The sequence below is a fragment of the Capra hircus genome, chromosome 13 (assembly GCF_001704415.2).
Source record: "Capra hircus breed San Clemente chromosome 13, ASM170441v1, whole genome shotgun sequence".
NCBI classification, from domain to species: domain Eukaryota; kingdom Metazoa; phylum Chordata; class Mammalia; order Artiodactyla; family Bovidae; genus Capra; species Capra hircus.
In genome coordinates, this window is record NC_030820.1 from 42,408,431 (window position 1) to 42,551,091 (window position 142,661).

General features: G+C 48.4%; 3 protein-coding genes across 4 annotated transcripts; 1 reads left to right on the forward strand and 2 right to left on the reverse strand.

The window, feature by feature from the left end:
* Positions 16,314–69,338, reverse strand: LOC106502751 (calmodulin-like protein 3). The gene is made up of 3 exons (XM_013968575.1): positions 69,198–69,338; positions 68,982–69,135; positions 16,314–16,375 (listed from the first exon to the last, which is right to left on the reverse strand). The coding sequence occupies exons 1-3, from the start codon at positions 69,336–69,338 to the stop codon at positions 16,314–16,316; spliced, it is 357 nt and encodes a 118-aa protein (XP_013824029.1).
* LOC102175311 (calmodulin) lies at positions 82,471–83,328 on the forward strand. Its single transcript, XM_005688097.3, has one exon. The coding sequence runs from the start codon at positions 82,629–82,631 to the stop codon at positions 83,076–83,078; it is 450 nt and encodes a 149-aa protein (XP_005688154.1). The 5' UTR covers positions 82,471–82,628; the 3' UTR covers positions 83,079–83,328.
* NET1 (neuroepithelial cell transforming 1) lies at positions 99,666–135,403 on the reverse strand. Of its 2 annotated transcripts, XM_018057302.1 has the most exons (12): positions 135,134–135,403; positions 123,519–123,585; positions 120,657–120,716; positions 106,230–106,337; positions 105,658–105,825; positions 105,221–105,283; positions 104,805–104,901; positions 104,386–104,462; positions 103,634–103,891; positions 103,038–103,208; positions 101,849–102,035; positions 99,666–101,504 (listed from the first exon to the last, which is right to left on the reverse strand). In XM_018057302.1, the coding sequence occupies exons 1-12, from the start codon at positions 135,259–135,261 to the stop codon at positions 101,116–101,118; spliced, it is 1,773 nt and encodes a 590-aa protein (XP_017912791.1). In that variant the 5' UTR covers positions 135,262–135,403; the 3' UTR covers positions 99,666–101,115. The 2 variants fall into 2 exon arrangements, with proteins under 2 accessions (XP_017912791.1, XP_005688155.2); XM_005688098.3 differs by lacking the exons at positions 120,657–120,716; positions 123,519–123,585; positions 135,134–135,403 and adding an exon at positions 111,190–111,403.

Consider the following 142,661-nt stretch of genomic DNA (forward strand, 5'->3'; position numbering starts at 1 on the left):
ACGCCTCCAGACCTCCGCTTTTTTTCCCCTGCTTCTGCCCAGAGGCATTAGATCTTTCCAGGCCCATCCTGGCCTGGTTTCACCATCTTTACCCCGTCTGGTTGTGCATGACCAACCTCAGAGGCCATGTCTTTGATTCTACACTGAAGAGAGTATTTCCTGGGGACCAGGGGTGCGGGGTCAGGAGAAGGAGCCAGTACACACCATCCGCAGGGCAGAACTGTTTGGGAATGCAGATACCCACACCAGCCCCGCCTTCTGGCTTCTGAGGATGACCCAAAGTGGTGAAGACTTTCCTCTCTGAACTGCTCACCCAGAAGGAGAAGTGGTCCAGGACTCAGTTTCTCCTCTTCCTCCTCCCAACACTCACACACAACACATGGAGCAAGCTTTTTCTCCTGGCTGATTTCGGTTTTTACCTTTGGGGCAGGGGTGCTGCCTGATCCATCCTTGTATCCTCGGGGCCAGACATAAAATCTAGCATGGAGTGGGTTCCTGAAGTGTTGAGTGAATGATGAGTAAGAGGAAATGCCAGGAAGAGAGGAAGGAGGACAGGGAGGTTACCTGCAGAGCCAGAGGTGGGGGAACTGCGGAGGAGATGGGGGATTGGTGAGCTGGATGAGAAGGTTTATGGGACTGTTTTCTCTTTTTGTTGTTATCTGGAGACCTGACTGATTCCCTTTCTGGAATGTTTACTTGAGAAGCTGAAGAGCGAGGGAATTACCCAGAGAGATAGCAGGTTTCTCTTCTCAGTGGCCCAAAGCCAAACAGATGGTTGAGGGCAGGGGCCAGGGCATGGCCCTGCAGTGAGCCGAACATCCTTCACCATGAGAGCCTGGCTCTGGGCGGCTCTAGACAGGCCTGTGAACTGGTGAGGGCTGATGCGGGGCGATGAGTCACCCATTCCTCATGGCATAGCTGTGGCCTTCCAGGAAATGGTGTTAGACACGTATACGTAAGTACACACATGCAACTTGTACACTCGAGGGCATGGACCAGCCACACCAAGCTGATACCGCAAGGCTTTCCCCCTGATCCCATGGTTCCTCTAGCTTGCTGGTTTAGCAGAGTCTGGGGCATCCAGGATGGTGGGACCAGGTGGACAGGAGATTCACTGAGATGCTTCTTCTCTTTGGTGATGCTAAGGTGACTGGGATAAAGACCCTGGTCACCTGGGGCTCCTTCATGGTGAGCAGAACTGAAGAATGTGGAGGCCCACAAATGTATCAATTAATGGCAAGAGTGCAAACAAAACCGTGAGGACGTGAGACTCCAGTGGGTCTGCTTGGCAGTCACAGAAGTTATATGTGTTAAAAATCACCAGTCATTTACTGAGCAGTGATCAGTCTGGTACAGTGGACGTCAGCTTCCTTCTACACCCACATCAGTCCCCCAGCGTTTCCCCAAAGCTTGTCCATTTTGAGTTTTCCCACAAATAATGTTTTTATGTACCCAAATCAAAGGGATTCCTTGGTGGCTCAGCAGTAAAGATTCCACCTGCCAATGCAGGAGATGTGGGTTTGATCCCTGGGTTGGGAAGATCCCCTGGGGAAGGGAATGACAACCCTCTCCAGCACTCTTGCCTGGAGAATTCCATGGACAGAGAAGCCTGGCGGGGTCACAAAGAAAGGCCCCAGAAAGGAAAGGAAGGGTACTTCAGACTGAATGCTTGTCCCCCACCAAATTCATATACTGAAGCACTAACCTCCAAGATGATGGTGTCAGGAGGTGGGGCCTTTGGGTGGTGATGAGGTCATGAGTGTGGAGCCCTGAGGATGCGATTAGCGTCCTTATAAAGAGACCCTAGAGAGTGCCCTCCAGGTGTGAGGATGCACTGAGAAGACACTCTCTATGAACTAGGAGGCAGGTCCTCACTAGACGCAAATCCTGGCCACACCTTGATCTTGACCTTCAGCCCCCAGAACTGTAAGAAACAGACTCTGTTGTTTATCAGCCGCCGGGTCTGGTATGGTGTTATAGCAGCTGAGCTTACTAAGACAAAGCAGTGACAGTAAACTTCCCACCGTCCTGCTACCCACAGTGGGGCCACTGGACAGAGGTGGATGGGTTTGGGAGGTCACGTGGAGATGCCTCTTTGGGTCTAAGACAGTGTGATGACTGTGCTGTGAACAGTGGGGCATCACTGCCTTTCCAAGCATCTGGGGTCAAATCTCAGCTCTGCCTCTGCCTAACCCTGTGACCTGAGCCAGAATAGTTCACATCTCTGGGCCTCAATTTTTTCCACTGTTTACTGGGGATAATAATAGAACTGCCTGGTGGTGCCCAACACCCAGCTTTCATGGTGACTCTGACAATTCTCACGCATTTTAGTAGAGGGCTCATAAGACTGTTGAAGGTCCATTTGCTCTTAGACCCCTCCCTCTACATTGCTGGGGTTACAGCACAGGGGTGCACGTGGAGAACTCAGATCTGCCCCATCCTGCTGCTGGGAGGCTGCCCACAACGGTGCACTGCCTGGACGCCAAGATGAATGTCTTCAGACGTGAGAAGAGGGACCAAGTATGGCAAGCCTGGCGGCCTCAACAGGCAGTGAGAGAGGTCCCAACACAAGATATTGGGCCTGACCTTCAGCTCTGGGCCCGATGGACTGTTTGGGGAGGAATCACTGGCTTTCTCCTGTCTGGAAAGGACGCACCAGTCTTGCTACACCCTCTGCTCATCAGGGATGTGAGGACAAGGAGCTGACTGCCCAGCTGCCCGGAAGAAAAACGAGGCTGCGATGGGACCCCGTCCCTGGTCTGTGGCCACGTCCCTGTGACCGTGAACCACACCAGCCTCCTTACACCTTCTGCCTCCTCCTCAGCTGTGCATCCCGACCGGCAAACAGCACTGACCAGAGGCAGGCACCGCCGGCCCAGGCTGGCTCCCCAAAACTCCGAGGACTTGGGAGCCTGTGGACACTGAGCGTGTGCTGTGAGAGCTCAGTGTGTAAACAAGTGTGCATGGACGGTGGGGAGGGCGCAGATGCCCTCGGCTGCCCATGGTCCGTACATCGACGGTAGGGCCAGGTATTCAGAAGTGAACCAGGAGGTTGTTGGGAGGAGACTGGGGGGTGAGCCGGCATTCAGGTGACTCACCGGCCACAGACGCAAAGAGAGAAGTTCAAACTGCATCCCCGAAGAAGAGGGGGGACTCCCTTTCCAGCCCCAACACAGAGCCCCCTAGGCAACCAGCAGAAAATGCAGGTCCTCAAACCCAGAGATGCCTCCACTCAGTTCCAGTCTCCCTCTAGGCTCTCACGGTGACTAAGGACAGGACTCGCTGACTCTGCACCCAGGCTCTTCCATCCCGGAGGTAGTGGACCAAATAATCCATGGTCCACATCTGGCCCTTTTCAGAGTGGAAAGGTTAACACAGCACTGACGCAGAACACGAATGGACCCCAGACCCTAGTGCTGGGAGCAGGAGATCCGATTGCAGTCCAGCCCCTCCTTTCATCTGTCTGGGCTGTTTCCTCATGGTAAAACACTATTTTACTGGGATATTTTCTGTATCTAGTTACCCAACAAATGTCAGCCGCTTTATAAGAGTTCATCTCATTGTGTGTGTAGCGGGCAATCTACTCCACTTATTCTAAAAATCTCCCAGGAGGAAGGACCTTCTTAGCTGAACTTACCTTTTAAGGAACCAAGCAGGATGTCCAGCATGCCAGCCTCGGCGATGCTTGCCCCACAGCCAATGGGGTTTTAACAGTGAAATCCAAGCTTTGTTTCCTCTCATCCCCGTCTCTGCTTCTCTCTAGAAGGTATAGTGGTTTCTCATGCTCTCGTTCCCATAAATCTCCCACCCACCCTGCCAAGCCAAACAAAAACAAAACTGTAAATGATCTGAGACCAAAATAGGTGCTTCCTGATTCCACTCCTGCAGGCGTTGTGGTTCGTTTAACCAAATCGCTAAACACATCTTCCCAACAGCCCCCACCCCCACCATGTCCTGCTCTCTGTCAGACTCTCCGCACCTCGGGGCCCAGCTGGCGCCTGGCCCCTCTAACCCCATTGGCCCTTCCTCCTCAGTCATGTCTCTCACTCTCCTCCCTTCCAGGTCCCCATCACTGCTGCTGCCTTACAGCAGACTTTTCTGCTTCTCCGTGTCGCCAGACACTCCTGGAATCTCTTGGTTCATCATGTTGCTCATTCTGCTCGAGTATCTACAACTTCAGCATGTTGTGGGGACAAGTTGGGATGTCACAATGGGAGATTTGAGAGGTTCCTGCCCAGTGGCACCTGAATACCTGCACAGGGGGACTTGGTGGGGCAGTTGGCTAGAGGGGAGGGATTAGAACTTGCCTTGGAGAAGAGACAGGAAAGCCTTCTTCAGTGATCAATGCAAAGAAATAGAGGAAAACAACAGAATGGGAAAGACTAGAGATCTCTTCAAGAAAATTAGAGCTACCAAGGGAACATTTCATGCAAAGATGGGCTCGATAAAGGACAGAAATGGTATGGACCTAACAGAAGCATAAGATATTAAGAAGAGGTGGCAAGAATACACGGAGAACTGTACAAAAAAGAGCTTCACGACCCAGATAATCATGATGATGTGATCACTAATCTAGAGCCAGACATCTTGGGATGTGAAGTCAACGGGGCCTTAGAAAGCATCACTATGAACAAAGCTAGTGGAGGTGATGGAATTCCAGTTGAGCTCTTTCAAATCCTGAAAGATGATGCTGTGAAAGTGCTGCACTCAATATGCCAGCAAATTTGGAAAACTCAGCAGTGGCCACAGGACTGGAAAAGGTCAGTTTTCATTCCAATCCCAAAGAAAGGCAATGCCAAAGAATGCTCAAACTACCACACAATTGCACTCATCTCACATGCTAGTAAAGTAATGCTCAAAATTCTCCAAGCCAGGCTTCAGCAATACGTGAACCGTGAACTCCCTGATGTTCAAGCTGGTTTTAGAAAAGGCAGAGGAACCAAAGATCAAATTGCCAACATCCGCTGGATCATGGAAAAAGCAAGAGGATTCCAGAAAAACATCTAGTTCTGCTTTATTGACTATGCCAAAGCCTTTGATTGTGTGGATCACAATAAACTGTGGAAAATTCTGAAAGAAATGGGAATACCAGACCACCTAATCTGCCTCTTGAGAAATCTGTATGCAGGTCAGGAAGCAACAGTTAGAACTGGACATGGAACAACAGACTGGTTCCAAATGGGGAAAGGATCACGTCAAGGCTGTGTATTGTCACCCTGCTTATTTAACTTCTATGCAGAGTACATCATGAGAAACGCTGGACTGGAAGAAACACAAGCTGGAATCAAGATTGCCGGGAGAAATATCAATAACCTCAGATATGCAGATGACACCACCCTTATGGCAGAAAGGGAAGAAGAGCTAAAAAGCCTCTTGATGAAAGTAAAACAGGAGAGTGAAAAAGTTGGCTTAAAGCTCAACATTCAGAAAACGAAGATCATGGCATCCGGTCCCATCACTTCACGGGAAATAGATGGCAAAACAGTGGAAACAGTGTCAGATTTTATTTTGGGGGGTCCAAAATCACTGCAGATGGTGATTGCAGCCATGAAATTAAAAGACACTTACTCCTTGGAAGAAAAGTTATGACCAACCTAGATAGTATATTCAAAAGCAGAGACATTACTTTGCCGACTAAGGTCCGTCTAGTCAAGGCTATGGTTTTTCCAGTGCTCATGTATGGATGTGAGAGTTGAACTGTGAAGAAGGCTGACTGCTGAAGAATTGATGCTTTTGAACTGTGGTGTTGGAGAAGACTCTTGAGAGTCCCTTGGACTGCAAGGAGATCCAACCAGTCCATTCTGAAGGAGATCAACCCTGGGATTTCTTAGGAAGGAATGATGCTAAAGCTGAAACTCCAGTACTTTGGCCACCTCATGTGAAGAGTTGACTCATTGGAAAAGACTGTGATGCTGGGAGGGATTGGGGGCAAGAGGAGAAGGGGACGACAGAGGTTGATATGGGTGGATGGCATCATGGACTCGATGGACGTGAGTCTGAGTGAACTCCGGGAGATTGTGATGGGCAGGGAGGCCTGGCATGCTGCGATTCATGGGGTCACAAAGAGTTGGACACGAATGAGCGACTGAACTGAACTGAACTTGGAGTGACCTGGCGTAAGCATGATGCGTTTATAACTGATGTAATAATTGATGCAGGCAAATAGCAAAGATTTCTAAAGATGGTTTCACCAGAGTGCTTCATGGATCAAGAAATGCCACATCATGGGAAAAACAAAAGCTTCCCCAGGCGATCTTATCAATTCTGATTCCTGGCGGTCCAATCGCATTGCGATATACTCTCACCTGTCCATGTGGCCTGAAGTCAGAAGCTGGGGGGTGTGGGGTGTGTTCAGATTTCCGGATTCTGAGACCTGATTTCTCACACTCTCTGGTAAAGAGCTTGGAGCTCATGGGCTGCTGGACGGGAAGTAATTATCATGGGAGGGGACATTGTGGTCCCTTTAGACTGTGTCCCAGTGGTCTGGCTGGTGTTGGGATCCCTGGGCCTGAGCCCACAGCCTGTCCACTGTGGGAGAATCCACCTTAAGGTGCTTTAAGAAGGTGGGGACTTCCTTGGCCATCCAGTGGTTAAGACTTTACCTTCCAAAGCAGGAGTTGTGGATTTGATTCCACAAGCCTTGTGGCCAAAAAACTGACACATAAAAACAGGAATGAACGGGTAGCCAATTTAATAGTTCAGTCACTCAGTTGTGTCCGACACCTTGCAACCCCATGGATCGCAGCACGCCAGGCCTCCCTGTCCATCACCATCTCCCAGAGTTCACTCAGACTCACATCCATCGAGTCCATGATGCCATCCAGCCATCTCATCCTCTGTCGTCCCCTTCTCCTCCTGCCCCCAATCCCTCCCAGCATCACAGTCTTTTCCAATGAGTCAACTCTTCACATGAGGTGGCCAAAGTACTGGAGTTTCAGCTTTAGCATCATTCCTTCCAAAGAAATCCCAGGGCTGATCTCCTTCAGAATGGACTGGTTGGATCTCCTTGCAGTCCAAGGGACTCTCAAGAGTCTTCTCCAACACCACAGTTCAAAAGCATCAATTCTTCAGCAGTCAGCCTTCTTCACAGTTCAACTCTCACATCCATACATGAGCACTGGAAAAACCATAGCCTTGACTAGACGGACCTTAGTCGGCAAAGTAATGTCTCTGCTTTTGAATATACTATCTAGGTTGGTCATAACTTTTCTTCCAAGGAGTAAGCGTCTTTTAATTTCATGGCTGCAATCACCATCTGCAGTGATTTTGGACCCCCCAAAATAAAATCTGACACTGTTTCCACTGTTTTGCCATCTATTTCCCGTGAAGTGATGGGACCGGATGCCATGATCTTTGTTTTCTGAATGTTGAGCTTTAAGCCAACTTTTTCACTCTCCTGTTTTACTTTCATCAAGAGGCTTTTTAGCTCTTCTTCCCTTTCTGCCATAAGGGTGGTGTCATCTGCATATCTGAGGTTATTGATATTTCTCCCGGCAATCTTGATTCCAGCTTGTGTTTCTTCCAGTCCAGCGTTTCTCATGATGTACTCTGCATAGAAGTTAAATAAGCAGGGTGACAATACACAGCCTTGACGTGATCCTTTCCCCATTTGGAACCAGTCTGTTGTTCCATGTCCAGTTCTAACTGTTGCTTCCTGACCTGCATACAGATTTCTCAAGAGGCAGATTAGGTGGTCTGGTATTCCCATTTCTTTCAGAATTTTCCACAGTTTATTGTGATCCACACAATCAAAGGCTTTGGCATAGTCAATAAAGCAGAACTAGATGTTTTTCTGGAATTCTCTTGCTTTTTCCATGATCCAGCGGATGTTGGCAATTTGATCTTTGGTTCCTCTGCCTTTTCTAAAACCAGCTTGAACATCAGGGAGTTCACGGTTCACGTATTGCTGAAGCCTGGCTTGGAGAATTTTGAGCATTACTTTACTAGCATGTGAGATGAGTGCAATTGTGTGGTAGTTTGAGCATTCTTTGGCATTGCCTTTCTTTGGGATTGGAATGAAAACTGACCTTTTCCAGTCCTGTGGCCACTGCTGAGTTTTCCAAATTTGCTGGCATATTGAGTGCAGCACTTTCACAGCATCATCTTTCAGGATTTGAAAGAGCTCAACTGGAATTCCATCACCTCCACTAGCTTTGTTCATAGTGATGCTTTCTAAGGCCCCGTTGACTTCACATCCCAAGATGTCTGGCTCTAGATTAGTGATCACATCATCATGATTATCTGGGTCGTGAAGCTCTTTTTTGTACAGTTCTCCATGTATTCTTGCCACCTCTTCTTAATATCTTATGCTTCTGTTAGGTCCATACCATTTCTGTCCTTTATCGAGCCCATCTTTGCATGAAATGTTCCCTTGGTAGCTCTAATTTTCTTGAAGAGATCTCTAGTCTTTCCCATTCTGTTGTTTTCCTCTATTTCTTTGCATTGATCACTGAAGAAGGCTTTCTTATCTCTTCTTGCTATTCTTTGGAACTCTGCATTCAGATGCTTATATCTTTCCTTTTCTCCTTTGCTTTTCAACTCTCTTCTTTTCACAGCTATTTGTAAGCCCTCCCCAGACAGCCATTTTTCTTTTTTGCATTTCTTTTCCATGGTGATGGTCTTGATCCCTGTCTCCTGTACAATGTCACGAACCTCATTCCATAGTTCATCAGGCACTCTATCTATCAGATCTAGGCCCTTAAATCTATTTCTCACTTCCACTGTATAATCATAAGGGATTTGATTTAGGTCATACCTGAATGGTCTAGCGGTTTTCCCTATTTTCTTCAATTTGAGTCTGAATTTGGTAATAAGGAGTTTATGATCTGAGCCACAGTCAGCTCCTGGTCTTGTTTTTGTTGACTGTATAGAGCTTCTCCATCTTTGGCTGCAAAGAATATAATCAATCTGATTTCGGTGTTGACCATCTGGTGATGTCCATGTGTAGAGTCGTCTCTTGTGTTGTTGGAAGAGGGTGTTTGCTATGACCAGTGCGTTCTCTTGGCAAAACTCTATTAGTCTTTGCCCTGCTTCATTCCGTAATCCAAGGCCAAATTTGCCTGTTACTCCAGGTGTTTCTTGACTTCCTACTTTTGCATTCCAGTCCCCTATCATGAAAAGGACATCTTTTTTGGGTGTTAGTTCTAAAAGCTCTTGTAGGTCTTCATAAAACCGTTCAACTTCAGTTTCTTCAGCGTTACTGGTTGGGGCATAGACTTGGATAACTGTGATATTGAACGGTTTGCCTTGGAGACGAACAGAGATCATTCTGTCGTTTTTGAGATTGCATCCAAGTACTGCATTTCAGACTCTTTTGTTGACCATGATGGCTACTCCATTTCTTCTGAGGGATTCCTGCCCACAGTAGTAGATATAATGGTCATCTGAGTTAAATTCACCCATTCCAGTCCATTTTAGTTCACTGATTCCTAGAATGTTGACGTTCACCCTTGCCATCTCTTGTTTGACCACTTCCAATTTGCCTTGATTTATGGACCTGACATTCCAGGTTCCTATGCAATATTGTTCTTTACAGCATCGGATCTTGCTTCTATCACCAGTCACATCCACAACTGGGTATTGTTTTTGCTTTGGCTCCATCCCTTCATTCTTTCTGGAGTTATTTCTCCACTGATCTCCAGTAGCATATTGGGCACCTATGACCTGGGAAGTTCCTCTTTCAGTATCCTATCATTTTGCCTTTTCATACTGTTCATGGGGATCTCAAGGCAAGAATACTGAAGTGGCTTGCCATTCCCTTCTCCAGTGGACCACATTCTGTCAGACTTCTCCACCATGACCCTCCCGTCTCGGGTTGCCCCGCAGGCATGGCTTGGTTTCATTGAATTAGACAAGGCTGTGGTCCTAGTGTGATTAGATTGACTAGTTTTCTGTGAGTATGGTTTCAGTGTGTCTGCCCTCTGATGCCCTCTTGCAACACCTACCATCTTACTTGGGTTTCTGTTACCTTGGGCGTGGGGTATCTCTTCACGGCTGCTCCAGCAAAGCACAGCCGCTGCTCCTTACCTTGGACGAGGGGTATCTCCTTACTGCCAATTCAATAAAGATTATTTAAAAAGTGCCTTAAGAAGGTGAGAGAAGCAGAGGTGTGACAGTTTTAACTCGAGGCGGTGAAGCATGTTCTGATATAACCGTCAGGGCTCGTACTGGGGACATTGGGGTGCCTGACAGGACCTCTGCAGGGCCTGCCTGCAAGGGCCATGCCCACTCATCAGCATGATTTTGGTTTTGAGGGCAGAGTTGATTCCCTGCTTCTGCACCTTGTATAGGCCCGTGGGCTGGTTTTGAAGCCAGATTGTATTTTCAGGTGGAGACAGTTCAGTTCAGTCGCTCAGTCGTGTCCAACTCTTTGCGACCCCATGAATCACAGCACTCCAGGCCTCCCTGCCCATGACCATCTCCTGGAGTTCACTCAGACTCACGTCCATCGAGTCCGTGATGCCATCCAGCCATCTCATCCTCTGTCGTCCCCTTCTCCTCTTGCCCCCAATCCCTCCCAGCATCACAGTCTTTTCCAATGAGTCAACTCTGCATGAGGTGGCCAAAGTACTGGAGTTTCAGCTTTAGCATCAGTCCTTCCAAAGAAATTCCAGGATTGATCTCCTTCAGAATGGACTGGTTGGATCTCCTTGCAGTCCAAGGGACTCTCAAGAGTCTTCTCCAACACCACAGTTCAAAAGCATCAATTCTTCGGTGCTCAGCCTTCTTCACAGTCCAACTCTCACATCCATACATGACCACAGGAAAAACCGTAGCCTTGACTAGATGGACCTTAGTTGGCAAAGTAATGCCTCTGCTTTTGAATATACTATCTAGGTTGGTCATAACTTTTCTTCCAAGGAGTAAGTGTCTTTTAATTTCATGGCTGCAATCACCATCTGCAGTGATTTTGGACCCCCCAAAATAAAATCTGACACTGTTTCCACTGTTTTGCCATCTATTTCCCATGAAGTGATGGGACCGGATGCCATGATCTTCGTTTTCTGAATGTTGAGCTTTAAGCCAACTTTTTCACTCTCCTGTTTTACTTTCATCAAGAGGCTTTTTAGCTCTTCTTCCCTTTCTGCCATAAGGGTGGTGTTATCTGCATATCTGAGGTTATTGATATTTCTCCCGGCAATCTTGATTCCAGCTTGTGTTTCTTCCAGTCCAGCGTTTCTCATGATGTACTCTGCATAGAAGTTAAATAAGCAGGGTGACAATATACAGCCTTGACGTACTCCTTTTCCTATTTGGAACCAGTCTGTTGTTCCATGTCCAGTTCTAACTGTTGCTTCCTGACCTGCATATAAATTTTTCAAGAGGCAGGTCAGGTGGTCTGGTATTCCCATCTCTCTCAGAATTTTCCACAGTTTATTGTGATCCACACAATCAAAGGCTTTGGCATAGTCAATAAAGCAGAAATAGATGTTTTTCTGGAACTCTCTTGCTTTTTCCATGATCCAGCGGATGTTGGCAATTTAATCTCTGGTTCCTCTGCCTTTTCTAAAACCAGCTTGAACATCAGGGAGTTCACGGTTCACGTATTGCTGAAGCCTGGCTTGGAGAATTTTGAGCATTACTTTACTAGCATGTGAGATCAGTACAATTGTGCAGTAGTTTGAGCATTCTTTGGCATTGCCTTTCTTTGGGATTGGAATGAAAACTGACCTTTTCCAGTCCTGTGGCCACTGCTGAGTTTTCCAAATTTGCTGGCATATTGAGTGCAGCACTTTCACAAGACAGACATGACTTATTAGTTCTTAGAGGCAGTGGCACTCAGTTCGGCTGATGCCTCTCCTGGGACTTACTGGGCTGTTTTTGACTGGGTTCTGGGGGTGAGACCACCTCAGGAACAGCGTGTGGATCCCACACCCACTCCAGGCACCCTGCTCTCCAGGCCTTGGTGTTCCATTAACCTTCAGGTCTTCCCCAGAGGAGTCCTGAGAGAAGCGGGCCCTGAGGAAGGATCTGTCCATGCTCTCTCCCCTCTCTGGAGGCAGGGTGGTGCTTGGCTGGATTCTGCCCTCATGTCGGGTCTGTGATGTGGGCACTGGGCAGAGGGCTGGGGCAGCTTCAAGCCTGATGCCGGTGTCCCTCCTTGAGGGCTCCTCTGCCATCCAGAGGGGATGGATGAGAAAGGCAGATGGCTGCACTGTGGTGGACAGGCTGTGGCCTCAGGCCCAGGGATCCTAACATCCACCAGATCACCGAGAACTGAGAATTGAGGCCACTCGGTCTGTGCAGGGAGCAAAGGCTTACTGGTGATTAAACGAGATGACACATGGAGAAAATGCTAGGCAGATCACAGGTGCTTAATAAATCCTAGTTATTTTATGGGATTTTGTTGTTGTTCAGTTACTCAGTTGTGTCCAAGTCTTTGTGACTCCATGGAATGTAGCACGCCAGGCTTCCTTGTCCTTCACTATTTCCTGGAGCTTGCTCAAACTCATGTCCATTGAATTGCTGATGACATCCAACCATGTCATCTTCTGTCACCCCCTTCCTTTTTTGCCCTCAATCTTTCCCAGCACCAGGGTCTTTTCCAATGATTCGGCTCTTCAAATCAGGTGGCCAAAGTATTGGTGTTTCAGCTTCAGCATCAGTCCTTCCAGTGAATATTCAGGGTTGATATCTTTTGGGATTGACTGGTTTGATCTCCTTGCAGTCCAAAGGATTAAGAGTCTTCTCCAGCACCATAGTTTGAAAACATCGATTCTTTGGGGCTCAGCCTTCTTTATGGTCCAACTCTCACATCCATATATGACTACTGGTGACTTACATTTAAACTCCTTTTCTGGTGCCTCAAGTCATACCTGTTGTTATAGTGGCCTTTTTTCTACCAGATTTCTTTTTTCTGTTTCTTTTGGGATCTGGAAGTTGATACCTTCCTTCTATGACTCACTTGTCATCTTGTGTCTTTATCATTCATGTCTTCCGGGGTCAACGAAGCATGAAAGCCTAGACTATGCTTTTTCAAAAATTATTTTTGGCTACACTGGATCTTCACTGCTGTGAGGGCTTTCTCTAGTTGCGACGAGCAAGGGCTGCTCTTCATTGTGGTGTGTGGGCTTCTCACTGTGGTGGTTTCTGTTGAGGAGCACAGGCTCTAGAGTGTGGGCTCAGCTGTTGTGGCATGTGGGCGCAATAGCTGTAGCGCACAGGCTTAGTTGCCCTATGGCACGTGGGATCTTCCTAGACCAGGGATTGAACCCGGATCGCCTGCATTAGGAGGCAGATTCTTGTCCGCTGGATGGCCAGGGAAGTCCTAGACTATTGTGTTTTTCTGAATGTTTTGGAAAGAGCTGAAAAGAGATGAGTAGAATCTTCCTTGTCTATTTGGTTTTTTTCCTTCCTTGTTTTCCCTTCTCTTTCCCCTCCTCTCTCTTGCCCCAAGCTATAAGATGATAAGATAAAAAAGCAATGGAAACAGAAACCTAAAATTAGGCATGTATGCACTATGCTTCTGCTTTGGGCCATGGAAAAAGAAACCATGCCCATATTTCTATTTTTCCCAGGATCTGAAGAACAACCTTGGCTATTAGGGCAGTTGGCTATTCCTGGGCACACTTCAGAAATAACCCATGTTTATTTGTTAGTGGGTATTTATAACAGTGTTTTGGAGCATTTCTCCAATAACCCTGCAAAGGATCATGAGTTCCAGCTCTGGTGAGGGACGTGGCAGAAAGGAAGGGGTGGCATGGCTGCTGGGGTCACTCCCCACCGACCCTCAGTAATTCCTCTTGCTGGGGCCCCAACGCAGGGAGGGGCATGGGCGACTGAGGAACGAGGCTCTAAGCTTGTTCCTCCACAGAGGCTTCCCTGAAAGGATGTCAGAGCCGGGATTGGATTACTTCTAGCATTTGATGGTGTGCGTGGGCACACACACATGGCATGCTTGTGCACACACACACGGCATACATGTGCACACACACAGCATGGCATACAGGTGTATACACATGGCATACACCTGCACACACATGGTATACATGTGTACACACACGACACACATATACACACAGACAGACATAACATGGCATACATGTGTACACACACGGCATACATGTGCACACACACAGCATGGCATACAGGTGTATACACATGGCATACATGTGCACAGACATGGCATACATGTGTACAACACGGCATACACGTGCACACACACAACATGGCATACATGTGCACACACATGGCATACATGTGCACACACATGGTATACATGTGTACACACATGGCACACATGTGCACACATATACACACAGACACAGACATAATATGGCATATATGTGTACACACAGATACACACGCGGCATACATGTGCACACACACGTGCACACACACACACACACTCTGGGCTCAGAGATTCTGGAGCCACAGAAGGACGGCGGATTCCTGAGCCATCACCCACAGACCTGAGTGACCAGGAATGTTGCCGGCCCCTGGGCGCTGACATCATCCCCACTTCTGGCTCTGGGAGGAGCCCTTTGACCCCCAGGTCCTAGAGCAAGTATTTTTGGCCTCTAACCCGTCCCGTGGCATTCCCATGGCCCCTTGCAGGGAGTCAGAATTTCAGGGAGGGCCCCATTGACTTTTTCCAGTGTCCATCTCTGCCTCTGCCTGTAAAATTAGAGACTGTTAAGATGAAGCCCATTGGTCCAGCATCTTCGTTTTGTGGATAAGCTTGGAGAGGCTGACGGTCAGCTACAGATCCTCCCCTCCTGTTGGCCCCCCTCCCCTACCGACCTCATCCCTCCTGCTCTATTATAGCAGTTCCCAAAGACCCTGGTCTCGAGACCACTCTCACTCTCAAAAGTTACTGAGAATATCCAAGAGCTTTTGTTTATTTATGTCGTAAACAAATTCTCAGTGGGTGCCTATGTTAACAGTTAAAGCTGAGAAAGTTTAAAAGTGTATGATTCAACCTGAGTTTGGTGCTCTGTGATAACCTAGAGAGGTGGGATGGGGATGGGGTGGGAGGGCCTGTATGTATATGTGGAGCTGTTGTGCAGCAGAAACTAGCACAACATTATAAAGCGATTATCCTCCAATTGAAAAATAAAGAAGTATATGATTCATTAATTCATTAAAATGCATGAATAAACTCATTGCTTGTTAAGACAGCATATTTTATAACCAATAACTATGTTTTGCAAACAAAAAAATTAGTGAGGTACTTCCCTAGTGGTCCAGTGGTGTCCAGTGGTTAAGCCTCTGTGCCCCCAATGCAAGGGGCCCAGATTCAATCTCTAGTAGGGAACTAGGTCCCACATGCTACAACTAAGACCCAGCACAATAAAAAAAAAATAAATAAAATATTAAAAAAAATAAGTGAAGAGTGGTGTGATTCTACATTTTGCAAATGGTTTTCATGCCTGGCTTTGAAGACCATAGGACTGTTATATTTTGTGTATGCTTAGTTGTTCCGTCACGTCTGACTCTTTGTAACTCCATGGACTATAGCCTGCCAGGCTCCTCTGTCCATGGGGATTCTCCAGGACAGAATACTGGAAGTGGGATTTCATGCCCTTGTCCAGGGGATCATCCCAACCCAGGGATCGAACCTGGGTCTCCCACATTGCAGGCGGACTCTTTACATCTGAGCCACTGAGGAGGGAAGCCCTCCTCCATTCAAAGACTGGGGCATATTCCCAGGGTCTTGCCTAGTGCAAAAGCTGTAGGGGGCAGTCCTGTGGCCTGACACCCAGTCTACACCAGAGCCGTGGAGATGTTCACTGTCCAGTCCAATGACCCATTGGCCCTGGGCCTCCACTTCAGGCGTGAGACAGGAGGGGAGTCTGCCCCTATTCCCACTGCCCCCTCCCCTCCAGAGGAGCCAAGGCTGTGGGCTCAAGGCCACACTGGCTTCTGCCCAGGAACCATGATCCTCTCTCTCATTCCCTTTTTCTCTCCTTGGTTCCTTCCTTATAGGCCAGATCCTTCTCCCTATAAGTTTCTATAAGACTTTGTCTCCTTCCCATCCTTTGCTCAAAGCCAGAGAAATGTGGAGGCTATTTCTGCTTCCCACTGACCTTGTGCCTCCCTTGGGACTGTTGCTGCTGTTTAGTCGTTAAGTCATGATTGACTCTTTGTGACACCCCTGGACCCTAGCCCGCCAGGCTCCTCTGTCCTTGGGATTCTCCAGGTAAGAATACTGGAGTGGGTTGCCATTTCCTTCTCCAGGGGATCTTCCCAACCCAGGAATTGAACCCATGTCTCCTGCATTGGCAGGCAGATTCTATACCACTGAGCCACCAGGGAAGCCACCACCTTGGGATTAAGCGAGTTAATAAGTGTGCCCGACATTCACGGAGTACTCAGTGCATGTTGTTATTCCCGTTCTCGCTGCTTTTACTCCGGAGGTGTCGAGACACAGACGCTGAATTGGAGAGGGGAAAATTCAGGAAGAGAAACCCCCTAGGGTTCACATTTCCGTGTGTCCCATGAGGATGACACCATGCACCTCCCTGTCACCAGCTGCTTCTGTGACCCAAGTGCAGGGCTGAGGAGTGACCCCCTTAGCCCCCTTCTCCTCCGCTGCCGCTCCTCTCTCTCATATCACACCCGGTATTTTATCTATGGAGCAGCCTGCTCCTGGGTCATCCACAGATTGTGAGAATCAGTGAGGTCTCTGGAAGCTTCTGCACAGCCCCTAGGTCCCCCATCCTGCCTGTGCTCAGCCCCCCAGAGACAAACGTGCAGAGACACCTGCTCCTCCCCAGCCCCTGTCCTCCTTCAGGTGACCACCTGCCCCACCTGATTCCAGTGGCATCAGCTATGAGCTCAGTGCCTCTGGGAAGCACCCACTGCGGTCTGGTGGAGCTGACTGCCAGGCCCAAGCTGTTAGTCCATCTTGTAGAGTTGGTGATGATTCACGGAAGGATAGGTGTGAATGGGCAGAGGCTGCTCACCTCCGTGCAGGCTGAGAGCATCCTCTATGGGATACAGGTGGAATTGCCCCTTCCTCTCCCACCACGGGGCGGCTCTAAGACAAAGCCTGTCCCAACTTGCTGTACATGTATGAGTGTGCACATGCATATGTCCCTGGGCACACGACAGACAGAAGAGGGGAGCAGTATGAAGTCTCATTTTTTTCTTCTAGGCTGTCAGCTGAAGGTCCCTCCACCAGGCCTTGGGGGTAAGTCTGGAAGAAATGTGGCTGGTGGACAATTAGTCGAAGAATTGATGCTTTTGAACTGTGGTGTTGGAGAAGACTCTTGAGAGTCCCTTGAACTGCAAGGAGATCAAACCAGTCCATCCTAAAGGAAATACCCTGAATACTCGTTGCAAGGACTGATGCTGAAGCTGAACTTCTAATACTTTGGCCACCTGATGTGAAGAACTGACTCATTTGAAAAGACCCTGATGCCGGGAAAGATTGAAGGAGGGAGAAGGGGATGACAGAGGATGAGATGGTTGGATGGCATCACCGACTCAATGGACATGAGTTTGGGCAAGCTCCAGGAGATGGTGAAGGACAGGGAAGCCTGGTGTGCTGCAGTCCATGGGGTTGCAAAGAGTTGGACATGACTAAGCGACTGAACAGCAACAAAGTGGAAAATAGTCTCTGCATTTTTCTTAGAGCGTGACCTCCATGGATGTTAAGCCTGGCGAGAGCTGCTGCTGGACTCCTTTGTAAGGCCATGCTGGTGACTGCCAAGGGCCCCTGGTCTTCTGTGTTCTCAGGGCAAGGGGAGCCTGGTCCTGACTGTGGCTGGACCTAGATCCCCTGCATCTGACAGCCTCATCCTCCTGTTCCCCTGGCCCAGAAGCTGGAGATGGGACAGATGCCTTCCAAGCAGGTTCAGGGCAGAGAAGCAGGGTTAGCACTCAGTTCCACCAGCCACAGATCCTGGCTTCTTGAACAAGCTACATAGTGTGGAAGGACAGGGGCTCAAGTCAAGAACCACAACAGATCAGAGCTCAGGAAAAATCCATGGTGTGTTGTGTCTGGTTCTGAGCAGATTCACTCGAGTTGAATCAGAGGTGAGTGAAACACCTTTGAGAGGAAATGACTTCCCTTGTGGCCCCTCCTTGCCAGGGCACCATCAGTCACTCTCAGGAAACGGAAGAGAGCGAAAGAGGAGACAGTCTGCAAGTTCCTGGTTGCAAACGTCCCTTTTCTTCCAGGATTTAGTGGAACTGTTATGGCCATTGAGCCTTCTGGAGAGCTACGGTGTCTTTTGACCAAGTCAGGCCCATCCTGTGAGGGGTGGGAGTTCCCTGAAGACTAACCTCCCTACACTTTCCAGGGTCCCTTGTCCCTCAGCATAATTTTGCCTCTTCTGGGGGACAGGGTTTCCAGGAAGCTAGGACATGGTTGCCAAGAGGCTGGAGAGCCTGCCTTTAGTGGCCCCAGGACGCAGGGCTTTGTAGTGTAGACCCAGGTTCCTGTGGCTGCAATTTTGTCGTCTTGGACTGTGGAAGGTACCAGCCCTCCTCTCTAATATGCTTTGGGGCCCCCAGTTCAGCAGCCCTCATGGCTATTATATGATGACTTCTCTTATTGGGCGTGAATTTTTCTGCCAATGATTTATTTCCATACCTCCCAAAGGCACTGAGAATCCGAGTTCTAGTTAGAGACGGAGGGAAATTTGGATTATTCAAACCCTTCATCTGACAAGAGGAAACTGAGGCTTCATGCCTGTCATGTGCCCAAGGCCATGGAGAAGTTCATGGAGGAACCGGGACGAAGCCCAGGTGTCTTCTCTGGCTGGTCCACTGTGTGTTTTATAGTTTCCAAGAGGCTAGTTAATAGCAACTCTATTTTTCATATGCTTTAAATAATAATAATGGCATATTGTTTCCATAACTCTGGAAATTACTCCTTAAATTTGGGTCCTAGGTCTCTGTTGCCTGACCCTCGTAAAGTTAGGTTTGAATGCAGCCTAAATGCCCCGATGCAAAGCTTTGTGGATTAGGCATCATATTTAGGGGGTTGATTTGCCTAAAATCTAGATTTTTGTTTTCCCTCCTGTGTTCTGTGAACACAGGATTCCGACTCCACACATCTGTGAACTGTTCCCGGCAAGACTGTCCTCATTTCATCTCTCACCCCTCCCCCGTAACCCCGTTGGCAACACCAAGGTCTATAATTGATGTGGTTCGAAGACCCAAGTCCAAGTAATAAAGACGATTCCCTGGTGATGGTCTGGACGCCGCAAGCGGATCCAGCGTCTGGCTTTAATGGGAGCGGGAAATCGCTAACAGATGACGGTCGGGCTTGCAGGCTTGTCTCAGGCCTCCAGCGAGAGCCCTTCCTGACGGCAGGCTCGTCCCCCACATGTTCCCCAGACACAGGCTATTTACAGGATGCCCGGACTGCGATGCTAAATGCATAGCAGCAGGGGCTGCGTGTGTGATGGCTGAGGTCATGGTTATTCATTTCAGCTGTGAAGACACTTGGTTTATAAAACCCCAGCGACTCCACTGGGAGGGTCTTTTGGAGAAGAGAAACAGCCCCTGAGTTCTCTTCCTGTCTCAGCACTGGTGGGACCAGCACTTACATCACTGGCCCCTGTGCAGCGAGTGGTCTGGGGGCCAGGGAAGGCCACAGACTCCCTCTGGGCGAGTCTGTCTCTTTGGAGGAAGACGGCGAGTTACAGTGATTTACAGCAGACCCACCAAAACTGTGTCTGATGGGTATGTGCCCCAACCAGAAGCACAGAACTGCTAAGAAACTACATGACGGCTCAGAAACAGACATTCTGGGGGCTTTGCAAGAGGCTTTTGGGCAAGTCGGTTTCCAGTTTCCTCCTCTGTGGTGTCAAAGTGGGCGCGGGAGGACCAGGCTATTTCTCAGTCCCTCTCCAACCCTTACATTCGTTGTGCAAGCCTTTGGGTGTGTTCAGTCGTGTACCGCGTGGGTGTTTTAACTTGCTTATTTATTGGCACACTGTGAGGCATGTGGGGTCTAAGTTCTGTGCCTAGGGACTGAACCTGAACCCACTGTCGTGGAAGCACGAATTCTTAACCGTTGGACTGCCAGGGAAGTCCTCCTATGTGGGTGTCTTTTAGTCCACCTGCCGCCTCTCCCATGGTAGACCCTTCCTGGAGGTCAGGGGTGACATTTGGGGGTACACAACTATTTCCCTACATTTTCTTACCCCTGCGGGTTCAGTACTCTGGAACCAAAGAGGTTAAGTGAGAGGCAGGAACGTTATTTAGAAGAGTTTGAAATCAGCCTCGCTCCCCTCACCATGTCACAGACACCATGGAAAACCAAGCAGAAAAGGGTGGTAACAGGCTGTCCTACTTGGCAGGTAGAGGGCTTGCATTTCTTTATCCAAAGCTGTCCAGGTTGATGGGTAACAAATATTGGCCATCACTTCCAAAGAGGAGCTCTTTGTAGCCCTCTGCACACAAAAAGAGGAATCACCATCTGTGAGCCCCTTGTGAACACACCTAGTAACTCGCAGACTAGGACAGATGTGTCCTGAATCAGTGCTTTCTTTAGCAAAGTGCAATTTAGCAAACTTGTGTTTGTGCAGAGGAAAAAGACTCGTGGGATGAAGTGGTGAGAATACCCAGGACTTACCTTTCCTTCTGCTTGTTCATTTGTATTTTCTATATTTTAACCACAAACACAGGTGAATTATTTCAAGAAAAAATCTCAACTTATTTAATCAGTAATTTAGGAATGATGGAGTGGGCATCCTGCTCCCTTCCCCCCAGGAAACAATGGGTTTCCTGCCACCCCCAGGGACAGAAGTACCTCTCTCTCCCTCCCTCTTGGTTGGGGTTGGGCAATTCTACACACTCCTCTTAAATCAGCACTCACATAGGATCTTAATGACTCCATCCTTCGAAACAGTGGGTCTTATGGGATCTGCCTGGCCTGGGTGCATTCTCCCCCCTTCCACAGCAATTTCAGTTCAATTCTGCATCATGTCTGTGCACCCTGAACGCTATTCTTTCTTGTGTTATCCTTATAATATTTCAGGTCCATTTGTGAGCTCATCTCTCCATATCTTATTTTTTTTAAGATTTTATTTTTAACGCGGACCATTTTTAAAGTCTTTGTTGGATTTGTTACAGTACTACTTGTATTTTATATTTTTGGGTTTTTTTGGCATGTGGGATCTTAGCTCCTCCACCAGGGATTGAACCCACACCCCCTGCGTGGGAAGGCGAATTCTTAACCACTGGATCACCAGGGAAGTCCCTCAGCTCTCCAGATCTCTAACCAGGTCTCTTGAGAGTGGTACCTGTGTCATCTTCCTCCCTCCTGCATTCCCTCCCTTTCTCCTTTCCTCTCTTTCTTCCTCTCCTTCTCTCTCTCTTTTGTTTTCTGGCTTTATTGAGTTATAATTGACACACAACACTGGGTAAATTTAAGGTGTACCAAGTAGTGACTTTATGTATGTGTAGCAAAATCATGACGACAGTAAGTTCAGTTTCCACCAAGCATGGAATGCCTCGTGAATTTGTGTGTCTTCTTTGCTTGCTTAGGGGTCAGGCTAATTGTCTATGGTATGGCTCCAATTTTAGTACTCACGTTATTTCTAGTGATCTAGCTTGGGGCTTCCTTTCTATGAAGCCTTGAGAAATAAATGCAAAATGCAATTGTGTTTGAACTGCACTGCTAGTATCCTGTCTGAATTCTGAGAATCTGTCAGTTGAGGACTTTAAGGCATCCGGAAGAAGTTTGCTGAATATGCCAGAGAACGGGATGAGTTCCGAATGTCAGGCCCTGACACCATGAGCAGGCAAGGCGTGCAGAGAAAGGCTGTGAAGCCTCAGTGGTCACGGGTCACTGCGTTGGCTCTTGGGTGGTCGAGGGGCAGCTGTGGCAGGTATGGCCTGGAGGGGCTCCCAGAGCAGACACTGATGGAAGCACAGCCCTGGAACTGCTACCTTCTCACCCAGTGGGGACTTGGGCCACATCCTGCGACAAGCACAGCTGTGGGCCACGGAGGTGTTGGGCTCGGCAGCTGTGGGTCCTGCCCCGGCCGAGAGGCCACAGCCTGGGTCTCGGGCACATTCCAGGGGCCACACTGGCAGCGCTCTGTGTGGGTAGCTTTCTGTGAGAGCACTGGGCACACAGAGGCCGGGTCAGCCTCCCATTCGTCCTCCGCTGGCCCAGCCCTGGCTCATTCGTCTCCCACAGCTGTCGGCCGAGAACAACAGGTGAAAGCAGGCCGGCTCATTGTCCCAGGAAGCCTTTAGCTACGCCTGTCACCCGCTTGCCCTGTGCAGACCTCCAGCTTAGAGTGGCTCGCGTCGGGAGGCCAGCTCTCTGCATGACCGTGACCCGGAAAGACCTCCCTCCAGACCCAGCCTTGAAAGTTACTCACATCCGGGCCTGGGAAGCTGCCCTGGGGCCTCCTGAGGGGCGGGGTGAAAGGCAGGGACAGGTGCGGGCCCTGATGACCGCAGGTCAAGGGGTGCATTCTGCCTCCAGACCTGGGATCCTGTCACCAGCAGGGCACCTGGGGCTTCAGGTCCCTCTGTCTGTCCACCTCCCCGCCACCAAATCTTCAAGGGGGCCACTTGGGAGTGGTCGTTGTGTGTCTTCCTCTTCTTTCCAGCAGTTTGTCGGTACTTTATGTATATATGAAGCCTTGAGAAATAAAAGCAAAACGCGAGTGTGTTTGGACCGCACTGCTCACATCCTGTCTGAATTCTAAGAAACTGTGAGATAAAGACTTCAGGGCATCAGGATAAATTTGCTGAACGTGACTGAAAGCCAATGAGGGAGACTGAAGGTCAGGACCCTAATGAGGGAAGCTGTGTGGGGGAGGTGCAGGGGTGTGATGGATTGGAGGGACCCTTAAGCCTGGGGTGGGGTGGGGAGAGTGGGGTTTAACCTTGACCTCAGTCACTGCTCAGTCCTCTTACACCCCCAGCTTCCCCCTTCCCCCTTGAGAAGGATGGCCAGCCATGCCACCCGCCTTCTCGGCCTGCTTTGATGGCTCAGACACACGTCACCTCTTTTTCACCTTATTACTTTTTTTCCTTCATCTTTTGGGAAGGGGGCGGGGAGCAGTGAGTATGAGGAGAAACAGAGTCACAATGAGCAGGAGACTGGGAACCAGTTTTGGAGATAGGGAGCCCTGCCCCTCAGATCATGAACAGAAGTACGGAAAGAAAGCACAGACGGTTGGTGGGGTTACGCACGGCACCAGGTCAAACTTTAAGTGAAAGTTGTGCTTGTGAGCAGCCTGGGGTCGGCTCTGCAGAGGGTCTGCGGGCCCGTCCTGGATGCACACAGGGTGGGCGAAGGGAAACTGGGCACTGGAGGGTGAGTGCAGGGCTGGGGTCTGCCTGCTGGGTGGGGGGCCTTCTTCTTCCACCCCTCGGGCTCCTTCTGCCATCATCCTTGGTCTCTGCAGGCAGCACCCCCGCCAGTCACATTCACAGAAGGAGGGTGTCAAGCTGCGGCAGTCTCGCCCAACCCTGTTCCTCCTGTGCAGGTACCAGCCTCGCTCTTCATGGACCTGCTTACAAAGGTGTCGTTTAATAGGCTGCTAAGTCACGGCGGCCCGCTCTTGTATCCTCGCCTGAGAAATCCCAGGGACAAAGGAGGCTGGCAGGCTACAGTCCATAGTGTCGCAGAGAGTCAGACACGACTGAGTGATTAAACAGCAACAAGAAGTCATGGAGAGGCCATCAGCAAAATCCCATGCAGTCCTGGCCAAACTTGGGCTCTGTGGAGTCCCCTCTGCTCTCATAGCCACTTTTATCCTACGTGCATACGTGTGTGCTTAGTCACTTCAGCTGTGTCTGACTCTTTGTGACCCCACAGACTGTAGCCCACAAGGCTCCTCTGTCCATGGGATTCTCCAGGCCAGAATAGTGGAGTGGGTTGCCATTCCCTTCTCCAGGGGATCTTCCCAGCCCAGGGATTGAGCCCGCACCTCCTGCATTGCAGGCAGATTCTTTACCATCTGAGCCACCTGTGGAAGCCCTGCCTTTATGGTCTAGAGGCTTTTTTGGTTCTCACCATTGGTTGTGCTATAACACCATTCACACTTTTGCTCCTGTATTCTATCCAGCTAGATGATAATTCTGTTTGCTCAGAGACTGTGTCTTATGCAACTGAAGCTCTGGGATGTCCTGTAACAGTTTCCGGTGGAGTTAGTAGACTCTGAGTTGTCATCGCAAAGCATCTCAGGGTGGGCGCTGGGCCAGCAGGGATCAGGCTAAGCACAAGAACCTTCAGACCTGCATTGTTCTCATGGAAAACTCTGCCAAGGGACCTCCATGCCCCCAGAGCGCTGGGGTGGGGTGGGGTGGATGCAGAGGTGTCTGGTCAGTCAGAGGCTTCAGCTACTGGGTGGGAACTGCCCGCAGCTGGGGTGACGGCCCCCCAGGACAGACTTGCGGTGGCCACTCACTAGGGACATCTCAGACTTGCCTGCGTGGAGGAACCTACCCTGTCCCCCAGCCCAGCCCTTGCAGCAGCCAGAGGTGGCCAGCTGGCCTGCAGCCTGGTGAAAGGCCCCTGAGATCCCATGAACGCCGTTTCCTGAACCTTGGTGTCACACCTCCAGGTGCCCCTCCTTCTTCCTTCTGCCCCCATGCTGGCTGACCCAGCTTCCCTGAGCTATCCTCCCCTTCATCTCCTGGAGCCCAGTGCCCCAGGTCACCACACTGTCATGGGGGAGCCGTCCTGGCAGCCTTATTAACCGGCTGCGAAATACCTTTACTAAATCCACTGGGGACACCCAGCCTCCTGGCTCCCGCTCCCCACTCCTCCATTACCCAGTCTCCACTGTGCCTGAAAGGGGCTGTCACTCAGTGCCCTGGAGTGCAGGCAGCCCCCTCTCTAGGGCCCCTCTCGAGGTCCCTCAGGTCCCCCTCGGTCCGACTGTGGCTGCGTGTCCCTGGGTCAGGGCTGCCCCTGAGCTGAGGGTCCAGCGGGAACTCTAGGGCATCTGGGGACTCTTGCTGGGTGAGGCTCTAGCGAGGCGGGGCCTGGAAGGCAGGCTGTCTGTGCTGCTGCCAGACTTCCTCAGAGAACAATGGAAGAGAAGATGCCATCTTCCCCTTGGGGGAGCCGGAGGGGGTGCAGTAGCTACAGGTCTCTGAGGGGTCAGCCAGGGGCCTCCTCCCTGCTCCCATCCTCACCCGCCAGGGCACTTGGGCAGCTCCTGTGGGAGGGGTTACTTCCCTGGCTTCCTGGGCTGATGTTGCTCATGGGTAGGTGGGTGGATGGGAAACCCTCCAGTAAAAGTCACTTCTGAGTCATCACAGGTCATCTCTGGGTGCCTTCACTGTATGATCCTTTGATGAAGACCCTGTCTCTGCTTCTAGAAGATCCCAGGCTACTTGTGGACAGTGCAGACCCATGTGGCATGTTGTGCCATGAGACAGTGCGAGGCCAGGGACCCTGGAGTTCATGACCCTGGTCTGAATCCTGACCCGGCTGCTCACTGTCTGTGCACCTGGGACGTATGGGGGACTGCTCCGGGCTGAGGTCCCCCTCACCCGCCCCAGCACATGGGGATGAAGACTGGGCATCTACATTCCGGAGCTGTTGTGAAGGTTCATGGAGTGACGTCAGCAAAGCCCTTAGAAGGGCGCCCACATCCCACACTCAGTGTTGGCAAAATAAATAACCTGTTACTGAATAAACAGCATAGGAGGCCACGACGAACAGACGGAGTTCTGGCTTTAAGACAGAGCCTAGTTTCAGCTGCTTTGAATCTGGCCTGGGTTTCTGGAGAGGCCTGTGGGCAGGAAGGTGGTTCCCAGACAGGGAACGTGAGTGTGTGCTTAGTTGCTCAGTCATGTCCGACTCTCGCAGTCCCAGGGACTGCAGCCTGCCAGGTTCCTCTGTCCATGGGATTCTCCAGGCAAGAATACTGGAGTGGGTTGCCATTTCCTCCTCCAGGAGATCTTATAGACCTGGGGATTAAACCTTGTGATAAGTGTTTAGAGACATGGCCTCCCGGCCTAGAAGCCGGCCTTGGGGACAGAGGCCTACATCCTCGAAAGGCATTGTGTAAACCGCTTACTTCTTTCACAAGTGATGGCTCCCGAAATCAACACCAATGAGACAGGAGGGAAGAAGGCCAGGTACAAACTTCAAAAGAATTACACAGCTGTTGAGTTCATGACAGAGACTGGTTAGAACTGGTTAGGCCCAAGAGGGCAGAAGGTTCACCTTCTGGACATGGCTCCTTTTTACATGCTCACTGTAACATATTTGCACATTAACGACTGCCCTCATACCCATGGACACCAGGACCTATCCCAGGCCACCCACAAAAGGCCAAAAAGTGGGCTATGGCCCAATGCCTGGAAATCCATACCTCTTCCCCCAGTTAGTTGGAGTCATCCTCCCCCTCATTAGCTTATGACATTACCCAGCCCGTAAAAGTTGTCCACCCCATATCTCAGGGCCTCTCACCCTCTGAGACAGCCCACGCTCTGTCTGCGGAGTATGTGTCTCTCTCAGCAAATCTGATTCTTACCTATCAGCCTCTCGATCAGTTCTTTCTACACCGAGACATAAAGAACCTGAGTGTCATTAAGTCTCGAGACGGGTGTGTGATCTCAATGAAAAGATGGTGGGTTGGAGTCCCAGCCCAGGGGTTCAGGACCCACTCTGAGTTTCGGTTGGGTTCGAATCCCATGTGAGGTGTGACTGGGTTCAGGCCTTGGAGAATGATGGAGGCAGGGTGTGGGCGGATTACAGGCGAGTCTTCCAGGGACTGGGAGAGACCTAGGGAGTGGACAAGCAAATGTAATGTTCCATCCGCACCAGCTCTAATCCCCTCCCGTCCTCCCGAGATGCTGTGGGAAGGGGACAGCCCTGCTGGCTAGAGAAAGGAGAGAGAGAGAAAGCCAGCTTCCCTCCACTCCAGCACAGGTTGGCTGTGGCTGTGTGTGGAAAATGGGATTTCCTGACACCCACTGTCCCTGTGGACTAGCCACAGGAGGGACAGCCCTCTTGTCAGTGGGTCTCACCAAGGGCAACATCGTGGGCTGGGGGCTCACAACCTTAAGATGTCTTGGGGAGAGGAGTCACTGGTTTCTCTCACTGACTCGTTCCCAGGGGCTACCTGGGTGTCCACCTCACTGCTATCAGGAGGGACCAGGCACAGCCTGACGGCATCAGGGGCAACCAGGGTTTGAGGCTGGCCAAGCACTCAGAGTCTAGGGCCCTCCAGGCAGACGCAACTCGTCAACGCTTTAATAGCATGGGGCAGCTGAGTCACCACCACCAGCAGCAACGACTTAGAGACAACTACCAGGCACTTCCTCTGGAGTGACTGGCTCAAACTGCACTGAATTCCTAGGATTGTTACCGCCATCATGTGGATGAGACCACTGCCACACAGAGAGGTGAATAACTTCCTCAAGGACACACAGCTTATAAATGTTAGAGTGAATGTCCCAACCCAGCTAGTTTAACCACACCATTCAACAGTTCCTGGGTTGCACAATTATTTCCATTCTAAACACAACACTGGGGACTGCATTCACATCGCATTAGTCACCTTAACTTCCGAGATCTGCACACAATACCAGGGGGAGTCCCAGCTTCTAGGCAGCATGGGCAGGGGGTGATGGGCACGCACACAGGCGTGCTCTGGTCACCTCTGCTTTCCAAGGTGTCCTTTTCCTACCTGCTCACACGGGGTTTGCAAGCGATCAGAACCCTCCAGACAGTTTCTGGACAGCCCCCAGACTCCCCCCATAAGTTATCGCTTAGGATGACTGGTTTCGGCCCATAACTCTACTGTAAGAAAGCCTTCTTTACCAGTTCAGTTCTCTGAAGCCTGTTAGCCCTGCCTTGCTGCTCACTGTCCTCTGTGGATCTGAGCAGCGTGATTTTATTCCAGTCTCTGATAAAGACAGCGAAGGAAGACAGGCTGGGCCCAAGAGTCTTTGACCACAGATGGGCCCCTGTGCACCCTTCTGTTCACGAATCCAAAGGCGGAACTCGGGAAGGTCCTCACCTCATGCCCTGCCCCAGGGGACTCCTCTCCCAGCTGTCTCCCTCTTCGCCTTCCCTCCCAGGTCCTGTTCCCTCACTTGAGGGGTGTCCTCCGGGCAGGTTCTGAAACCAGAGCTGCAGCATTCTCTCTTCAAAGCCAGCAGAGTGGAACAAGCCTGCCTGAGATTCAGATTACAGCCCTGGGGCTTTGGAAGGCCAGGGGTCAGCAGCAGTCGTTGCCTGGGCAACCTCGGGTGCAGAAAAGAGTGGGCCCTGGCCTCCAGAGGTCAAGGAGTGGAGGTGGAGGGCCAAGGGTCAGGCCAGGTCTGCTGTTTAGAGGCGACCATCCCAAACGTCAACGCTGGGTCCCTTGGCCTGCTCCTGACGGTCAGCACCCCGCACAGTGCCCGGCTGCATCCCACTGACAGGTGTCCCTGAGTGTCTGCGTATCAGGGGTCCACCTGGCCTTGCGGAGCCCTTTCTTTTGTCCACATCCTCCCTCCTGCTTGGCTGTCTTCAGTCCCATCAGGCCCTGCTTTCCTCCTCTGCTGGGGCTCTTTTTTTAAAAAAAATTAATTAATTAATTTTTGGCTGCACTGGGTCTTGGTTGCTGCGTGTGGGCTTTCTCTAGTTGTAGTGAGCGGGGGTTACTCTCTAGTTGTGCTTGGGCTTCTCATTGCTGTGGCTTCTCTTGTTGTGGAACACAGGCTCTGGAGCACTTGCTGCTTCAGCAGTTGCGGCTTGCAGGCTCAGTAGTTGAGGCACACGGGCTTAGTTGCTCCGTGCCATGTGTGAGCTTCCTGGATCAGAGATCGAACCATGTTCTCTGCACTGGCAGGCAGATTCTTAACCACTAGATCACCTGGGCAGTCCCTCTGGTGGGACTTCCCCCCGCCCCTTTCCCAGGTATGAGAATATTAGCATCAAAAGACTGAAACAGTAACACATAAATTAAACATCAGATGAGAATGAGGCCTCGGGAGGGGCTGATGGTGACCACCTGCTCAGGTTTACTTTGCAACCTCAGCACCTTGCCCTCCAGAGGGTCTGTCCCAACGGCATCTGACTCAGGTCAACGATTGGTAGGACACCCCCGAGGACTCCTGAAGAGTGTCCTCCCTGGGAAAACAGAGGGGCTTTGCTCTTTGAAGATCTTGAAAGACATGGCCCTTCTCTGCTCTGCAGGCCCCTCCACCCATCCCCAGCAGCTGTATCTCAGGAGGCAGCCTTCATGTCTTCCAGCTCCAGCTCTTTTTCCTTTCGGGAGAGGAAAACCCTGTACGTCTAGGTACTCACAGAGCCCTTTGCCTGAGCACAGGCTTAAACTAGGGCTCACTTCTTTCTTTTTGTGTGTGGTCGTGCCTCATGGAGTGTAGAATCTTAGTTCTCCCACCAGGGATTGAACTTCTGCCCACTGCAGCAGACGCATGGAGTCCTAACCACTGGACTGCTAGGGAAATCCCCATGGCTCAGTTCTTTAGGTGCCCTCTGCTTTGTTCCCATCACCCTGTAGACTCATTTCTAATCCCTTGATTTTGCAATACTGTTTGGGTTGACTTTGTCATTCTTATGATAACCTGATCAGAGGAGTCACTTGGAAGTGGAAGTGGAGGGTCAGAGAAGGCTTTTCAGGAGCAGGGGCAGCCCAGGGTGGCCTGCAGTGGTCGGTGCTGTGCAGGAGGCAGGTGTGGGTGGCAGGGATGGTGAATCACCCACCTGCAGCCAGGGACACGTGGGATGACACCTGGAACGAGGAATCCACCTGGTTGGCTGTGTGACTGGAGAGTGCTTGAGAGTCTACGAACCACTGTCCTTATGGCCACAGGACGTTTACAACAGTCTATGGAATGGCAGGGGCTGGCGAGCTGGTCGCTGGCCTTGCTCTCCACACACTTTGGACCCAAGATGGTGTCAGTCATTAAGCAGGTGGTCCTCCTGGTGGGAGACACAGGGGGTGTGATGGGCAAGAACTTAACCAGCGGTGTGGCCTTGGGCCAGCCTCCTATCCGTTGGCTCCCCCTCTGCAGAGGCGTGGGCAGCCAGGAATTGTCCTCGTTAGATAACACGAGAGCATGAAGCTCTGGTGGATTTGTCAGGCCTGGGGATGCCGTGTGCTGCCTACTCCCAAGGGAGCAGCTGCGTTTTGTCCGTGGCCTCCTCTGGGTGGGCCTTGGAGCTGGGAGGAGCAGGAGGATGATGACCTGGGCTGAGCGGTGCAGATCAGGGGCTGCAGTAAGTCCAGACGTGGGATGTTCTGGAAGAGATGCAGTGGCCGGGCCTCCGAGGCCCAGTGGAGGCCAGATGTGCTTCTGGGGGCCATTAACGGCCTCTGTACCACCCAGAGCCAGTCTCCAGGAGCCCCTGGGTCCCCAACCACACCATCTCCCAGGGCCCCTGTGAGCACTTGGCGCAGGTCCTGACAGGTCGAATGATCACTCAACAGTGCCCCATCTTTCCAACCAGAAGACCTGATCGCACTGACTTAAATATACACGGATGTATTCCACCGGCATCCAAGCCCTCTCCCTCCCCTGCTGGCCTCTGGAAAGTCCCTGCCGCATGTGGAAACGTCTCAGATGCAGTGAGTTCCAGGGCCCTGGGGCAGTGTTGTAAGCCCCAGTTTGTTGTTGTTCAGTCGCTCGGTTGTGCCTGACTCTTTGCAACCCCATGGACTGCCGCATACCAGGCTTCCCTGTCCATCACCAACTCCTGGAGCTTGCTCAAACTCACGTCCATCAAGTTGATGATGCCACCCAACCATCCTGTCCTCTGTCATCCTCTTCTCCTCCTGCTCTCAATCTTTTCCAGCATCAGGGTCTTTTCAAATGAGTCAGTTCTTTGCATCAGGTGGCCAAAGTATGGGAGCTTCAGCTTCAGCATCAGTCCTTCCAATGAATATTCAGGATTGATTCCCTTTAGGATGGGCTAATTTGATCTCCTGGCTGTCCTAGGGACTCTCACTTTATTCTTTGGCTTTTAAACCAGCCTCTTGCAAGTCACAGGGTTTCTTTCTCCCTCCATCTGATTTTCGTCAGGGGCCTGGCCTTGGGCTCTGCCCTTGTTGAAACCATGTTTGTAAGGTCTCTGAGTGACTCAGAAGCCTGTCATCCGCTTGTGTTTAATCTCTGTGAACTTTGGGTTCCTCATGCTGTAATGCTGGCGGGTGCGGTCAAGGTCACCAGGGGGAGGCTGGGGAAGCCTGGGGTGCGGGCTCGGTTCCTTCTCCTCAGGGAAGCCCAGAGCCACCCTCCCCCGGGTCAGGGCTGCCAAGAGCTTGTGGCTCTGAATCCTGGTCTCTCTGGGCCTGGCTCAGCCAGGGAAGGTGGTCACCTGCCTGTTCAGAGGCCTGCAAAGTGCAAAGGTGGCTGGGACAGAATGGGGAGAGGGTGAACACGGCCCCTTGGGCCTGGGAGCACTGGGGGCCCTGCACACACTTCGAATCTCCTGCCAGGACGAGGCTGAGGCTGCTTGGCAGTAATTCAGTGGGAGTGAGTCCTTCCCCTGGGGAGGCCATAGGGAAGCCCTGTCATTACCAAGTCCGCTGCCAGAGGCAGGAGGAAGGGGACAAGCAGACGGGACCCCTTCCGGCTCTGTGGTCACTCTCCTGCCCCCTCAGAATCTACTGTCTCCTGTTGCAAGGTCTCCTCCCCCTACCCCTGGACCCCAGGTGTGAGCAGGTGTGCCCACCTCCACAGGTGTGAGCAGGTGTGAGCATTCGTGCCCACCCCACAGGTGTGTGGGCAGGAGCTGGTGGGAACTCAGCCCTAGTCATACCCATGGCTGGATTTCTTCTCCCTCTGCTTTCAAAATCCCAGACAGAGCAAGCTTTCAATACGTTGTGTGAATAGATATCACATTTATAAAAAGGAAATCTTGCTTCAGTAAATTTGGCTTCCTGACTTTGTCCCCATCTACCTGAAGAAGATCGTCAATCCCACACATGGCACACACTAAGTGCTCAATAAATACTTGTTGGACGATTCTTGCTGCGAGAATTCTTCCTTCCAGCCTGGCCACCTGAGGAGTGACGGCGGCACAACCCATGTCCCCAGAGGTCCCGAGAACAGAGCTGTGACTCAGGAGCATGGGTTCCCCAAAGACATGGGTCTGGGCAGTGTCCATGTGGGAGGGTGCATGTCCCTACACACCACTGCAGGCGCGATCGTGTATTTGGGTAAACGGGTGATGAGTGAGCCATGTCCTTATTGGCAAATAGAACTTTATCACAGAGCGATGAGCTCCGTGCAAGCCCTTCACCTGCTGAGCCTTTGCCCTGTCATCCAGAGAGGTTGAGTAGCTTGTCCAGATGACACAGCTGGTAGAATTGAGATGCCCCATGCCCCAACCCCAGGTCAGACAGAGGCCAGAGCGTCAAAGTCTTCTCCCCTGTTCACACAGAGAGTAGGAACTGCAGAATGGGGTTGTCACCTGGTGACAAAGGCAAGTAAGTCCACAGACACATGGAACAGATCCAACCCCGGATGAAAGGGGCTTAAGGATACTTGTTTCCATTCTAGGAGTCCAGCTCACACCGAAGACATGTGATCATGGTTACACATTACGGATCAGACGTCCCGTTTCAGCAGATAACTATCATTTCAAAAATGAATAAACACGCTCATTGGAGGGGCAGTCAGCCTCTCAACAGGTTTTCTGGAGCTCTTTTGGAAGCTCTGCTTCAGACCTTCCCTGACTTCTTCCCTCTTTCTCATCAGAGCACACACACCGTGTGCCTGGCCTTGGATGGAAGTGATGAAGGACTAGAGAAAGGGGTTCTGGGTAACCATGAGCTGTTAACAGGCTCTGCCTTCCCTGCCAAAATGATCTGTAATCCTGTTGAAATACTTATATTTCCATCAAACTTTGAACTGGCGATCTTGACAGTGGAAACATCAGGCTTTGAGGCTTCTGGAGAAGGCACTTGGGGAAGGTAGATTTCTGAGATGACATTTATTACTTCATTTAACCAACCAGCCAACTGATCAACCCCAGGGCTGACTGAATATATTCTGTGTGCACAGATATCTGCAAGGCAGAGCTCAAGGCCCCCACAGCAAAGAACAACCAGTCAATGAGAAATGGGGCCTCCTGGTCCACCCACTCATGAAGAGCTGCTCCCTGCCTAACAATGCTGAGCTGAGCTTAGAGTTTGATCCCCCACCAGCTGAGTCTTCACAAGGAACCGTAGCCCTATCTGACACCCATTTCCAGCCTTGTGAGAGGCCCTGAGCACGGAGGACCCAGCTTAGCCACATCCGTATTCCTGACCCACAGAAACTGTGAGATAGTAAATGTCCTTTCAGGCTGCTAAGCCTTAGGGCAATCTGTTATAGAGCAATAGATCACAAACACAGGGTGATCTGACAGCCATTTGGGACTTACTCTTCTAATTGTAGCTGCCATTAGCACCATCCTAGCCCTCCATGGGCCATGCCCAATAAATTTTGGTCAAGCAAAGATCACAGGCTTTCAACCATAGCTGAGCATTGTCATTACCTGGGGAAACTGAAACAATAACACTGCAAAGACTGATGCCTGGCTTCCACCCCAGAGATTCTTAATTATTTGGCTGGAAGTGTGGTCTGTTCATTAAGGGTTTTAAAGATCCCCAGGAGATTCTAACTGGAGTAAACTTGGGTAACCACTGTTATAGACAATAGTTTTTCCCCTTAGTTCCTCTTGTGTGCTGTGCTCAGTTGCTCAGTTGTATCCAACTCTTTGTGACCCCATTGACAGTAGCCTGACAGGCTCCTCTGTCCATGGCATTCTCCAAGCAACAATACTGGAGTGGGTTGCTATTTCTTACTCCAGGAAGTCTTCCTAACCTAGGGCTTGAACCTTTGTCTCTTGTGTCTTGGCAGGTGGGTTCTTTACCACTAGTTCTACCTAATCAGTACAGTGAGTCCTCATGACACATGATTCTGTATTTGTGAATTCTCCTACTTGCTAAAATCTATTAGTAACCTTATCAATACTTGCAGCACTTTGTCTGATACCAAGTGAGCAATAAAGGACATACATGGAGAGAATCCAAAACACATAAAACAAATCAGCTGACAAAGTCCGAGAGAAGCCAGCCTATATCTGCTTTTCCCTAGCCTATGTCCACTTACTTACACATGCATTTCCCTGTGCACCTCCTCAGAGGTTTTTGACACTTTGCAGGTGTGCGGTCTGGGCCCTTTCTCCTCCCTTCTAGCCTCTTCCACAGGTCAGGGGTGGGGGTGATATTTTGGCACCTCTGTGGTCGAAGCCAAGAGAACTGAGATGCTCTCAGTTTGCCCTCTGAGCACTTATTCTGTTTTTCTACAGGGATGTGATGTGGTGTGACATGTCCACAGTTACACAGGTTGATGAAATTTTACATGTGGATACCCCTGTGAAGTCACCACTGGATCAAGCTTTAAAGATCACTTTAGATCTCCGCTCCCTTGATCATTTTCGGTCTGAGCCACCTACCTCCTTTTTCCTGGTGAGGGACATTAGGTATGACCTCATCTGTTGGAGAGACTGCACCTACTACACCCACAGCCAGGTGTGGCTTTTCTGTTTAGGTTCAATAAATGGCCATAAATTAATAAAATTCATGTGATAGTCTTCCTATCGCCAAACCAAACAAAATGCACACCGGATCGGAAAAGGAGGGTTACTCCCTTCAATCGCCATGAAAAATGTCAGTATTACTTAATTAGCTGATTCTTTGAAGAATCAGCTTGGAGGAATACAGTCTTGGAGGAATACAATCTTGGAGGAATACAAGTCTTGAGCAAGGGAATGTTACCCCCTTAGCACTAAGCAAACATTCATGGATGGTTACTTTAACAAAATTTATTTACATCTACACCTTCTGAATGTTTTGGCCTCGTAAACATGCTGAAAATATCTTGAGACATCAAATGTGCACAGAATGCTTGCTTCCCACAGGTTACAGCAAGGTTTGTGAGAGGGTTTTCATTCTTGCCCATCTTTTGTGGATTTATGGCTGGCTTGATTTTTGAGCAGTCACCCAGCAAAGCAGTTTCTGATCATACGTGTGAGACAAACTTCCAAATAGTTATTATCAAATGTATTGTGTGTGTTGTTGTTCAGTCGTGTCTGACTGTGCAACCGCATGGACTGTAACCCACCAGGCTCCTCTGCCATGGGATTTCCAAGGCAAGAATACTGTAGGGGTTTGCCATTCCATTCTCCAGGGGATCTTCCTGACCCAGGGCTTGAACCCATGTCTCCTACTTTGGCAGATTCGTTACCGCTGAGCCACCAGGGAGTGTGTGTATGTGCGTGTATATTTAAAATTATATGAATTTATGGGGACTTCCTTTGTGGTTCAGTGGCTAAGACTGCACTCCCAGTGAAGGGACCCAGGATTTGATCCCTGATAAGGAACTAAGATCCCACATGCTGCAACCTGGCACAAATAAATAAAAATAAATATTAAAAAATTAAAAATATTTACTTAAAATGTATATTTAATATGGCTTATGATATTGCCTTGTAGATTCTGTGGTGTGCAGGGACCCAGAATAGCTCCCACTTGGTCCCTGGAGGAGCTGACTCCAAAGGCAAATAACCCATTTCCTGCCCCCCAGGGAAGGGTTCCCTGCCCTAAGCTAAGCTCCCCAGTGCTGGAGTCCTCCTGGCATCAAGGAAATAAAGGAAGGAGCACTCCTGGCTGATCCTGGGCAGGAGCTGAGATTTGACTCACTTTGACTAACTCAGGACAAGGACAAGCCCCTGCCTGTGGGCCCATTCCTGAGAGGAGGTGGGTGGGTGGGAGGGTTGTCATGGTGACAGCTGGTCAACAAAATGAAAGAGAAAAGAGAAATCTGGTTTAGGATGAAACATGAGTCTTAAAAGGAGGCAGAGCATGGATGTGGGAGGAGGAGGGGAGGAAAGGCTGGAGGAGGGCCCGTCACATGGTTATGGACTCCAGCCTCTGAAAGAACTGGCCGCAGGCCGGAACCAGAGCCAGGTGCAGTGACCACCACAGTAAGTCGGGAGGTGGTGCCCTGAGCTAGGTGAGAAGTCTGCTGGCACGTCCCCAGCTTCTGTGCTAGCATCCTGGACGGTTTGGTCCAGATTAACTTTGAATGTGTGTGTGTTTGCATTCTGCGGCTTTTCTGGAGACGCGAAAGGAAGACGGCCTGCAGGAAATGAGTTTTCCCCACCCCTGGCACTCAGGTTCTGCCTCTTAGGTAGAAGATCGTGGACACACCTCACTCTCTGAACCCCCATGAGACAAAGGGAAAGCCATCATACCAAAGGAGGACAGATTCTCAGGGCACTGTTTTCCCCACCCCTCTCCTGGAGGGGACCGAGAGTGAACAGCAGGTGTGGGAGGAAGGAGACTGAGGGGTTCAGAGCCCCTATGGGTGCAGCCACTGAGAGGCCTAGGGACCCGGGGAGGAGCGGGTGGTGTGTCCCCAGGGAGTGGGGGCTGCAGGAAGGAGGTCGGCTGCCTGAGGGGGTCAGCCATCACTTGACAGCTGGAGTCTGACATTGCCGTAACCAATAGCAGTGGGATGACCCAAACCAAGACGTGGGAGCATCTCCAGGGAATCTCACAAAAAAAGGTCCCCCAGCCTGGCTGGAAGACTCTCAGAGATGATGAACCGCGGGCCATGGCAGGGGTACGACCCCTGCCGGCCCCGCCCCAACCGAGTCATGTGGCTTCTCTTTTCATGCAGCTGGTGGTCTGCTGATGCTGAGCTCCGTTTGCTTCCTGGAGGCAGGTCGGAGTCCTTGTAACCCAGCATCCTCACCAGCAGCTTGTCTCTGCCCCAAAGACACAGGGTTATCGGCCAGCAGCCCCCTCTGTCCCCTCCCCCAGTCCATCAGCAAGCCACGGGTGAGGGCAGGAAGTGATGAAGGGGGAGGTCAGGAAAGAGTCTCATTCTCATCCCGCCTGCCTCCCCACACATGGGGACTCAGCTGACTCCACCCTGAGTCACGCCGTCCCAGCCAGAGACACCTCATTCCTTGGCTTTATCCACACAGACAGACTCCTTAAGCCTCTTTTATTTGTGCTGAGGAAATTCAAGATCCAGTCACCCGAATCTCCATTTCCTTCTGGAGCAGGACAGATGTGTGTCTGTGGCTGATGGATATGAATGTGGAGGCATTGCGGGGCACACATTGGCATGGACGTCAGTGCACAGCTTTCCAAATGTTCTGGAAAATCTGGGTGAGCCCCTGCTCCCCACCCGGACACCCCTGGGCCTCTGATGATTGGCTAGTGCCCCCAAAAGTCTCATTAGTGGTGGCTTGGAAAAAGACCTAGGGCTCTTTATATACAGAGATCATTCTAGAAAACTTGCAGCCCCAACCAGCCACCAAAGGCAACAGAAGAAGGAAATTTATTATGTTGACATCAACCACACACGGGCCAGGATGCTGTTCCGTGCCTTTTGGTGTGGTTCTAATAAACACAGCTCTTCCAAGGAGATGACACAGAAGCAGTATGGGTGTTTTCCAGACCATTTTGTGGTCTATATGTCCTGCCTCTCTTCCCTCTGGTCCTAGATGGGGGATGTAGCTGAAGAGATGGACGCCTCTTCCAGGCTGGCCCCCAGGCCTCAGGCAACTCTCTGCCCTCCTCTCTCCCCAAGTCTGCCGGTTAGGGCGGCAGGTCAGGTGGAGGACCACACGGCTTTGCTTCAGTGAGAAGGGCTAGCTTCACTGCATTTAGTCCCCGAGGCCTGGGACTGCTTCTTACAGCAGATGGTAGTTTCTTGGCCTAATACAGCAGGAATCACACCCATTTTATACACAACACAAATGGCCCAAAAGAAGACGCAGTAAGAGCTCATATCTCCCCAAAGCCCCCTCTCTTTGGTGAGCTCTGGGCTGCTGCCTCTGGTGGTCGTTGCACTGAGGTTCTGGTAATCCCTGTGTGCTCTCCTGAAATGCCTGTGTCCTCTCCTCCCAGCGCCAGCCTTGGTCTGTGGGGTCACAGGATGGTGATGCCCAGCCTTCCTGCTGTTGGGGGCTGCCCCTTCAGGGCCTCCTTGTTCCTTTACAGAAACATCCCAGGTGGGGAGGATAGGTTTGGGGGCCCGACTCTGGGGACAGAGGTACAGAGAAAGCACAGGAATGTGACTGCTGTCACGCAAGGGTTTCAGAGAGGAAAGAGTCAGGATCCCCAAGGAACTGTTTAGGGGCTGGGACGCCCCAAGGGCATAGGCTCTTCACCAGGACTCTTCGGGGTCTGTGCTGAGTACCCCCTCCCCACCCTACCCCCTCTGTGTCCAGGCAACACATGCGAAGTAAACACAGACTGGGCTTCAAGTTTAGTCTGGGGGACCATTCATTCCAACTACTGTAACACAACACCACAGGCCAGTGGCTTATAAACAAGAGACGTTCATTTCTCCCAGCTCTGGAGGCTGGATGTCCTCGATCAGGGGATCAGCAGGTTCAGTGTCCGGTGAGAATTCTCTTCCTGGTTCATAGACAGCATATTCTGGCTGTGTCTTCACCTGGAGGAGGGTCGGGGGGCTCTCTAGGGTCCCTTTATAAGGACGCTAATCCCGTCCTGGGGCTTCCACCCTCAAGACCTCATTGCCTCCCAGGGAGCCCACCTCCCAACACAGTCCCCTTGCGGGCTAGGAGCTGACACTTGGGTTTTTGGTGGACACACGTCAGTCTGTAGCAGCAGGGAGGTAAACCGGCAATGGCCACACCATGTGATAAACGCTGCGTGGGCCACCTCGGAAGCACTGGAGGAAAGATGGCCCTTAACTAGCCCCAAGGGTCAGGACACGAGAACTGATGGGAGAGCTGGTGCTGGGGGGCAGGAAGGGAGGGGGCGCCCTGGGCAGAGGGCCACAGCGGGGCCGCCATCTGGCCAGAGCAGAGGCTCTCTGGGGTCCTTGTTTTCTGGGCCTGGTGGAGGAGGGCTTTTGGGAGGATGGGGAGGGGTCCCCCACTGGGAGCTGAGACTGTAGGACACCCCGGGGGCCTAGGAGCAGGGGCCCGTGTCACCGACTTACACTCTAACTGGCTCCCTTTGCTGCCTGCGGGCTGGGAGCCTTCAGGATGGAGCCTGGGGATCAGGTGGAGCCTGCTGCCAAGGTCCCGGCAGGAGACATGACGAAGACAAGGGAAGATGAGAGAAGACAAGGGAAGGCAAGTTGGAAGCTCCAACCCCTACTGCTTTCCAACCAAGAGCAGCTTTGGTGAAGGTGGACCTGGTGTGGAGGTGAACTCCCATGGAGGGTCAGGGAGCACAGGGCGGTGGTCACAGTCCGGAGCAAGGAGGGGGCCATGGAGGCACCGTGCACTTGGGAGGGGACCATCAAGAGGTAGGATGCCTGGGTTGGGACCCTTGCTCTGCCACCTGGAGCTTTTGCCCCTCGGAAGCATCCTTCACCTTCCTGCACCCCTATTTCCTCATCTGTTAAGTGGAAGTCTCTCCCCATGGAGTGTGGTGAGGGCTGAGTATTGCGTCAAGTAGCAGCATTTCTCACTTTGCGCCCAGGCAATGAGAGGTATTGCTACTATTTTTATTACTATTATCATTGATGGGATGCTGATGTGACAAGCAGCCAGAGGGGACATTGTCCACCGAGGAAAGTCCAGAGCCCAGGGCCCCCATGTGCTCTGACTCACTTTTCCCATCATCCCCTAAGGACTGGATGACCTGTCAGCAGATGCTCAACCAGTGCTTGAATAAAGGGGAGAATAAACCCAATGCACGCTCTCCCTGACCCTCCCCCTGACCCTCCCCCAGACCTCTGTGTGCCATGGCCCTTGGCCAGCCCTTCCTCCAGGAGTCACATGACATGCAGGGTCTACATGCGTCCTTCCCCGGGCCAGCCACCACTGTAGGGATGGCTGGGTCTGATGGATTCTAACTGCAGGCTTGGAAGAATCTCTTCACTCTGCCCACCCCCTGCCCCCATCCTTCGGAGTCCTTCTTGTGGGTGGGAAAGGAAGCTGGTGGTCATTTAACTGTAAGACCACCGAATACACTCCCCAGTCCTGCCCTGGGGGCACCCTGAGGACCGCCCCCTCCCATCTCGAATCCCTCATGGGATGTGGTGTCCAGGGTGGGAGGAGTGGCCAGCAGAACAGAAGCAGATGGCCCTGGAGTCCCACTCTTTACAGGACAGCCATCCCATTTGGTTAAGACAGGAATAAACCAGGCCTAAGGAGCACTGAGGATCAAGGTGGGGAAGTTCAGTGACCAGATCTTTGAAGCTGTAGTCACGGCTAAACATTTTCTCTGTGGACCTCCTCTTGCCTCTTGACCTCTCCACCTCTGAGCTTCCGTGAATCAAATGACAATGCCACTTACTTGCTACGTCAGTGCCTTGGGGGGTTATTTATGGGTGATGGTAATAACCCACCTTTAGAGAAAAGTGGTACCTGCCAGGGCCCTGGGCACCTCCTCACCTAACCTTCCCAACAAACCTTATCCCCATTTTATAGACGAGGAAACCAGATCTTAGTAACTTGGCAGTGAGGTCCAGACTCCAATACATGGCAGAGTTGGACTCCGACCCCTCTCGGGGCTGGGCCAGTAAACTCAGCTCCTCGCCTCTGGAAACCATAGCCTGGGCTCTGGGAGAGCCAGTGTCAGCCAGTCGTTTTCCTGCTATTCTCAACGAACAGCCATGGATGGATTGCTTGACCTGAAAGACTGTTTTAAATAAAACAGGATATGTTTCTCTTAAGGCGTCCAATCACTTAAAAGATCATTACCAACTCATTTCCAAAAAGCCTTTGGCCAAGATTAATCCATTACCCCCAGCCTTGAGGTCACGAACCCGCCCCCCCTCCCCCTTCTCCATCCATGCATGCTGTCTGGATACCAAGCCAAGAGCAAGAGGCAGAGACTCAAATCTATTCCAGGCAAGGACTGAAGGGACTTGAGGTGAAGTTCTGCAAACAACACTGCATTTAATTTTAGATGAGAATTCGACTGGCCCTTGCCCATTTGCTTTGGTGATGCGTCATTGTTTAAAGCTGAAATATTCTTTGCATTCCCCTCCCGAAGCTGCAGTTATATTAGAGGCTGGCTTGACAGACGAGATGTTTATGATCGTGCGTGTCTACTGATCAGGCCCCTCTGCCTGGCGTTTTCCAAGCCACCAAGGAAGGCGCATTTTGTCCAGAGTGAGAGGGTATCTGTAAAATGCCCTTTGAATAAGGACTGTGAGGTGTTCAGAGAAGTCTTGACTTTATTTAGACGTTCTGTTTCTTCACAGTTTCCTCCCCAGAGGGCCCTTGGCTCTCTCTCCAGACTGTGTGTGTGTTAAGAAAAAGGCACCGTGTGGGGGTCTGCGGGGCTTTGTGTGGGGCTTCATGACTGCAAATCAGAGAAACACAGATTTTTCTTACGAGGCAGATTGCATCATTCATACTTGAAAATCCCACGTGGAGCCACTTGATTAAATATTTATATGGTCCAGGTTACCCAGAGGTATTGTGGATCTTGGAGAAGAGTACAGGAAAAAAAAAAAAAAAGAAAGAAAGCGCACTTAATCAAAGATCAGAAGTTCACCAATAGCTGTGGTCAGTGCAAGACTGAACTGAGGGTAGACACTCCAAAATGTTTGCTGACATGCTCTTCTCAGTTTATTAAGCACTTCACTGAGCTGTTCTCTGTGGAGGGGAAGACCCGTAAAAGAGTTCATGCACTTACTGTTCCCCCCTCCACCAAAAAGAAGTGCATCTATATAAAACTGAGTTACGGCTGTAGGACAAACCTCCCATACAAGGACCTTTGGGAGTGGATTTCCGGTTGTATCAACTGTGATTTATCGGGGCCGCATTCACCGAAGCTTGCCACAATCTGGAGTTGGAGCCACATCTCCATCCTCTAAAATCTCTCCCGCTTCCAAGATGGTGATTTCAGGCAGGATGCCCTGGTCCCTTGTAAAGGACCAGACAGTCGGCCTATTCTGTGATGCTGGAAATACCAGACTGTCCGCAGATGCTGGGCTCGATCCAGTAAAGCATCTTGGAAAGCACTTTCCTTGTGCCAGACGTTCTGTTTTACAGGACCTTTGGGAATTAAAGGTGAAGTCAACCCGCCACACACCGAGTTTCAAGTTCCCCTGGGGAGGAGCCCAGGGGGTGGAGATGGATGATCAGGATGGTGTCTCCTTCTTGTGTCCAGGTGGAGACTGTTGCCTTGTCCCTGTTTCTGCCCAGTAGCCTGCTCCTGGGGGCACTGTGCCTGTTCCCACTCTGGGAGGGCGCCTGGGGCTCCAGTTCTGGATGGGGCTTGTGTGCCCAGAGTGTAGGAGCGAGGTCTAGCCCTGTCCATTCTTGGCCGCTGCCCTCCCAGCTTCTGACTGGAGCTTCCTGCCTCGGCCCTGGGCTCCTCGAGGTTGGGATGAAGATGAGAGATGCAAGGGGCAGTGGTGCTGTGGTCCCGAAGGGCCTTTATGCCTAGGTACCATCGCTGGCCTTCTCTGGGGGTACATTTGTTTTCTGGTGAGTGCCCAGCACAGCAGCCTTGTCTGACACGGGGACATCCTCTCTAGCTAGGCTCCTCTCTCCTCCCCCAGCTCTGTTCCTGCCATGCACCCTACCCCCACACCCCTGCTCCCCACGGGAGCTGCCTCCCTTCTAGGTGGGCCTGTCCTTCTGCCTCATCTGCTAAGCTCCTGGGAAACCTCGGGCCACCCTCCCAGGCCATGATGCAGAAGGACCACCGGAATGTACTAGCCAGCTTCTGGTCCTGCGGAGAGGCCCCCCAGGCAGGCGCTGAGTTCCGTCATCTCCCATGCTTGGGTGCCCCCCAAACCACACTGCAGTGGTGGCCCCGTGAAGGTATCCAGGGTGCGACCCTTCGGCCAGACAACTTGGTGAGGGGTTCTCTGCGACCCCTCACTTTGCTTGGAAACACAATGTGGCGCTGGGGAAGGAGAAACGCTCTGTGTGCTCAGACTCTCTCCAAGAGGAAAGACGCCCGCGAAGAGCACGTGATGAAGCGCTGGCTGGACGGGGCGGGCAGGGAGGTGAGCACCGGAAGATCTCGGGGAGGGAGAGGTCAGCGGGGCTTTCCTCCTGGAACACCAGGTTGAATTTGTCCGGGATTGTAACAGGACAGTCGCTACTTTCTGCAGGAGCCGCCTTTGATGTATTGTTTGCTCCATGAGCGAGATCAGAGGTGCCCACGGCTTCCTCTGCTGCTCTATCAGGACCTGAGCTGAGATGAAACACTTGGCCTGGCTGAACTCAGGGAAGGTCTGGTTATCAGGGGAGTAAAATCCAGCCTGAAGGACGCCAGGTGACTCATAACACCAAAGTTTCTCTGATGGGCATTTTTTATTTGGTGAGGTGTCAACGTACAGCGTGGGGACTCCCACACGTGGGGAGTCCAGCAGATGCCTCAGGGGGTGTGCACAGCCCAGGGGGAGGATCTGGGCTCCCTGTGGGAGAGGACATCCTGATTACCAGGAACTTCTCCCAGCTCACAGTGGAGCGCTCCCTGTCCCCAGAAGTGTTCAAGCAGAGTCTGCACAACTCAGTGCTTCTTACAAGTCCTCCAGGAAGCACAGGTCTATAGAGACTTCAGAGCTGCCTGATGGTTTGGCAGCTCTGATGGTTATTCAACCTGACGCTCTGGTTTTCATGAGTGGGACCATCATTTCTTCACCAGGGGATGACTGATGCTCTTATTGCTCTGTTCTCTGCCTGTGAGGTCAGATAAAGGTCGAGCCTTTATCGCAGGAAGGCAACAGGAGCAAGCGACAGGCTGCTGCTTATGCAGGGAGCATCGGTTGGAATTCACACACCCCTGTGTTTTTCGAGCCCCCAGAAAAGACTCCCACAGCAGCAGCTGCACCAACCAGAGCCCCCGGGGGTGGGGGTACCCAGCCCTCCCAGCACAAATTGTGAGGCCTGCCAAGGCTGCAGGACGCCCGTCACAAGGACTGCTTTATCCCAAGGCCTTGGCTTTGGAGGGGGAGGATGGGAAGTTTTCACCTCTCTTGCAGTGGATTTTTTTTAAACTTGCTCTTTTAGAAAAATTTTTAAAATTTTGTTTCTTTATTTATCTTTGTGCTGGGTCTTCGTTGCTGCTTGTGCTTTCTCTAGTTGTGGTGAGTGGGGGCTACTTTGCATTGTGGTGGTTGGGCTTCTCATTGCAGGGGCTTCTTGTGTTGGGGAGCACAGGCTCAACAGTTGAAGCACCCAAGCTTAGCTGCTCCGTGGCATGCTGGAATCTTCCTGGATTAGGGATCAAAGCTGTGTCTCCTGCATTGGCAGATGGATTCTTTACCACTGAGCCACCAGGGATGCCCTGCAATGGATTTCTACAGGATAGCAGTTGCTTAGAACATTTTAAAAAATGAAAAAAGTGTATTTCAACATATAAAATAAAGTTTAATATTTCTCACTTGGAGCAAAGCGATCTTAATTACAGTGCGGCTCCCTCAAGGGCTGGACTGGGTCATTAACCTAATAGCAGCCCTTTGAGTCCTGAAGGGACTCAAAGATCATCCTGAGAAGGGGACAACAGAGGATGAAATGGTTGGATGGCATCGCTGACTCTATGGACATGAGTTTGAGCAAGCTCTGGGAGTTGGTGATGGACAGGGAGGCCTGGCGTGCTGCAGTCCATGGGGTCGCAAAGACTCGGACATGACTGAGTGACTGAACTGAACTGAGTCCTGAAGCATGCCTAGTTCATCTGATCTGTGCAATGGAATGATCTGGAAAGGACTGCATAACTAGTCAAGCGAGTGTTGGTTTTATGGGTGACTGGTGGTGGGATGGTGGGGAGGGGTGTTTTAGATCCAGGGTCTCTGAGGAAACCCAGGATCATATCTTTCCTGGGCTGCAGGGTATTAGGAATCTGCTAGTCCAGTATTTTCTTTAAAAAATAATAATAATTAAAATAAAAATTTATTTCTTATTCTTTTTTTAAAAAAATTATTTTTATTTATTTTTGGGCCTTGCTGCGTGGCATGTAGGATCTTAGTTCCCTGACCAGGGATTGAATCCGCATCCGCTGCATTGGAAGCACAGAGTCTTAACCACTCGACCCCCAGGGAAGTCCCCTAGTCCAGCATATTCTGACTGTTTCCTGGAGACCTCCATGGGGGCTGTCAATGGGGGTTTTCTCCCATCTCCTCTTCAACTGGAGTGCTTTTGCTTTGCAGTGCTGTATAGACCTGGCCTGCAAGGGCGCCTTATGCATCATGTTCTAAACTCTGGAGTTCAAGAGAGGAAAATGTCCATGGGCCTCTCTCCTTCAGAGCAGCCAGGCTTGGCTGGTCTCTGTGGGGCTGGGACAGTGCAATGCCCAGGCTTTTCTGACAGAAGCCAGGGGTCCCAAGTATAAAGGCAGTCGGGGTGTGTGAGGACACTGCAGTGGGGGACCCCGGGGAGCTGAACCCTTCCAGTCAGGCTCTCGGATACAGAAAGAGGACTGGCCGCTTCCCAGTCAGGGATCGACTGCTCCAGCCCTGGGATTCTAGGCCTGCCATCAGCAGTCCTCTCTTGGCCGGCCTCAGAGTCCTGTACTTCCTGGCCTTCTGCGGAAACGCGGTGTGTGTGGTTGTGTGTGGACAGTTCTCTGGGTTGCGGGGGCTGCTGGGGGACAGGAAGTTGGGGGTGACTGTGATAATTACGCTCTCAAAGATGTGGAACCCCTGCTGATGTTGGCTGCACAGAGACCTTGAACCACGTTTCCTTGTTCCTTTCTCCGCACAACTTCTCCAGCTGCCTGCGTGCTTCCTTCAGGATGGGAACAAGGTGCCCTCGAACCTTGGAACTTGGAATCCTTATTCTACACTAGATGGTTTATTTGTGTGTCAGGGGAGGTTAGAGGGGGGCGGCGGGGGTTCAGGGAGGGAGAGAAACCGGGCATTCTGTCAGCGTGTGTGTGTTTGGTATGTGTGTGGTGTGTGTGTGTGTGTGCACGACTGTGTATGTGTGTGGTGTGTGTGTATGTGGTGTGTGTGCCATGTGTGTGTTTGGTATGTGTGGTGTGTGTGTGTGTGTATGCCTGTGTATGTGGTGTGTCTGCATATGCGGTGTGCATGTAGGGTGTGTATGTGGTATGTGAGTGTCTCTGTTTGATGGGTGTGGTGTGTCTGTGTATGTGGTGTGTATGTGGTGTGTGTGTGTGTGTGCGCGCATGCACATTTGGGGTGTGTGTGTGTGTGTGTGTGTGCTGTGTGTGTGCTGTGTGTCTGTGTATATGGCGTGTATGTGTGTGTGGTATGTCTGTGTATGTGGTGTGTGTGTGTGCATGCACATTTGGTGTGTGTGTGTGTGGTGTGTGTGTATGTATGTGTTGTGTGTGTTTGGTATGTGCATGTGGTGTGTGTGTGGGGGTTCTGTGGTGTGTGTGTGCTGTGTGCGGTGTGTGTGCGTTTGGTATGTATGTGTGGGGTGTGTGTCTGTGTCTGTGTGTGTGGTATGTATATGGTGTGTGTGGTGTGTGTGTGTGCTATGTGTGTGTGTGGTATGTCTGTGTATGTGGTGTGTGTGTGTGGTGTGTGTGTGTGTGTGTCTGCATATATGGTGTGTGTGGTGTGTGTGTGTGTGGTGTGTGCCTGTGTATATGGTGTGTGTGGTGTGTATGTGTATGTCTGTGTGTGTGGTGTGTGTGTGGTGTGTGTGTGTGTGTATGTGGTGTGTGTGGTGCCTGTCTCTCTGTGTGTGGTGTGTCTCTGTGTGTGTGTGGTGTGTCTCTGTGTGTGTGTGGTGTATGTGGTGTGTGTGTGTGGTGTTTGTGCATGTGTGTGGGGTGTGTGTGTATGGTGTGTGTGGTGTGTGTCTCTGTGTGTGGTGTATGTGGATGTGTGTGTGTGTGGTGTGTGTGGTATGCATGTGTGTCTGTGTGTGTGTGGTGTTTGTGCATGTGTGTGGGGGGTGTGTGTGTGTCTGTCTGTGTATATGGTATGTGTGGTATGTGAGTCTGTGTGCCTTTGTATGTCTGTGTGTGTGTGTACAAGCTGGCGGTTGTGAGCTGGCTGTGGCTTGGGTTTGGGCACCGGTGCTTCCTCCGTCTCCCTCCCTTCTGTCTGGACTCTGACTCTGCTCTAAAGACATCTTGTCTGTCCTCCCCCGGCCCCGTCTGTTCTGTGATCCATGCTGCCCCCCAGGGCACGGCTTTGGTGGTGTGCCAGCAGCCAGGGCTGCCGGCAGCAGCGGAAACCAAGACGGGGCTGGAAAAACATTTGTTTAATTAGCAGAAATGATCTGTGTGAGCCCCCAAGGGATCAGTATCCTCGGGCCGGCCTGGAGCCGAGCCTAATGACTTTTCCTGCAGGACTGTTTCGGGTTCTGAACCGAGTCATGGGTGTTGGGCTCCAGACTGAAAGCCGACCGGGTTGGGGGTTGAGATGTGGCCCTGTTGGGGCCCTGTGCTTGCCCTGGACAGGCGGTGCTGAGCGCACTTGGGGAGCCCTGAGGGACGCGCGGGGGTGCTGGCTAGCATGGCCCAGGCGGTGGGCAGGCCCACACAGACCTCCCCTCTCTGGCGAGGGGTTCTGCTCTGCGGGTGTGGACTGCCAGCTGAGAGGAAGGTGTCTCCAGGAGGATGACCTGCGGGGAGCTGACCCCCATCAGTCATGGGACCCATGTTCCCTCAGCAGCTGTGGGTGTGAGGGAGGGCAGGAGCCTCAAGTGCTCAGAGGGAAGTCCGTGGGGGTCACTGAGGAACACGGAGCAAGGAGAGTGGTGGGCCCATCGGGTCATCTCAGAGCTGGCTTTAAATCAAAGCAGGCTGGTGGCTCATTTGGTAAAGAATCTATCTGTATTGCAGGAGATCCAGGTTTGATTCCAGGGTCAGGAAGATCCCCTGGAGAAGGAAATGGCAACCCACTCCAGGTATTCTTGCCTAGAGAACTCCATGGACAGAGGAGTCTGGTGGGCTACAGTCTGTGGGATAGCAAAGAATCAGACACGACTAAGCAACTAACACAACATGGAAATCCCAAGGTTCCACAGAGAATGTGCGGAAAGAGAGGGATGATAAGGCCAGGAAAACCTACCGGATCTCAACACTGAGGTCTGGCTCTCTGGGGACCCTACAGAATGGGCCATGTCATTCTCAGGCCCTAAGGCTACACTTGTCACCCTAGGACCCCTCTCGGGACTCTGGGCTGTCCTGTGTCCAGCAGGGCTCTTGGAGTGAGAGCCCTTGAGGTCACCTGGGAGTAGCATTGCCATCTTCCAAGGGGAATTTTTACAGAAAGATTTTTCTCCAGGGCACCTGGGTGTCATCTGGCCACCCCTCCGTGTCCATCCTGCATCCTCCCCAACTCTGGCCTCAGTGAACCCCTTGCTCTTGGGCTCTGGTTGGAGAGGATAGTGAGTGACCTGTGTTTATGAGCCACGTACATCATGTACAAAGCTGAACTCGAATGGATTAAAGACCAAAGCTAAAACCTGAAACTATAAACTCCTAGAAGAAAACAGCAGAGTACTCTTTGACATAAATCATAGCAACATTTTAAAAATCTATCATCCTGACCCTGTATGCAAGACAGCAAAAAAGACACAGATGTGTATAGGGGACTTTTGGACTCAGAAGGAGAGGGAGAGGGTGGGATGATTTGGGAGAATGGCATTGAAACATGTCTACTATCATGTAAGAATCGAATCGCCAGTCTATGTCCAATGCAGGATACAGCATGCTTGGGGCTGGTGCACGGGGATGACCCAGAGAGATGTTATGGGGAGGGAGGTGGGATGGGGGTTCATGTTTGGGAACGCATGTACACCCGTGGTGGATTCATGTCAATGTATGGCAAAACCAATACAGTATTGTAAAGTAAAATAAAGTAAAAATACTAAAAAAAAGAATCTAATGCCTGATGATCTGGGGTGGAGCTGATATAATAATAATAGAAATAAAGTGCACAATAAATGCAAAAAAATAAAAATAAAAATCTATCATCCAAGGTGAAAGAAACAAAAGCAAAAATAAGCAAATGAGACCTAATTAAAATTAAAAGCTTTTGTACAGCAAAGGAAGCCATCAGCAAAGCAAAAAAGGCAGTCTACTGAATGAAAGAAAATATTTGCAAATGATATGATCCACAAGAGGTTAATATCAAAAATACATAAACAGCTCATACACTCAACACACACAAAAATAATCTGATTAAAAATGGGCAGAAGATCTTTTATCTTTCTAAGAAGATACACCGATAGCCAACAGGCACAAGAAAAAACTGCTCTACATCATTAGTAATCAGAGAAATGCAAATCAAAACCACAATAATATATCACCTCACACCTATCAAAGTGGCTACCATCAGAAAGTCTACAAACAACAAACACCGGAGAGGATGTGGAGAAAAGGGAACCCTCTTACACTGTTGGTGGGACTATGAATTGATGCGGCCATTGTGGAAAATAGTATGGAGGCTTCTCTAAAACCTAAAAATAGAACTACCATATGACCTGGCAATTCCATTCCTAGGTATATATCCAAAAAACAAAACCCCAAAGCACTAATTTGAACAGATACATGCACCCCAATGTCCACAGCATCATTATTTACTATAGTCAAGGTGTGGAAGCAAACAAGTTTCCATCAACAAAAAGATGGATCAAGAAGATATGGGACATATACACACGATAGAATGTTACTCAGCTGTAAAAAGGGATGAAGTGCTGCCATTGGCAACAACACAGATGGACCTAGCAGGTACTAGGCTTAGGAAAATAAGTCAGAGAAAGACAAATACTCTGTTATCACTTATATACGAAATCTAGAAAAATGCAACAAATGAGTGTATATAACAAAACAGACTCAGTGCTGTAGGCAACATGCTAGGGGTCACCAGTCGGGAGAAGGAAGGTGGGAGAGGCACAATAAGGGTACGGAATTAAGAGATACAAACTATTATTTATAAAATAAATAATAAGCTATGAAGATGTAATAAACAGCACAGGGAATACAGCCATTGTCTTATAACTATAAATGGAGTATAATCTATACACATATTGAGTTGTATACCTGAAACTGATATTATAAATCAACTATACATGGAAAAAACAAGAGAGTTCCAGAAAAACATCTATTTCTGCTTTATTGACTATGCCAAAGCCTTTGATTGTGTGGATCACAAGAAACTGTGGAAAATTCTGAAAGAGAGGGGAATACCAGACCACCTAATCTGCCTCTTGAGAAATCTGTATGCAGGTCAGGAAGCAACAGTTAGAACTGGACATGGAACAACAGACTGGTTCCAAATAGGAAAAGGAGTGCGTCAAGGCTGTATATTGTCACCCTGCTTATTTAACTTCTATGCAGAGTACATCATGAGAAACGCTGGACTGGAAGAAACACAAGCTGGAATCAAGATTGCCGGGAGAAATATCAATAACCTCAGATATGCAGATGACACCACCCTCATGGCAGAAAGGGAAGAAGAGCTAAAAAGCCTCTTGGTGAAAGTGAAAGAGGAGAGCGAAAAAGTTGGCTTAAAGCTCAACATTCAGAAAATGAAGATCATGGCATCCGGTCCCATCACTTCACGGGAAATAGATGGCAAAACAGTGGAAACAGTGTCAGACTTTAATTTTTGGGCACCAAAATCACTGCAGATGGTGACTGCAGCCATGAAATTAAAAGACACTTACTCCTTGCAAGAAAAGTTATGACCAACCTAGATAGTATATTCAGAAGCAGAGACATTACTTTGCCGACTAAGATCCATCTAGTCAAGGCTATGGATTTTCCTATGGTCATGTATGGATGTGAGAGTTGAACTGTGAAGAAGGCTGAGCACTGAAGAATTGATGCTTTTGAACTGTGGTGTTGGAGAAGACTCTTGAGAGTCCCTTGGACTGCAAGGAGATCCAACCAGTCCATTCTGAAGGAGATCAACCCTGGGATTTCCTTGGAAGGAATGATGCTAAAGCTGAAGCTCCAGTACTTTGGCCACCTCATGCGAAGAGTTGACTCATTAGAAAAGACTGTGATGCTGGGAGGGATTGGGGGCAGGAGGAGAAGGGGACGACCGAGGATGAGATGGCTGGATGGCAACACGGACTCGAAGGACGTGAGTCTGAGTGAATTCTGGGAGATGGTGATGGACAGGGAGGCCTGGCATGCTGAGATTCATGGGGTCGCAAAGAGTCGGACACAACTGAGTGACTGAACTGAACTGAACTGATACTTCAATTTAAAAATAAAATAAATGTCATCAAGACAAAGAGAGACCCTGCTGGCATATTAGCCAGGGTTCTCCAACAGGATACAGAAGGGATTCATGCTAGGAATTTGCTCATGTGATTATGCAGACGGAGAAGTCCCATGTGGGAGGTCCAGGAGATCTGGGGGTATGATTCAGTGCAAGTCCGAGGGCAGGAGGACCAGGAGTGCCCGAGCCCGAGGACAGGAGTGGACGGGACATCCCTGCTCAATACCAAGAGTGAGTTCCTGTCCCCCACCTTTCTGTTCCATGGAGATCCGCAGAGGATCGGAAGGGGCCTACCACACTCGCGGGGCTGGGGGTCTGCTCCCTTCACCGCCGACTCAATGTAAGTCTCTTCTAGAAAACACCCTCACACCACAGGCAGAAATCAAGCTTGCCAGCCACCGGGGCATCCCACAGCCTGTTCGGGGATACCTGAAACCAACCACGAGCCCAAGTGGAGAGAGAGAAAAAGGGCCAGGGCTGGGCCCCGTGGCCACCCTAGCAGATTCCCTCATTCCACCCCTGGCAGAGCCTCAGGCCGAGCTGACGAGGGAGGAAGGAGTGGGGAAGGATGTGGTTCTTTCCATGTGAATGTGAGTTGTGTTATTATGAAGAAGTGGTAGAAATACTCCGAGTCTCAGAGGCAGAGGGGAGGGAAGCTGAATTCATTCATGGCTTTTCCAACACATGTAAAAACAACATCATGGCACCTCAGACCTCTGAGGTTGGGGTCCTGGGTCCACGTTTTCACGTTCCCAGCTGTTCCCTTTGCTGCCTCAGCCTCAGAGGTGTTTCTGTAAAATTCTCTTTTGACCTTTTTAGTCACCAGCTTTGCAATTTTACACCTTAGGCAAGTATCCATATAGAATCTTCTCTATTCAAGTACCTGGCCCCGGCTGTCTTCTGTCTGAGCCCTGCCCTGCACCTTGGCAGTTTGGGGAGTGAGTGAGTCCATCCTAGATCCTGCTGGGAAGGGAGGAATCAGGAAACCTCTCCTGTCTCCTTCCTGGGCTGCAGGTGGGGGTGGCCGATGTTAAGTGTGAGTACCGCAGGCTTCGGGCCCTCCTGGTCTTCCTTTGTCCACCTCCCTGCAGAGCGCCGGATCCACAGAGACTGTCTAACTCCTGACCCCACTGCCGGCTGCCCACTGTCACTGCCTGGCCCCCAGTGCCTTCAGGGGCCCCATTAGGACTGAGAGAGGAGCTGCGGGGTCCGGCCTGGCAGAAACTGAGTTATTCCACGCCCAACTTAGAACCCTGGGAGCCGGGTCCTGTCTTCACCACCAGTCCTCAGGGATCCCTGGTCCCTTGTGCAAACCCACACGCCCCTGGCCTGTCCTGATCAACCGGTTCTCCCGCAGCTCCAACTGGTTCTACAGCTGTGTGGGCTCATGCTGGACCCTAAAACGAGGGCCTCGTGGGCCTGAGGCAGGCATGGAGGCTTCCTGTTATGCGCCCCCAAATTCCCACGCTGAAGCCCCACCTCCCGCCCTCAGCACCTCAGAACCTGACTGTATTTGGGAACAGGGTCTTCACAGAAGTGACATGTTAAAACAAGCCCTGTAAATCTGGCTGGTGTTCCTCCAAGAAGAGGAGGTGAGGATACAGAGAGAAGCCAGGATCACGTGTGCCCAGAGAGGTGGCCGGGTGAAGAGGGCAGCTGTCTACACAGCAAGAAGAGGGGCCCCCAAGGGGACCGGCCCCCAAACTGTAGAGGGCGGCTGTGTGCTGTCTCAGCCCCGTGTGCTGTTCTGTCGCGGCAGGAGCAGACTAACCCACCCCCAGCCTCTTCTCTGAATGCTTGTTCTGGCTTCCCTCTGTGTTAGATTCCCGGGAATTAGGCAATTCCTGTGATGAACTGCTACAAACCCAGTGGCTTGAGGCTTCCCTGGTGGCTCATCAGTAAAGAAACTGCTGCAATGCAGGAGACCCGGGTTCAATCCCTGGGTCGGGAAGATCCCCTGGAGAAGGGAATGGCAACCCACTCCAGTATTCTTGCCTGGAGAATCCCCATGGACAGAGGAGCCTGGGTGGGGGTATAGTCCTTGGGGTCGCAAAGAGTTGGACATGACTGAGCAACTAACATTTTCACTTTCTTTCAGTAGTTTGAACAACAGAAATGTGTCCTCTGACAGTCCCGGGTCAGAAGTCTAGAACCAAGGCTTCGGCGCGGCTGATTCTTTGTGGGAGTGTCCAGGGAGATGGAGAAGGAAATGGCAACCCACTCCAGTATTCTTGTCTAGAGAATCCTGTGGACAGAGGAGCCTGGTGGGCTGCTGTCCATAGGGTTGCATAGAGTTGGACACGACTGAAGCAACTTAGCATGCATGCATGTGTTGAAGAAGGAAATGGCAACCCACTCGAGTGTCCTTGCCTGGAGAATCCCTGGGACGGAGGAGCCTGGTGGGCTGCCATCTATGGGGTTGCACAGAGCTGAACATGACTAAAGTGACTTAGCAGCAGCAGCAGCAGCAGCCAGGGAGAATCATTTCCTTGCCTTTTTCTAGAGGCTGCACAGTCCATGGCTTGGGGCCCCTTCCTCATCTCCTTCACCCTCTGAGAGCTCCTGCTGCTGATCTGACCCTCCTGACCCCCTCTTGGAGAGAGAAGTGTAGTTTCAGTCCAAACCAGAGTCAAGGGAGCTGCTGACTGAGGGCAGGGAGGACGGTGGCCAGAGTGCGAAGACCCTGTGGTTATTACTGTTGTGTCCAACTCTTTGCAGTCCCATGGACTGTAGCCTACCAGGCTCCTCTGTCCATGGAATTGTCCAGGCAAATATTCTGGAGTAGGTTGCCATTTCCTTCTCCAGGGATCTTCCCAACCTAAGGATTGAACCTGCATCTCCTGCATTGGCAGGCAGATTCTCTACCACTGAGTCACCAGGGAAGTCCGACACTGTGGTTACACTGAATGTAATCCAGCTGCATAACCTGGGTCTCTATCTCAAGATTTCTAGTTTAGTCACAGCTGCAAAATCCCTTTTGCCTTGTTAGTAGGTCCCAGGCCCTGGCATCAAGATGACACCTTGGGGTAGGGGGATGAGGGGTTCATCTCCAATCCCTCATCATTTAGACTCCCTAACTCCCTCCTCCTTGCAAATCTCCAGGAGCTGCTGGAGAAGCAAAAGCTAGGATGTCTCCTGGCCTTCTACACCCTTGGCCTCTACTCCCACCTTGTCCCCACCTGGACGGCCCAGTGCGGGGCTAGTGGGAAGAAAGGCCTAGTTCTGCTCTGCAAGTCTTTCTGAGTGCAGGTGCTCAGCCAGGAGGGGCTTCCACGGTGCCTGAGAGACCCCACCAGGGAGAGTCGAGTGAGCTGGTCCTAAGTGACTCATCTGCTCCTGATCAGCAGCAGGGGCCTGGAGGAGTTTCGCCAGCTCTAAAGCCTCAAGTGTTCTCACCTGGAAAATGGGAACAGGGGTGCCTACCTCGTTGGGTTATGGTGCGAATTAATTGGAAATTTCTTTTTTGCATGGAAAGAGCTCAGCAGAAAGTTCAGCACTTCCTCGGAGTTCAGAGAATGCTGGGTGTAGTGATGACAGTCAGAATTTCTACTATCTTTGTCTGTTCAGCCCCACAGAGTTTGGGGAGCTGTCCAGGCTGTCTTGTTGCGTGTGCGTGAGTTTACAGGGCTGGGCGCTGTGATGCTGGCGGCCCAGGGTGGTGGTTCAGTGAATCTCCCAGTAAGGCCCTGATTCCTCCAAGGGCCCCTCCCAGACCCCTGCTCCAAACGTGGGCTCCCGAAGGGCCTCTGCTACCCTCCCTTAGTTCAGATTCTCCACTCAGATGAGGGGGAATTGCATGAGACTAAATTCATACCTCCCAGGGGCACCTTGCACGCTCAGGGAAGGGGCCTGTGTGCCACCTTCCCACGGTGTGCTGGGAGGGGGTGTGTGTGTAACTGTGGGTGAGAGTAGGGGGGTTGTGTGTGAATATGTGTGAGTGTGTGAGTGGGTGTGTGAGAGTGCAGGGTGCAGGCCCACCTGGCCCCACCTTCCCACCCCTGGGAATACACTCCTGAGGCTGGAGGCAAGTGTGTAGAGCTCACGGGGGTGGGCATCTGACAGTGAGCCTCCTCTCCTCCAGGAGGCTGGGGAACTGACCTTCCCCCCTAGTTATGGAGCCATCATTTCAGGCTTGGCTAGTCTGCTGCCTCCGTGGAGGCCCTGGTCCTGGGTCTGGGAAGAACGAGGGGAGCTGGGCTGTCCGGGGAGTGGGAGGTGCAAGAGGGAGCAAAGACCAAGGGTTGGGCTCACCTGGTCACAGTGGCCTCCGGGCAAGGCGTGCCACCCGGTGGGTTTCCATTCCTGATGTAGGCCGTGGGCCGTGGGCCCAGATGCCCCTGAGCACAGGGGAAGGTTCAGTGAGCCAATGTGTATGGCTTCCAGCCAGACAAGAAGGGGCTCAGTGCCCTGACTGCTGAGTACCTGGCACTTAGAAACCTCAGAACTACCAGGTACCTCGCCTGGCAGGGTGCCCACTGCCTGGCTCTGCTCACACCCCAGCCCGGGCTCCCCTCCTCCCATCTGTCTGTAGTCTCTGCCCCAGGAGGCCTCCAGAAAGTCCTGCCAAAAAGCTCCCTTACCAGGGCGAGGCGGCCCCGGCCAGGTTCCTGTTTGCCTAAAGCAAAGCCACAGGCCCTTCAAAGGAACCTAGAAAACCCGGATGGAAGGCTTGTTTTTTTTCCTCACACAGAAGGAGAAGGAGACATAAAAGTGTGCTAAGTCAGGCTCCACTAAACTCACAAAAGCCTCTTTGTTTCAGCTGAGATGGGTGAAAAAAATTACAGAACTGGGAGAGGGTGTGTGCTTGTTTCTCTGTTCCTGGTGTTTAGGTAAGACCAGCCCCACTTAGCTTCCCTCCCCATCCCGACCCGAATCCTCTACCCGTCAACCCTCTTGTCTGCCTTAGGGATGGCCCACCAGTCAGCAGGGACTTCTGGGGTCTTTAGTGTTGGATTTTCATTTTGTAGATAATGATACATGATATCTATGAATTGATAAAGGTCTGTAGTACCTATGCTTTTGTGTTGTTGGCAGAGATGCAACTAAAACTCCCACCAAAGCTTAGCCAGCTGGTCCCTGGCTGAGCTGGGGCTGGAAGCTGGTCACTTGGGACTCGGCCTGGACTTAGCCTGTGGTCCTCCACTGTCATTCCTGGCTCTGATGTGAACAAGTCTGCTTGTTCCCAACCACCTTTTTTTTTTTTTTTTTAAATTTTTGGTTGATAGTAGAGAGAGATCTATATTAAGTTTTGTTCATTCCCATGAAGTCATAAGTGCTTCCAGGCAGGTCACCGTGTGCCTGGCACCCCCTACAGATGTTCAGTGTGCAACCTGGGAGATGGAACAGGGCAAGCCTGCTTCCAGGGTTGATCCAGTAGTGTTAACTCATCCCTCTGGCATGTGGAACAGTGCCCTTGGAGGGAAATTATGCCTCTGTTCCTGAGATTGGGACTCCTAAGGCCCGCCGCTGGGCCCAGTAAGGGCTTCTAAGTCCTGGACACCCCAGCTGAGGCTACGGGAGGCCCCTGTGCACTCAGCCAGCTTGAGCTGAGCTGGGTGAGCAGGAGACCCCCCTTGGGGAGCAGACAGGAGGGCATTTCCAGGGTGCTCTGATGAGACAGAGAACTCGGAAGCTGGACACGGAAGAATATGTGTAGTTCCTGTCTTGACTCAGAGGGGACCCTGTGAGTTTATGGGCGGTCTTCCCATTAGAAGCTCTATTTTCTCACCTGTTCATAACCAGGCAGAGCTCCTCGTGGGCTCATGTGCAGGCCCGCTGATTGCTGGGCCAAGGAAGAAGGCCCTGGGCTTGTGGGAAGACTCTCAGGAAGGCTGCCTTGCCCTGGCCATGCTGCAGGACTAAGGGCAGAGTAAGGACTAATGGTGAGGATTTCTGGAGGGCACATTTTATCCCAATGGAGGGAACGACTTTCCATCAGTAAAAAGAAAACTCCAGAATCGGGGTACTGACTCCTTGGCACCTCAGTCCTCTCTGTCCCTCTGTAACTGAGGCACTGTTGGGAGTGTGTGTGTGTGTGTGTGTGTGTGCGCAGACGCGTGTGCGTTTAGCTTAATGACACATTAGAAGTGTGCTGTGCTATTGCATTCATGGTTTTTTAAAAGAAGCTTTATTTATCCTCAACTTCTATTAAAGTATAAACATACGTCTTGAGCCAACCAACTACTGACCCCCGACCAACAAGTTACCCTCAAAACTCATGGCTCAGAGGACAACCCAGTTAAGGAATTCTTCTCTTATTTGTGTCTGGGTGTGTCCACATTACAGAAGCATTCCTACACCGATTTCTTACACTGATCCACCAAGCTGAGTGGGGTAGGCAGGCGAGTATTAACTTCCTTTTGCAAGAGAGGAAATAAACACCTGCTGGATGTTGCATGGCCAGCAAGCAGCTGGCCTGGGAGAGGCAGCCAGGACCTCTGGTTCCTTCTACTAAGCCATGCCCAAGAGAGGAGTGGGCTGCCTTGAAAGTCTCTGCAGCTCCAGGCAGATCAGAGAATGGTGGCACCAATCCATCAAGAGCCCCTGGAGCACAGATTTGTACCGTCCAAGCCTCCTCCTGCCCTGCTGGTGGGGGCAGAGGTTAGCACAGTTTTCAGGAGTTTAATTTGGCAATATGCATCAGAAACTTTAAAGATGTGCTATGATCTGACCAATTATTTTCATGGCTAGGAATGCACCTTCAAGAAATAATCAGAAATGGGCACCAGATTAAAAAATTAGACACAGGATTACCATAGGATACAGCAATGGCCCTCCTAGGAAACAGAAACATGCGTCCATTAAAAAAAAGTTGTATGAGACTGTTTATGGCAGCACTATGTATATCAGCCCCCAAAATGAAAACAAGCCAATGTTTATCAACTGTTGAATGAAAAAATAAAACATGACATATTCATACAATGGAATATTATTCAGCAACAAAAAGGAATGAAGGGCTTCCCTAGGCTCAGTGGTAAAGAATCTGCCTGTCAATGCAGGAGACCCAGGTTTGATCCCTGGTCTGGCAGGATCCCATACCCCACAGAACAATTAAGCCCGTGTGCCACAAATACAGAGCCTGTACTCTGGAGCCTGGGAGCTGCAACTACTGAGCCCAGGTGCTGCAAATACAGAAGCCAAAGGGCCTAGAGCCCGTGTTTCACAACAAGAAAAGCCACCAGAATGAGAAGTCCTCACATTGCAACTAGAGAGAAAGCCTGTGGGATAAGACAGACCCAGCACAGCCAAATATAAGTAAATAATTAAGAACTGAAAACAAAAAGGAATGAAGCCCTGACACTTGCCACAACACGGATGACCCCTGAAAACATTTTAAGTGAAAGCAGCCTCTCACGAAAGACCACATGTTGTATGATTCCATTTATATGAAATGTCCAAACTTGTCTCTACAGGGAAACTGATAGAGACGAAAGTAGATTAGTGGTTGCTGAAGGCTGGGGCAGGCAATCGAGCAGGAACAGAGATTCACTACTACTGATATAGGGCTTATTCTAGGGGGAACACACACTTTCCAAAATGAGATTGTGGTGATGATTGTGCAACATGGAAAACACTAAAAAGCATTAAATTGTACACTCTAAATGGGTCACTTGTATGGTATGTTATTTATATCTCATTAGAGCTGTTTTTTAAAAATGGACACCCAGACGCTGTTCTCAGCATTTTTAAATAATAATAGCAAAATATTTAAAAATAATCCCTAGGAAAAACAAATAATTAAAAAATTATAATCTGTCCATGAAACAGTGAAAATGTTAGTTGCTCAGTCATGTCCGACTCTTTGTGACCCCATGGACTATAGTCCACCAGGCTCTTCTGTCCATGGAGTTCTCTAGGCAAGAATATTGGAGTGGGTAGCCATGCCCTTCTCCAGGGGATCTTCTGGATCAAACCCAGGTCTCCTTTATTACAGGCGGATTCTTTACTGTCTGAGCCACCAGGGAAGCCTCAATCTATCCATAGATGAAATATAAGCAGTCAATAAGTATGTAAGACTTTTTTAGAGAAAATACTCATGATAGATTATTAAACATAAAATATAAAACATATGTAAAGTGTGATACCCATCTTTTTCTAATTTAAAAAATTAAATGTTTTATTTTAATTAAAAAATTAAATGTTTTAATTGTAGGTTTGCACTGAATTTTAAAAAATAATGCAGAGAGGTCCTGTGTACCCTTTTTCAGTTTTCTCTATGGTAATATTTTGCAAAACTATAGACAGTACAATATCACAACCAGGATCCTGAGATTAACACATGAGGCATGGAATGGCTCCATCACTACCAGGATCCCTTGGTATACCCTCTTGGGGCTAAACCTACTTTCTGTGCCCACTCCCATCTTAACTCCTAGCAAGCCCTAATCTGTTCTCTGCATCAATTTATCTGTCATTTCAAATTATAAATGGAAGTGTATAGTATACAATTTTCGGGGATTCAATGTTTTTCTCTCAAAACATATTTCTCTGGAGATTCATCTAGGTTGTGGCATGTACCAATCATTCATTCCTTTTCGGTACTGAGTAATAGTCCATGTGTGAGGAGCGATGCATTCACCCAGTGAAGAACATCAAGCTGTTTACAGTTTTAGGGTGTACTATATACATGCTGTTTAGTTGCTGAGTCACGTCTAACTCTTCCGACCCCATGGACTGTAGCCTGCCAGGCTCCTCTGTCCAGAGGATTTTCCAGATAAGAATACTGGAGTGGGTTGCCATGTCCTTCTCCAGACTATAAACATATGTGTACTGAAATCTTAAATATATGTTTTTATTTCTCTGGGATAATGCCCAGGTGTGCAATTACAGGGTTGTGTGGTAGTTGCAGATTTAGGTTTTTGGTTTTTTTTTTTTTTTTTTAGGAACTGCCAACCTGTTCTCCAGAGTGGCTGCACGCTTTACACCCTGCCTGCAATGCATGTGTGATCTAGTTTCTCTGCATCACTGCCAACGGCTCCTGTGGTTGCTGGCCTGGCACCCGTCCTGCAGGCTGAAGGGAAGGGCTGCTGAGGGCTTTCAGGCCACAGGAAGGAAGGACAGGCTGCAGGAATGCTGAGTCCTGAGAATAAGTTCTTAACTAGCGGACAGAGAGGAGAAGACAGGCCAGAATGGTGGAGTTTAGTTATATTTGCAAAGTAGTGGAAGCTCCAGGGAAAGCTGGGGATGGGGTGGGGAGTCCAGAGTGGGACGTGAAGACCAGAGATGGTAGCATCGAGCTAAAATACAGAGTAAAAGTGAGAAGGGACGGAGGGGGTAGAGGTCTCCGTGTAGAGAGAGGCCTGTGACAACAGGTGAGAGGGGGAGAAAGAGACCAGGAGAGAAGACAGCACAGTACAAGTCTAAAAAAGGGAAGAATGGAAGGAAAATGATGGACGATGGGAAGATTTACAAAGAGAGTTCGACACAGTGAGGACCAGAAGCAGAGAACAACATGAAAGGTCTGGCAGAGAGAAGTCCACACGTGGTGGGGGGGGTGGTGGGGAGTGGGGGGAGGAGGTCAGAGCTAAAAATAGGCACAGAGTTGGCGTCACCACGCCTTTTCTTGGCATTTATGAAGAGCCTGAGTGAAGTGTTTGTGACTCTTGAGCACAGACCTGAGGTGACCTGAGGGGCTGAGAATCTTGGCGGCATAGATGACTTATCCTTACATATGCACCTTCCCCAAGACCTGCGCTGACCCTGGGAAAAAGGAGACTCAAGCTTCTGCTTCTGGGCCTTCGGGGTGGGACCCCCTTCACAGCTCGAGAGGGGCCCTGGGAGGGGTTCATGTGGCCGTGTGTGTGCGTGGACAATTTGTCAGCGGGCCCAGTCACAGCCACCCTCACTTTCCTCCCTGACTTAGGCAGGTTGCGGTCACTCCGTGTACAGTTACACCATCCACACACAACCTGGTACAGACACAGCCTCGGGGACACACCTCCCACCAGAGGCCTGTGGTCCTACAGCCACACGAAGGCCACCGGTGATGCCAGGGCTCCAGGAGGACGGAGCAGTGAACAGAACTGAAGCTCCACATTTACGAAGCCTGAGGCTGGGCTGCAAAAAATTCTTGCAACCATCAGATGTAACACAGTAAGGATTTGGTTCCTCTCTCAAGGCCTAATCAACACTGAGGTTCTCGTCTGTCAGGGACACACATGGTGACGTAGCTTGTGTGGTTGTGGTGCAGCCACACCCCCTGGGGGACACAGGGTCTCCGGTCCTGGGGATGGTTTAGTTCTGCAGCCCACCTGTGGGTGCTTTCGCTAAACACTAGCTACATGAAGGCAGGTGTTTCTTATCGCTAGTAAACAATATAGTGCCGGGCACGGAGCAGGCAGTCAACAAATAGTTGTAAGATTTATAAATGAATGAATGAAACACACACTGAAGTCAGTATCTGATAGTTCCTTCTCCAGACTCTTGACAGTCCCTTGGACAGTAAGAAGATCAAACCAGTCAATCCTGAAGGAAATCAACCCTGAAAATTCACTGGGAGGAACTGATGCTGAAGCTCCAATACTTCGGCCACCTGATGTGAAGAGCTGACTCATTCGAAAAGACCCTAATGCTGGGAAAGATTGAAGGCAGGAGAAGAAGGGGATGACATAGGATGAGATGGTTGAATGGCATCACCAACTCAATGGACATGAGTTTGAGCAAGCTCTGGGAGATGGTGAAGGACAGGGAAGCCTGGTGTGCTGCAGTCTGTGGGGTCTCAAAGAGTTGGACGTGACTTGGCAACTGAACAAAAAGTTCCTTCTCCAGGCACTGTGAGTGGAGCTTTATCTGCAGGACAACGTGGTTCTGGATGAGGATCCTGTCCTGTCCCCCTCCTACCACCCCCCCTTCCAGCAGGTTGATGGAGATTATAGACATGAGAACATTGATGGGACCAGATTCCAATACCTGGTTTCATTCGTCTTGAAGTCCCTAGGTTCTAGGTTAAAGAAATCTTGCTTTTAGCTGGTTCTTTGGAGTCTCCTGATTCCCTGCAATTTTTCAAACACAGGACTTACTTGTTGCAAAACTTCCTTGCCTGTTTTTGTTCCCTTTCGGTGGAGACCTCGCCTTGCGCCAGAACTGAAGTTTCCTCACAGGTTTTGGATTACAAAGAGTCCTTCTCCAGCCCTGGAGCGTTCCCGCTGGGAACACGGTATTATTTTTTGAAGCTCTGACTGTGCAGAATCTGAGGCTTGGGTAAGGCCACAAAGACTCCAGATCCAAGGACCAAAAATCCACTTTTAAAATTACGTAGGGGACTTTGGAACCAGATTTTTATTTGGAAAGCCTGGTTCTTGGAAATGCAGCTGGTCTCTCTTGGGATGTCTTAGAAATGCTCTCATGAATAGGTTCAGGTGTCTGCTCTCCACCCCCTGTTGCAGAGCCTGCTATAGGAGCTTCTTGGGGTACAGGGACAGCCCCCCTTCCCATGTAGGTGGTGCTTCTGAACTGGTGGATTTTCTCATTTGGGGTCCTCTGTAGGCCTCTCAGAATCTGTGCTATTGTGAAACTCTGATTCACCCAGATCAAAATGTTCCCTGAGGATGTTTAAAACCATTTCTTGTGGCTCAGTTCTTCCTGGAAAGGAAGATCATCTTTTATTTTTTTTTTTCGACCACACTGTGAGGTTTGTGGGGTCTTAGTCCCCCAACCAGGGATTGAACTCAGGCTCCTCACAGTGGAAACGTGGAATCTTAACCACTGGAATACCAAGGAGGTCCTAGAAGACCATCTCTTTACCAGCTTCTACCTAACCTCTCCTCTTTCTTTCTTTTTTTAAAAAATAATCTTATTTTTTATTTTTGGCTGCGCTGGGTCTTCATTGCTAAGAAGGCTTTTCTCTAGCTGCAGAGAGCAGGGGCTGCTGTCCAGTTGCAGCTCCCAGGCTCCAGAGCACAGGCTCAGTAGTTGTGGCCCATGGGCCTGGTTGCTCTGCGACATGTGGGATCCTCCAGGGTCAGAGATAGAGCCCATGTCTCCTGCACTGTCAGGCAGGGTCTTTACCCGTCAGCCACCAAGGAAGCCCCCTAACTGCCGCTCCCACCCCTTTCTGAATTGAAAGACCTTAATCCAATCCTTCTGGGGTATTTTCTTTCTCTCTTTTGGTGGTGCTGATGGTGAAGGGAGACCCCACACTGACCACACTTTCTGGGCTGTTAGCAAATCTTTTCCAACCAGGTCTATTGCCCTAGCTGAGATGGCCCAAGGAGAAGTTCTGGGGCTTCCAGCCCACTGTGGAAGAGGGGACAGAGGATGGGGCCTGAGGGCAGTGCCCTGGCCTGTCCAGTGATCCCCACTGAGGGAGCAAGGAAGTGGGGTCATTCATGTCTGGGTCCTCTCCAGTCCCTGGGGACTGATACCTTTAGGGTAGTCATCTCCCCCATTCAGTAATGTGAGTTCCAGTGGTGCTTTCTGGGGAAAGAATCTCCCAGATCAGAAGAGATCTGACCCAGCCTGGAAGTCAGGGATTGGAAAGACAGGCTTCCTTGAGGACTGAGCATCTGGTAAGAAGGATGGACAGGAGGTGGTCGCTCCTTTGTGCCTCTGTGCCTTTTCCCATGCTGTTCGCAACACCTAGGAATGGCCAAGCCAGTCCTTCCCACCCGCCTCATCCCACTGCCTGTCTCCCTTCACCCCTGCACCCTGCCCCCCGCTTGGTGGACGGCAAGGCATCTCCTCCTCCACTCGCCCACTTCCCCGCCGCCACCTCCCAGGCACTGTCTTGTAAGCACTTGCTTGCTTATCTTTCCTCCATCCGTCGTGAGGTCCTGAGCCTTAATCATCTCTGCGTCCCCTGCAGCCAAACACGTACACACGCTTACACACAGGCATCGGGCATGCACACACTCAACAACGCTAGTCCAGGGAGCAGCATATTATTTGCACACAAGTCCGGTTTGGCCCCTGAGCCTCATTTTTAGAGATGATGTTTTCAGCACAGGGGCGCTTCCCTGGTGGCTTAGTAAAGAATATGCCTGCAAGGTAGGAAACCCGGGTTTGACCCCTGGGTCGGGAAGATCCCCTGGAACAGGACATGGCAACCCACTCCAATATTCTTGCCTGGAAAAAATCGCCATGGACAGAAGAGCTTGGCGGGCTACAGTCCATGGGGTTGCAAAGAGTCAGATATGACTGAGTGACTAAACCACCACCACTATTCAGCACCGGAGGATGTGGCCCCACTTTCATTGGCGTTGGTCACCCCTGGTCATCCCTGGGGTCCAGTGAGGCATCACCAAGAAGGACTTTGAAAAGCTGAAGTGTGTCAAGGAGTGTGGCAGCCTGAACACGCATCACACAGATCCTGCAGGGAGTGAGAGGTGCTTTGCAGAGGAGAGGGTGAAGGGCAGAAGTGATGGGCTCCACAGCTATGCAGAGAACTGACATAGAGAGAAGGCGGGGCTCTGGAGTCGCTGCAGGGTGTTTGCGCATGTGCAAATCAATTCGGTCATGTTTGACTCTTTGGGGCCCCATGGACTGCAGCCCACTGGGCTGCTCTATCCATGGGTTTCTCCAGGCAAGAATACTGGAGTGGGCTGCTGTGCCCTCTTTGCCCAGGATGTAGGCAGAAGGAAGAAATGCACATTTCAGACCCATGTAAGGAAACACTTTTGGGGCCCCATGGACTGCAGCCCACTGGGCTGCTCTATCCATAGGTTTCTCCAGGCAAGAATACTGGAGTGGGCTGCTGTGCCCTCTTTGCCCAGGATGTAGGCAGAAGGAAGAAATGCACATTTCAAACCCATGTAAGGTAATTATCCTTACCCATGTAAGGATAATTTCTAAGAATTATCCAACTGTTGGCCAACTGGCCTGGAACTCTCTCATGGACATGTTCAAGGAGATGCAAACCAGCCCTCTCTCCAGACGCTGTCAGGTCTGGGCTTTTCATTCTGGATGGGAAACTAGCCCAGATGACTCCTTAGGTGGTGTGCAGACCTAGGATTCTTCAAGTCTAACACGTAGCTTCTGGATGCCTCCTTCCTTCTGAACCGAGTGCCTGGCTCCTTCCCCTCCCTGGAAACTCCGAGGTTGCTAGAAAGATTGGAAGGCTTGAGAAGGTGTTGCAGGAACCATGTGAAACTCCTTCATATGTGAAACTCCTTTACTGATTGATTGTCCCCATGGGCGCTGTCTCCTTTGGGCATGACACCCTCCCAGCCTTTCCGGATTAATTCAAGTGCATCTCCCAGGACCAGCCCCTGACATTTCTGTCCCCTGTACTAAGAACCAGCCTGCTAGCTCCTGGCACCTTGTTGGAAGGCCCAGGGAGACCTCTGACCACTTGCTTCCCCTCTCTGGGTGGGTCCAGGCACCTGTCTGAGACCCCAGTCGATATAGAAACAAAGAAGACAGTGGGGAGGTTAGCAGGTGAGTTGGGCCCAGACCTTTCTCAGAGATAGGTTTTTTTTTTTTTTTTTTGCTTTGTTTTCTGGTGGAGAAACACATCTCATATTCCCCATTCATATTCATTGTGGGCAGTCTCCACCCAACACGTGAGTTTTAATTTTAAATTTCTCTAGTGGAACAATGGAGTCATTTTTAGCCAGCCAGTTTGGGGCGCCTTTGAAGGGCCCCTGGAATCTGCAAGGATCCACAGGAGCCAGCGGGGCTGGGCTGCGTTTGATTTAAAATTGGAAACCGGAGGCAGAGGAGAAGCTTTATATAGCCTGGGAGGTCCAGGAGCCCAGCACTGATTTATGACTGGCCTGCTGAAAGCCCATGGTAGCCGAGGTAATATTTATAAATTCCTTCCCCAAGGATGGATGGAATGTTCTGAGCTGTAGCAGAAAGCACCTTTTTGGGGATGAAGGGAGGTAGTTTAAGTGCAGCTCTTCAGTGATCCAAAGGAAAAGGGAACGAGAGTGTGGAGGGACTGCTCCATGTCTCTTCTGAAAGCATGGGTTAGTCTGTAGGCTTGGGCTCCTTGCTCATGTCTCTGGGGCCTTCTTCCCATCCAGGAGGGCTTGGGGCCTCCTTTCTGATGCTCTGGACCCCCCACCACCCCATCCTATTCAAAGAGGCCAGGGTCCCATGACTGACAAATTCAGTGACTGCATTTTACTAGTGAAATGAATAGCTGGGTATATGGAGACAGGACAGGTCCTGGCGCTGGGGGGAGGGAGGAGGGAAAAGAAGATGGGGGTGGGGAGGCTGAAGACAGATGTGGGTGCAGTCCAGGAGCCTGAGTCCTAGGTGAGAACTGGAATGGGAGTGGTTGGTGCCCGGCATGCAGGTGGGCGCCGTGAGGTGTCCCCATCTGTGAGCCGTCGTGAGGGACTTGTGGCCACTGCAGCATGGACGCACCAGCCAGGGCAGGGGACCCCCAGCCTCAGACAGCATTGCCCTCTGTGTGCCCCTCTGGCCAGCATCCCTGTTCCGACCCCGGCAGGTGGTGAGAGTGGCCAGCAGGCGGCCAAGCTGGCTGATGACCCTCCTGGAATGAGACAGGACCATGGAAAACATTTTTAAACATTGTGTCAAGAAAGCGAAAGCCAGGGAGGCGCAATCCCCCTCTACCTTGATGCCGGATTTGTACCTGCAGGCAGAAGGGAGGCCCATGCATCACCAACCCACGTGTGCTGGTTCCCCGAGGCTCAAGGTCATGAGAGATGAGCTGAAAACAGAAGGGCTCTGCCGTCTCTGGGGAAGGGGCAATGGTTCTAGCCCGTCTGGACGCCTCACCTGCCGCCCAGCCTCTGGGCATCACCGGCACACCCACAGGAGAACCAGGAAGTCTTTCCAACACCAGCCACATCCCTCCCTGGCCCCACGGGTCTCCACGAAGGGCTCTAAAACCTGTTAAATGCAGGCACAGAAAGATACCCCAGCCCTTCCAGCAGAGGTGTGGGCACGCATACAACCCCTGTACTTTAGGGCACCCCGTGGGATGGGGGGCACTGAATGCCAGCTCCCCAGCCAGCTCCATGCTGGTGCCTACAGACCCGTGGACACTGGGCAGGGAGACTTGGGACCCACACCCTCACTCACCCTGCTTCTCTCCCTCCTGTAGTGCTGAGGGTACATGCCATGGAAGGCACAAGGCCCCTGGGGGGGACGTCACTGCTTCTTTTGTCGGGGGGGGCCCTGGTGCCCAAATGCGCCTCTGAGGTGATGGGCACTGCATCCGTGGCATCTGGATGTGCTGTCCTCTCTTAGGGGCTTGTTCCCAAGTCTGTGCCTGCAGGCTCTCAGCCACCCCTGGCTGTTGAGGTGGGAGGAGGCTGAGCCCACGAGATCCCATGTTCAGAGCCCCGGCTCCCCTTCCTGCATGAAGGGGGCTCTGTGGTTTCCCTGCCTGGACCACTTCCAGTTCCAGACTCCGATTCTTCCCTTGGACCGTTTCAAGTGGTGGACATGCAGTGTTGGGGCTGGAAGGATGATAGCAACGGTAGCTGCCATTTATTAAGCACCTATTGCATGCCAGGCGTGTTAAGAAGATGATATCTAATCCTCACAAGCGCTGGAGGAGGCATGGTTCTCATCAGGTCACATGGAGGCCCCAGGGGTGATGGGTGGGGAGGCCAGGAGCGAGGTTGGGGTACAGACATGCCTCTACCCCCAGCTCTGCCCCTTCCGCTGCTTTCTTAAGCTCTCAGTGTCTTGGCTTCCTCCTTTGTAGACAGGGAAGCGATGAAGGGCAGCTGCTTGAAGGGCGGCTGTGAGTTACTGTGCAGGCAGTGTGCTCACAGAGGGATCCGGTGCCCAGTTCAGTTGTTCCCACCGGGAGGACCAGTGACTTGGCCCAGTCGGTGGGGGCAGTAACAACCACCAGAAGGCCAAAAATGCCAGTCTGACCAGGCCCAGAGCCCATGCACTCCCCTCTACATATGAAGACCCGTGCATGTGGGGAGGGTGAGGGGAAAGGGCTCATGGAGATGGCCCAGCTGCTCGGTGACCGTCCCAGGGCTGGCAGCCCTTCCCGATGAGCCCCGGGGTAGCGTCCACCCCTTGAAACACTGATGTCATCTCTGACAAGCCCCTTGGCCTCTGGGTCATCTGATGCCACCTCTGGGAGCCAGAGTTTAATGCAGGAGGTGCATCTCTTACTGCTCTGGCATCACGGGGGCCTCTCCAGTGCTGGAGTCTTCACTCTACACTTCCCAGCAACTCCATCATGAATGCAGGGAAACCACGGACACAGATCAGTGTTCCTTCCACCCCACAATCCGCTCAGATCTTAGCGCTCTACGTGGATTTCTAACCACTCTTTCCTGCCAACTCATCCATTTTATTTGAAACAAAAATTCAAGATTCACCTTGCTGAGACCCCTCTCTTTGCTCTGCCCACCAGTACAAGATTTCATCACATTTCCAAAAGGCACAAAAAGAGAGCTTGCTGCCTCTTGGAGCTAACAAGGATCATTTCTGTCCGAACCAGGGAAAAAGAAACAAAGCAGGAACGCAAGCGTCTTCTTTATTCCCCTGCAGCCTCTTTCTCCCTTACATCAAATTTCCTTTCAAGAAGGTGAATATAAACCCATTAGAACTGGCTCCTGGCTTCAAGAGATGAATCATCATGGTTTGGTGGAGACAGAAAAGAACCAGGGGGCATGTGGGGAAGGGAGGCCGGACCCCAATTGTCAGCCCCAGTCAGTGCACCTTGCCCAGGGCCTGGGCCACCCCCTCCTCCTGAATCAGAGTGGATTGATGGGGGTGCCAGTTAGGGGTACTGGGTGGAGGGCCCTCCCCGGGGACATGCAGCTGTGACTGTCTTCCTCTGATCCCTGCCCAGGGGCCCCCTTGAGCGTTTGCTCCTGAGGCACTGAGCATTTGAGCTTTGCTGGTCTTGGCAGTGGTCTGGGTCATCCTGAGTGAGGAGCGGGTGGGGAGGTGGGCAAGAGCGAGGAAAGGAAGTGAGGCAGAACTCTGGGTCGGTCAGCCAACCAGAGAAGTGCCCGGAGGGGTGGGGGTAACAGAGATGGGACACCCGGGGCAGGCGTGGGCTGGGAGAGCGGCCTCACTCGAGACCAGCAGGTGCATGAACTCCTCGCAGTCCACCTGCCCATCTGCGTCCATGTGTGCTGCCCGGATCATCTCTTCCACCTCCTGGTTGTTCAGCTCCTTGCCCAGCCAGGTCACTGCATGCCACCACTTGGCCGTGCTGACCGAAATTTGCTGTCCTTATCAAAGACACAGAAGGCCTCCCAGATGTGGTCCTCGCCATCCCCAGCCTTCACCTTCCAGGCCATCAGGCCCAGGAGCTTGGGGAATCCTACAGGGCCCCTGCCATCGCAGACCAGTTCACCCACCACTTTCTGGAGCTCAGCCTTGGTGGGGTTCGGGCCCAGTGACCACAGGACAGTGCCGAGCTCCTGCATGGGGATGGCGCTGTTGCTGTCCAGGTGGAACAGAGAAAAGGCCTCCTAAAGCTCAGCCATTTGCTCCTTGCCCAGTTGCTTGGCCATGACCATTGCCAGGAGGTGGCTGGGCGTGCAAGGAGGTGGCCGTGTGTGCGTGGAGATGGCCTTGTGCACATACAGGTGGCCGGGTGCGTGGAGAGGTGGCCGAGAGCACATGGAGGTGGCTGTGCTGCACAAGTCCCAGCTTTCACCGGCACTTAAAAGCAGCAGGGTTGTCCCTCCGCTTGCACGCTCCCCGCCCTGCGGTTGACTAGAGCCCAGGTCCTGTTGGGACAGGAGTCCAGGACCAGGCAGCAGGCTGGCCAGCTGGTTGCACTGATGCCAGCAGCTCTGGGAATGGCCAGACCCTTGTCCCCACTGGCCGGAGCAGCAGGGACAGCTCCAGAAAGGCGGGTGGACAGTCTCGAGAGGGATGAGTCCTGGGTTTGCCTACTGGACTCACCCAGTTCCCTCTCCTTCCCTTCCAGTCTTCACACCTTTCACACTTAGCAAAGGCACCAGCCCTGAGCCCTCTCCTCCCTGTGAGTTTGAGTTGGGTTTGGAGGATGCCCTGTGAAAAAAAGACTTGATAAACTCAGTGCTATAGCTGGATGGTGTGTCCCCACAACATCATACGTTGGGGGCACACGACCATGAAAGACCACAAGGGCAGGGGCAGGAGAAGCGCTGGCTGGGGGTGAGGAGCTGACACGGTGTCCGGGGGGACCAGGGGCCAGCGTGCCTGGGTCACATGTGCCTGACACTGTCCAGTGGATGGGCTGCTATATGCTGCGTCCTGCCCGCCTCACCTGCAAGGCGTAAGTGGCCAACAGGAGTCTGCATGTTTCTGGGTCAGAGCCTGAGTGGACTCTTCATAAAGCAAGTTGAAAGGGAGCTCAGTAAGGGTTTTAGAGTTGCGCCTGACTCACAGGACACAGTGCTGTGATGACTGAATTGTTGCAACCTGCTGGTTAGGAAACTATGACAGAAGGAAAGTTTTTAATTTCCTGAGCTGTGTGTTTTTCCCCCGGTGGCCTCTTAGGGCAGTGATTCCCTTCCCTACAGGATCTATTTGTGATCTTCGGTCCCATTTATACATTTAAGAATTACTGGAGACTGTAAAGAGCCTTTATAAACGTCTATCAATATTTCTTGTGTTTGAAATGAGAACTAATAAAATTTTAACATATATAAATGTATTTTATGTATTCACAACTTTTTGTAAGGAATGTATAATTTTTTTTTTACTGGAGTGTAATTGTTTTACGATGTTGCTTTAGTTTCTGCTGAACAACCGTGTGAATCAGCTATAAGTGTACATACGTCCCCTCCCCCTAGAGCCTCCCTCCCACCCCACCACTCCTCATCCTACCCCTCTAGGTTACCACAGAGTACTGAGCTGAGCTCCCTGTGTCTTACAACAGCTTCCTACTAGCTATCTGTTTTATGCACAGTAGTGTGCATATGTCAAGCCTACTCTCCCAACTCATCCCACCCTCCCCTTCCCACCCCGCGTCCACAAGTCCACGTTTTATGTCTGCCTCTCTATTCCTGCCCTGCAAACAGGCAAAAAAGAAATGAAAAAACAAAAACAGCGTAGTTTTATAAAAAGTAATTAGGGACTTCCCTGGTGGCTCAGCAGTAAAGAATCTACCTGCTAATGCAGGAGATTCGGGCTTGATCCCTGAGTCAGAAAGATCCCCTGGAGAAGGAAATGGCAACCCACTCCAGTATCCTTGCCTGGGAAATCCCATGGACAGAGGAGCCTGGTGGGCTATAGTCCATGGGGTCGAAAACAGTCAAACATAACTTAGCAAGTAAACGACAACATAAAAAAATTATTATATTTCCAAAACAAAAAGATTCACAGTACCTAAAAAAATTTTTTTTTCAAATCTCCTTAATGTCTGGCTTTATAAAAGCTTGTCTGCTTCTGCACTCGGTCTGTCGGCAGGTGTTTTGATTTGAAGTATATGATAATTCAGCATCACATGATATGCACACCTGGTAAAGGAGAGAATGTTCAATGACTCTTGCAGAGAACTGTGGTTCTTCTTGGATACCATATCAAAAATTGACAGGTGGTAGCTTCTTAAAAGTTCACTGTGGTATGGACTCAGAAACCATGTCAGTGAACTTTCATCCTGTTCCGTTGAAATCCACTGGTTGCTCCTGTGCTCCGAGTGATCTTTCACCCGCTCGTGATTCGGTAATGCCATGTGTCGGCCAATTGGAAACTACTAGTTTACTGAGTTCTGCAGACCTTCTGAGTGTTGAATCACTTTATGCATAGTTTAAAAAAAGTATAAAGGCCTCTTGCGTCTCCTGCATTGGCAGGCAGATTCTTTACCACTAGTGCCGGGGAAGCCCCCGCGTTCATCAATATCACCACCGATTCTGTTAGAAGAGGATCTAAGTATTGGGAAGTCTCAAGGCTGTTTCTGATCCGCTGCCCCGCCCCCGCCCTGCCCCAACCAGCACTGGTGGCTCAGACAGTAAAGAATCTGCCTACAACACAGGAGAGCCCGGTTGGGAAGATCCCCTGGAGAAGGGAATGGCAACCCACTCCAGTATTCTTGCCTGGAGAACCCCAGGGACAGAGGAGCCTGGTGGGCTACAGAGTCAGACACGACAGAAGTGACTGACACAGACACAGACAGAAACCCTCCACGACAGGATGGGCCCTGAGCTCGAGAGACGTCATTTGCTGAATGAATGGAGGGCTGGCTCGTCACTCAGGCAGACTCCTTCCACCAGGCAGGAGGCCTGGCCCTATGTCGTCCCTTCCAGTCCTTCCCTCTGGGTCAGACCCCATGGGGCGCCCCCAGGTGCTCCCGCCCAGGTGCCTGCTTCATCCACGGTGTGGTCTGTCATCTCTTTTCACTGTTCACAGGTTTGCCATATGGCTCCGTGGGGGTGGTTGACCTCTGTGTTGACCCCTGGAAGCAGCTGCTGAGGTTTCACTCTCTGGCCTTCCACCCCTGGCTTCTCCACGGCGTCACATCCCCGCACTGATGCTAGAAAAGTCCACTCCCGCCCACAGAGCATTCCTGCTGTTCAGGCCTCAGGAGGACAGATTCACCTCCCAGCTCCCTGCAAGCAGTCTGGTCACCTGGGGCACTTTGATCCAACTGGGTCTTTATTGTGGAATGCTGGCCCGGCTTCATAGAGAGGCCCGAACACAGTCGAGGTGATGGGGGCCAGCAGATCTGGGGAGAGTGGACTTCTTTCCTCCAGGCCAAATGTCTGGATGTGAACCCAGTGGGACCAGGCAGGAGGTGCAGGGAGGCTCAGGACAGAGGTGGGGGAGAGTCCTGGGAAGGGGAGTGTGGTCCCAGGACCCAGGGTAGGGCCTCCACCTTCTCCCCTTGTGGCTTTAGGGCCAACAGCCCCTCAGAGTCTCTTCGGTTCCAGCGCATGCATCCAAGGGTCAGTGCAGGGCTGGCCCCATTTCGGGCTGTCTCTGGGGTGTTCGGTCTCTGTGGATCAATTTCCTCCTGTGACTTTCCATCACTCAGTCTCCCAGAAACGAGCAGACTCGCCTGGGTTTGCAGGGAGCACACAGCATGCACTATTGTTGTAGGATCTTTGCAGTTCACAGTCTAAGAGTAACAACATGGACACAGACAAACACGGGATGTGGTGGTGGGATACCGAGAGTTGAGTTCAAGCCCATCTGGGGACAGCAAGTAGCCTCTGCCAAGCACGTGGTCTGGACCAGTGCTTTCTGGGGCTTCTTGCTTTCCAAGGCTGGGAGGGGCCAGTGACATAAACGCATCTTTGCTCAACTTTCTGAGATTGTGGGAAAAGCAACACTTTCTTAGCTGCCCTTGTTGCCAGGAGAGGGTCTTTGTAGCTAGTAGGGGGCCTTCTGTGGGAACTTGTGGCGGTCTGGGATGTCCTTTCTCACCTCCCCCTGAAGACAGTTGCAGCCCGGAGCCTGACCAGCTTGGGAAGGACGTTTGCTTGGTCTTGGTCTTGTGTGAGTCATCAGGACTCCTCCAGGCCTGTCCTGGGCTGAGCCTTCAGTTCAGGGAGGAGACCATTGATCTGGATCAGAGCTGTGCAACGTTTAATTAAAACCTGATAAGCAGCCAGGTGCGTCATGTCCCTCCAGGACATGGGCGCTGCTTCCCGCCTCCTGCTCGGGGTCATAGGCCACCCGGGTGATTCGTGTTTATGATCTGAGGCCTAACCTGTGGAATGAAGTCCACCGAGTGTGGAGGAAGCCCAGCGCTCGGGTTGCTCTGAGGGTTCCCTGTGTCTTCCTGGGCTGCCATGTCCTCCAGGCAGGTCCTGCTGCTTTCTCCAGGTGGCTGGTCTATGAGTCCACCTCCAGGGTGCTCCCCTGGGCCACCCCTGCCTCTAATCCTTCCAGCTCCTCATCAGCTTACCTGCACCCACAGTGTCTCTGGGAGCCTCACCCTACTTTCACACCCAAGGTGACATATTGTTCAGTCACTTGGTCGTGTCCAACTCTTCGACCCCATGGACTGCAGCACTCCAGGCTTCCCTGTCCTTCACTATTTCCTAGAATTTGCTCAAACTCCTGTCCATTGAATTGGTGATGCCATCCAATCGTCTCATCCTCTGTCACCCTCTTCTCCTCCTGCCCTCAATCTTTCCCAGCATCAGGGTCTTTTCCATTGAGTCGGCTCTTCGCATCAGGTGGCCAAAGTATTGGAGTTTCAGCTTCAGCATCAGTTTTTCCAGAGTTGCCTTTCTTTAGGATTAACTGGTTTGATCTCCTTGCAGTCCAAGGGACTCTCAAGAGTCTTCTCCAACACCACAGTACAAAATCTTCAATTCTTCAGTGGTCAGCCTTCTTTATGGTCCAATTCTCACATCTGTACATGACTACTGGAAAAATCATAGCTTTGACTATATGGCCCTTTGTTGGCAAAGTGATGTCTCTGCTTTTTGATATGCTGTCTAGGCCCTAATGTATAGAGGCCTGTGTTTAGTTGCTGAGAGTCACTTTGGTTAACTCAGGATTAAACCATCACCCAAACATCCGTGCTACAGCTCACAAAAAAAGTAGCCAAACAAGACAAAGTCTCTTCTTGGACTTCCCGCTTTCCTGGGGAAATGATGGTTTCTGTGATTCCTGTGGGCTTGGTAAATTTTCCCAAGTAGCTCACCCCGCAGTCACTTACTGCCTCCGCTGTGCTGTGGGCAGGCTAAGGGGTTCTGGGCTGGCCTTGGGGTGGAGGCCAGTGGAGAGCAGGCTGGGGGTGGGCAGGGCTCATGTGTGTGACTGTCCTGCCTTTCAAACTTGCATTTAATGGTTTGAGAATAAATGGACAAAGTATTACAGGGACTAATGTTGCTGAGGGGCTAGAACTCCATGCACTTGATGAGTGGCCATCCAATCGTCTCATCCTCTGTCACCCTCTTCTCCTGCCCTCAATCTTTCCCAGCATCAGGGTCTTTTCCAATGAGTCGGCTCTTCGCCGCCGGGGTGTGGTAATTATGTTCAAGAGAACAAGCTGCTTTCCCCCAAGTGTCTGGGACTCACTAAGAGGCCAGAATGGTGTTGGTTCCAAGTTCCAAGCCTTTGCAGTTTATGGGGTGTGCGCTCAGTCACTCAGTCATGTCCAACTCTTTTTGACCTACTGCAGCCCCCCAGGCTCCTCTGTCCATGGGATTCTCCAGGCAGGAATACTGGAGTGGGTTGCCATTTCCTCCTCCAGGGGACCTTCGCGACCCCAGGTATTAAACCCACATCTCCTGTGTCTCCTACTTTGGCAGGTGGATTCTTTACTCCTGAACCACCTGGGAAGCCCAAAGTTTATGGTGGTGATGAAAACCTTCATGTTTAACACAGGAAAACATGTGTGTGTGCAAGTGCAAGCATCTATGGGTGGACACACGTGCCCGCTGGTGAGCAAGTGAGGTGTGGTTGAGGCAGGAGGCTTGGCGCGTGAGCATGGTACCTGGACAGGGAATCAGAAGAGCAAGGTAGTTAAGGTTCCTTTAAGGTCATTCATCCCCTGGATTTGAACTTGTTCTTGGAGACACCTGGACTCTGCACAAGTCCTTTCAGAGATGCCGAGGGAGCAGGAAGAGGCCGATGGGAGCTACTCTGCTTCCTTCCTTTCCCCCCACCAACCAGGAAAGCCTGCTGCTAGCCACTTCACTCATGTCGAACAAGTCAGACTCTCCTGACCCCTGGGCCTCACCTGTCAGCTGACTACAGTGAGGCTCAGAGCACCGTGCAGTCACACTTGGAAGGGTCAGAGAGCAGCTGGAACATAAGAGCTCAATGAACATGAACTGCTTTCTCTCAGACCAATAAGGCTTCATTTGAAATGTGGCACCCCTGCTATTGAAATTCTGAAAGCCATTATCTAGTGCAATGCCCTCATTTTCCAGACCTGGTAACCCATCAAACATAAGTGGTTATCCAGGACTGTACAACTGGTGAGCGAGGGACAAAAATGTGCCTCATAGGAGTGTCTCCTGGCTCCGGGGCGAGTCCTCTCTGTGCCTCCCAGGACGGCTGTCCTTGGAGAATTGAGCCAAGGGTGTTTCCTGCCTCTGAGGGGTCCTCTCACCAGCCTTAGCCCCTCTGGAGGCAGGGAGAGCATCTGGTCACTGGAGGCTCTCAAGGTCAAGTCCAGCCCTGGCAACGGGCATCTGCTGAATGGACGACGAAGCCTCTGCTTGAGGCCATGTGGCTGGATGGAAGCCCCACTGGGATAGAACTCAAGTCTCCTGGAGCAAATGACGGAGTGAAATGGGGTGAAGACAGTGGGGGGCCTTGGTGCCAGATGTGGCCTGTGTGGTGAGGGGGGGACGAGGTAGGGGAGGGGCTTGTGACTTCAACCTCCCAGCACCCTAGGGAGAATCAGTGCAGTCCTGGCTCTGAAAGCACCAGCAGAAAGTCCTCTGTGGGCCCTCCGACCCCGGACGTGGAGACAGGAGTGGTGAGCGCACCTCAGGGTCTGACATCCCACCCCCTCCATCCCCTCCACCCTCTACTTCCTCGCCTAGACCAAAGGCTTCGTGCCTGGACTGAGTTCTTGGGAGAGATGGGGCTGAGAGCCAGAATGTCTGTTTTCACTAATGAGATGCTGGCAGAATCAGCACTGTAAGTACAGATGGAGGAGGGACACGGTCCTCCTGGCGCCTGGGCTAGATGGCTGCTCTGTGCTACGCTCTGGACAGATGCCATGAGAGGTAGAAGGGCTTGGGCTTCGCGGTCTGGCAAGCCCAGATCCAAAACCCTGGCTTGTCCATGACCTCGTTTTGTGACGTCTCTTGAGCCTCAGTTGCTTCATCTGGGAGCAGGAGTGAACAGCGAGGACAAGATGAGGTCATCCTCAGAGCGCTTCTCAAGGCACCTGGCCCACGGGAGCGCAGGTGTGAGGAAGACTATCACCTTCTCCCCCAGGTAAATGGGGCAGGACAGGTGTGGGTGTGGCCTTACCGGGTCAGGCAAGTAGGCGCTGGCAGGTGTGGAGGGACAGGTGGGGACAGGGGAAAGCTGGGACCGCCACCCCTGCTGGCCACAGATGTAAAAGGTTCTCATCAACCTATCACTGAGGGCGGCCAGAGTCCTGGGGCCGTACGGAATCAGGCGGAGAAGGGAGCAGAAATGTGCTTCCTCACTGTTGACCGGTGACAGCGGGTCTGTAGGAGACTCCAGAGGAGGAAAGAGCAATTTTCCCGAAGAAGGAAGCAGCCTGAGAGACAGATTCTGTTTCTAGGAATCTTGGTTGGCTGGACCGGATTGTGGGAGAGAGAGACCCCAGCTCTGGTGGCAGAGAAAGTGCTTCCGGGATCTCGTGATGAGGGAGGAGGGGGCAGGGACACTGGCCCAGATCCTGGGTGCCGGGCTGAGCCATCCTGGCCACGGCCCAGAGGTGACCTGCCAGGTTGTGCCGTGTGCTTGTGTGGCTGGAGCGGAGCTGCCCCCACTCCCCAGACGTCAGCCCTGACCTGGTCGAAACCAGCTCCCCTGCTCGGCTCGGCCAGCGTTCCCCAGACAAACACAGGGAGACGAGTGTCCCCTGCTCAGGACTGGTTCCCCATCTTCTTCTTTAAAAAAAAAATGGATTTATTTTTTACAGCACCGAGCCTTCATTGCTGTATGGGTTTTTCTCTAGTTGCTGAGCGTGGAGGCTACTCTCTAGATGTGTCTTCTGTAGTGTGGAGCAGGGGCGCTAGGCCACTTGGGCTCAGTGGTTGCAGCTCCCGGGCTCAAGAGCACACTCAGCAGTTTGGGCACATGGGCTTAGTTGCTCCACAGCACTTGGGGTCCTCCTGGATCAGGGATTGAACCCATGTCTCCTGCATTGGCAGGTAGATTCTTCACCACTGAGCCACCAGGGAAGTCCCCCATCTTCTGTTTCATCAGGCCTATAGTGCTGAAGGCAACTCTGGGCTTTTCCTCAAGTGATGTCACCAACAGAGATGAAGAGGACGCTGAGGGACACTGGGCAAGAAGTGGGGAGGGCCAACTAGAAAAACAGCAAGCCAGGACTGTGTATCGAGTGGCCAGCACTCCTGCCGGAGTCCCAGTGGGTAGTAGGGCATTGCGACATAGCTGATGGCCACAGTTATCTCCTCTGACCACTGGAGGGACATTCCAGCCAGTTCTACGGTGATGGGAATAAAACACGTGAGACCTTAGAAAGATTTCCACCTGGGATGGTTAAAGTGAAAGTGCCTGGTGTCCTGGGATAAGTCTTAGCCCTCTGGAAGTACTTGATGGAAGCACTTCTTACAGAAAGTGCTGGAAGAAAAGTCCACTGTTATCGGGTCAGGCATGTGCATGGATGGTGAGTGGAGCGTGACATGTCTCCTTCCAAGTTCCCCTAAAGAGGGGAGAGGACAGTCCTGCCAGCCTGACCTGTGCAGGCGAGTTGTGGGCCCTGAAAACCCAGCAGCCTTGGCTGGCGAAGAGTTGTGGGTGCAGAGCAATCAGATGCGTGCACATGATGTGATGTCTACCTCCTGGCAGCCCCAGAATCACACATCTGCTGCAGCAGAGACCTGGAAAGGTGGCCTTCAGCCTCAGATCATGTCCTGTAGAATGTGCTCATCCGGCTAATCTGCTCCTCCACTAGGAGCACCAGCCCTGTGAGGGCCAGTAGGAACAGGAAACAGCAGAAGCACTGGGAGCGAAGCGGGACAGACACTGTCCCCTGCACCTGGGAGCCCAGGCATTGAGTTCAGATTAAGACTTTCTGAGACCTTAGAACAGCCACCCTGGTCGCCTTCAAGGATGCTTGTCCTTTGGCCTGGAAGCAAATGCCGGGAGGAAGCGTGGAGGTGCCGGGCGGACAGCAGCACTTGGGCAATGGGGCAGCGAGGGACAGCGCAGTTCCTATTATTGAGTGCCTTCTGTATGCCAGGCTCTAAGTGACTGCCTCTTGTCCGCTTGTGTCACCCTGACATCCCCGACACCCCGTAAAGCCGGCACTGTGTTGTCTCCTTTAAAGGGAGGCCCCTGGAGCTGGGGAGGTGAAGTCACCCACCCCAGGCTGGTGGAGAGGCCCGCCCCCGACCCCCTGCTGCCCAGACCATGCCGTGTGGCCCAGGTGGGAGTGTTGTGTTCAGGGTGGGGGCCTGGTGGGGGCAGCAGCTGGAGCTGGGGAGGGGATTGCCTTGTGGGTGGCAGTGACCTCCACATGGTGTCTTTTCCCTTTTCTTGGAGTGGGTCTCCTGGGTAAGATTGGGGCAGGGCCGTTCCCGCGGAGACTGGCTCAGGAGGACGGACAGGCAGGTCCCTGCAGGTCTGGGAGGCAGAGGAGCCTCAAGACCCGTCCTACAGGTTCCTGGTGTTTCGCCCACAGAACCCAGACAGCAGTGGGGTGCTGTGTCAGGTCCCTGGGAAGCAGAGCCACCTTTGACCTGGCTCTGCACACCTCCCCCGCACATCAGCCATACACATTCACGTGTGTGTGTGTGCACACACACACACACACACACACACACTTATGGCTACTGAGTGTGCGAGTTCCCTGCCCCGAGGGCCTCAGGAATCACCCGGCCAGCCTGGAAAAGGTCACCTTCCTGTCCCAGCCTCCTCCATCACCCTTCCTCCTGTAGGACAGGGGTTGGGAGAAGCCGAGTGTCCCTGAGAGACAAAGGTAGAGTCAGGAGCAGACGAGGCCCAGGAGGGCAGGCTCGCTGGCCCACCTGCCAGAGTCTCCTCTGCTTCCCACTTCCCTCTGCTCCAGGCTCTCCTTCCGCTGCAGACCAAGCGCCCCAGCGGGCAGCAGGCACAGACATCCTGCGCCCCTGCAGGGACCACGGTCTCCCTGCTGGGTCTGCAGCCCCTCCTCCCTCCTCCTGTGCCTGAGGGCTGCCCAGGGAGTGGCGGCCCCCAGTCTCCTCATCCTTAGCCCCCAGCCTCCCAGGTGGCCATCCTTGTCCCCTTACCCACTGGCCTTGAGAGCAAAGTCCTCTTCCAGTGAATACTTCTAGGAGTGTTGCTGCTGCTAAGTCGCTTCAGTTGTGTCCGACTCTGTGTGACCCCATAGACGGCAGCCCACCAGACTCCCCCATCCCTGGGATTCTCCAGGCAAGAACACTGGAGTAGGTTGCCATTTCCTTCTCCAATGCATGAAAGTGAAAAGTGAAAGTGAAGTTGCTCAGTCGTGTCTGACTCTTAGCAACCCCATGGACTGCAGCCCACTCCTCCATCCATGGGATTTTCCAGGCAAGAGTATCTAGGAGTGTTGGTTTCCACCAAATGCAAACATGAGGACTGCATAGTCAAAGCTATGGTTTTTCCAGTAGTTATGTATGGCTGTGAGAGTTGGACCATAAAGAAGGCTAAGCACCAAAGAATTGATATTTTTGAATCAACTGGTGTTGGAGAAGACTCTTGAGAGTCCCTTTGATTGCAAGGAGATCAAACCAGTCAATCCTAAAAGAACCCTGAATATTCATTGGAAGGACTGATGCTGAAGCTAACGTTCCAATTCTTTGGCCACCTGGACTCATTGGAAAAGACCCTGATGCTGGAAAAGATTGAGGGCAGGAGGACGAGGGGACGACAGAGGATGAGATGGTTGGATGGCATCACCCACTCGATGGACGTGAGTTTGAGCAAGCTCCAGGAGACAGCGAAGGACAAGGAAGCCTGGCGTGCTGCAGTCCATGGGATTGCAGAGTCAGACGTGACTGAGTGACTGAACAGCAACAACCAAACACAAGGTGATCATGGAATAGCAGCACCTTCCGTTGATCAAAGACGCTTCGAGCTTTGATCCTATGACGTCTGATCAGATATGGGGGCTTATTATCCTACCTCGTAGCTTTGTGTGTCTGTCATACAGACACACAAATTAAGTCCCCAAATCAAGGATGGAATTAGAACCCAGAGTTCAAGTCTCCTGACAATATCTGCAAAGCTCTCCACTTACAGTGCAGAATCAGCGATGAGAGTAAACGAGATGAGAAGAAAAGGAAATTTAAAGCATAGATTTATATCTTCAAATATTCTTTAAAAATAAGCAAGGGAGCTGGGCTGGTCCCAGTAATCAGAGGCCCCACCCTCCCCACTTGGCTTATGAAGCTGGTCTCCCAGGAGAATCCACACCCTCCACCCAAGACAATTGTCAGTTTCATTGAGAAACTGATTGCTCATTATGTGTTGGCCTCTGCACTCTTCTGCTCTGAAATGAGACAGTGATCGTCTTCATGATGTCTGTGTGCTCTCAGTTGTGTTCGACTCTTTGCAATCCCACCAGGCTCCTCTGACTATGGGATCCTCCAGGCAAGAATATTGAAGTGGGTTGCCATTTCTCCTCCAGTGGATCTTCCTGACCCAGGGACTGAATCCTGGTCTCTTGTGTCTCCTGCCTTGGCAGGCGGGTTCTTTACTACTGAGTTACCAAGGAAACCCTTCATGTGAGGAGTTGGGCAACCAGAAGGTTTCCTGTCTCTTTCTGCATCTGGGTCCCCTGGACTCAGGGTGGCCAGGGGTGGATGTGCAGGGTCAAGAAGTGGAGAGGTGTTTGCCCAGCTGCCCTCTAGGGAAGGGCAGAATGCTGTCTGATGGTTGAACCAGGAGTGGAACTTACTAATTTATCAGGAGGACAGAAGCAGTCTGTTCCTCCCCTGGAGGCATAGCTGGGGCAAGTCAGAGGATTTATAGGGATCACGAGGGAATTTGCTTGAGAAAGTCACCATGGGGGCCCCAGGGCAAATGTCCCTTTACAGCCTTGCATCTCAGATCTTCTTGGTCTAAACTCTGCTTCAGAGCAGTGGGCAGAGATGAAACAGATAAGACTATGTAGCCCGGGAATTTGTCTGCTTAGGGCTGACTTAGTAAACCCATAAGGCAGACCAAGTACACAGCTTTAGCCACCCCCTTCTACATCTTCCAGCCCCTCGCATCTTTGGGGTCTGCCCGATCCAGCCCAGCACTCTCAGGCAGGACCTCTCTGGAGTTATAAGTGAAGGGTCCCCACCTTCCTGGGGTCTCTGTAGAGAACCCGGGACTTGGGACAGAATCAGAGAAGCTAGAGGGGAGCTAAAGAAGAGGACCTTGCGGGATACTGGAGGCTTCCTCTCGCCTCTGAAATCACACTTCGAACATTCACTTCATGAATGAATCTCAGCAGTACTTGTGGCAGGCTCTGCCCGCCCCAGCTCCCGCTTTCTCCAAGCCAAAGTCAGGCAGACGAGTCCCCACCTGAGGACCTGCCGGCCACCGTGGGCTGGAGAGTGATGAAGCCCGCAGTGCATCCTGGGAGAATCCCACTGAACTCTACCACCACAGCCCACCCTGCCGGATGGGGGCTGGACAGCCCCAGAGAGAACAGGAACGCTGGCCACAGCCCTCCCAGTCCTCAGGGCTGTGGGATGCTCCCCTCCCCTCCCCACACTGGTCTCTAAATTTGGAAGAGTTCTCTTGAGCCCCCCATCTTGAGCTTGGCTAGACTGAGAGTGCCGTGGGCACTGTGCTCTGCTGTCGGGGTGGGCGAGGCTGGGCCAGATTGGTTCTCTGCAGCCTCTCCTGGGGCGGGCCCGCCTCTCCAGTTCCTGCATTTCTCGTCTGTCTGCAGTCTGCTGTCCCTCCCTGGGAGGAGGATCTCGCCCCGGGACATGCGGTGGGTGGGAAGTGTCCTCCTCCCTTTGCTGGGATGCACAGAAAAGGAGGGGGCTCCCAGCAGTGGCAAAGCTGCCGCATGAACTGTGTTCTCAGACACACACACAGCCTTGGTCCCGAGCTGGTCCCATCTCTGACGTGAGTCCCTCAGGCAGGTTGGCAGTGAGCTGGTGAGCTCCGTAGCAGGTGCGAGCGACATGGCAGAAAAGCTGTCTGAAGAGCAGGTGGCGGAGTTCAAGGAGGCCTTCGACAAGTTCGACAAGGACAAGGATGGCACCATCAGTGTGCAGGAGCTGGGCACCGTGATGCAGGAGCTGGGCCTGAAGCCATCAGAGGCTGAGCTGAAGGTGCTCATCGCCCGGCTGGACACGGACAACAACGGCATCATCAGCTTCCAGGAGTTCCTGGAGGCCATGGCCACAGGGCTTCAGACCTCAGACACGGAGGAGGACCTGAGGGAAATCTTCCGTGCCTTCGACCAGGACAACGATGGCTACATCAGCGTGGACGAGCTCAGGCAGGCCACAGCCCAGCTGGGGGAGAAGCTGTCTCAGGACGAGCTGGATGCCATGATCCGGGAGGCAGACGTGGACCAAGATGGCCGGGTGAACTATGAGGAGTTCGTGCGCATCCTCACCCAGAACTGAGGCCCCCCACCCCCCACCCGCTCTGCTGCCCCCTGCCTCCGCCCAACTCTGGTCCCACTGCCTGGTCGGGCCCTGCTTCCATGTGGGGGCAGTTGGTGTTGGGCAGGAGGGGCTTCCCCGTGGCCTGGGGTCTGATCTGCCCGGCCAGACTGAGAGTGCTTGAGAGACGGGGGTGCTCTTTACCCTGCAGAGCTGTTGTGAGGAGACCCAAAGCGATGCTCCAGTTGGAATAAAGGGATGTGAGCTCCAAGGTGTACGACTGTGCTTGAATGGGGGTAGAGGGAGGCTGGGGAGGGTGGAGGTTGGGTGGGGTTGTTGAAGGGCCCCAGCGGGGGCATGTGGGGTTCTCTTGAGCCTCTCCTTGTTCCACTCAGCCCTAATGGGGGACCCTAAGACTCCAGGCAGAGAAGGCAATGGCACCCCACTCCAGTACTCTTCCCTGGAAAATCCCATGGATGGAGGAGCCTGGTAGGCTGCAGTCTATGGGGTTGCTAAGAGTCGGACACGACTGAGCGACTTCACTTTCAATTTTCACCTTCATGCATTGGAGAAGGAAATGGCAACCCACTCCAGTGTTCTTGCCTGGAGAATCCCAGGGACTGGGGAGCCTGGTGGGCTGCCGTCTATGGGGTCGCACAGAGTCGAACACGACTGAAGTGACTTAGCAGCAGCAGCAGCAGGACTCTAGGAGGCCCCCCTTTGATGCCTGTGGTTGAGGAGGGTAGGGGGAGGTCTATGAGCGGGATGGGGCAGACAGGACTCGAGTCTGAGCTCCAGTCAGAACCTGGTGCCAGAGTCCCGACCAGGGCTGGGACACGCCTGCCTCACTGGTGATGTTTATCACTCTTTGCGTGTAGCCAGCTGAAAGAAAACTCTCTGTGTGTGTGTATGTCCTGCATTTGAGATATGGGGACTTCTAGAGCCAAGTTGGGAGCCCTGGAGGACCAGCCCTGCCTTACCTGAAGGAGGGCAGGATGGTCAAGGAGCGGGAAGGACCAGAGATGCTGTGATGGGGTAATGGGAGGGGGTCACACTTGAGGGGTGGGGGTTGTTTCCCATCAAAATCCTAGAAAGACATGGCTCAGAGAGGAAGGTGCCCCTTAGCCCTTCGGCTCCAGCCCTTTGGGGCCCCTTTGGGGTTGGGGCTCTGAAGCAGCTCCCTGGGTTTGCGTGCGCCCACAGAGGAGCTGGGGAGAGGCCAAAAGTCAGACATGGGAGGAGCAGCCCCCCTTCCACCCCCTGATGTCAAGCTGAGGTGCCATCGGAACCTGGGTTTTTGCAATGTTGCCGTGTGGTTTCTAAAAACCATTCTGGCCAGAGCCCAGGCAGAGGTTCTTAGTGCAGGGTGGGGACGGACAGAGTCTGCTTACCTGGGGGGCTATTGCAAAACACCTGCCCAGCCCTTTACCCTCCCCTATTCCTGTTCGAGGGCGAATGACAGAGCACTGTACCTGTGCAGAGGGGGTGGGGCCAGACCATCCGGGTGTGCTGTAGCACCGATGAAGTGTTTCCATTTGGGGACATTTTCAGTGGGTCACTGGGGTCCCGTGACATCACACCCGCTGCACGGTCCATCCTAGCCCTGTCCTCGGGGTCTCCCTGCAGTCCCCTGCTCAGGCCTGGGCTAGAGGGAGAGGAAGACAGAGAAGAGAGGCAGGGGAGCTCTGGTCCCTGAGGGTTCCTACGGTGGGATTGGGTGTGGCGTCTGGTGAAGATAAGAGGGAGATGAGGAAGGGGGCCGAGGGTACTCCCTCCTCCCGAGATCTCAGGGGTGGGGCGTCCAGGATGGGGGTGGACCGCCCGCCCCCCCCCCGGAAAATCCCCATCCTCTTAGGGACTCAGGTCACAGAAGGTGAGTTTCTAAATGAGATTCTTAAATGCCAAACTGGTCTAAGGTGAAGGGCTCCGGGCTCTGCATGGAAACAAGGAAAATAAAGATGTTTTGGATGAACCTGATGTATTCAGTTTTTAAAATTCTGAGAATATGCTCTTTCTATAGTTCAAATGTCCTTTCTTTAACGAAATGACTCCGATGACAGATGGGTCCCCCCTACCCCTTCACATACTTCCTTTCAAACACGGGGAATCCCATGTTAATTCTGACATCTTACTGTCCTGTGAGGCCCCAACCTCTGAGAACAGCTCCAGCCTGCGGCACATAAAACCGATCTTCTTCCCTTAAAAAAGAAAAGAAAAGAATGATTCTTCTGACTTTGAAGAAGTATGAGGCTCATACCTGGGAACAGCAGACTCCAGGACTGCGGGGGAGGAGGGGAGGAGGAGGCGAGGAAAGAGGAGGAGATGGGGGAGGGACTCCGGAAGCTCTTGGTTCCCTAGGCTGGCTGGTGCTAGGATGCTAATGTACGTGTGTGTTTAGTCACTTCAGTTGTGTCTGACTCTGTGACCCCACGGACTGTAGCCCGCCCAGTCTCCTCTGTCCAAGGGATTCTCCAGGCAAGAGTACTGTTGCCATGCCCGCCTCTAGGAGATCTTCCCAACCCACGGATCGAACCTGGGTCTCCTGCATCTTCTGTGTTGGCAGGCAGATTCTTAACTGCTGAGTCACTGGGCAAGCCCAGGATGCTAATACATGGATGCTGTATCTTTACATCCATATCCGTGTATGTAAAGATGTTATACTGAGAACAATGCAAGCAGTTCATGGATGGTTAGAGCTCACAGAGGGAAGGAGAGAGATGAAGCCACCAGCAGCCTCTGGCTGGTGTGAGAACTTTGAGGTTCATCCCTGCTAAGCTGTTGCTGAAAAGGGCTTGCTGGGGCCACAAGGCAGGGAGAAAGTCACAGCAGTTTCTCTTAATCTGTTGTCCCGGGAACAGAGAGGGAATCGTTAGTCTGGGAGAGGAAGTGAATTGTTTCAGGGCTCTGATGAGAGAAGGACCTGGAGGGACCTCAGGGCTCCACCGGCACAGTTGATTTCCATGGAGATTCCCGGCAGCCCCACCCGTGGAGGAAGTAGCCCTGGGGAGGGGTCTGCTGGGTGGGCTGGTGGGGACCAAGGCTGGACCAGCCTCTTGAAGCTGCGGGCCTGCATTTGAGTTCCTTTCTCCTTCCACCTGACACTGCAGGGGGCACAGAAATGTCTTCACATCAGCTCCAGGGGGCCTGAATGACCTTGGAGTGGGGACCCCAGGTTACCCACTCAGAAGCAGAAGCAGCCCCACCCAGTCTCGACCCCAGGGCAACTGCAGAGCCAGGTGGAAAGTCCTGGCTCTAGGTCACATCAGGAAACCTGGGCCTCCAAAAGCCATTTCTTTGAAAGTCCACTTGCTAAGACTAGTTCTGCAAACCGTCAACTTGCTGTTCATCCCCAGTTTTCCAAACACTTATCTCTAAGGACACGAAGGGTTACAGAGATTCACATCGGATAAGACGCTCTGAGCAGTTTCTGAATATTTCTCTGGTTTTCTTTGTTTAGTTGGATATTTTAGTTTTTAGTTTGTGGCTTGGAAATTGGTTTTGTTGCTGTCAGTTCACGTCAACATTGAACCATAACCTGACAGAGATGAACAGTCTCTGAGTCTTTCTTTTTTAGTATATTGGGGAAGGGAACCGATTCCTTTCAAGGTGGAGTAGCTAAACCCTTGGGCTTAAGAACTGTAGATGGATGGGGTGGGTTTCTCTCGAATAGATTTTCAAAACAGACTACTGCTTCAACACTCCTTTCAATTTACAGATTTGTTAACTGCCTCCATCAAAGCGATATTTTGCGTACATTTTAAGTATTTAATAATTGCTCATGTCTGAAATGTGAGTCACACACAAAATTGACATTTGGCTGAGCAGAAGTAAACTGATACATCTATGGGAACTGGCTGGGGTGAAACCACTTTGGAGAAAACAAAACTAATTTCAACTAAAGCAAAAATTCCCCCAAATCCTTTGAAGTAATAATTTTAATGAATTATGCTTTTGGTTGTTGTTCAGTCGCTAAGTTGTGTCTGTGAAGGACAGGGGAGCCTGGTGTGCTGCAGTCCATGGGGTCACAGAGTCAGACACAACAACAGGGTCTGTAGAGACATAGGGAGGTTTGTTATGGGAACTGGCTCATGCATTATGGAGGCAAAGCCCCAGGACCTGCTTCCTGTGGGTGGAGGCCCAGGAGAGTTCAGTCCAAACCTGAAGGCTAGGCTTCAGGGGGCTGATGGGGTACACCCTGATGTCAGCCTGAAGGCTCAAACCGGGAGACCCCTGTCCAAGGGCAGGGGAAGGCAGAGGTCTTGGCTCAAAGCAGGGAGTGAACTTGCCCTTCCCCTGCCTTTTCGTTCTGCTTGGACCCTCAATGGTGGGTGATGCCCCCCGCCCTCGCCCACTGGCACTGGGGAGGGAAATCTGCTGAACCAGGTCGAATTCCCATCACTGCTGTACACACCCTCCCGCCTGCACCCAGAAACATGGCTCCTCCAGCTCTTGGGGCATCTCTTAGCCCCGCCAAGATGACACACAGAATTAACCATCACTCAGTGGAGGAGGGAAGTAGGCAATTCCAGGGCAGGTCAGATGATCATCTAGACGTCAGGCCACTGGTTCCAGCCGATAAGACTTCAGATCGACGCTCCTCTCTTCCCCCGCAAAGTCGGGAAGAGCAGGTTCTCAACAGATTCAGCTGTGCTCCAGGTCCTCATGAACCCTCTAGATTAATTATCCAGCCCCATTTGCTCTGTCACCCCGCCCAGGTTCTGAGCTTTGAGGTCATGAACATGGCCCCCTCACCTAGATTTGCTAGGTGGTCACAGTCCAGAGGACACAGCCCTGCATCTGAGAAGCCAGGGCCTGCCTCCTCCCTCCTGGCATCACCCAGCATAGATGGCCTCATCCGCTCCTCCCATGCTCCGCTTCACATTACCGCAGCCTGGGAAAGGGCCCATGCCTCTGCAAGCTCCTTCTTGCTCACCTGGATCTGTTTGCTATCTCTGGCACTTGGGTCTCTTTCCCGCCTAGACGGCCCCGCCCCAGGGCACGGCAGGAACTTTCCACATCATCCCTGCCGGTCCAGCCTGAACCCGCCTTTGCTATAAGCCATGATTCCTTTTACTTAAAAAAAAAAAAAAATTTAACCTTTTTATTTTGTATTGCAGAATAGCCAGCTAACAATGTTGTGATAGTTTCAGGTGAACAGAGAGGGACTCAGCCATACATACACATGTATCTATTCGCCCCCAAACTGCCCTCGCATCCAGGCTGCTGCCTAACACTGAGCGGAGTTCCCTCTGCTGTACAGCAGGTCCCTGCTGGTTATCCATCTTAAATATAGCAGAGTGTACTATAAGCCATGATTCTGAGTGCTGGCTGCCAATTAAAGTACCTGGAGAGCTTCGGAAAAGGTCACATGTGGCCCCCCTCAATGTTCTGAACCCACAGTTTGTCCGGGGGTCCTTGATGTTCTGGGGTCCCTGGCTTGGCCCTCTGCTTCATGCTCCCAGGTGCTTGGTGGGCGAGGTGAGAAGGCGAGAAGAGAATGAAGCGCTTATCTGCCCCCAAAGCCACGGTTCTGCCTGATGCCCCCGACCTGGGCCTTCTCTGCCTCACTGGTCAGGGGGCGGTGCGCTGGGAGAATCGAGGTGGTGAGCATGGCCCGCGCCTGCTTTGCCCCCCAGAGCCAAGCCTGGAACCCCGGTCTTTCTGCCTGGCTGACCTGGGACCCAGATGGGAGTCAGATCTAGGGAGGGGGTTGCAGGTGCTCTCGGCAAACTGAGTTTTCCTGCATCCAGAGCCGTGGGTACCCATGTGGGTGCCAGTGATGCTTACCTGCTCATTCATTCCTTCCACAGCGTTTCCTTGAGCCGTACACCTGCCGTGGGTCTGAGGACGGGAGGGGGCGGTCACAGGAGCCCCAGGAGGAGACGGAGCTGCCCCGAGTGTACAAACAGTTCTCCCCGGGAGAGCCGGGCTCTTGCTGAAGCTCAGATTCCTTTCTTCCCTCATCTTCCCATCCTTCCCTCCCTTCAACATATTTCCGGGCAGAGTGCTGTCCAGCCCTGGTGACGCAAGAGAGTGCCCACTTTGAAAGCTCCCTGTGCTGGGGACAAACCCGGGCGCAGATGAAAGCTGGAAGAGGGGGCTGCCCACTGGAACACTCCCCGCCCCCAGAGATGGGGGATTCATCCTGCCGGGGGCAGAGATGGCTGGACAGGACGTTTCAGTGGGTCTCTCAGTGTTGGGGGCTTCGAAGACCATGTGGGTGGTGGGCATTGTGAGTTTCCAGCAGTTGCTCACAAATGTGTGTCGAGGCCCCCAAGCTCCTGAGGGCGGAGTCAGGGAGGTTCTCCCGCTGCCTGGGCGTGCATCCGAGTGGCCGCCCATCCCTGACCACATGTGGAAAACAGATGATGCAGTACTTGTGGTTTGTTCACTGAGAACACCATTTGGGGAATAACAGGGGTCCTGGGGGGAGAAGAGTTGGGAAGCATTGATGCGAGGTTCTCCAAAACCTTCTACTGCAAGGCCAGAGGGGGAGGAAGGAGGAGGGTCCCAGGCCCTGGGGGTGAAAGCCAGGGGTCGTGCGGGACTCAGGTTCTGATCTGAGCCTCACTCGCTCTGACTGCTGCTTGTAAGGACGATGGGCCAGTTGTCCTGAATCCACCTGGTCTTGGAGAAGGCTGGGAAAGAGCACAGTGGAGACCCTGCCCAAGTCTGGGGGATCTTCACCCATCCCTCACCCCCTGCTGCTGAACCCCCGTCTGCCCCAGCAGGGGTTTGGGCGGCAGATGATCCTTGACATGAGGACCCAGCCCTGTAGCCAGGGCTCAGCTGCTCTCTGGGGCGGTGGCCCAGTCGATGATGGGGGTCACGGTCCTTGAGGGGAAAGAAGGCTGGACGAGGCAGCTGATCAACAGGAGAAGAGCCCAGGGAAGACTGTGGACGGGAGGGTGGGCTGGGGGTACCAGGATCTCCCCCCAGATGCCCAGGCTCACTTTACCAGCGGCCTTGGAAGGAGTGAAGCTGACCTTTGTGCTGACCTCAAGTTAGATCTTGGCCCTGGTTTTCTTGTTTGCAAAATGCAGGTGGTAATATTTTTCCCCCGAGGGCTCTATCAAGTGGTACACAGGAGCCAAACCACCTCGGACATGGTAGAATAGGCACAGAGGCGGCCGCCTGAGGCCGGGTGGTGTGTGTGTCTTGTCACAGGCTCCCAGGTCCCTGTGGATCCCCGGGCCCGAGATGATGGGCTTGTTTTACTCCTGCAGCTCTGGGTGGAGCCTGAGAGGTCCACGGGGCTCCGCTTCCTTCTCTGGGTTTTCCACGCGGCAGGGAATTTCCTGGCAGGAACCACTGTGGTATCTGTCAGGGCCAGTGGGCAGGGATGCTGGAAACACAGCCATTATTGCTCCCCAGACAATGCTGGTGTCTTGCCCTGTGGGTTGGTGCTGGCGAAAAAAGAAAAAAATAGACTTTTTCAGCACATACTTTCAGACCAGAGGATTGTACTTACATGTTCATTATGAGTTTTATGGGGGAAAGAGAGGGGAGAAAGAAACAGAAAAATAATTAAACCAGTAAATCTGTTTTTGTTTTTTAATTTTTTGGCTGCTCCACGTTCAGGATCTTAGTTCCCCAACCAGGGGTTGAACCGGTGTCCCCTGCAGTGGAAGCAAGGAGTCTTAACCCCTGAACCTCCGGGAAAGTCCTAAGCCAGTAGCTCTGAAAGGAAGTCCATTGCTGACCAAAGTTTGGGCCTGACGGTGCCCGAGGTGGTGTGAGGACTTAACCTGACAGAGACAGCCGAGGAGAGAGCCGGCCTCCCCCTCCGAGGGGCAGTGTCCTGGGCAGGATTTAACTCCTGGTGGTTTGTTTTCAGGACGCTGATTGTTACTGTTTCCTTCTATTTATAGTGAGGAAAGCTGGTTTTCCACTTAGAGTCATGGCGTTTAAAATACATTTACTGAGTGCAGAATGTGTGGAGTAAAGAACAGCCGGTAGTGAGTGGTACAAAAAACAAAAACAAAACAGAGAATTGTGACGGTGGTTCTAAATGACCCGGCCTCTGGAGATATCCATGTGCCCAAGCCTTTCATTGTACTGAAGACTGGCAGAGGCCACAGGAGAGGTGGGCTTGACCAGAGTCCCAGGAGGGAAAGATGGGGCATTCGTGCCCTGGAGAATGAGAGAGACCGGGGGTAGAAACAGTGATGAAGTAGGAGGAAAGGTCAGAAACTCCCCCAGCGGGGCGGCTGAGGGCAGAGGACCCTGGACCTCGCCCCTCCGCAGGGGCAGGCCCTCTCACCCTGGGGAGGGCCCCAGCATGGTCACGGCCTGCCCCGTTCTCAAGCCCCGGGGGAGCTCGGGACTCAAGCCAGAGGCCAATATCTGGCCACGGCCACAGGGGCACCCTTTAAAAACACAGCTTCCAAAACTTCTGATTCTTTTCAAAGTTTTTCAGAAACTTGTGGAGGTCTCAAAACTTCTGTTTTGGCTCATCTGCACAAGCACCATGAACCACTTTCTGCCTTGTGACATGTAGGTTTCCACCCAGCTCCAAGGACAAGTCTATCCTCTGCTGTAAAGTCAAGAGATTGAGTAAGAGTGGGCTGTTCAAGGTCAGCTTGTGGGCCTGGGCAAGTGGGACGCAGGATTCAGGGGCAGAGGGCGGTAGGCCTCAGGCCACAGTCCATGTTTGTGACCTACTCCCCTGTTTGCTGCCCTGGGAGCGTGGCCTTGGTTTCTCTCCCTGAGGTCTACTTTTTGCTCCCTTTGCTTTGGTCCAAGCCCCAGGACATGAAAAGGGAGAACCCTGCCTGAACTCTACCTCCCCAAATGTGAAGGGCTGGGGTATTCACAGGGTAAGGACGCAGCGTGGTCTGAGGCATGGGGAGAAGGGAAAGGTGATGGGAAATAAAAGGTGAGTTTCACTGTTGTTCTGAGCAGGCCTTGACTAAGCTGTGGGTTTTCCATAGGACGCTTGTTCAGTAGACGGAGCAGTTAGCAGGTTCTGAAGGTGGACTTTTGGGCCCCCGATGTCTCAAAGGTCACCAGGTGGACACTCGTGCATGCCCAGTGGGAGGCTTGATGGTCCCAACCAGCCTTAACTGGCTGGAGCCTGAACCAGACACAACTGACTCCAAATTCTTAGAAAACAACTTGGGCAAACATCTTATTGTTTGTGCTCGGTGACGTGTGGAGGACACGCAAGCCTTTTGTGACGGCAGTGAAAGCAAGCTTGCTAAATGAGGACAGGCATAGGTGTAATGGATTTAACAATTTCCTTTGGTTTCAAAACCTTAGTAAACATGAGCACATGCATGCTAATTCTCTTCAGTTATGTCTGACTGCGACTCCATGGACTGTAGCCCACCAGGCTCCACTGTCCATGGGATTCTGCAGGCAAGAATGCTGGAGTGGGTTGCCATGCCCTCTCCCAGGGGATCTTCCCAACTCAGGGAGTGAACCTGCACCTCTTACATCTCCAGCACTGGCAGGCAGGTTCTTTACCACCAGTGCCACCTGTGAAGCCCTAATTTCAGTTTCTCCAGGAGCAAAGCAGCTAGTAGCTAGTTCTGGCCCAGTGTCTTTGATGAGGTTGCCAGTGGCTGAGACATCCCTGGTGGTCCAGTGGCTAAGACTCCACGCTCCCAATGCAAGAGGGCCTGGGTTCAATCAATCCCCAGTCAGGGAACTAGATCCCACACGCCGAAACTAAGACCCAGTGCAGCAAAATAAATAACAATTTAAAAAGAAGGTGGTGGCTGAGGTTACAGCATCTGAAGGCTTGGCGTGGGGCTCAAGGTTTCCTCCCCTGCTCAGTGGCCCCCTCACGCTCTGGGCAAGCTGGTGCTTGTTGTGGGTGCGAGGACTCAGTTCCTCTGCCTGGAGGCCTGTCCACACACCAGTGTGAGTGCCCTGACAGCCTGGTGTCTGGCTCCCTCCAGGACCGAGCAAGGCAGAAGCGGCTTCAGAGTCACGAGCTGTCAGCTCCTTCTTATTCTGTTGGTCGTGCAGGCCAGCGCTGAGGCACTCCAGGAGGGCATGGGGGAAGGTCTGAACTCCAGGACGGCGGCTCATGGCAGGCCTGGCTACTATAGGGCCCTCATAGCACTGAGGGTCTGCATGGACCAGCTTCTCTCTGGTACCTTGACTCTTGCTAAGGCTGGGCTGAGCTATCGTGGCCTTTCTGGTTGATTCAGCAGATATGTCTGAACACTTTTTCTGTGTCAGGAGAACTGGTGGTTAGGATGCAAAGGACAGTAACCTTACAGACCAGTAGAGAAGGTGATGCTGACGGTGGGAAGTGCTCAGTGTTGCGGGGGCAGCAATAGATCCCTGGGGGGACTACCGGGGGGATGGGTCAATGGGGCCTCAGAGGCGCAGCCTGGAACAGGTGAGGCCTGGCTGGGTCTGAGGGATTGAAACCAAGGATTAGTTAAACCCATCACACCTGCCTTTACTCATCAAGGTGCTTTTAATTGTTGCTGCAGATGTCTGGCTCGTCCTCCAGGCTGCAAGGCGCCTAAGCAATAAGACGCTTGTTCTGGTTGTTTTCCAGAAAGCTGGAGTCAGCTGTGTCTAGTTCAGCTGAGCAAGAGTCAGCGGTGTCCAGTTTGAGCTGAGCTGGTTGAGACTGGCTGGGACCACTGACCTTTCAACTGAGTGTGCAAACATGCATAGGCCTGTTGCTGAGCTATGCCTGTGCAAAGCGACGACAGGGACACCCTTTTCCCTCACCTTTCCCCATGGTCCCTGTGTCTAAGACGACCTGCTTCTTCAGTCTTCATCCCATAAACACACAAGCCCCTTGCCTGAGGGGAACCGGATTTGGGGTTTGTTTTCCCATCTCCTTGCTTGTCGGCCCTGCTGATGGACCCTCTCTTTGCTGCAGACCTTGGTGTCTCAGTGTTTTGGGTTGCTGTGCACCCAGGTAAAGAGGAGCCTGGTTGAGGATGGGTAGGAGGGAGAGGGAGGGGGAAAGAGGGGGAGGGGGAATGTGTGGAAGTGGAGGGAGAAGGAAGGAAGGGGGGAATGGAGAGGGAGGGGGAGGAAGAGGGAGGGGAGGGGGGTAGTGGGGAGGGAAGGAGGGGAGGGGAGGGGGAGGCAGGAGCAGGAGGAAAGGGGGAAAGGGAGAGGGGAGGGGGGTAGGAGGTAGGGGAGGAGGGGAGGGGGAGGCAGGAGCAGGAGGAAAGGGGGAAAGGGAGAGGGGGAGGGGGAGGGGGAAGGGGAAAGAGGGAAGGGGAGAGGAGGGGGAAGTGTGGAAGTAGAGGGGAGGACAAAGAGGGAAGAGGGGGATGGAGGGGAGGAGGGAGGGGGAAAGAGGGAGGGAGGGAGGAGCACTCTCCCAGGTTGGGGAGCCTGCCTGGCTGCTCAGGGTGCAGGGCATTGCACGTCAGGGTGTCACTTTCCACAGCTCTGACTGAAGAACCTCATTCCGCACCCTTTGGACCCGTGCTGATCAGCAGGCAGATGCCAATAGCTGCCCTTGCTAGTCTGTTCCTACAACAAAGAAAGTGACTGAAAAGTTCTTGGGAGCTCCCGCCCTGGAGGACCTGGCTGTGTTAGCGCTGGAGCACGGCTGCTGAAATAGTTTCCACTTGTGGAAAAGATCGCCTCACGTCCCTGCCCTGCAGGCACGCAGCACCTCACGTTTCAGGGACTCTGCCCAGTCGCTTAGATGCGGTCCCGGAGTGTGTACTGACACGCCTGTGGGTCTCTTTCCCTTGTTTTGGAAAAGCACGCTGCCTGGTGGGATCAGCCACATGGTCTGAGAGGACTTGCCTGACCCAGGCCTGCTGTGCCCCCAAAGCTGTGCTACTCCCTGTGAGATGCGGGCACCTCTGATGCTATGAAAAAGTCACCGCTGGCTATTCATTGACCCCTGTGGTTTGTAAGGTTTGTCCCATGTGGGCTTCACGCCCTCTTGTCTTAGGCCACACGTTCCTCTGGGCAGAGATTCTGGGCAGCCCCCTCCTGTCCTGAGGCTCAGCAGGGCCCTGAAAACACGGTGGTGGAGTGGGAAGAAAGAGGGGGTGAGGGTGCCCCCAAATCTGCAGAGTCGACCTTGGGGGTACCTCTTGCCCATCTGCTCCCTGACTCTCCCCCAGTCATCACAACTTCCACGTCTTTCTCTGGCAGGTGGGTGAGAAGCTGAGGGCTGAGCATCACACCTGGATGGAGCCTGGCAGGGAGGACGAGCTCATGTTGGCAAAGCCGCATGCTGGCAGATAACAGCCTCTTTTCCAGCCCTGGGGCAGTTTCCAGCTTCTCCAGTCACGTTCAACCAACAGCTGTAGCCTGAGAAGCCAGAGGGGAGAGAGCTACTCCAACCAGGGAGGGAGGCCTGCTGTTTCCTGATCCCATCACAGAGCCCCCTGGGGAGGGGCCAGAGTGGGAGCCCCCCATGGTCCTTCATCCTCGAGTGCAGAGAAGATGGGAAAGAGGCAGGGGTCTCTGCCTGGGGCTAGTCCACCCCAGCTCAGCTGAAACACAGGCGTCTCCAGCTGACTCCACGAGGGTGGACAGAAGGCAGTTCGGGGTCCCTCCCACCCAGACTGTGGGGCAGGCCCAGGACGCATGCCTGTCTTAGATGCTGACTCTTCAGGAGTGGCTGCCCTGGGTGGGTTGGGGCTGGGATGAAAGCCTGAGGCCTGGTGTCTGGGTCACTGTGTTGGGCACCTGCTGGCCATGTTTGTAGAGCATGCACACTGTTACTCGTGTTCTGATCTCTGCAGACCGTCCTTGAAAGATGTGTGCTTCTAACAGCACACTGGGTCTGGGTAATTTTTTTTTCTTTCTCTTAAAAGATAGACTTCTAAGAGCAGCTTTAGGTTGACAGCTAAACTAGGTGGAAAGTGTGACGTTTCAATATTCCTCCTCCCTCACACCCATGGCCTCCCTATCAGCATCTCCACTGGTTGGTACTTGTGTTACAACTGATGACCCCACATGGACATGTCATTATCACGCAGAGTCCACAGTTGACATCAAGGGTTACTGTAGGTGTTGTATGTCCTGTGGGTTTGGCCAAACATATAATGACACGTATATTATACATCAATACAGTATCATACAGAGAAGTTTCACTGCCCTAAAAACCCTCTGTTCTCCACCTGTTCATCCCTCCCTCTCCACAATCCCTCAAAATCCCTTATCATTGTTGGCATAGTCTTGCCTTTTCGATGACATCAAACTAGTTGCTATCATATAGCATGTAGCCTTTGTTTCCTCTATGTCTTCATGACTTGACAGCTCGCTTATTTTAGCATGTAATAATATGCCCATCTGGATGCCCTGTAGTTCATTTATCCATCACCTACTGAAGGACACCTTGGTTGTTTTCAAGTTTTGGCAATTATGAATAAAGTCACTGTGAAAAAGCACCCATGTGCAAGTTTTTGTATGGACATGAGCCTCTTAAGAGGCAGGGAGGTGGTTTCCTGTCTGGTCCTTGCTGGAGGCTTCTCCTGTAGCTCAGCTGGTAAAGAATCTGCCTGTCAGTGCAGGAGACCAGTGTTTGATCCCTGGCTTGGGAAGATTCCCTGGAGAAGGAAATGGCAACCTACTCCAGTATTCTTGCCTGGAGAATCTCATGGACAGAGAAGACTGGCAGGCTACATCCCATGGGGTCACAACAGTCAGACACGGCTTAGTGACTAAACCGCCTTGCTGGAAGGTCTCAGGGTTGGGCTGCATGGAGAAGCTTCCCTGGGGGACCTGGAAACACCTGGTTTTTCACTGGCTTAGCTGCGGGGGGAACCCATGTCCGTGTGCCTGGGAAAGAGGGCAGGCGAAGGAAACCACTGATGAAGAGGGAAAGGAAAAACAAACGGGAAGAGAGAGAGAGGAAAAGGCTGTGTGGATTAAACCAGAATCCAGATTTTTCTGATCCCGTTGTCAAACTGTAACAGAGGACATGGATGTCGAGGTGTTGAGGCAGGTTTGTGTGTCTGTGAGAAGGAAGAGAGTAGATCATCTGTATTTGATGAACATTCTGCCTTTATCATGAAAAGTGAAGCCTGGGGATTCAGAGGGGGTTAAGAGATTAAGGACTTGGATATAATCCTGGAATTTCATTCTTTTTAACTTTTGCATTTTTAATGAAAAATTTCAAACATCTCTTCAAAGAGATATGCAGAGTATAAATTCTCATGATGCCTCATCTTACTTCAGCAATTCTCAACTTATGTGGTTTCCTTTTTATCCCTAGCTATGCTCTTGCCCTATAATTTTGAAGGAAATCTCAGACCTCATGTGATTTTTATCCATAAAGATTTCAGTGTGTCTCCCTAGGAAGACTGCAATCATAGTACTTCTGTTAAACATAAAAATATAACCATATCTTGTGCACTTTATCCAGTCAATTCTGGATATTTTGGATTGTCTTATTTAAAAAACGATTTGTTCGATTTAGGATCCAAATAAGTCCATACATACACCGCAATGGTTTGATATATCTTTTAAGTGTAGGATTCCTCCATCTTTCTCTTCGAATTAATTTTACTTTGCTGAAGAAACTCATTTGTCTTAACTTCTTACAGACTGAACTCAGGCTGACTTTCTTGGCAAGATTACTCAGGTGGTGGGTGGGCGCCCTGTCAGGAAGTATGGTGGTCTTTATTAATTGTTGACATCTAGATCCATCAGGTCATGAGGGCTTACAAAACGGTGATATTCTATCATGTCTTCTTCACTGATTAGCTGGGCCACTGCTCTAAAGAAAATATTCCCTTCCTCAGCTATTTACCCTGAGATATGGTTTGTGGAGGAAAGGGCAGAATAAGTGGTTATCAGTTTTCAAAGGAGTTGGGTTTCCTGAGATACTCCAAAGGGCGTTTAAAAAGTGGTGTTTTCTTACGGAATCACTTGGCAGCTCTGGGTTTAAACACTCATTATCTTAGTGAACGTGTCCATTGTCTCAAAGCCTCATGATAAATAGGACTATGGACACTGGATCTGAGGAAACAACTGTACCTGGTAAGTCAGAAGACTTGCAGTTTGTTCTGGAATTCCTCACTTATGCAGGCAAAACCCCAAGCCCCTCTGATCTGGGAAGGTCTCTGATCTAGGATTGAGGGAGATTTTCTTTGCTAGGATACTCCTCTCACGGGAACTGGCTTCACTGGACAAAGGGATGCGATTCTTTCCAGAGTGTTCTTTAACGCTGATTAAGAAAAGCCCAAGTCTGCAGGATGTTATTAGCTACTTTCACCTCCAGGACGTGTAACCCTAACAGACAATACCACTCATCCACCAGTGAGTGTCTCCATGAGGGACTGGCAGTTCTGATAAGGAAGAGAACCAGAGAGGTGCCCACGCGGGTCTGCGTCTCAGTCACCAAGACTGAATAACGGCGGCCCAGGCCAGGCGTCTGTTGATGGTTGTAAAATGAACTCAGTCACATTAGTGTTAGGCATATGTACAGAAAACCAAGCACTGTGCCAGGTGTGCACGCTCGCTCAAGCACTAAATGTATAGGAGAGCTAAGTCAGCACAGGAGTGACCTGGATCAGCCAAGGAGACGCCAGTCTTAATTGATTCCAAGGCAACTTGGTTGACACTGGTGCCCTACTGGCTGACGATTCATCCAGGCGCCCGTGCCTCCCCTCCCACCTGTGTGCACACAACCAGACTGAGCCCTGGGTTCAGAAAGACCACTCTGCTCAAAACGGACAAACACAGTGTTTTGAGTATTCTGCTTGTATATATTCACTTCAGACTCTGTGAAGAGTTTAAAGGCAAACTGAGAAGCAGGCAGATATACGTCAGTACTTCCTACGTATCATTTGCATAATGGCTACCTGCTGGATCAGTGATGACTAAGAGCTGACTCCTAAAATTCTCTGTATCAGAATTACCGGGGGGAGTGTTGACAAATATAAATTATGACCCCTGTACCCCACGCCCTCCCACTGATTCAGTGAAACAGGTGTGGAAACTGGGGGAGGGGAGCTGGGGGTGAGGCCCGGTTATCTTTTTTTTCAAAGTACCCCTCATGACTCATGCCCAAACAGGCTTGAGAACTACTGGAATAATCAGAGATTTTCAAATACAGATGCAATTTCTGAAGGGTGTTCATTCTACACAATTACTCAGTTTCTGGGTCTTATTCTTCCCTAGAGTGACCCCAGAAAAGCTATATAGTTTCCAATAAAACATCTTTTGATTAAGAACATCTGAACTATCACTGTTTCTACAACTTAGGAAGCTTATCAAGGTAACTCTGGAAGAAACTGTATCTTACAACATCTCTAGGAATGATTAGAAATCTTGCTGATTTCCCATCACAACCACTGGTGTAATCTACACTATTGGGTTTGAATTTGCAGAGGTAGAAACCTGAGTTACCTAAATTAAAATCTGAAATTAGATTAACGAAGGTCCTTTGTTAATAGCTTAACTACTGCATCAAGAAAGTGGCCAGGTGTTCAGCTGTCTTCAATTCAACTGCTGTTTCTGATTAGAGTGTCTTCTAATTGGTTTAATAAGATTCAAAAAACTTGACCTAATCTAATCTCTTTTTGATGCATTTCGAAGGCGTATTTGTGACCTTTTAAAACCTCTGTGAGGCTTGTCATCACTTCCTTGGCTGTAGCAGCATGTTCTGGCAGAGGTCCAGCAAACATCCACCAGTCAGGAAACCTTTAGGGTGATTATGGGTGTGACTTTTTTTTTAATTGTATAATTCATTTATACAGAGAAATCATTTGGAATTAATTATTTACAGTCTTTTTCAGTTTTCATTTCCACTGGCCGGATACAGTTCACATAACAGTCCACGTTTACTGGAACAGTCACCATGACAAATCTTCCACGACATGGGTTTTCAGTCCTTTCCCGTCCAAGACAATGATTGCATTTGAACAGAAACATTTCAGAGTAAAACACTCACCAGTCTCCTTTCCCCTCTTACGAATAAATCTGCCAGAATGGATGTAAAATGGTCAAATTTTCAACACATTTCTTTTTCTTTTCAAACCCCTTATTTGCAAGTACTGTAAATCAAGGCAAACACTGTTCACATCCCCCAAGCCTTCTACGACTTACTACATACTCTCGACTTCAGCTTTTACTATCTCTTCTCAGAAATGTCTGACACAATCAGACATTTTTACTTTAAGACAAAACTACACTCTTTTTCCCTCTGTTTTAAAAAAATACTTATTACCAGTCAATTGCCTTCTCTCTTGCTTTTCAGAGAATATTAACTTTCCATGAAATCCTTAAGATGGTTTTCTTTCAGTAGTTCAGAACACACTGAGTCATTTCATGTGTGTCCACCACCCTGAAACACTACACTTTAAAAATCACAATTTTCTTAATTGGCTCAAAAACAGTATGGCTTGATTTCACTTGGTAAAGTTAATATGATTTAAAAACATACACACACACACACACATTTTTAATCAAGGGAGAAAAATACTTTAAAGACGTGCCAATTTGAAAAGGGATCAAAGTAAAAAAATAAAAGGAAATACTAAAAACTACTTTACAATTAAAAAAAATTAAATAATCGGCAGGTTAAATCAATGAAAAATGAGGAATGTAGAGTGAAAAACAAACTAATAAAAAGCATTCCAGTTGGCAGAATGGAAAACCTATTAAGTTTTGTTTTCCAAGGAAGTTATGTTTCAATGTAAATTTTGAAATACTGTAAGTATTCCAAGTAGATCTTAGATGCCAATGTTACAATTTCAAATTTTGCATGCAAAGTTCATCAAAGAAACACTGGTAAAATCCTGGTATTCGTAAAATTTTAAGTTTTGGAAAATACTGTAAATATCACAATTGGTATTAAAAAGTCATGATTAATGCAGAATGAGAATATCTGTTAAGTATTTCATTTGATTAAAAATACCAGGTTTGCATATTCTAAATGATCTGAGAAGAAGAAAAAAACCCCTGCAGTTTAACAGTAATCTGTATAATGTATCTTTAGCTGCCATTAAAAAAAATAAAAGAACCACCACCAAAACCAACCAATCACACAGAAGACATGAGACGGGTACTGAGCAATGCTGCCGTGCTCACAGGACAGAAAGAAAAACTGTACAAGGTCATAAATAAAGTCTCTCCCAGCTGCTGCTCAGAGCTTCCTTTATACTAGGGTCTCCTTCCGCTTGCCACCAACCTGGGCTCTGTCCCTGGCTTTGCGGAGGCTGGTCTGGGCTTGGGGTGCTTTCACGCCCGTCGTGTGGTCTGCTGTGTGCACTGGGGCCCAACACTCGGCAGTGTCTCCATCAGCTTCGCCCTGAGTCATGCTAGAAGCGGTGGATGCCCGTCTCTGGGCCCTGGCGTTGCTGGTGGTGGTGGGGTTCTCCCTGCACTCCTCATGGAGCTCGGAGGGGCCGGTGGCCTGGCGGAAAGGGGCGATGGCGGTGCGGATGCAGCTGAACCACTGCTGCTTGTGGAACACGTCGTTGGCTTGGAGAGTGTGGGACTGGCCCGGAGAGGGGTCTTGGAAGCGAACTCGGAAGATGTTTTTAGCTAGAAAAATAAACATTAACAAAAGGAAATAGACTTGGAAAGCTTATCCTACATGTGGTCAGACTACATGAGTCTGGGTGCTGGTCTCCCCACAGCAGGCACACCGAGGAGGCAGTGTCCTATGCATTAAGCATGTATGAGGCAGTGCCCATGTATATCAGGTACACATGCTGGAGTCAGAGCACCACAGCACCTGACAACTCAGCGAGTGGACCAGGTCGGGATGACAGGACCCATTTCATGTTTAGTGTGTTGTCTGGGGACAGATTCTTAATTATTAAAGCTGAGATCATTTAGGTTCTGAGTTTATGATCATTGAAACCATTTTAAAGTGTGACTGGTACCTTTATCTGAGTTGCCAAAAGCCCCTCGGAAGGACCCTCCCATCCTCACGTCTCCATCTTGCAGGTCTTCCAAGACCAGCTCCTGGACAGGGATGGGCTGCCGGTAAACCTGGTAGGAGTGACGCTCGTTTCGAGTAACAGGCCGAGTCAACACCAAGATGTCTTGAAACAGGAAAATGTACAGTTTCTGGAGAAGTGAGAAACAAATACTTCTTAAATGGAGAACTTTGTGACTTTAAGTGAGTGAAATCCATTGTTAAAAAAATGTGACTGGATCTTAATTTTATCAAATTGATTTACTAAGATCTCTTCACAAATGACTTCATAAAGATGGTGCTTTAAAAGCGATGCACATTCTCCTTGGAGAGCTTTTCTCACTGTAGACTATATACAACTTTTCTGTCCATGTGTAACATTAGATCAGCAGCAGCTGAGCAAACGCCACGCACCTCAAAGACCTGTCGGTGGCGACGTGACTGGAAATGCCAGGACTGTACACTACAGTCTTCTAACAGGGCAAGAACTTAAAAATGTAAGCTGGTAAAAATGTTAATGGTTCTGTTTTGTCTAAACAAAGACAAACCTAAGCTTTTATAGAACAATGAAGCCTTATAAGAGAAATCAGAGATGGAAGACTAACTCTTTCCAAACAGAACCTCAACTTATGAACTGGGCTCCTGAAAAGCACATGATGAAATAAAAAAACCATTCCACTTGTATACTTAGTTCGAGGAGATACCTTTGTAACTAAGATTGAAAAGAGAAGTCTGCTCTCATTCTATCTGCTGTAAAAGTTTGTTTCATAGTGCTAAAAACTTCTACTACTATAAACTCTTCAAAAATTATTCTGAAGGATATGCTTTTTTATTAAACACCATAAAACTTATTTTTACATAATTACTTCTTATTACATAATTTATTTAGAATGGAACCTCTGGCCAAACAAGTTGACTTATGCTTCAAAACTAAAAAATAAATTATTACTGATTCTCCACCAAGACATTTAAGTCACTCTGTAACGACAGAAACCAACTATTTGCTTTATCAAAGCTGGTAACATAAAATCCAGTTACTTTCAGTATGTGATGCATTTATTTTATAAACCTGCTTCATAATTCATATGGAAAAAACTAAATAATGGGAATAGGGCAGGAACTGCTCACTTCACATTAGTGTTAAATGCACTTACATGTCCGTTTTTATTTTTCAGTTCCCCATGGCAGAGCAACATTTTGCTTGCTTCAATTCTAGGGTCCTTCTGCTTTTCATCCAGATACTCCAGCTTGTCAATGTAATACTGGCATTCTGATTCACCTTTCTTCACGTTGATATCAGAGAGAACTCCTTGTATTATTAGTATCTAAAAAATTATATATATACAAAAAAATCAATGGTGCATTTTCAGCATATTAATGTATCCCCATTTTCCTACAGGACTAAAATGTTGCATTAAAATGATAAGATTTTACAACTTGAAGGGACCCCAGGAATCAGATAAATCAGTCAGTCCCTTCATTTTACAGTGTCAGCCACACTGGTGATCTGCCTTAAGTCACACAGCTAGCTAATGAAAGAAGTCAGATTAGAACCCAGTCTTCTGACTGAAACATAAATAAAATATCTGTTACACCTCTTTACTAGTGCATAGCGTGCTAACACACGAGAACTGAAAGTTCATGTACTCATTCAGTATGCAGAAGCTGTGAGGGGATCACTGTATATCTTTCTCAGGCAAGCTAACATGCAAACTGGCAGAGCACAGGAACCACTTCTTGGGCTACTTACAGCCTCCTCCAGCAGCTGAACATCCGGGTGGTCTTTGGGAGTATGTCTAAGAATCTCTTTCAACAGCAAAGGGTATTTGACAAGGCGGCTTCGAGGAATATCAAGGAAGCTCCAGAGATCCAGTTTTCGGCTGAAAGGAGACTCCAGACAACGCTGGAGGAAGTCCTGGACTCTTGGGTCCTGTTTCTTCTGATCCAGAAGAGCCTTGGCTGCCAGCTGGTTACTGCAGTAGCCTTTGTAGGCATTCAAGCCTGGCAACTAAAGAGCAGTAAAAGAAATCAAAGAATAGTCCATTAGTGAGACTGCAACATGTCTTAAGTTTCTAAGATGTGAAACAGAGCTATTCGTGAAAGTTTTTAACAAGCTGTGAAGATTCTCCTGCAGGTGATAATGGGTGACTGTTCTCTCACTTGACTGTATATGCAAAGGCTGTCTTTCATCAGCGAACCCCAGCCATCCCTCCTAGAACAGGGCTTGGCATCGGCAGGCACTCAGATGTTAACTGAGAGAGTAAGACAGGTAATTAACAGATGTAATGTGGAAATTCTACCCAAGGAGGAACATATTCTTAAAACAAACGAAAGTGTCATTCATGATATGTTTTTCTTAAACAGTGACAATAACTTCTATGTATATTTGTTCAGTTTTAGTGCCCCATTTATCCGATTTCAGAATCCACTAACTGGATCAAATCAGTGTGATCCTGATCACAAGTGACAAGCCTGCCCTGTCTGCATAAACCTGCTACATACCCAGTTCACGAGAATGTGGCCAACGTGCTCCACTGTCCCGCCAGGCTTGGTGGCTTTTCCTATTCTCTTCAACAAATCTGAAGTGTAAGAAAGCAGAAATTCCAAGAACAAGTTTATTTAAAAATAATTAAGGGAGGAGCAAGACAGTGGTAGGGGGTTAAGAGGTGCAAACTACTATGTATGATATCAATAAGCTACAAAGACACACCGCACAGCACAGGAAATGTAGCCGTAACTTTAAATGGAGTATAATATTTAAAAATATTAATCACTATGTTGTACACCTGAAACTAATTTTGTAAATCAAATCTATGTCAATAAAAATTACAAAAATAACCTGAACTAAATTAGAAGTTTAGATTTAAAATTACTTGTTGTTGCTGTTCAGAATCTTACGAAAATTAGGGAGCACATCTTACCTTCATGCAGAGGTATGTAAGCATCCAAATCACCAAATATATGTGTGAGCTCCTCTTCTGACATAATAGACAGCTTTAACATGGGGTCGTGGTAGGCCTGTTGGAGGGGAGAAGTACATCACACACAGATCAAGCAAATAAAACACGAAGAGAGGTCTGCATGTGAATCAAGCCTGACTATGTAAAAACCAGCATGGATATTATTTTATACATAACAGAAATTAAAGTACATGTTAGTCTTGAAAAACTCTTCCTCATATCCATATTTGAAGAAATGCCTCTAATAAACCTCATCTAAAATTAGTATACACCAGTAGATATTCTCTACTTTTCAACTTCTAAAGGTAACACCCTTTAGAATTTGTGGAATATAATTCTTAAAACCTATGGCACAGGAAAGAAAGTTCTTTACTGACCTTTCTCGCAAGTTTGAGGTCCTCAATTAAGTCCTGTTCCCCTCGGGACATTTCATAGATTGCCTAAAAAAATCCAGCAAACATCACAGGTCACTCCTTCCTTTCAGAAAGGAAAATTACATACAATGGATAGTTACCATTATTTAACTGATGTTTGAACAGTGCTTTTCAAAGTGATTCAGTCTGAACACTATAATTCAGAATGGAAACTCTAATAAGAGGATGCCTTATGTTTCATATTCTACCCATCAGGGTGTTAAACCAAATGACCACCACCCTCTGCAAGAGCTGAAAACGGCGACTCAAATGTAAAAATGCAAGTCTATCTTGCCGGAGGTGTTAGTTTGCTATTCTTCCGACTAAACACATGTTTAACAATCAGAGTCTATGTTTCATTTTATGCTAGTGCACACAAAGTCTTGCTGTGGGGCACACACCTCTTGACGTCTGATCTCCCTGGAGGTTAGAGACTGCTTCATGCTGCCGTCTAACGTCTCCGACCACAGGGTGCTGCTTCTCCTCTTGGCAGGCACCGGGACTGTCGACCTGCTGGAAGACTTTTGGGCTGAAGCTGGGGATCTGCTGTCACCACGAAGGGTAAATGACTTAAAAGAAAAGAAAAAAAAGTGAATAAGAAAAAGCTTTGGAGGATACAGAAACTATTTTTTCCTCAAAAAAAAAAAAAAAAAAAAAAGACAAATTAAAAGGTTCTGACAGTTTCTTTATGCATAAAATTCATTTATGCCAGCTTCAATCTGACAGTATTATAAAATATTTGTCAGTCAAAATTACTTTCTGGGAATAAAAACTATCCAAGTCCTTGCTTTGCTCTAAGATGTAAACTAATATAATGAGGTTATGTAAATATTGTTTTGATAACAATATTCCTTAACAGCATATTCCAAAAGAGAAAAATTAAGTATAACAGTATAAACCTGTCTGTACAGCTCACAGAAAATGCAAATTCTGGGCTCCTATAAACGTTGCCCCACCGCATACATGCTCCTACCTGTATTGTTTGACCAAAGCGCCTGACGGCTCCATTTCTTACAGGAGAGATTAGATTTGCCAAGGATGTGACCCGAGCTAGAGGTCGCACTCTTTTATTGCTTGGCTCCTGTGAAAACAAGAACAAGTTATACTTAAACATGTGTTTAGGTATAACTATTTCAAGCAAGTTTGTACAAAACGTTAGGATCTCTCAAAAGTCAGATATTTGTACAGTATATACAAGAAACATAGAACTCTGAAAGTGAATGTTGTTTCTCATTGTTAAAATAAGAAGAACACTAATGAGTAATGGAAAATTAAAAAATAAATGGTAGAAGAAAGGTCAAATATCTGAACATCACTGAGAACATAACATACTATCATTAAACAAACAAACAAAAAATCCAAAATTAAAACAAAAGAATTAGATTCTAAAGTCCTACAGAAACTTTGAGTTTAATATAGAGAGTAACTAAAAAAAACCACCTTATTATTATGAAAAATCAAGCATACACAAAAGGGGAGAATTGCATAATGGATCTTGGTCTAACAACAGGTTTCATCTGTGCCCATACTGAAATATTTTACAGCAACTGCCAAACCTTCTATCATTTCACTCTTAAATACTTCACTTAAAAAACAGCCTTTAAATGAAGGCATCTGACATTGGGATGAGTCAGCTCCAAGGTAGCCAGGTCCTTGTGGTGGGAGGTGTTCAAGCACAGGTAGAACAGTGGTTAAGAGGAGGCTGAGCCTCTGGACTCAGACCAACTGGCCCAAGTCCTGGTTCGGACACTTGACAGGAAACATCCTGGGTCCCAATGTTCTCATCTGTAAAATGGGGTTAACACGAGACCTTCTCTTATAAAGGTGATATGAAGATTAAATAAGATGTTTCAAGGGTTTAGAATAGTTCTCGGCACATACTGAGTTTTAGCTATTACTGACATCCTTTCTCAGGAATATTTCCACTTACTATGCAAATATTGGTATTTATAAAAAATTAGATCCTCTCATACATTTAATTATCAAGGAAAAATATATACAGATTGGGAAGATTTAATTACTTTACATATATTGTTTTTAAAACAATAATAGTACAGCAAACACATCATTTACCAAAGATTCCAAAACCTTACAAACTGCATTTCTTTAACTTTACAGCTAGGAGAGTGGAGGCACTCCACCAGGTGACTCACACAGCTGCGTAGGTAATGAAGGTTAGATCATAAACAGTCCTACCCTTTATAATGTCTACGGCGCATAATTATTTGTTTGTAATTTTTGGTGCCTTTGGCAATTTGTGGCATATTTGACAAAATTTTAATGAGGCTACAGAAGGGTACATGATGAAAAATTATACAAAACTCACTACTTAAAAATGACAGATCAAATTTTTTTCTAAAAAATCTTTGATATGACCCAAGTCATGAAAAAGAGGAAAATGAGTAAAAATAATCCCAAGAATAATTTGAGTAAAGTGGCAGAAAGGGTTAAAATCCTCCAGAAAGAACTTAAATGATGGAATATCCAAACAAGCAATGAGACTTATCTAGGCTCCGAAGGTGTGGACACAGCCGACTGTGGCCAGGAGGCTCTGCAGACCCAGCACACAGGCCAGGCCCCTGGGTCAGTCCTGCAGAGGCAGCGTGGCAGGCCAGCCCCACCCCCACCCCAAATAACTGACTCCGAAGTGAAACCGCGACTATAAAGCCACAAGTGTGTGAATGCTAAATGAACTGAAAAAGAAACCTCCCGAGATATATACTAAAATGACGCACTGTGTGGCTGAGGACATGTGTGAATGCCTTTACCAGACCCATCTGTGCAAGACTGAAGGGACACATGCGCGGGCAGAAGGCAGGCAGAAGGCATTCCTTTCTATTTAGTAAAGGCAGGACAAAGACGCTTCTGTGTGAACGGAGATAGAATTACCTCACAAAGTAAGATATGCCAGTGCCAAGGAGAAACAGAGCAGTTGTCAGAAAGATCTGCCCACCGACTGGAAGGAGAGGTTAATTCCTCATCCTTGTTTACAGCATAACCAATTTGACTTCCTGGCAAATCAAAAAATATTTAATTTCAATTGAAAAATCTTTGGAAAGGTGCTCTTCCCAGTGAATTTGAAAGGAAAAGTTAAGTTTAGCTGGAAGGAAAGGAATTTCTGCTATCTATTTTAACACATAAAATAAAAAATTCTTATCTTTGGATCAGTCAGTACAACTACTAATTTCCTGGTAATGTAAAACTGTGATATTTAAAATGAAAACTACTGAATTTAATTTAGATAATTAAATGTAAAGATATCTAAAGCATCTTTCTGAAACTAAAACTGAAATGTGGGTGCTCTGAGGGTGATGGGGTATTATGCCAGGCAGTATATGAATGGTGTTAAATATGTTCCCAGCCCTTGAGAAGCCCACCCATAATCTCACTGCTTCACAAAAGAGATGCTAGTCTCAGGAGTGTATCTAATCTAAAACGTCTGGGAGGAGCGTCCGGCTAGCTCTGTCACAGAGCAAGATACTCTTAAGTCTGTACCATAGTAGTGCTGAATCAGGAGTACAAGGAGGAGGGCCTGGAGTGAGAGGACATCTTCGTACTTTCCGCACTGGCTTTTGGGATTTGAAAGTAATTTTCATGCCTTACTAAACGTTCACATGTGAAGAATGCTTGTAAGATGCAACACAAAATTTTAGCATATATATTTATTACAAAACTACAGAGAATTTTAATGAATAACTAATTCAAAAAATGTGATTGAAAGGCAAAGATATAATACTGAATATGGCTCACTAATCTCAGGATAAATACATTTGAAAAAAATTAGAGACAACTGTTGTGGAAAAGTGTTATAGACCAGGTCACCTATAGGGTAGGGACAACAGATTGTCTGTTATGGGTTAGAATTTGGTTTGTGTGAGCTACAACCAAGAGCAGTGTTTCTTTAGAGGTTGAGATGCGCCATCTAACCTACTCTGGTTTTTTGTGGGGAGTGATGTGGAATCCACCCATGTCTGTCCCTCTGCAGGTGAAGGAACAGAGGGTAGGAGTTTACCTGTCTTACCAGTACCCAAATAAGGCTTTCTTCCTGGTTTTATTGTTGTGTTATTTTTGAAGTGTTGTTAGCAACATTATGGTAAATATAAGAAGCTTAAAGAATGCATACAGATAGTGAGACTGTACACGCTCCTTCAAAGATGATCTGAAACCCCAGGGGAACAATAAAGAACATGAACAAGTTTCACATGTTCAAGGAACTTTCTACTGTCGGCAACCTTTCACTAGGGCTAAAGTTCACTTAGAGGGAAAAAACCCAACACCCTCTAATATAAATTTATGTTGTTTATTTAGGTTAGCTTTTAACCAGACTATCTAGGTTCGCCAGGCAATCAACATGTATTGTTATAGGGAATCTGACTTGAGACCTAGTATTTAATCAACCTATTTATTTCACTAACCCAGTTGTACTGAGATTTTATGCCTTAAAATATTTTCTGGATAGCTACAAACAGAAAATTCTTAGAAACAATTTAAAGTCTTTTACTGGAATGTACCTTGCGCATAAAAGCAACAACATGGAAAAGTTCTAAGGTGAACCCTGCTTTTTGTAAAAAGTTCTTTTTTTCTCCTCAGGACGTCACATAGAGGATATATTTTTTTGAGGGGGTCGTCTTTTCTAGAGTCAACCAAATCAAGACACAAAAAACCAAGTATGTGTCTGGGTTTACTCATTTGAGTTACTGGATAAATAATTTTCTATCTGGCAAAAGCTTTAACAAGAATGAAAAGAAAAAGTTATTTATAAAAAGATAAAAATGAGTTATGATCACATAGGATTTCCTCCCTTTTCTCTTAGTACTAAATAGTCAAATACAGTTATTTATTTAAGGCTATGCTGTTAAAAGCCTGATGACATTCTTGGTGTTTTTAATCTTTGGAATAAAGGTATGCTGTAAACAGGGTCAGTGTCTGATACCAAACAAGACTAGTTCCGCTTTAGTATTTACATGATGACCACTTTTGCAAAAACTGAAACACAAAAGCCAAAACCAAACAGAAAAACGAAAACCAAAGCCAAATCATGTCTTTTGAAGATGGCAGCTATTTTAACTACCGAAGGTGTGTGTGTGTAAGACACACAGCTTTGCTGAGACATACAATACAATGCGTATATTTAAAATGTATAATTACATAAGTTTTGATATACCTACATGGCCACAAAGCCATCACCTCAAAGCAGCGGCATATAGTTAACTGAATACAGGAATGATATTTCTATCCCATCAGCAATGATAAAGTACACACCACAGAGTGTATCTATTGCCGTGTGCTATATATATAGAATGAGCACATAGCATTAACTATTAAAATTAAATAAGCAGCATAAAAGTCACTTATTTTGATAAATGTTCACAAAGACCTTAAAAATGTACAATAACTTTAGGTAATTAAAGCAAGGATGGCACAAGTACCTAAATAATGGTTCACTGGCTTAAATAACATATTTTTCTTTCTGAAGGACAAAGCCACACACAACGAACTTATTAGATGTGGAAAGAAAATTAAAACTGAACGCTGGCATTTTGCTCACTAGCATTAACTTCTAAGTAAGGTATTCCTACTTTCTGCTTACTCCACAACCCAATTCCTAAGACTGACTAGATAACAGAAATAAATGCAAGACAAAAAACCCCCCAAAAACAAAACCTAACCAAACAAAAAACTGTATTAAACATCAGAAATGTGACCGATTCAACCAAACCAATTCAACATTTAAAATCTTTTTCTTTTGTATAAAAGTTTGTGTACACTTAAGTAACGCTACGCATAAACACATTTCAAACCTGCATGTGAATCAAGGCCACTTTAATGCTCAGTAAGAGCAAACGTTCAGTTTAACGTCATACTGTTAATACGCTGTTCAAGAGGGTAAGTTTCGTGGCGTTAACCTCTGGGCTGTTCTCCTCCAGTCTTACCTCTTGTTCTCGGAAGGACTGGTTGTTCACGTCGAGGACTCGTATGGTCCTTTTAATGGGCAGGAGACCTCCGACCTCATCGTGCGCCACCATGCTTCCCAAACGCCCCCACGTCCCCAGCCCGAATTCCCCGGCTCCTCCCGGCGGGGTGCTCAACCGGCCCGCGCAGCCATCAGCCAGTCTCGGCGCGGCCGCAGCTTTTGCGGGCGCCCGCCTGGCTCGCAGCCTCCAGGCTCTGGGGGCGGGGCCCCGGGACACGTGACCGCCTTAACTGACAGCCGGGCGCACCTAGGCCTCTTCGCTTTCCCTGCCAGAGAAAGCTATCAGGGGTTTTGGAATTTCTACAGTGAGGCCAGAGGGGAAAAGGAAACTGGGTTAATGTAAGGCTCTTCCTCATTTAAAAAGCATTCCCAGAGACCAGCGAACTGCTTATCCAGGTTACCTTTTTAGCACTTAGCTGCAGACATGGATACTTTTTCTATAAAACCCTGTTACCTAAATAATAAATTATGGACTATTTGACAACGTTCAGTTCAGTCCCTCAGTCGTGTCCGACTCTTTGCGACCCCATGAACTGCAACAGGCCAGGTCTCCCTGTCCATCACCAACTCCCAGACAACTTTAAGAAAATCGTATTTCAGAGTTAAATAATGTAGATACTGAAAGTGAAGTGAAAGTGAAGTCGCTCAGTCGAGTCCGACTCTTTGTGACCCCATGGACTATAGCCCACCAGGCTCCTCAGTCCATGAAATTTTCCAGGCAAGAGTACTGGAGTGGGTTGCCATTTCCTTCTCCAGGGGATCTTCCCAACCCAGGGATAGAACCCAGATCTCCCGAACTGCAGGCAGACACTTTACTGTCTAAGGCACCAGGGAAGCCCGGTGGATACTGAAGACAAGTGTAATTGTCCAGGGGCCTTGCTTTTATTTTACATAAGTGCAATTTCTAGTCCAAAACCTTACCCCTATGAAGCAACCCTACTTCTGTTGGTTTGGCAGGCCTACAACCGAGCAGGTTTTCTTCTTAGACAATAAGTACTGTATTCCATTTTGAAAAGTAGAATTTTCTCTTAATTATATGGTACTATGAGCCTGCCAGGAGAAGGCAATGGCACCCCACTCCAGTACTCTTGCCTGGAAAATCCCATGGATGGAGGAGCCTGGTGGGCTGCATGCAGTCCATGGGGTCACTAAGAGTCGGACAAGACTGAGCGACTTCACTTTCACTTTTCACTTTCATGCATTGGAGAAGGAAATGGCAACCTACTCCAGTGTTTTTGCCTGGAGAATCCCAGGGACAGGGGAGCCTGGTGGGCTGTTGTCTGTGGGGTTGCAGAATCAAACACGACTGAAGTAACTTAGCAGCAGCAGCAGCATGAGCCTGTCAATGCAGGAGACTCAAAAGACATGGGTTTGATCCCTGGGTTGGGAAGATCCCCTGAAGAAGGGCATGGCAACCCATGCCAGTATTCTTGCCTGGAGAATCCCATGGACAGAAGAGCCTAGAGAGCTATGGTCCATGGGGTCGCAAGAGTTGGACATGACTGAGCGACTAAGCGCATATGAGCTATGAATGACAGGATGCTGGTAATTTATGAAAACAATTCTTAGGATTTATTCAGTTCAGTTCAGTAGCTCAGTCGTGTCCAAGTCTTTGTGACGCCAGGGACTATAGCATACCAGGCTTCCCTGTCCATCACCAACTCCTCCTGGAGCTTGCTCAAACTCATGTCCATTGAGTCGGCAATGCCATCCAACCATCTCATCCTCTGTCATCCCCTGCTCCTCCTGCCTTCAGTTTATTAGGATCAGAGAAATCTGAGGCATCTCTGTAAAGGCACTATTCTAGATGATGCAGGTGATAGAAAACAATAGGTTCCACATCCACTCCTGAAGTGCTACCAGATCATTGTGTAAAGCATGGCCATACAAAGAGGTAAGTGATGCAAGACAGCTTCTTACAAGTCCCAGATAAGCTGTATGGCTAATGAGGCGTTCAGGAAAAGAGACCACTTCCAGAGTCTTCCCAGCTGAGAGGAAGGTGGGAAAGACATTGGGGGTGCGGCTGTAAGACATTGTTTCAGGGCCTGGAAGGTCATGTTGTGTAGGTCTGAGCAAGGGAAAAGTGCAAGGCCTTCCCAAAGGATCACAGGGAACAAACTCACAGCATGAGGTCACAGGCACAGATGAGCACAGGATTTTACTGAGCAGGTGAGAGAGATAATAAGAGGTGTGTTGTAAGGTGGGGTTTATGATGGTTTAAAAGATGGCAAAAATCACAGCCAGGTATCAAGAACTTTGCCTAAGGTAGGCCAGTGGGAAAAGCAAAGGACAGATGTGAGACAACATGTGCAAGAAGTTAGAGATTCCAACGACTGTTAAGTTAGGAGGTAACTGTTAATGCAAATAAAGAAGAATCAGCTTTGAAAGGACATTCTGAGTTTCATTTTAGATATACTGAGTCTGAGGTGGTGGAAAAACATGCAAATAAAACTACTGAGTTAGTAGTTGGAAATGTTGGACAAAGACTCATGAAAAGGTCAGAGAGTGGATTTAGACTGGGCAGTCAGAGACACAGGGATCAGAGTTGAAGCTCTGGGAGCGAATGAGACGCCTGGGGGAGAAAAGCTGGACAAAAAGAAAAGAGGCCCAAGGATCTAACTTTGGAGAAATGCCAAGGGAAAAAGAATTTTGCAAAAGGAACAGTCAAAAGGAAGGAAACAAAACAGGATGCCAAAGGAAAAAAAGGTGTTAATTATGGCAAAAAAGTTACGAAGGAAGAAAAGATTCATGGATTTACTGATTATAGGTATAATGAAAACCTCAAGTGTGCTAGTTCAGCAGAATAAAGACAGAAGAGAACCACAAAAGTTGAAGAGTGAATCAAGCAGAACAACAGTGGGCAAAGACTATAATGACAAATAATCTATAAAAAACAATTTACTAAGATTTGCAGCACAGTGTTCCTTCTTGCAGGGAGGAAGAATGCTGTCCTTCCATAAACACCAATGTGTTTTGCATTTAGGATGGTGTTAATAATCTGTCTGCTTTGAGACCTGGAAAGAGTAATGGCACCTGGCTATACTTCATCAGCTAATCTTTATTACCAAGTCACACCTGGGCAACATATGTGATGCACGGGGCCTTAAGAGAGGCTGCTTGTAGTAGACAGTTCTCTGCTACATAGCATTTAAGTGGAAGCACCTTAGAGATCCTGGAATCTTGTCCCCTTATTTTACAGGTGAGAACACTGATCTGCTTAAGCCCTCGGAACTCATAGGGTCCAGTCATCTGGTTCAATTAGTTTCATCCGTTAAAAAATAGTTGCAAGAAAGGCCAACACCTTGTGGCCACTTAGTTTCACAGGGAATAAAGGACTTATGCAGAGAGGGAGTGAGGAAAAAAGCTGCTAGGGTGTTTTCATGGTCTCTTACCTGACGTGTTTCTCAAGGCTCTGCTTTTCTATTTAGTTCTGATAGAGGTAAGGCCAAGGTAATTGGGGAGAAACGATTCTCTCTCACTTCTGTCCTTCAGTAAGATATAAGGGATAAAGGTAGAAACAGCCATGAAAGCCAAGGAGGTATAGTGATAGTCCCAGTGGAAAAAAATCTCAGCTCATCAAACCTAAAATCTAGCTTCACTTGGGATGTCCAGGTTTGTGGTCTAAATCTAATTTAGACAACTGTAGAGAGCATCTATAAAAGCAACACTGACCCTGGGATTCAATTCAGTGAGCACTCTGAGTGATGAGTCTGAGGGACTCTTGACTCTAACAATGCTCTCTTAAAATCCAATGGCTGAAAAAGGTCCCTTGTGACTGCTAACTCCTCCTCCTAAGAAAACTTAAGAGGAAAATGGACAATGGGGAAAAGAAAAGGGAAATGTGAGTCCTTATTCTGTGCTGGGAGCTTTATCTTATTCACCCGACTTTATGAAGTATGTATTACCTTCATCTGTAAGATGAAGGAAATCAGGCCTCAGAAGGTTTGAGAAACCTGTCCCAAGTTTCAGGGGTCATCAGTGGCTAGACAGGTTCGAATCTGGTCTGCTCAACTGCTGCTGCAGTGTCCCTTCGCCACGAGACAGTCTGTGTAGCACCTTCAGCTCAGTGCTCAGGCATGGCTAGTTGTCATTCTGTGAGTTAGGAGCAGAGCTGAAGTTAAAAACCCAATCTCTTAGTCCCAGGCTAGTTTTGCTAAATAACTGCCAACAGTTTACAGGAAAGCAAACCATATAAACCATAGTAGAAAGATTATTTGTATTATAGGCAGGTAAATAAGATAATAATGAAATTATTATTAAGCAGTTATTATTAAGCAGTTCCAGCTGCCTAAGTTTTAGAAAAAATCCTATTTTAATCAAGTTTAGTTTAATGATGTTATTAACAGCAATTTGACTTTCAACAACTAGCGTAATTAGAACACAAATTGGTTAAGTGTCTTGTCTGTGTATAAAATCTAGAATTTATAAACACAAAAACAAAACTGCATTATCTAAAAATAGTAATGCAGCTTTGTTTAAAAAAAAATCAAGTTTTTGGTAAAACTACTGTTTTCCAAAAACCAAGTGTATGACAGCCTATGTTCATCTGTTTGCATGGTGCCTTCAATGCTTATTTTCCTAAAATTTGAATACTGTGAAGAGAAAGATGTTTTCCTTCTCTATAGAAAAGGACTATTAGCCAATTTACCTTTTTTTCTCCTTTTAATGTGAAATAAGAATTCTGGAATTTAGAAATAAATTAGAGCTGAAGATAATCATTACTTTTCTTGGGTCTAGATAGTATTTGTTCTTATTTACTTTTGTCTGGAACAGTAACAAGCAATTGGAAATTAGGCTAGGAAACCCTTCTTAAAGGTAAAGAAGAAAACAAAATCTAAGCTCTCTGCTGCCCTCTATAAGGGATAGTGTGAAATGCAACTGCCAACCTGCTTTTCTTCAACTTTTAAGAATCTTATATTGAGGACGGTAAAATTTTTATCTTTAGCCCTTGCATAGCGCTCATGTTTTATATTGCTAAACATATTTTAAAATTGTACAATTATATAAAGAGATTGAAAAGTTTACAAGATATATTTTCAGAACTTTCTATAAATATAAAAATGTATGTTCAACTTTAAAAAGAGTTCAAGATTACAAAAACTACTGTACTTCACCAAAAAAACTTGAGTTAAAAATAGAATTTCAAATCTTACTAAAAAAGGAAATGCTGATTGAAATATTAACAAAGTGGTACTTCTGAGGAATGAGTGTTCCACAATATCTAGTAATGAGTTAAAAACACCACCAAAAAAGGCATTCACATTTGGGCAAGATGCGTATGAAAGAAGTCAGCAATGAAACTATATGTGGATCTGAAATTGTAAAACATTTGGATTAAAATTTGAGTAGTATGTCCAAGCTTTACTAAGAATTTATTTTGGGAAAAGATCAACTCAGATCAGTTAATACTATGAGAAAGACTATAACCAGAATAGCTGACAGGCTAAGAAACTTGGTATTATCAAAAACACAGTTCTCTTTGCAATGATAACCCAAGCATCAAACAGAATCAGATACTGCTGCTGTTAGTGATGACTTTTTATCTCAAGTGTACAGGATAACATTTCTTGCATCATGTAAGATGGCCTGTGCTTATGTATTAATATCATAATGTTGAGTGGGATCTCCCAAATTTTTCCTCTGAAAATCAGCTAAGGCCAAAACCCAAAGACCAACTGCACTGTTCTGAGCCAGTCCTGTGTTCTCAGCCCACATCTCACTCCAGCTGCTGCTGCAGCAATGGCTCAGCCTCAGACAGCCCCTGTCCCCAGCTGGGTCGCGTTCTCACCCTGGGCTTCTCAGAGGCAGAGAGAGGCATTTACACGTGGTTGCCTGGAAGTGTGAGGGGTTAACATCCCTTAGAACACCCACTGACTAATGGAGCACAGAAGCTGGTGGGTAAAAGCTCCCCCATGAGTCCCCTGAGAAGACAACTGTGTGGTGTATTTTATGTGGCTCTTTAGAAGGTCCCATAATTAGAGACTTGCAGTAGCCACCTCCGTGTTCCTTGGCGCCACACCTGGAACCCGACTACCTGTCCACTACCTCATGCCTCAGGCTTGGATTTCTGGAGGGACCAAGGGCTGAGACACCAACACGGAGACTGGCCCTAGAGACCAGACACTTGGGATGGGAGTCTGAAACTGGTCACTCATGGATGAAGTGGTGACAAGGACCACAGGTATGGACTGGTACAGATGGAGCGGTGAAGCAATAGTCTAAGTAGCAGGGGTGACATGGGGGCAACAAACTCTAAGGACTACAGAGCTGCCTGGCTTCTGTCAGTTACTTTAAGAGACTGAAAAAGATGATGATCAGCTTCATGTTCTCAGTCATTACAGAGGGAAGGGTAAAGTGGGGGCCCCTGAAATTTAACCCCCTTCCCCTGAGCCAAGGTAAAAGACTGAAGCAACACTGCACACCGAGAGAAAATGCAGAGACAGCCATCAAATTTGGAGCAAGCAAGAGCGGTGATCTCTACTGTTCCTCTGTTAAGCCTCCTGCAAGAAGGTGGTGGTTCTTTCTCTGAAGGTTCAGATTTGGGGATCTCATTTTCTTAAAAGTTAATAGTGCCTTGAAGGGTTACATTTTGAGTACTGGTATACTCAAACTGTATACCAATTTGTAGAGTATAACGATATACTCTACAATTTTAGATTACACCTAATACTAAATTATGTATTTTATTCTTTAATGACTATGACAGGCAATGGTACTTTAATACTACGAAATGCTATAAAAAAGCATGAGGTAGCCCTATTTATATTGGTAACATAAATTTATAAAAAAGCAAGCTATAGCATATGTACAGTATACTCATATATGTCACCATTATACACACTGTGAAAATAGGTAAATAAAAAGGGCCTAGAACACACAAAATAATAACAAATTACTGCAGAGGATGGAGGTGAAAACTGGAGACTTGCAAAAGTTTTAATTTTATACAAGGACAATACATTTGTGTGTTACTTTCACAATGAAAAAACAGAAGTATTTTAGATCACACGGCAGTTTAGACTAGACTGTCCCAGACCACTACTAACCTAGACTTGCTACATAAACAGAAGGATTATATTTCAGAAAATCATTTCAAGAATCCAGAATGTTGCTTCTGTTGTTTTTCATGGGAGATCAATAAATTCTTCAGCCTATCATTTATAGCCTTCAACTAAGTGGTCAATTAGCCCTCTGTGCTTCATCTCTTAGTTCTTCTTCATATATTATTGGACTCTTTTCAAATCATTTGTTCATCATTATGTTAACATAACTGATCTTAACTATTGGTACTTGTAGATGCCCCTTCTCTATCTGGGCTGGTTTTCCCAAGTTCACGTTTGCTTTCCCAAACAGCCAACTCCAAACCAAGACCTCCACAGTATCTTCTGTTACTGTCATAACTCCTCTTAATACCACTTGGTACTTCTACAGTCTACTGTAATCTATGCAGGTATGATGCTGTCAGAGGTTCTTGTTTCCTGTTTGTATACAGTCTTCTCTCTAAAGTCCAGTGTAGTATTCGAAGTATTGCGGGTACTCTAAATGTCTGTGGCATTTTTTTTTTTTTTTTAAAGAAAAGAATAAAAGAAAGAATTTAGATCAGACCTCAGTGAAGTCTGGGTATACAAAGATGTGTTCAATAAATAATTATTTCAAATTCATTCTTTCGATACTATAGCTGTACACGAATCCTTGGCTTTGGAACAAATGGAGACTGCATATCACTGCATTATTCTCTTTGCAGGTGGGCATGTATTTAATGCAACGAAAGTTTTATAAGGATTTCCTTCTTGAATACAATTCCTCAGTTTAAAGGAAGTTAACAACAGTATGTACAAATATACCACTCCTGCCCTAAAATGTACTATTAATAAATTCTGAAGGGCAACAGAAGCCTGTCTTTGGCTAGTTGGTGAATATTATTTCATAATATGATATTTACCCTCAAAATTATAGTAATTCAAATAATTCCCATAAATTCAATGTCAATAAAAACTGCTGAAATGACATCAGGTTTAGAAGAAAGCTGAATTTCCCTTTCACCAGACTGGGGACAAAGTAACATGAGGCAAAGACCATATGACCTGCAAAGGCTTGGAATATCTTGTCGTCCAGGAAGAAAAGGAGGCCATTTAGCCTCTGGCTGTGAGGTGAGGATATCAAAAGGACATGGGCAATCAACCTGCTGTACACATTAAATTTACACAATGTTGTACGTCAATTATATCTTACTAGAACTGGGGGAAAAGGACATAGGAGCCATCCTGAGGCAGCATCCGGAAGCCAAAGATGGGACAATGTGAGCCTAGTAAGAGTAATAGCTAAAATGGATCAAAACACAACAAACGTGTTCATATCCATGAGTTCATAGTACTATTAAAAATAAAACATCACTAGTTACTTTTAGAGGATTTTAATGACTAAAACTCATTATTTTTGAAAACTGATACAGGAAAGGAATTAAGCACTTGTCCAGCCTTTATTATAAAACAGTACTCTGAGTAACCAAGGTTGATGAGAGGAATTTTCTCTTTATAGAAGTGTTCCAGTTAATAAAGAGCTGATAAAGGCACAACAGAACTATCCTGCAACGTCAATGAATAAATGAATCTAGGCAATGACAATTAATCTTTGATGATCAAGCAAATTAACCAGATTTGCTAAAATGTTGAGGGGCAGACCTGTAAAAATCTAATTTTTAGAAAATACCTGTCTTAAAAAAGTAGCAGCTCCCATCATTAAACATGATGGCAAACATATTTTAAAAAACCTCACTTAAAAAATGTATAATTTTTTCATAACAATCTTTTAAAACAAGGTTCCTTAAAACCAAGGTGGTTCTGTAAAACTACCAAGTGACAACAGAGAAATAAGTAATTCTAAAACAGTAGTTTTGGACTTCAAAGTACAATTTTACAGAATAGGAGACATAATTGTTTCTAAGTGTGCACTGAGCTCTGATGGATCATACATCACACACTGGAAACCCCTGGGCCACATCTACTTGCAGATAAGTTATTTGGCTTGCACAGTTGTTAGAAAAAATCTGATCCAACATTTAAAATTTAGGATTTCATACAAAACCCCAGATTTGGGACTAGGGCACAGGAGAAGCTGCCTCTCAGAGGAGGGACATGTGCTCTCCCATCCATCAGCAACCCCCATTCCTCTGCACAGATGACAGGCCTGGTCTCCTCAGGTACAGGAGCTTGCGGTCACTACTGTTTTGAGTGACATTTTCTGCTCATTCTTCACAGAGAAGTAGAACAGAAAAAGGAGAATACCTGTAAGAGCCAATGCTACTCAGTTCTGCACTTAGAAAATGCAAAATGCAAAAAACTCAGCATTCGCTATTTTTATAGCACAGAAATAAAGTGCTATCTGCATATGCTTAAAAGCTTTTCTTTGCCAGTGCATAAGGCTTACCTTCAGATCAAGGCTGCTAAGGCTTACGACATCATCATCTTTCTCTCTTCGTTTTCTTTTCTATAAAAAAAGGCAAAGATTTCATTCTTATATAGAAGGAAAATCACTTTTAAAAAGTGAAGCCTTAGGTTGTATTCATAAGAAAGTTATTTTTATGAGGGATACTCATAATTTATCACTGCTGCTAAGTCGCTTCAGTCGTGTCTGACTCTATGCAACCCTATAGACGGCAGCCCACCAGGCTCCCCCGTCCCTGGGATTCTCCAGGCAAGCACACTGGAGCGGGTTGCCATTTCCTTCTCCAACACATGAAAGTGAAAAGTGAAAGTGAAGTCGCTCAGTCGTGTCCGACTCCTAGCGACCCCATGGACGGCAGCCTAACAGGCTCCTCCATCCATGGGGTGCCATTGCCTTCTCCAATAATTTATCACTAGCACATACTATATACTTTCTAAAAAGTTCCCTCAGATTGAATTATCTAGTGTGAAGTGATTCCATTTCAGAACAGAACTCTTATGCAAGTCAAGCCTATACTTGTTAGAGAAAAAGTAAAATATATTTTATATATACAGGCAGAAGTATTTTTTAAAAGGAACACATTTTACTCATTCTATGAGGGGGTGATTTCACTAGGAAAGAAATACCCTTTTCTCCTGGTCCAAGTAATTAAGGTTTGTTGCCCGAAGCAGGACTTTTCAGTGGAAGAATATGCACGTACCTAGAGAACCTTCCAGTAATCATTACCACCTTCCTTCAGCCCTGCAAGTGCCAGCAGTGACCAAACTGTGTATATAGCTTTAACTTCTAGTCCTTAGTCAACATTGCTGGGAAAGACTGACAGCAAAAGAGGGAGGCAGAGGATGAGATGATTGGATGGTATCACCGACTCAATGGACATGAACTTGGGCTAACTCTGGGAGATGATGAGGAATAGGGAGTCCATGTGGAGAAGGCAATGGCACCTTACCAGTACACTTGCCTGGAAAATCCCATGGATGGAGGAGCCTGGTGGGCTGCAGTCCATGGGGTTGCTAAGAATCGGACACGACTGAGCGACTTCACTTTCACTTTTCACTTTCATTCACTGGAGAAGGAAATGGCAACCGACTCTAGTGTTCTTGTCTGGAGAATCCCAGGGACGGGGGAGCCTGGTGGGCTGCAGTCTATTGCGTTGCAGAGTCAGACACGACTGAAGCGATGCAGCAACAACAGGGAGTCCATGGGGTCACAGAGTCAGACATGACTTAGCGACTGAACAACACAAAGTCAATACTGAAAAAGAATCCTTAAGTAACATTTCTTCTGTATCTCAAAATAATTTTCTGATTAAATATGACACAGCCTAGCTCCTGTGAACTCTCAATATTGAGCAGCCAGGACCTGGCCCCCCCACAGAAGAGGAACTGGGAGAATAGAATCTACACTGTGCAAGATGGGGACAACTGAGAAAAGGAAAGATATAGTCCAGGTAGAAGTGGGGGAAATACATGGAAGGGAACGTGGCTAGCACTTTATCATCATGTATGTTGCTTGTGGTAGGTCTCAGGCTAAGTACGATGTTCTAGTCTATATTCTAACCTTGGTTTGCCAAGACTTTTACCATGATTAGGTGCTGACTTTACTTCTCCACTCTTACTTCTCCTCCTCTTTTCTTCAGTTCACGATATTGTTCTTCTCCTCACCCCTTGAGTTAGATGCTTAAGTTTTGTTCTTTTCCTTTCTTCAACTATGTATTTAAAAAGTAATCAATCTCCCTCTTAAGTTTCCTTAATCATATTCCAACAGTGTTAATACATGAACCATGAGATATTTCTTTTGTCATGGAGACCTCTACGGAAGTGTTTTCACAAGTGAGATGCACCTATCTCAGAGAAAATGCAAGATATCTTTCCTGGAGTACAGGAGTAAAATATTAGAACTTCATTTCTATGTATTTCTTATTCCTTCAAGTGAGCTACTAAAATTTAATATACAGATGACAAGCTCATCATCACCCACATTTTCCAATGTGAGTTAGACAATGATAATCTAATCAGATCCAATTTAGACGTCAGTCCCCAACTGTGAAATTATTCTGGCTATCTGAAATATACATTTATGCCCGCTCTCATTAACCCCACCCTGAGTATTGTGTTTTGATACATGAAAATATTAAATTAAATACAAGAGAATAGAATACAAATGAAGCATGTATTGTTGGACCATCAGCACATCATAATACATGCACACAGGTAAAGTTTGGCATACTAGAAGCAGAATCATTTTTGCTATTTCCCCCAAATAAGTAAAGCATAAGAATCATGCTCTCTTTGTACATATTTTATTTATATGAGTATTATGAAGCAATGAGGTTTTAACTATTTAAATTAGTTTTTAATTATTAAAAAACTCCAATTTTCTGGTGTTAGTTTCCATAAGGTTGGATGCCTCTGGAAGTCTCCTAAAAATAATGAAGCAGTCCCTCTATACTAAGATTATTAATAACAGAAATAATTCATTCATTATATGTACTACCTACAATCTTTTTTATATTTTTCAACAAAGGAGAAACCTGTCAGAGTATGTACATAAAAATATTAATATATTCATGTTTCATAATACATTAATTTTAACACTGGTAGAAATAAGAGAAAGAATTGAATAAAGATGAATAGATCCAATACTTTTCAAAACATTTTTACATTTAGCCTGAAATAAAGATTTCAGTCTGTTAGCAGAGAAGAGTTAAATTAGGCTGCCAAAGACAATGATAGAAACTCTGTATCTTAAGATTTTCAGAGATGCACAGACAACTAGACTGAAGAACAGCCAGGTATTATTTCTATTTAATGTTATGAAATAAAAACCCAGGTGTCTACTCACCAAAGTGAAATCCCAATGAGGGCCAGGTGTTAAAAATGTGAAGGAGCTACCTCTCCGAAGGGAGTATCTATTAACAGAAAATTCAAACAAATACATTGAGAGTAACTTCAGTAAAATTAAGCACTAACAGGTAAAAAGCTATCTTTTTCATAGTTTCAAAACTCTTCAAAGTAGCCTAATGAATCATTCAATTGTAGAAATAAGAGGGAGAGTATTTAAAAACAAAACAAAACAACCCACAAAAACTGAAATCCAAAAAATCAGGGTATACGTTCCAGTCACTTTTGGAAATTTTCAGAAACATTACAAAAGTGAAAAAGCCTTTATAAAACTAGTAGATTAAAACTAATTCACCAAAACAAGCAGAGTTTATTTTAGAAACATATACATGGCTCAATGATATGAAATATATTTTATATATTTCACTAATAGGTTAAGTAAGAACACAGTAAATGATGCAACAAATTACTTGATAAAATTCAGCATTCATGTTTAATATTTTTAAAATAATAGTAAAAAAACTCAACATCATAAACAAAAGTTAAATGAATTTATTTTGTATTTTATGTGTAAATCTCTTCCATGTACTGATTTTTCTTTTTAGTGTTATGACTTAATAAATCAAATAAAAAGCTCTGAATAACTATATCTGAGACAAAGGTCTCAAGTAAGGTTAAAATTTGGCTAGGATTTTGTTCTTTACTACTAAGTGACACGGGCTTCCCTGGACAGAGGAGCCTGGTAGGTTCGGTCCATGAGTTGGACACAACTTAGCGACTGACCCATCCTGCCTTCAATCTTTCCCAGCATCAGGATCTTTTCTTATGAGTCACCTCTTCACATCAGGTGGCCAAAGTATTGGAGCTTCAGCTTCAGTCCTTCCAATGAATGAATATTCAGGATTGATTTTCTTTAGGATTACTGGTTTGTTCTCCTTGCAGTCCAAGGGACTCTCAAGAGTCTTCTCCAACACCACAGTTTTAAAGCATCAATTCTTCGGCAACTCTCACATCTTTACATGACTATAGGAAAAACCATAGCTTTGACTAGACGGACCTTTGTTGGCAAATTAATGTCTCTGCTTTTTAATGTGCTGTCTAGGTTTGTCAATGGAGAAGGCAATGGTACCCCACTCTAGTACTCTTGCCTGGAAAATCCCATGGACGGAGGAGCCTGGTAGGCTGCGGTCCATGGGGTCGCTAGGAGTCGGACACGACTGAGCGACTTCACTTTCACGCATTGGAGAAGGAAATGGCAACCCACTCCAGTGTTCTTGCCTGGAGAATCCCAGGGACGGGGGAGCCTGGAGGGCTGCCGTCTGTGGGGTCGCACAGAGTCGGACTGAAGTGACTTAGCAGCAGCAGCAGGTCTGTCAAACGTAGAAAATCACAAAGCATAGGTAGTGCAGAAATGTTTATAAACTATGTACATGTGTTCAGTCACCCAAGTTGTGTCTGACTGACTCTTTATGACCCTGTGGACTGTAGCCTGCCAGGCTCCTCTATCCATGGGATTTTTCAGGCAAGAATACTGGAGTGGGTTGCTATATCCTCCTCCACGGGATCTTCCCAACACAGGGACTGAACCCGAATCTCCTCCTCTTTACCACTGCATCACCTGGGAAGCCCTTATAAACTATACTTATGAGAAAAGCAAAGGTTGTTAATTCAGAGCTTGCTACAGCAAGGGAGCTGGCCACCATCACTGGTGTTTAGGGAGACTGAAAGGCAGGCTGGGGAATGAGGAACAAGGGAAGGCTTCAGGTGTGTTCTGACTGGAGGCTGTCAGCAGTGGGAAGGTGCAGGCAAGCTAAGTGGCACTGGGGCTCCTGTGTGATTTACTGGGTGCAGGTAGGATTTGCTCGAGTTAGTTTTAAGTTGGAAGTGAAGTGTTAGTCGCTCAGTCATGTCTGACTCTTTGCGGCCCCGTGGACTATAGCCTGCCAGGATCCTCTGTCCATGGGATTTCCCAGGCAAGAATAACTGGAGTGGCTTGCCATTCCCTTCTCCAGGGGATCTTCCCGACTCAGGGATCAAACCCAGGTGTCCTGCACTGGAGGGAGATTCTTAATTTGGAACCAAAGACAAAAACTGGGGAAGCTGGCTGTTGCTGATCAAGTCTTGGCCATTTGGGGCCAATTATTATAGAAGTTATCGCTTAGCTCCTGCACTGTCAGGCCACTGTCCACTTGTGTACTCTTTCACCTTCATTCTCATAGTCACCGTAAGTTACAGAAACACCACAGATGGTGGTTATTTCTACAAACATTTACAAGCTTAAATCAAACACAGGCTTTTGTAGTTTTCTAAGCTAAATATAAAGCAGAAGTTTGTTTATATTTTGACAAGGAGCACAAGTGAAAATGGCTACAAGGAAAAGAGGACAGCAAAATGACTTCGCAGAAGAATTAATACTGCTGCTACTGCTGCTAAGTCGCTTCAGTCGTGTCCGACTCTGTGTGACCCCACAGACAGTCAGCCCACCAGGCCCTCCCGTCCCTGGGATTCTCCAGGCAAGAGTACTGGAGTGGGTTGCCATTGCCTTCTCTGAGCCGTAAAACTGAAGCAAAGAGAAATCACAATCAGCAAAGCATATGAGAGCCAGGCAGGCTCTGTGGGGAAAGGGAAAGGTACATGTGAAGGGGGGGTGAAATGAATTATATACAGGAAACTGCAAGTAGCCCTTTATGTTTGAGCATCAAAAGAAATAAAACAGGGCTCGATCATGATAAAAGGCCTCATGTACAGCCCTTAAAAATATGAACTTGATCTTGAATACGTATGGCAGCTGTCAGCAATTGAGTTCTAAGGAACAAGAAGGCTGAGTTGGAAGAAGGCAGCACTGGTCAGGAGGCCGGTTAAGAGGCAGTTCTGATACTGCTGACAACAGATGGCGAGAGGCAGAGGGACAGCAGCGATGGCAGAGTGGGGAGGTGACTAGAGAGGGCTCAAGGTCCGGTTGGAGAACTCTCCCTTCCTCCCAAGGCCTGTTCAGTTCCTGGGAAGGGTCCTGACACAGTGAAATAGGATGCCACTAATAATAATTAGAAACAGATACAAAAGATCTGAAGATATTTAAAGCAAATGCTCCCTAAATAACTATTTGTAGCTCAAAAATTGTTTTGAGGGCCTCTCTACTGGAGCAAAATAAAGTAAGAAACTGGTGATTTCTTGCCACTACAGAAAAGTCAAGTAACAATGAAGATTGCACAATTTCTGAAAAAACAGTAAGATATCAGCAATAAATTATAATTCATATGACTAAAGAATACATAGATAAGAGTATACAGAGATATAGTACTATAGTCAAATGCCAAAGGATTACAGGGCAAATAGAACCTTCAAGTTATGATCGCTTTTTAAAAACACTGTTCTAGGTATCACATACTACACAAAGAGCCACCAGTGGAGACTGGGTTGAGAAGCAAAAATTATGACTTCTCGGAAGATTATTTTAAAAGTAATACAAATATTCATTACAAAGTAGTAATCATCGTGGCACTTAAAATAGTCACTGAGCACTTCCTTTCAGATATAAGACAAGGAGAACATAAAACCAAAGATATTCATTTCTTTATTCCCTAGAATTGTTCATTCTGACCTCAGAATGAATTTGATGTTTAAAAGCTGGAAAGAATTAGCTGTTAGGAATTTTAAACACACTGCAAACTGGAAAAATATTTCCAACTGGATGGCAAGATTGTTTCCAGCACCAGCTGTAATCAGCTTTATAGTAATGCTATTTTTTTCCTATTTCAAAAGCAAGTACCTATTTATTTTGAGAACTCATGGAAAATAAGAACCCAAAAAACAAACTGTGCCCTGAAAGTATGTGAGTCAGTGCCAGCTTTCAAAAAACTTGGAAAGATATATAGTCATTTTTTCATAGGGGTCACACTCAAAATGTAGCAGCTATTTTAAATCCTTGTGGGAAAATTTATTTCATAAAACATTAAAAGTGACCTTTAAAAGATATGCAGTACAGTCCATTTAAAAAGAGCTCAAAGGCCGAAATAAGAAGTGACAGTTCATCTTTTTAAGAATTTTTGTCCAATCTTTTTTCATATATCCAATTAATTACTAACATTTAAGGCATAAGATAAACGAATACCCAAAGGCACTAGCTTGATATATTAAACTGTGTTTCCTATTAGCCCCACTGATTACTCCTTGATCTTTACATACTTCTTTTTGTGTCATTTGATGTATTTTCAAACTATGTAAATTATTTTTACACTCAACTAGATTTAGTCTAAACAAAACATAAATAAAATGGTACAGTTGATGTTCTCAAAAAATCACCTGTTATTTCATTCTCAAGCCATATTATGTTTTCAGAGATTATGACTTATGTCATTGCCATCCTCTATCGTGGCACACAATTAATATAGACGAACTACAAAACATGCAAACGTGAAAGATTATATTGTGTGGTTCTATTTATATGGATATCCAGAAATAGAAATTTACAGACATGGAAAGCAGACTAGTGGCTGCCTAGGCCTGGGGGTAGGAGGAGGACTGACTGCAAACAAACTTGAGGGAGTATTTGGGACGATGAATGTTCTAATGGTGACTGTGTCTATACACTTACTAATAATTACTGAATTGCACACTTACAACGGGTGAATGTTATGATATACAAATTATGTATCAATAAAACTGTTAAACAGTACAGTCATTTCGATGTGGGAGGAAACAGCCTTAGGAGCTAGTGGGGGCATCCTTTTATTTTCAGCAACTATTAATATAAATAGTAATAATGATGACAATCCTGGGTTATCAAGGACTGGCTCAATTTCTGTTTAATTTGGTTTTTAAAATGTTTTGAAAAAACAGTCCATCCAGGAAGTTAAATTCCCTTAAAGGGAACAGAAACCCTTAGCTCAAAATTAACAGAACTTGGTTTAAGAATATACATTTAACTCTGGATGTCCACTCTACAAATCCATCAGTTTGACTAGAAAAACAAAAGTCAAAGATTTACCATCTAGTCAGAGATCCACCTCTACAAAACTGATAACAGAGAGAATTGCTAAATACTCCTTGATAGAGGGTAAGTTATAGCTTTTAGTGTTTCCTGCAGAAAATGAAAACAATGATACCTAAGATATATGGAGCATTTGATATATCTAGGTACTGTTCTCATGTTTTACATGAATTACCTTATAATTTCCACAGCCTTATGAGACAGATACTGTAAAGTGAGATTTAAAAGAGATTAATCACAGCCTGATGAGACAGATACTACTAATGAGCTAGAAAGTATGAAATGAGGTTTAAAGAGATTAAATCCTCAAGAGCCAGAATTTAAACCCAAGGAGTCTGACTGTAAAGCCTAAACTCTTTAAACACTAATGTTTTATTCAGCTTTGGATCTCAGTCTAAAAGAATGTCCATTCCCAGAGAGAGTAATTAACTGAATCAAAGGCAGGGCTAGAGGAGACTCAGTGTCAGGAAAACTAGGCCAGAGAAGCACACTGCTTTCTGAGTTCTGAGCCGTGTAGTGGGGCCCAGGGCCACCTGTGGACAAGAAACTGGCCTATTACTAACCAGAACAGAGAGGGACGAGGAGGAGGAGAAAGCAGCTGAGAGCCATTGCTGCAGAGCAAGCTTAGACCCCCAGTGGATTCCAGCTGTCTCTTCTCACTTTTTCTCCCTAATTATCTTGCCCCAGCCATGTCCTGTGGTAGTCAGCATTCACGTTATGTTCAAAATTTTTTTTTACCTCTGTGTGAAGCAATGCCCAGGATCAGTCTTTAGCAGAAGCAGATCAGCGTCATGATTTAACTTGGTACAGTAGGACCTCTCTCTCAGGTTCTGCATGTATTAGCCATTCCAACTCCTGAGCTCATTCTCAAGTCTACTCGTTTCTCATCTGGATGGCTAGGATTAACAATTAGCAAAGATGTGGCTGAAAATGAGCTCCAACCACGTGGACAGGCTGATTAAATGGCAGGCCTGTAAACAGCAGTTTGCATGCAAATATGTGTACAAACACACACGTGCTGGATCACTTTGCTGTACACCAGAAACTAACACAATCTGTAAATCAACTGGACTTCAGTTAAAAAAAAGACAGCCCACAGAATAGGGGAACGTATCTGCAGACCATGCAGGGGCTTGTTATCAAGAGCAGAGTTCTTATATCTTAGTAATAAAAAATATAAATAACCCAATTTTTAAAATGGGCAAAGGATGCCTCTCTGAAAAATGGCCACATATGATTTCATTCATGTGAAATGTCCGGAACAGGGAAATTCATAGAGACAGGAAGCAGGTTAGAGTTTGGGGTAAAAGAAGAGAGAGGCAATAGGGAGAGAGGTATGGGCTTTCATTTTGAGGTGAAGAAAATGTTCAAAAATTGCCTGGTGATGGTTGTACATGTCTAGAGGACATTCACATGTCCTGAATCTAAAGGAAAACAGTGAATTGTACACTTCAAGTGGGTAACACTGTATAGTATGTGAACACTGTTTTATGAAAAGGTGATACTTTTTTTTTTTTTGTCCTTCAAAAAAAGAAGAGTAATGAAGTAGGACAACTTCATTACTCTCCTAACGCTGCCTATGGTGGTGGTTTAGTCATGTTGGAATCTTGTGACCCCAGGGACCTCTGTCCATGGGATTTCCCAGGCAAGAATACTGGAGTGGGTTGCCACTTCCTTCTCCAGGGGATCTTGCTGACCCAGGGATCAAACCCATGTCTCCTGTGTCTCCTGAATTATAGACAGATTCTTTACCACAGAGCCACCAGGGAAGCCTTTGTCACCACCCTTTTCTCAGCTGACATAATTTACAACCTCACCTAAAAAACAGAACCCTGGTGGGAAAGCCCCCCAATTCCTGCTCATAACATCCCACATTCCCCAAACTTACCCCAGAGGCTACTGTCCACAGCTCTCAGACAGGCTGGATGCTCTACCTTTACACTTAGGAGTCCATCCTTCTCTTTCTGGTTGCTTATCACCTTTCTTCTTTCCTGTCTCTTCAACCTCTCTCTGTACTTGCTTATTCCCTCATCCGTCCCATATCAAGTTTACCCCTTCTTCAGAATCCACCTCACAAGCTGGTGTTGCCTCCATTATTCTTTCTTGCCCTCGGGTTGCAGTGAGACTCCCTGAAAGGGTAACCCAGTGTTTCAAGTTCTCTAACCTCACTGCCAGCCACTAGATTCAAACACTCATCCAGGCAACTGCAAAATGACTTCCCGCCAATGATGAATTCACATGTGACTTTTAATTTGGTTCCATAGTTGGGCTGCAAGGGTCCACAAATTTGGAATTTTGTGTGTATGAGCACTTGTTTGCAGGCTAGTTTTCATCAGATTTACTATCATGGCATACAAAGCTCCCTTCAGTGATGTGGCTCTTACTTCTTCAGTATCATCTCTAATCACTACCTCCTCTCTATCCCTCAGTCTTCTCCCTATAGAGTCATTGTCATACCTAAAACTCTTCACGCTCATTTGCGTACAGGGCCTTTTGACATTTAAATGCTTCCCCCTACACGATCACCCATGCACATCCATTCTCTAAACTGGTCCTCTGAGACTCAAGGGTTACAACAGGGAATCATTTCCTGTCCTTTTCAACTAGAATTTCTTTTATTTGCATCTATGGCATCACATGCCTAACGCAATAGTAATTGTCATCATACACGATTATGATTATTCCTCCCTATACCATTTTAAGTTCTTCTGTAAGAGCAGACGTTGGTTAAGGCTGCTTCCAACATGCTAGGCCTTATTCTTTTAAGTCCACTAAGCCATTTTCTAAGAAAAGCTTCTCTTGCTTACTTACATTTTGAAAACGATTACTTTCTAATCAGAGCTGTGTACAATACATATGGAGTTTGCTTCTCTGAGGAAGCACTTTCTAACACTCCCTTCTTTTGTTAGCATTCTTTATTCTACAAAATCACAGTGCGATAGCCTCAAGGACTTCTGTATTCTTCCCAACAGAGCCTGACACTGACTTAGACCGTGTAGATTTTCCAAAAGGAAAGAATGCAAGCTTGCCTCTGCCCTACTCCTTATCTACAGCACTCCCTTCCTGTCCTGAACTTTAAGATCTCTTCCTATTTTTCCCAAAGGAGGGCAGTCTTGAGGGCGCTAGCCTACTGTGGCCTCCTATGGCTGGCAAAACAATAAAAGCTACTCTTTTCAACTTCACCCAAAACTCGTCTGTGTTTCTATCCGGCACCAGAGAACAGAGGCTGGGATCTCGGCAACACTCCCAGAGTAAGGACAGTATTTTGCATCTCCATATTTATAGTGCCTGACACTCACACATTTCTGGAATAAACCACACCTCATTCTCTTCTCAACCCACTACAAACATTCTTAATAGTTTAACTATTTTACGGAAACTACTGGAGGTCAATATGCTCTTCTCATGACCAGATTCAATGATCACTCATTCCTTATCTCATTAAACTGTTCATTCCTTCCTTACGAGTAACACTTGACATACTTTCCCATGTCCTTTCTCAAAACCCTTTTGCCACTCGGCCTCCTGGACACTGATATCACCCGGTTCCTCACAGCTGTGGCTCCTCCAAGCTTATTCATCTCCTGGACCTTTACATGTGGGGAGTGTCTCAGGGTCTGGGCCCCAAACTCTCCTCTATTCAGACTATCAGGATGACTGCCCAGTGCTGTGATTTCAAGTCTATTTGCTGATAAGCCCTCAATTTATATTTGGTTACACAGATGTGTTTACTTTGTGACATTTCACTGGGCAAAACACTTATGATTCATGCACTCTTTCATTTGACTGTTAAACTTCAATGAAAGTTTTTTTTTTTAGAGAAAAAAGCCAAAAAAGAGAAAAGGGGGAAAAAATTGTTGTGATGCATTCCTTAATAGGAGCCTTATAACGCATCCCAAAGCAAACTTCTCTCCAGGAACACGGAAACCTGGTCTTCTGGTGCTCAGATTAAAAACCTCGGAATCATTCTCCATTCCTCTGTCTCTCTTAACTCCACACTGAATCCATGTGCACATCCTGTCAGTGCTACTTTAAAAATACATCCCAAATAGGAGTACTTTCCACCATGTTTACCACTCAGATGTCTCAAACTGCAGTAACCTCTTCATTAGTCTCCCTGATTTCCTCCCTGCCACATAACAGACCAATCCTTTTAAACTACACATCACAGAATTTTCTATTGTCTCCCAACCATAGATTCAAATTTGAAATCTTTCTGGTGGTTGGCCATGTACTACCCGATCTGACCCAGGCATCTCTGTGACCTCGCTGTCCACCTTTCTCACTTTAATTTGCTCCACGCCAGTTACCGTGGCTTCTCTACAGTCCTTGAACACACCAAACAGGATTCTACTTTGAAGCCCTGTACTTACTGCCTTTCTCTCCACATCTTCACACGGTGGAGTTCCTTAATTCCTTCACATCTCTGCTTAAATGGCATCATTACCATGGAGGAGAACTGTTTGATCTTTTAAAAATAGCAAAACTGAACCAATACAGTATTGTAAAGTAAAATAAAGTGAAAAAAAAAAAAAAAAAAAAAAAAAAGGCAAAACTGCCCCTCTCCTTATCTCTGCCTGTCCTGCTGCTGCTGCTAAGTCGCTTCAGTCATGTACGACTCTGTGTGACCCCAGACGGCAGCCCAACAGGCTCTCCCCTCCCTGGGATTCTCCAGGCAAGAACACTGGAGTGGGTTGCCATTTCCTTCTCCAATGCATGAAAGTGAAAAGTGAAAATGAAGTCGCTCAGTCGTGTCCAACTCCCAGCGACCCCATGGACTGCAGCCCACCAGGCTCCTCCGTCCATGGGATTTTCCAGGCAAGAGTACTGGAGTGGGGTGCCACTGCCTTCTCCGCTGCCTGCCCTTACCATGCCTTAATTCTCCACACAAGATGACCACCTGGTATTTCATTATCGTCTTTCATTCCTAACCAGAATGTAAGCTTTATGAGAGCAGAAACTTCATCTGTTCACCAAAATCTCCAATATCTACAACACTGTGAAGATCTAGGAAAGTGAAAGTGTTAGTTGTTCAGTCCTGTCCGACTCTCTGTGACCCCCACAGACTGCAGCCCTCCAGGCTCCTCTGTCCATGTGATTCTCCAGGCAGGAATACTGGAGTGGGTTGCCATGCCCTCCTCTGGGGATCTTTCCAGGCAAATGCTCAAAAGCTTTATTGAATGAATGCAGAATGAATTTATCACTGTTCTTCTTCCCTTCACTACATGGTCCTGATTCTCCTATTTCTCAGTCTCTGGGATGATGACGTCTTTCTGCTTTTTCACTACCTCTTAAATATAAGTTGTAATCTGTATAAAGGTTTCAGGCAAGGATTATCCTAATCTTCAAAATAAAAAATCAATATCTAATGAAAAAGTCTAGTTCTCTGCACGATGACTTATTAACTGTGAGTTTACAAATGCTCTGTCCATGAAATTAAGGTGTTTTCCTTTCTCTGAAAAAATGACTGGCACATCCAAGCATGACTGGAATGTAACTTCAGTAAAGGAACTGTAGTTTAAGAATAAGTAGTGGACCACAGGGACTTCTGAAAAGAGAAGCAGATGTGGAATTACTGATAAAAATCAGCAAATAACAGTTTGTTTCTAACTCCTTGCATAAGGCTCACACAATGACCTCACTGAATTGCACAACTTGGAGGAAGTGGATACTATTTCAACCCCATATGACAGATGAGGACCCAACCTTAGAGATGAAAGGTCCAACGGCTGGTCACAGGAACCCAGGGCCTGCAGCATCCTGACGGGAAAGCAATGCCCCCAGCCCTCGTTCACCGCTCGCCTCGCAGACACCGCCTCTGACAACCTCGGCCGGTGTCCTCCCTTCGCGGACGCACAGGACAGAATGAAATGTGTCAACAGCTAAAAAGTCCAAGATGGGCCTCTGCGTCCTCTTTACCCGGGAGGCTGGGGTCCTGAGCTGCGCCCTGATCACCGACTTGGTCAGAGGCTCGAAAGGAGAGACTGTGAACTCGGCGAAACTTTTCATTTTAATGCTTGCTTTTAGGCTAAAAGTTTGGTGTCTGGTAGAAGTCCTCGGGGGCTTCCCTGGTGGCACAATGGTAAAGAATCCGCCTGTCAATGCAGGAGATGCTGGCTTGATGCCTGGGCTGGGAAGATCCCCCGGAGAAGAGAATGGATCACAAGAATCCCAGGATTCTTGTCTGGGGAATCCTTGGACAAGAGGAGCCTGGCGGGCTGCGGTCCATGGGGTCGTAAGGAGTCGGACACGACGGAGCGACTGAACAAAAGAAACTCTCCGGCTCCAGGAACGATTCCAGTCCTCTTAGCCAGCAGCTCTCGGTGGGCATTTAGGAACCGCCCCCGCCACCCCCAAATCCAGCCCGAAACCTGCTGGGTGTGCAGAGAGGACCTCCACCCCCTGAGCGGGGAGGGGAGACGAGAGGGAGGAAGGAGAGGAACGGGAGGTAAAAATAAAGGAGGGTCAGGCGATCGGAAGAGGGGGACTAGGGGAGAGAGGAGGAAGAAGAGGAGAGCAGGCAGCCCGGCTCTCCCCTACCCCCGGCTCCTTCCCTGCCCGCCACCCCCTCCCCAGCCTCGGGCCCGACACCCCGAGTCCCCAGGCGCCGTTCACCCCGCGCTCACCTGCCGTCCGGGCCGGGCCCGGGGGTGTCGGCCGCTGGCTCCGCGGCGCCGCCGGCGTTGAGCCCCGAGGCCCGGCGGCTTCGCCTCCGCGGCCGGCTCTGCTCCTGGGCCTCCAGCTCGGGCTCCATGGCGCGGAGGGGGCGGCGCGGTGGCTGGGTGCCCGGGAGGCCCGCCGGGAGCGGCACGGCGCCCGGCCTCTGCGGCCCGAAGACGGGTTCCTGTCAGGACGGCGCCGCCACCTCCGCCGCCGCCGCCATCTTCCGGGGTTTGAAAATGGCGGCCGTGCGGCCACCAGCCAATCAGGGGACGCGGCGCGGTTGCTAGGATCGTGGAGTCCCGCCCCTCTCCTTCCTTCGGGTGCTAAACTGTGCCGAAGCTGTGAAGGGGAGCGTGGTCCACAGGGTCGCCCGGCTGATGAGCCGGTGGCCTGGGGTCTAGTTCCTAAATCGCCAAGGCCCGACTACTAATGTACAGTTCATTAGGACTTTCACCACAAGTCAGGGGAAACTGGGAAGCACTTTCAGCTCAGTTCAGTCTCTCAGATCGGTCCTACTCTTCGCGACCCCATGGACTGCAGCACGCCAGGCTTCCCTGTCCTTCACTATCTCCCAGAGTTTACTCAAACTCATGTCCATTGAGTTGGTGATGCCATCCAACTATCTCATCCTCTGTCGTCCCCTTCTCCTTCTGCCTTCAATCTTTCCCAGCATCAAGGTCTTTTCCAATGAGTCAGTTCTTTGCATCGAGTGGCCAAAGCATTCGAATTTCAGCTTCAGCATCAGCCCTTCCAATGAATATTCAGGACCTATTTCCTTTAGGATGGACTGGTTGGATCTCCTTACAGTCCAAAGGACTCTCAAGAGTCTTCTCTGAAATCAAAGTTTAGAAGCACAATTCTTCAGTGCTCAGCTTTCTTTACAGTCTAGCTGTCATGTCCATACATGACTACTGGAAAAACCATAGCCTTGACAAGACGGACCTTAGTTGGCAAAGTAATGTCTCTGCTTTTTAACATGCTGTCTAGTTTGGTCATAGCTTTTCTTTCATGGAGCAAGCGTCTTTTAATTTCATGGCTGCAGTCACCATCTGCTATGATTTTGGAGCCCAGGAAAATAAAGTCTCTCACTGTTTCCACTGTTTCCCTATCTATTTGCCATGAAGTGATGAAAGTGGATGCCATGATCTTATTTTCTGAATGTTGAATTTTAAGCCAACTTTTTCACTCTCCTCTTTCACTTTCATCAAGAGGCTCTTTAGTTCTTCTTCGCTTTCTGCCATAAGCGTGGTGTCATCTGCATATCTGAGGTTATTGATATTTCTCCTGGCAATCTTGATTCCAGCTTGTGATTCATATAGCCTGGCATTTTACATGATTTATGCTGCATATAAGTTAAATAAGCAGGGTGACAGTATGCAGCCTTAATGTACTCTTTTCCCTATTTGGAACCAGTCTGTTGTTCCATGTCCATTTCTAACCATTGATTCTTGACCTGCATACAGATTTCTCAGGAGGCAGGTCAGGTGCTCTGGTATGCCCATCTCTTGAAGAATTTTCCACAGTTTCTTGTGATCCACACAGTTGAAGGCTTTGGTATAGTCAAAGCAGATTTGGATAAACTTAAGCAAATTCATCAGTTGTGCACAGATTTTAGCTCAGGGGACTCAGGCAGGCCTGTCACACCTCCTTTGACCCCAGAAAAGTGAAAAACTGAAAAGAGGTTGTGCTGCTTTAAGTGTATAACCCTCAGGTGGGGTCATTTCCTGCCCTGTGATAAAGCTTACCTGGGCTGGCGCCTCCTGTCATTACCACGGGCAGTGGGGCACCTTCAGATCAGCATGGTGAGTGCTGCTGTCAATAGTTATAGCAAATTTTACTCATCCTGTGTCTTTCTTTTCCCCACCAAACAATTCTTCATAGATTCTTCATACAAGAGACAAAATATTTAAAGAGACATTTGTTTCTTTCAATATTTGTGTTTGGATCTGATTTAAATACACTCTGAATTTTACCTGTTCATCTATAATTCTGCTACTTTTGGGGAAAGCTTCATTGATTGGCCTTCAGTGGAAGCACTTGACTTCGCATTCCAGGATGTCTGGCTCTAGGTGAGTGATCACACTATTGTGATTATCTGGCTCATGAAGATCTTTCTTGTATAATTCTTCTGTGTATTCTTGCCACCTCTTCTTAATATCTTCTGCTTCTCTTAGGTCCATACCATTTCTGTCCTTTATTGTGCCCATCTTTGCATGAAACGTTCCCTCGGTATCTCCAATTTTCTTGAAGAGATCTCTAGTCTTTCCCATTCTATTGTTTTCCTCTATTTCTTTGCATTGATCACTGAGGAAGGCTTTCTTATCTTTCCCTGCTATTCTTTGGAACTCTGCATTCAAATGGGTATATCTTTCCTTTTCTCCTTTGCTTTTCACTTCTCTTCTTTTCAAAGCTGTTTGTAAGACCTCCTCAGACAACCATTTTGCTTTTTTGCATTTCTTTTCCTTGGGGATGGTCTTGATCACTGCCTCCTGTACAATGTCATGAAGCTGCATTCATAGTTCTTTGGGCACTCTATCAGATCTAATCCCTTGAATCTATTTCTCACTTCCACTGTACAGTTGTTAAGGGATTTGATTTAGGTCAGACCTGAATGGTCTAGTGGTTTTTCCTATTTTCTTCAATTTAAGACAGAATTTGGCAATAAGGAGTTTCTGATCTGAGCCACAGTCAGCTCCCGGTCTTGTTTTTGCTGACTGTATAGAGCTTTTCCATCTTTGGCTGCAAAGAATATAATCAATCTGCTTTTGGTGTTGACCATCTGGTGATGTCCATGTGTAGAGTCTTCTCTTGTGTTGTTGGAAGAGGGTGTTTGCTATGACCAATGCATTCTCTTGGCAAAACTCTGTTAGCCTTTGCCCTGCTTCATTCTGTACTTCAAGGCCAAATTTGCCAGTTACTCCAGGTATTTCTTGACTACCTACTTTTGCATTCCAGTCCCCTATAATGAAAAGGACATCTATTTTTGGTGTTAATTCTAGAAGGTCTTGTAGGTCTTCATGGGACTGTTCAACTTTTAGATCTTTCTTAAGCTTTGGAGAGAAGAGAGGTTGAAAGTCATGAGCTAAAATGAATTATTCATGTGCAATAAATCCCCAGTTGCCAAAGGTAGTGGAGATGAGTTCTCAGGTTGTCTCTAGGAAACAGTAAATTTGATTTTGAGACCTCCTGCCTCCCAGTGCAGAGGGGACAGCATCTCCTTAGCAAAAGAGAGTAAAAGCGCTTTATCCTCTAATTATAAGAAAGGACCGCATCACCTAAAGGACCTTCTTAAATAAAAAAGACAATTTAACAATTGTTATATAGTACATTCTTTGGTTTAAAACACAGCTTTGTTGGTGTTCAAAGCTTTTAAAAATAGCCTCTCCTTTCGCACCAGAAAGGGAATCTATCCAAAGAAATGAAATTATATACACATTGAAGGGCAGCAGAATGTACTGCCCCAAATATGCCACTTTAGCATCAGGATTCTTTTGAGCTGAAGAACAACAGGTGCCAGAAGTGCCGTCTGACCTCTCCTTTCTTCCTAAAAGTGGGAGATAAACCTTTCTTGTGAGAGGGGCCCTTCCGGCATCAGGGGGAAAGATGCATACTTATCACCAGAGGTGAGCAGAGCCAAGAGACAGAGAACTGTGTGCAAACAGACTTTGTTTAAGTAGCTCCTATCTTCCTTTGGTGGCCCTGTGTATTTTAGTTACTTTTCCATAATTCCCTCTCATTGTCCCACCTCATGTGTAAGCACTGAGGATTTGCTGCCTTTTTTCATCTTTGTTTTCTTATGGAGGCTCCTCTGTACATGTCAAAGTCTGTTTGCTTTTCTCCTGTTAATCCATCTTCTGTCTTTTATATTCTCATGTCTACTGGATACCCTAAGAGGGTGAAAGGCAAAGGAGAAAAGGAAAGATATACCCATTTGAATGTAGAATTCCAAAGAATAGCAGGGAAAGATAAGAAAGCCTTCCTCAGTGATCAATGCAAAGAAATAGAGGAAAACAATAGAATGGGAAAGACTAGAGATCTCTTCAAGAAAATTAGAGATACCGAGGGAACGTTTCATGCAAAGATGGGCACAATAAAGGACAGAAATGGTATGGACCTAAGAGAAGCAGAAGATATTAAGAAGAGGTGGCAAGAATACACAGAAGAACTATACAAGAAAGATCTTCATGAGCCAGATAATCGCAATGGTGTGATCACTCACTTAGAGCCAGACATCCTGGAATGTGAAGTCAAGTGGGCCTTAGGAAGCATCATTACGAACAAAGCTAGTGGAGGTGATGGAATCCCAATTGAGCTATTTCAAATCCTAAAAGATGATACTGTGAAAGTGCTGCACTCAATATGCCAGCAAACTGAGAAAACAGCGGTGGCCACAGGACTGGAAAAGGTCAGTTTTCATTCCAATCCCAAAGAAAGGCAATGCCAAAGAATGCTCAAACTACTGCACAACTGCACTCATCTCACACGCTAGCAAAGTAATGCTCAAAATTCTCCCAGCCCAGCTTCAACAGTACGTGAACCATGAACTCCCAGATGTTCAAACTGGATTTAGAAAAGGTAGAGGAACAAGAGATCAAATATCCAACATCCATTGGATGGTTGAAAAAGTAAAAGAGTTCCAGAAAAACATCTACTTCTGCTTTATTGACTATGCCAAAGCCTTCGATTGTGTGGATCACAAGAAACTGTGGAAAATTTTTCAAGTGATCGGAATACCAGAGCCCCTGACCTGCCTCCTGAGAAATCTGTATGCAGGTCAAGAATCAATGGTTAGAACTGGAGATGGAACAACAGACTGGTTCCAAATCGGGAAAGGAGTACGTCAAGGCTGCATACTGTCACTCTGCTTATTTAACTTATATGCAACATAAATCATGTGAAATGCCAGGCTGTATGAAGCACAAGCTGGAATCAAGATTGCTGGGAGAAATATCAATAACCTCAGATATGCAGGTGACATCACCCTTACGGCAGAAAGTGAAGAACTAAACAGCCTCTTGATGAAAGTGAAAGTGGAAAGTAAAATGTTGGCTTGAAACTCAACATTCAGAAAACCAAGATCATGGCATCCACTTTCATCACTTCATGGCAAATAGATGGGGAAACAGTGGAAAAAGTGAGAGACTTTATTTTCTTGGGCTCCAAAATCATAGCAGATGGTGACTGCAGCCATGAAATTAAAAGATGATTGCTCCTTGGATGGGGATTCCTGGATAGCTCAGTTTGTAAAGAATCTGCCTGCATGCAAGAGACCCTGGTTTGATTCCAGGGTCAGGAAGATCTGCCAGAGAAGGGATAGACTACCCACTCTAGTATTCTTGGGCTTTCCTTGTTTCTTAGCTGGTAAAGAAGCCATCTGCAATGGGGGAGACCTGGGTTCGATCCCTTGGTTGGGAAGATCCCCTGGAGAAGGGAAAGGCTACCCACTCCAGTATTCTGGCCTGGAGAATTCCATGGACTGTATAGTCCATGGGGTCACAAAGAGTCAGACACGACAGAGAGAATTTCACTTTTACTTGCTCCGTGGAAGAAAAGCTATGACCAACCTAGACAGTATATTAAAAAGCAGAAACATTATTCTGCCAACAAAGATCCATTTAGTCAAAGCTATGGTTTTTCCCATAGTCATGTATGGATGTGAGAGTTGAACTATAAAGAAAGCTGAGCACTGAAGAATTGATGCTTTTGAATTGTTATGTTGAAGACTCTTGAGAGTCCCTTGGACTGCAAGGAGATCAAACCAGTCAATCATAAAGGAAATCAGTCCTGAATATTCATTGGAAGAACTGATGCTGAAGCTGAAGCTGAAGCTCTAGTACTTTGGCCACCTGATGTGAAGAACTGACTCATTTGAAAAGACCCTGATGCTGGGAAAGATTGAAAGCAGGAGGAGAAGGGGACATCAGAGGATGAGATGGTTGGATGGCATCACCAACTCAATGGACATGAGTTTGAGCAGACTCCAGGAGTTGGTGATGGCCAGGGAACCCTGGCATACTGCAGTCGATGAGGTTGCAAAGAGTCAGACATGACTGAGCAACTGAACTTGCACTAGAATCATGACACAGGGAAAAAGTTTTTTTTTTTAATTAAAGTTTAGTTGATTTTCAATATCGTGTTAATGGACAGGAGTGATTCAGGTAAAGGAATATATACTGTATATATTTTATATATTTCTTTTTAGATTCTTTTCCCTTATAGGTTAGTACAAAATGTTGAAATAGTTTTCAGTTTTAGAAAGAATGAGAAGTTAAAGAGTAAGAAGCTGATAACTACGAATCATCTCTATACCACTTTGGAGCAGTTTGAGTAAAGCAGTACAGAAATGTCGTCTAGGGAGCTGGTCCCCACCCAGACAGGGCTTTAGAACATGCAGGGATGTCAATGGTACCTAAGAAATTACTGACATTTGCTCTTTTTACTTAGAGAAACAACAATTTCACCCTTTCAACCTAGCACTTAGTTGAGATTTTCTGAAGTTAGAATCTGTCCTTAGCTCTTTGATGGTGTAAAAGGAAATAGTCCTTTGGGATTTGTGATCATCAGTTCCCACAGTGACAGGTAATCCAGGATGTCGACTGGGATTCTCAGTGGGGAGGGGTTTCTTATCAGTAAGCAGAATACTGTCATTTTAGGCAGAGCCTTCCTTTCCTATTTTTAGATTCTTGGTAACCTACTATTTTGTTCAGTTACTCACAAGTATTTATTGAATTCCTACTATAAGATGCCCTGGCTACACACTAGGGAAGTGATGACTAGGAGACAAATTTTACTAGGTACTGCAGAAACAGAGCAGAGGATAGTGGATTAGTATGAGGGCTGGCTACTCAAAGATGTGAAAAGTCTGGTGAATCATCTTGATCCTACAAAAGATCAACTTTCTGTTGCTAAATCCCATTCCCAAATGGAATGTCTTACTCTGCCTAGGACAGTGCTGAATACCTGACAAACATTCCCTGAATCCTCTTTCTCTCATTATTTTTCTTGTAATAATCAGACTCTAGATTTCCCTCCCAGAGAAGATGTTCCTGTTACCTTGCCGCTAAGTCACTTCAGTCGTGTCCGACTCTGTGCGACTCCATAGATGGCAGCCCACCTGGCTCTGCCGTCCCTGGGATTCTCCAGGCAAGAACACTGGAGTGGGCTGCCATTTCCTTCTCCAGTGCATGAAAGTGAAACATGAAAGTCAAGTCACTCAGTTGTGTCCTACTCTTAGTGACCCCATGGAATGCAGCCTGCCAGGCTCTTCCATCCATGGGATTTTCCAGGCAAGAGTACTGGAGTGGGGTGCCATTGGACCTAAATGTCACCAAAATTCCTTTAAGCATGGATTTACAACAATAAATTTACAAATACTGTTTAGGGGGATTTCCTTCTGGATTATTTCCAGAATCTTCAGCTGTATGTAATTACATTGATCACTGTGTAGGTTGATAGTATATATGTTCAACAACTAGTATACTAATATAAACT

Bases quoted from the DNA above. Each gene is read 5' to 3' on its own strand.
- LOC102175311 (XM_005688097.3), top strand. From the start codon at position 82,629: ATGGCAGAAAAGCTGTCTGAAGAGCAGGTGGCGGAGTTCAAGGAGGCC.
- NET1 (XM_018057302.1), bottom strand. From the start codon at position 135,261: ATGGAGCCCGAGCTGGAGGCCCAGGAGCAGAGCCGGCCGCGGAGGCGA. The intron at 120,717-123,518 runs GTGAGTAGACAC...CTTTTTTTATAG, and splicing joins CTCATTGGGATTTCACTTTG to AAAAGAAAACGAAGAGAGAA. The intron at 104,463-104,804 runs GTAAGATGTGCT...CTTACACTTCAG, and splicing joins TTACATACCTCTGCATGAAG to ATTTGTTGAAGAGAATAGGA.
- LOC106502751 (XM_013968575.1), bottom strand. From the start codon at position 69,338: ATGCAGGAGCTCGGCACTGTCCTGTGGTCACTGGGCCCGAACCCCACC. The intron at 69,136-69,197 runs GTGAAGGCTGGG...TGATAAGGACAG, and splicing joins TGGGCCTGATGGCCTGGAAG to CAAATTTCGGTCAGCACGGC. The intron at 16,376-68,981 runs GTGAGGCCGCTC...TCTCCAATTCAG, and splicing joins CATGCACCTGCTGGTCTCGA to CGTCTGTGTCTCGACACCTC.